This window comes from Chlorocebus sabaeus, chromosome 3 (genome assembly GCF_047675955.1).
Source record: "Chlorocebus sabaeus isolate Y175 chromosome 3, mChlSab1.0.hap1, whole genome shotgun sequence".
NCBI classification, from domain to species: Eukaryota; Metazoa; Chordata; class Mammalia; order Primates; family Cercopithecidae; genus Chlorocebus; species Chlorocebus sabaeus.
The window spans coordinates 41,408,296-41,552,474 of record NC_132906.1 but is presented as its reverse complement, the minus strand read 5'-3'; positions in this window follow the sequence as shown (position 1 = coordinate 41,552,474).

Sequence of the window (144,179 nt, the reverse complement as noted above, 5' to 3'; positions counted from 1 at the left end):
CATGGTTCTCTTGGTAAGGAGCATGTAAGCAAAGGAAAAAAACCTGTGCAAAACCCGATGACACAGCTTATTTGACATGTTCAAGGATCAGTAAGAAGGCCAAAAAGGGTATAGGGCAGTGAGGGGGGAACAGAGGAGTAGATGAGAAGGGCAAAAATATTGATATTTTACAAAGATATTTCATATTTGATAATGTGTGTCATATGTTTCATAAAGAATCATGTAGAGACTATGATCTCCAGATTTTATAATTCAAATCTAAAATAATAAATTATTACAATTAAGGAAAATTAATTTCACAATAATAATGAAAGGTGCAGTGTGTCTTGTCCAGTTGACAAATAAATTCAGAACCAAAAGAAAATGGAAAAATTCAGGTATTCTCATCATATTTTATGTAAAGGAACTTCATCTCATAGTTTTTGATGACAAAATAAGATGTTACCATAATATAGCACTTTTAGGTGTTTTTGAAAGTGTATTCTATCCATGACACTAATAGCCCACAACTCACAGTTGGTAGCAGAAGGTACCAATTCTTGCCTTTTTTTTTTTTTTTAATCCAAATCTTTAATCTCTCAGGGTATTTCTAAAAGAAGAGGAATTTGATTCTTTAGTTTTGTGAAAGTGAAAGCCTCATAACCTTTTATGGAACAAGCGGTTCATCACATTTGATCTGTTGAGCTATAAAAGCAGGAAACTTCAATATGAACATCACACAGAACTCTTACCACTTATTCTTTTGTTCCATGTGGCCACAGCCTTCAGCTCTTAAAAGCACCTCTTTTACATCATTTTTTGAAGTTGGTACCTTTAATGAAAAGATTTTCTCAATGTCCATGAATTTTGCAACTACTATAAATCAGGTGACAGCTTAAGAGTAAAGAGCTTTAAAAATATTGCTTTGCTTCATTTTTCATAAAATTTAAGTATACAGAATCAAATAAAAACACTATAACAGGGAAGGCACCAGAAAAAGACTGTATCAATACTTGAATATTTATGATATAATCAGTAATATGTAAAATATGTAACATATATGTACATGTATGTATATTGATATTCAGCAGCTAGTTTACTCTACCTCTTTATCTATCCCTCCACCCACCTCTCCCTCTTTCAAATTGTTTCATATTTTGCAGCTCTATTGCTTGGTGCATAAACATTTAGGATAGTTATGTTTTTTGAAAGACTGTCCCGTTTATATTAATATAATATCCCTCAATACCTCTGGTAATTTTATTTGCTATGAAGACTACTTTTTCTGGTATGAATATATCCACTCCTGTTTTAAAAACTTATTATTTTCATGATACATGTTTCATCATTTTACTTTCAACCTTCCTGTATTTCCATATTTGAAGTGCTTTTCTCAGGGACATGTAGCTGGGATATGTGTTTAAATTTACTTTGCCAATCACTTTTAGTTTGTGTATTTAGAACAGTTACATATAGTTATTAATATGTTAGGTCTTACTTTTGCCTTTTTGTTTGTGTTGCTGTTTGCTCCATGATTTTCTTCTGGTTTAGTTTACCTATCTAGTTCTGGGTTATTTGAACATTTTTAAATTTTAATTTTGATTTATTTGTAGTGTTTATGACAGTATGTGTTTATTTCTATAAATTTTTCTTTTAGTCATATTTATGTAGGTTATTACAATCTACTGCTATTCATTTTACTGGATCAAGTGAAATACAGAAATCTTATTTTATGTCTCTTCACCTTCTCTAATTTATAATATTATTGTGTTAAATTTTTCTTCTATATTCTACAAATACTGAAGAGAATTCTGTCGGAGTTTTGAATGTAGATCTTTTTCTTTTTTCTTCTAAAAGTGTTACTGTTTTCTCTTCTTTCATGCACTGCATTCTCATCATTATGAGCATTTTCTGTGGTATAACTTTTATACATATAATGTATAGAGTGTATAGATATAATGGTATATGTATAAAAGTTACATATATAATATTACATACATATATAATAATATATGTGTGTTTGTGTGTGTGTATATGTATATAATAGGGCACCTGTGGCCTCATCAACCTGGCAACTATGCAACTCTTTTAAAAAATAATGTCAATAATGTTTAACCCTGTTTTCACAAGTATCTCATTTTAGGGCTCTTAAACATAGGGAAGTTCTTTACTGCTTTGAATGAAATACAATGAAAGTGATATTTGTCAATATCAGGCATCTGGCCTTCCACTGGCCGTTTCCATGTTCTAATTTTCTAGGAACATTCACTCATAGGGAATCTGTTAGTCCGTTATCACACTGTTGTAAGGAACTACCTGAGACTGAGTAACTCATGAAGAAAAGAGGTTTAATTGACTCACACTTCTACAGACTGTACAGGAAGGCTGGGGAACCTTAGGAAACTTACAATCGTGGAGGAAGGCGAAGGGGGAAGCAAGCACATCTTACCATGGCATGGCAGGAGAGAGAGTGAAGGAGGAAGTGCCACCACTTTTAAACAAGCAGATGTCTTCAGAACTCCATCATGAGAACAGCAAGGGGAAGTCCTCCCCTATGATTCAATCACCTTCCACCACCCACCTCCTTCAACATGAGGGGATTACAATTCACCATGAGAACTGGGTGGGGATGCAGAGCCAAACCATTATCAGAAGCCAAAAAACAAGTACCAAATCCAGCTTTCCTAAAGTTTACAAGTTTCACAAAGATTAAGCTGTAGTAAAAAGTGCAGCAAAATTGAAAAGATTCTCCGATGCGATTATAAGATTAACATCCTCAGATTACATATTCATTTAACTCTTATTCATCATCAAATGTTAAGTAATTAGAGAAAATGGGATATTATTAAAATTTTATATTATAATTTGTGGAAATGTTGCTGTATTAGAATAATACCTAGATAATGAATGAAAAATACAGGTTATGGCTATAAAGCCTTTATTTTGCAATAATGTGTTTGAAATAAACAGCAAAATTCTTCATTTTCTTTATCATAAGAACATTATTTTGTGTGGAAAAACTATTTTTCTTTCAGTAGTATTGTAAATGATAACTTTATTTTTTCTAGTATATCTATGATTTTCGTTTACTTGTGCTATTTTATTTTTTAAATTAATATATCTCTAGATAAATTTAATTTTAAGTTTTTTGATACTGATTAATTTTTTAATATTTCATAATTTTAATAAGTGTATGTAGAAATAATAGTTACCTTACATTTTACTTCTTAATACTTTATTATTGGATTATTATTCTTTAAAATTTTATGCCTTGCAACTGTTTTTATTAAATGCACTTATTTTCTTTATTTGTGTTAAAAACATATAATTTATCTGCAGTATACAAAAGTTTATGTATATATACATAGTTTTAATCCTGCTGATAATTTTACTCAAATCCATTACATCACTGCTAATTGACATATTTTGTCTTTGTCAAATTGTTTACATGGTCACAGATGAAAGTAGACACATCATTTATTTTAACTATGTTTTATGCTTTTAAAGTTCTTATTTTATGAGCATTTAGCTAATTCAATACAATATCCATTGGTATGTTAAGTTATATTGTTATAAATTAAGAATGAATTATTCTGTTTATAATTACATTATACTCACATTCTGGCTTTGGTAATTAACAACATTTGCTCTATATGAATGCCCTCATACTAATACATTTTAATTGTTTTATTATATAATATGTATACATGAAAAAAACTATGCAACACATATGTGAATCTAAAATCACAATAATTAAAAAAAAAAAAAACCTCAGGAATCAACTACTCAAACCATCAAGCAGAAGGCCAATGGTATTGCTATATGGATTTTTGTTTCTTTTTACTGTATCCTAAGGTTTTGCTCTCTCCCGGGTTAACCAATAACCTGAAAAAAAAAAAAAAATATATATATATATATATATGCAGAAGTTTTTTAGATTTAAAAATTTTTAATCACAAATGTAAAGTTACTAAAATGCATTATATATATGTATATGGGTATAGTTTTCTGTAAGCATTTGTGTACATATTTAGGTGTTTATGTGCTTTTTAATAATTTTGCTGACAATAAAAGCTATGCTATAAATAGTCTTACAGCTTTCTTTTTCATTAATATATTTTATTTCTTAGATGTGTTCTGTAATCATATTTTCTCTGATCTATGGTATTTCACTGGCAAATATGCTACATTATATACAGCCATTCAGTCCTCTGAACCATTTTTTCTCTCCCACTTAACTACAGTCACATTCTTATGGAAACATTGGTGGTGATGTACAAGAGTTCCCAAAGATATATGACTCTAACAGTGAAATTACTCTTTTTGGAATTTAGGGATATTTAACCTTACATGGCTGTCACATTATTAATGTACTTGTATCAATTTAAAAGCCTAGTAAGAGCAATAAAATTATCTACTGATGAAAATTCTTACTAATGCTTGATATTTATTAGTAAGCTTCTTAATTTTTGTTAACTTGATATGAAACATCTCATTTTGGTCCTAATTTGCATTTTCATGATTACTATATTTATATAAGTCATTCCTAATTACTTTTCCATGAAAACCTATTGCCTATAATTTTGAAGTTATCTATAGTTTTCTTATAAATAACTAACACTTACCTATATATTACTGTGATTTTTTGTTTCTAGAATTCAAATAACTTTCCCAGATTATTTCTCTGTGGGGTTTTCTTCCCTTCTCTGTGGGGTTTTCTTCCAATTTTTACTTCTAATTTTTATTATGGAGATGTTTCATACACACCAAGTTAGAGAGAAGTTTACTAAAACTTATGTGCCTATGCCTTACTTGCAATGTTTTCAACATTTTGCCAATACTGTTTCTTTTTACCATGTAGTTTTGTACATTTACTTTGAAGATCATAAATAACTGCAATGCTCTAATACTGTAAATAGCTCACTAATCATCTCTGAAGAAGGATTTGTTTTTAGGATTACCACATTGTCATTGTGAAACCACAGCAAATTAAGAATTTTTGTGTGTGTGTGTCACTTACTAGCCACTAATTATGCTCTTTTGCTGCCAGTATTTTTTCCTTTTTGTATGCGATTCGTTCCTGCAAAATTTCATCCAATTATCACCTGGCAAATTATGATACACAGTTCAGAGTAGATATTAATTACACTGGGAATAAATCCCTTGCCTTCAACATTATGTTAGGTGCCCTTTCTTTACAGTATAATAGCAATACCCACTTCTTTCTTTGAGTATATATTCCCAGCCTGCAAATGTCTTGTTAAATATGTGTCTTTGAAAGTACACTATAGAAGCTTTATTTACTAATTTATTGCTTGTTCTTAGTAGGAGAAATTGCATACAGTCATTACTCAATTTGAATGAATAAAACACATAAAATAATTAATTAATAATATTTTTGGGAAACTTTTAATCATAGATACTATGTTTTCATATTTCCATGGTGACAAACACAGTTCTTAGCTCTTTATATATCAGAAAATCTAAACAAGCTCTTCAATTCTTCATTTTTTGTAATATAGGAAAATATTTTAACATCTCTAATATTAAATATTTGTTCACCAAAGTTAGCATGCTTCTCGTGGAACATACAATTAATATTTATGTTCCTATGCAAATATTTTGTTGGCCAAAATATCAACTATACTAAAGACGTATAACTGCAACAGTTTTATGTGGATTATATTTTAGTTTGGCTCAGCATTCAGATTTAACATTTGCAAGTGTTGTGAACATGGTAGCTTGCTTAAGAACTGGAAACTAGGCAACAATGCACCTCTTACTTATCTTCAGGTACACAGTATGTCCAAATGCTCTCAGGGAACTTCACAAGATTTACTTTGCTCTGCCCCAGGGTAATAGCTTTCATTTATGTATGTACTTATATTCTTCCATCTATATTCACTTAAGTACATAGACAGTATTTCATTCTTTCCTCTAAATATTTTATTTACGCAAAATTTTATGGTAATTTAGGCAACAGAAACAAACAAACAAACAAAACAAAAACAAAAACAAAAAGAGTTTACAGTGTTTTTCCCAAGGCAAGCAGAAGACTCATAATGTTGTGAAAGCAGTAAGCTTTAAAAGGGGATAATTTCTGTGTGTGTGTATGTAAATAACTCATGTAAATGATTGTTTTCATTTTTGAATTAAATTGGCCCTAATTCCAATTCATCTAACAATCAGTTGATATAAATAAGTTTTTTTTTTTTTTTTTTCTTTTTGAGATGGAGTCTCACTCTGTTGCCCAGGCTGGAGTGCAGTGGTATGATCTCGGCTCACTGAACCTCCACGTCCCGGGTTCAAGAGATTCTCCTGCCTCAACCTCTTGAGTAGCTGGGACTATAGGCGCCCACTACCATGCCTGGCTAATTTTTTATATTTTTAGTAGAGACAGGTTTAGTAGAGACAGGGTTTCACTGTGTTAGCCAGGATGGTCTCAATCTCCTGACCTCGTGATCCACCCGACCCAGACTCCCAAAGTTCTGGAATTACAGGCGTGAGCCACGGCACCCAGGGTTTTTTGTTGTTGTTGTTCTTTCTTTGTTTGTTTGTTTTAGGCTATACCATTGTTGGAGTAAAAATAAGTAACTAAAAACAAATACAAAAAAAATTTATTAAACTCCAATCTATTTCTGTGAAAATTCAGCCTTACCTAAATTTCACACTGATAACACTAAGAGTACCCAAACAACATTCCCCACATGTATGTTTGTTTGTGTTGGTGGGCACTTGCAGAAGACGAAACATGTTCTGAGGACTGATAACTGGGATACTCTTTTCACCAACCCTTTGCATCTTCTACTACTACAAATGATTAGTTGCTCTCTATTCTACCTGACATCTGAAGTAGCATTTAACATACTCTGTTCTTCTAGGTGATAATCTATAATTGATACCCAAATAAAGATTATTTATCTTTTGTTTTTCCTATGGATTACACTGGTGTGGTACATGTTACTGTTACATATATTAATGAGTTATATCATCACACAGTAGTCGGCCACATAATATATTTTCGCTTTATTCATTTTAGAAAGACCTTCTTGCTCTAGATATATTGAAGCTCAAGTGTATAAAACTATTAGAGGCACTCCTGATGGCATGGGGAATGAGAAAGGAGAGATATGGAAATGTGAAAGTTGACTGACACTATATATTTCATTTAGAGAATGAGGAGGACAAATCTGCTGTAAAATACACACATACTTTTTAAATACTGAAATTGTGCCTGTACAGTTAAGAGAAAAATATGTTTTTAAGAACTCAACAAACATTAATCAAATGTCACCATATTCTAGATAATATGATACAGATTCAGTCATTTCTGTTGCATCCACATCATGTCCTTCAAGAATCCGACAAAGTTATACTCTCAAAGAAGCATTAGACAATATCAAATGAAAATACACTCTTTATTCAACAGGATTGACTAAAGGAGCTTGGGGAAAGGGGTTGATCTGTTCAGTATATACAATGTATACAACAGTGAAGCAGTTGGAATTTCATAGGCAGAATATACTCCCAGGGTAGAAGGAGATTTGAACTTCATATCTACAAAGGAGAAAGTCTTATGATGGCAGGCTTGCAGGCTTTGTTACATTGAGAGTATAAAAAGGAATGAATCTGAAAGTTTTAGTGAAACTGAATTAGAAAAATAGAGATACTCTGGACTACTTAATGTAACACCTCTTGGCATTCCTCCAAATTTTGGTAAGCTATCTAAACCTCTCAAATCCTAATGACTGAAATTATCATAAAAAACAGAGCACAAGAGAGTCATGATGTATTACTGTGATCAGCAGGACACATAGCAGGAAACTCATTGTTAAGGAGAGTCCTTCAGAGAAGATAGACAAAAAAGAAGTACACAACAGATAAAATCTTTCAGTAGAGCAAACCTCGGGGAAAATTGAAGTAAATGAAAATTGATCCATGCCTTAAGTTTTTTAAAAATTAGTATTTAACAAATTAATAGATACTTTTCTGACTTTTCTGATTTCTATTCGATATTTGATAACCTATTATTCTTGAAAATTGCTCTATTCTTGATTTCCATAATACTGATATCCACTAGTTTTTCTCCTTTGTTGCTACTTTTCATTGGCAGAAGGAGCCATTGAGGCTCTGGATTTGGTAGTAGACGAGACAGAAAAAAAAAAATAAAAAAAAGAAAAAGAAAAAGAAAAAAAGGCAGAGTACCTGAATTGTTTGGTTTCTTGGTTGCTGGTAGGAAAAAAGTGAAATGAGCTCCCACCCTACACAAAATCTGTTGGACAGCCTGGACCAGCTTCTTCCATTTCCTTTCTTCTGTCCACACCATAAATACTAGTGTTCTTCAGTATTTGGTTATATTCTCCTTTCTTCTATATTTTATACTTCACTGGGCAATTGTATCAACTTTAATTTACTTGACCCCACTATTAGATTAATAGTAACTCCTAAATCTTCCTTACCAGCACAGATGGCATCTTTTTATTCGTACACACCCAAATAATAATAGATATTGACAATCAGATGTTGTACAGGACGCTGATGTTTAACATGCCTAAAATTCAGTTCATCAATTTCCTCTAAGAAAGTTGTAATAAAAATGCTAAGAAAAGTTAAAACTACTGATATTGGATTAGGAGAATTTTATGAGGAAATATTTTTGTGGTTTCTCCATGTATTTCAACTGTACATATATTAATTGATTTTGTATGTGCCAGGTAATTATCTTAGTAGGAATATAAGGTGAAGAAATGACACGGAGTTCTTACAGAGTTGGCATTCTTACCAGCACAAAAATAACTCTCTAGAAACAAATAAGTAGACAACAAACTTCTAAGAGTAAAATATAATGTGTGTTAGGGAAGTAGAGTTGGGAAAGGGATATTTTAGATGGAATTATCTGGAAGGACCTCTCTGAGATCTTTTGAAAAGAGAAATGGGTGAGGTAAAGAAGAAAATTATGTCAAGCTTCACAGGAAGAGTAAGGCACATTTTCCTAAGTCAATGCATTTTCCAATTTAGTAGTAAAATTACATGTTGTCTAGATAATTATTTTTTAATAAATACGGAGAAATACTGGGCATGAGTGTTTTATTCTGAGGACATATGCACTGCATTTAAGGTTAAGGAAACACTGGCTCAAAAATAGATATATACTCACATGGAAAAAAGTAAGATAGATTTGAGAAAATGAATTGTTTAACTTTTATCTCAATTAAGCAAACACAGTTGTACATCTTAACCAAGTTAGATGTTCACCTTTAAATAAAGAGTTCTTTTTTTTTTTTTTAAAAAAAAAAAAAAAAGCAATAAATATAGTGCAAAAAAATTGTGGATTTGAAAGTGAATTAGGTTTTAATTTTGACATAACAGGAAACTTCCTTTGTCATCTTTTAGTGTTGTGTTTATATAGCTTACACATTTTCTGCAAATACATTAGACACAAACATTGAAATTAATTGTCATATTTAACACTGTCAACTTAAAATATGAGATACAGGATAAATATTTTTATGTGAGTCAATAACTATGTTCATTTCCCAATGTTAGAGAAAAAAATTCAGGCACCAGTAATTACCCATTATAGTGGATGATGTGAAAACCTAAAGAAAATTATTCTGTAGCACAAAATTTTAGAAAGTTTACCAAGATTATTTCTAAAATGATACAATGATAGATTTCTTCATGGGAGAATAACAAAATCTAAATTAACAAGGAAGCTTGAAAATTTTAAGTACAGATAGATTATAAGTTATAAATGGTGTGAACTGATAAATGTTATTTGTATAAAAACAGAAACAATAAAGCATTTTTATCTTCTGTAATAAAATTTCAAAACTAATGAAGACAATTCTTATTTTAAAACAGTAAGTGTATAAAGTTCTAATATTTTGCATGAGCATATATTAGGTTGACAGCCTATGGAAATGCTTACTTATGCATAGTATATGACTTTCTAGTAATCATTTATTATAAAGAGATATGAATAAGTGTACATTAAGTGCAAAACTAACATTTACATCCAAATAATTTATATTAGCAATTTGCTCCAGAATAGTTCACCTATTTTTGCTAAGAGAAGGTTTTGAAATCATTTTCTAATTACAAATAAGTCAATATTACACCCTCACCTTATATTTAATGTTTTGTGTTTAAAACTTTTTCCTTATCCTTGAAGACAGATAATCCAATTATGACTATAGTCTTTACAATATATCTGGAATGCTCACTTTAATTGCATTCGGAAGCAATGTCTTTTAAAATGACACAATCATGTATAAAATCATCTTAAATTAATTGGAATTAATAATGCACTTATAAATTTTAATTACATACTGCTGTTTTATTAAAAATTTAACATGATTATGTAAAAAGTGAATAAACTCTTGAGAAAATCAAGACAATGTGAATATTACTTCACGCAAGTTGGACAAAGCAATTTCTTATGATTGTATGTTTTTCATTAGTGCATGACACAAAAATTAAAAATATATTTTTTCATACATTATGTTTTCAGTTTTAAATCAGGAATAAAACATAATGAATGACAAATAGTTAGATATTTTTTGATATATTTAAAAATTAGTAAATTCTATGTTGTAGTAGATATGCTAATATTCCTTTTATTCAATCTGATATATTCAAGGCAATGGAAATTTTGAATTATAACATCAAAATATCATTTTTATCATGTTAATATTTTTACTGAAGTGTCAAAATAAAAAATTATTAGACATGAAAAGTTTTAATAAATATAATTAAAATGATTCATGCAATAACATTTAACACTTTGTGCCACCACATATAATGTATGATTACATAAGTTTAAATATTCCAAAGCTTTATAGAATTATGTAAATTAGATGTGACATTATTTTATCATTAATAAAAACATAGAGTGAATTTTAAGTTTCAGTGCCTTCAGGCTATTAAGTGGCAGAATCTGTAAACAAGGTATAACTTTCTCATTAAATTTACTCTATATCACATTGAATCTGAGATTAGATAATATAAAATACACAAAATAATACCATAACTCTCAAGTCAAAACAGTATTTCAACTTTATAAAGATGGATAATGTACAAGAAGAGAAAACTCCTTAAAGTTATAAATACAACATCTAATGTTCAGATTTTATTCAACACTAAGGAAACTTTTTTATTTTTTAATATGTGTGATTTCACTTTATTTACAGAAATTTTTGATGTGTAAATGAAATAATTTGTTACTTTATAAAATAAAAATTTGTTATCTCCTTTTTTCAAGTATATGCCTAGATTAATACTGTTTGATAGATAAAGCTTGATTTCCATAGAATGTTTTAAGAAGATTGTCTGTTGATATAAATGAAGTACATATAAAATGTATATCAAACTACTGGTTTCCCAAAACATATATAATGGTTGTAATATAAAAACATAATTTTGAATCCTGAAATTGTGGAAACAGTTTATAATTTCTTTAATTTTTGCACAGTTAGTCCCTAAACTGTAAATTTAAATAATAATAGATAAATTATAAATAATTATGAATTATAAATAAATCTATAAATTTTAAAGCAGGTATACACTTTATTTGACAACATTTTTATTGACTAATTAACAAAATTTTGTCATTGTAATATGAAGCCATTTTCTCAAAATTATAAATGAGATCTCAATACATCCAGTTCACATTTTATTACTTCCTTCTTTACAATACTTCCCAATATATAGCTCTTTACAATTTTATAATATTTTGACATGTCTTTTTAGGTGTAGTTGGATGAGTCCACTATTTGTTTATGTACAAAGAGTTCAGTATGCAGTTTCTTCCACTTAGTAACTGTTTAATTTTAAACTAGTTTTTATGCTTTCATCTCAATAAGTGTTTTGGGAAAAATAATTTCTAGGGGAGGTTTGTTAAAATGTTAAGAATGCATTATTTTATTGGCCCTCCTATGTTTGTGTATATAGGCATTGCATACATAGGAGAAGAAAAACAGTAAAACAGTGAATGTAGTCTGGTTTAAGCGCCCAGGAACTGCATCTGTTTTTAGGCCTAGTGTGGGGATGGTTATAAAAAGATATGGTAAATATCTAGCTTACAAAACAAGAACCTGTCATTTGGTTTTGAATTTCTACATGCACAAAAATACGACATATTTAAAGACTAAACAAATATAAGAGACATAGGATGACTTAAGAAAATCAAAATGCTTAGCTGAATAGATACAAATAAATAATAATAATAATAATAAAACACACATGCAGAGAAGTTAGATAGTACTGTAACTGGTATTAACACTGAGAACATCTGTTAAATATTTTTGGCCTAGAACTGAATCTTAGTGGAGATATATATATATATATATATATATATATATATTTCTTTTTTTGCACAAATCGAGAGATAAACTATCAAACCTGGAACCTATAAAGGGTGAAAAGTTAGTTTAGAGAGAAGACCCCACATGGAACGATCTCCTGAGTGCACAAAAATGCCCACCTTGTTAACAAAAACAAAAGATAATGTATTTGCCCATATTGACAATAATAATGAGTAGAAATCAAAAATAAAAGCTAAAAGTCTCCACTAAGTTTCTAGAGACACAATCTAATTGTCACCGGTGGAGGGTGTCCGGATCCTTGGCATTTTGAACAAAGAATTGTGCAAATTGAACAAATAAAGTGCACAAACCAAGGAAAGAATGAAGCAACAAAAGCAGAGATTTACTGAAAATGAAAGTACACTCTACAGGGTGGGAGCGGGCCTGAGAAAAGGTGCTCAAGAACCCCATTACAGAGTTTTCTGGGGAAACCCTCTAGAGGTTTCTCATTGGTTACTTGGTGTACATCCTATGTAAATGAAGTCATGACACCACATCAGAATGATTGTTTCTCAGAATTGTTGAAAAATGCCAATCCTCAAATTTGGGACAGGGGCCAAATCTGTTACTATAACTATAACTATACTATAACTATATATTATAACTATTACTATAACTATACTATTAATATAACTCTAAACCTAAAACTATTACTCTAAAATAAACAACATGAAAATTGATGTAAAAGAAAGCACAACATAAAATTATAGAAATAGATGAAAATATTAAATATTTTAAAAATATGAATGGTAAAATGCCTTAAAAATTCCCTCTAAGGAAAAAAAAAAAAATCCAGTTGAGTTTCGTGCCTAAAGACAGTGTCATGGCTGAAGACTATGAAACAGGCTAAGGTAAGAGAATTGCCTGAGCCCAGGAGGTTATGCCCAACCTGGGCAACCTAGCAAGACCCTGTCCCTAAAATAAGCAAAAAAATTCTCACACTAAATAAAAAAGTAAAATCTAAATTTTCTATTTGTTAAAAAAAACTTTCTAATGCTTAAAGACGGTCAAAAGTAAAATAACCGAGAAATAGCTCAGGCGACTTCTAATCACAAGAATCTTATTCTACATAGGCTATTACCAGTAGAATAAACTATAAGGCAAAATAATAATGAGAACAAACCCAAACAAAACCTGTAACTCAAGATCAAGACCAATACAGACTCAAAAAGTCTTAGTACATTTTAGATATATTTATTTTAAGTTTACAGTAATAAAAGAGCTTAAAAATATACAAAACAAACATGATAGAACAAGGATAGCTATAAGTCAAAGATAGACTAAATGCATATACAGTTCAATCTATGTATAAAAATTTAAACAACAAAATTAATAAGTTTAAGCTGAATAAAATACATAGAATGCAGCCTTTATTAGTCTGTTTTCACAATACTACAAAGAACTATCTGAGATTGGGTAATTTTTAAGGAAAAGAAGTTTAATTGACTCACAGTTTTGCATGGCTGGGGAGGCCTCAAGAAACCTACTATTGTGGTGGAAAGCAAAGGGGAAGCAAGGCACACCTTCCCACAGAGGCAGGAGAAAGAGAAAGGGTGAAGGGGCAAGTGCCACTCTTTTAAACTGTCAGATCTGCTGAGAACTCACTATCAGGAGAACAGCAAAGGGCAAATCACCCGCCATGGTCCAATCACCTCCCACCAGGTCCCTCCCTCAACACATGAGGATACAGTTCAAGATGAGATTTGGATGGGGACCCAGAGCCAAACCACATCACAGCCCTTCCAAACTAAAGCACACACATGGTTTCAAAAACACATGATATATTTGGATAAGTAATCATGATATATTTGGATAAGTATTAAAAAATAAGATTTTTCAGATAAGTATCATAGGCCTTATTTTTTGACCATATTGTTATCACTATAGACATTAGTAACAACAGTAAAATAACATGAAAGACCCTATGGACATAAAAATTTCATGAGTGCATACAAAAATAATAATACAAATAAAATTCCTTAGAACTCAGTATGTAAATATTACTTCTTGAAACTTGTGAAAGGCAGCTAAAGCAGTGCATATACATTTGCATTACACAATATATGGTAATTAATTATAACAGATGGGATGAAAAAAACATCATTACTGAGATGTCAAATTCCCCAGGTTAATCTGTCAAATTTTACAGTATTTGGTGGAATATTGTTATGTCATCTCTCATTAAATGTCAGTAACTTTCAACAAGATAAGAAGTTCTTGTTGATATATCAGTCATCTCCCAATAGGCAGCCTTAATACTCCAGTTTTTCTTAGTGACTCACTGGCTACTTTCTTTGGGCTGTGGATGACTATGATGAAACTATATGGCCCTGGAAAGAAACAGATAATTATTTGAAAAACATGGTAGCATTTTATCCTGTTTAGCATTTTTCAAATTGTATTCTTTTTATATAATATTAAAACATGTTATAGCCTTCTCAAAAGTGAATGTAATATACTAAAAGCCATTACAATATCCTAATTTGGAAAACCAGACTAGTTTTAATAACCCATATAATTCTCAGGTTTATGACCTCTGAAGTAATATTCCACAACTGTTTTGTAATCAATCTGTGATTTTTCTTTTGTGATGTCATAGGTAGTGTAGCTGATCCGCCTTCAAAGAATAAAGAAACAGCTTTCAAAACATTTGTTATTACTTATCATTGTCTATGCATGTATTCATTTTGTGCTGCTATAACAGAATACCTGTTACTGTGTAAATTATGAAGCACAGAAATTTATTTTTCACCATTCTAGAGACCAGGAAGTCCAAGGTGAAAGGGCTGGTAAAACTTTCAAGGGCCTTTTGGTGCATAATACCATGGCAGAAAACAAAAGGGTGAAGAAAGCTGGGTGCAGTGGCTCACACCTATAATTCCAGCACTTTTGGAGGCTGAGGCGGATGGATCACGAGGTCAGGAGATAGAGACCATCCTGGCCAACATGGTGAATCCCTGTCTCTACTAAAAATACAAAAATTAGCTGGGTGTGGTGGCAAGGTCTTTCTAGGTTGCCCAAGTTGGACATAACCTCCTGGGATCAGGCAATTCTCTTACCTTAGCCTGTCTCACAGTCTGTAATCTCAGATATTTGGGAGGCTGAGGCAGGAGAATCATTTGAACCAGGGAGTCAGGCATTGCAGTGAGCTGAGATCGTACCACTGCACTCCAGCCTGGTGACAGAGTGAGACTCCATCTCAAAATAAAATAAAATAAAATAAAATAAAATAAAAATAAAAACAGGGTGAAGAAGAAAATAAATAAATAAATTTGACATTTTATTTTTCTTAAGTGAAAGTATGCCAGTATATTTAGAACAGTTCCTTGAGTATAAAACCCTTACACTCTCCATAAAATTATATTCAATCACCAGTTGGCTGCAATTTGTTGCTTCATAGTCTTAGAAAGGTTCTTCCATTTAAATATTGTACCTATTTTCTGGACCTAGGAAAGATAGTACATGCCAGTCAATTAAGTATATTTAAAATAATATTCTCAAAATGCTTATCCAGGGCGTTTCATTTATATTTCATTGGTATAACTATGTCTCCTGGTATTCTTGACTACAATGGCCCCGAGAGATACATTTGTTTTTAAGCTGGAAGATGGTTTTCTTTATGATAATTAGGATTATTTTACAGAAAACAAAAATGCATCTTAGGCTATTATCTGTGAATTTCACATGAATCTAGTGCATTTATTTGCCATTGCTTATTTACTGGTATAGGTCCTAACCTTGTGACATCACTCCTGTATAGCAAAGTGAGCAGTGAAGATGCTCTATACAAAATCTCTCCATGGGAAACATTTATTTTCTGATCCTACTTTAGTAACATCCCTTTCTGGAATAAGCACACTCTGCAGAGCAAAACAGAAGCCCTGCTAGAATGTTTTTTATTTCCCTTCAAACAATCATAGTCAATTTTAAGAGACGATCTTAGGGTTCTCTAAGTGGACTTGATGATGAAGGGCTAGTAGCAATGCCTGTCTTTATACTTTGTGGATTAGATAATGTTATATTGACTGACAGAAATAAATATTCTGGTTACATGGGTTCCATGATACTTACATTAGTACCAAGGGCTGTTTCTCAAAAAGATTTAAAAAAGAAGAGAGATACCTTCAAAAATCTAATATACAGGCTGGGCGCAGTGGTTCACTCCAGTAATCCCAGCACTTTGGAAGGCCGAGGTGGGCAGATCATGAGGTCAGGAGGTGAAGACCATCCTGGCCAACATGGTGAAACCCCGTCTCTACTAAAAATACAAAAATATTAGCTGGGAGTGGTTGCGCGCCCCTGTAGTACCAGCTACTTGGGAGGTCGAGGCAGGAGAATTGCTTGAACCTGGGAGGTGGAGGTTGCAGTGAGCCAAGATTGCACCACTACACTCTAGTCTGGGCAACAGAGCAAGACTCTGTGTCAAAAAAAAAAAAAAATCTATATACAATGTCTATAGTCATTAACAAAATTCAAACCATTTCTAAACCACTGAATCACTTGCCCCATCTACAAAGTCCCACATGAAAGAATCAAATGGCCAAATTTAAGGCAGAGGAACTTGCCCTAGATTTTTAAGAATGTGGATTTTTTTTTTTTTTTTTTTTTTTGAGATGGAGTTTCACTCTGTCACCCAGGCTGGAATGCAGTGAAACAATCTTGGTTCACTGAAATCTCCTCCTCCCAGGTTCAAACAATTCTCTGTGTTAGCCTCCCAAGTAGCTTGGATTACAGGCATCTGCCACCATGCCTGGCTAATTTTTGTATTTTTAGTAGAGACGGGATTTCACCATTTTGGCAGGCTTGTCTCGAACTCCTGACCTTGTGATCCACCCGCCTCTGCCTCCCAAAGTGCTGGTATTACAGGCATGAGCCACTGAGCCAGGTGGAATTTTTTTAAAACTGGTTTTCTTAACTCACAATATGTAAGACCCTTAACCTCATAGGTAAGTTTTATTTTCCAGATATAAATGAAATTTCAATGTGAAAAACAAAGGAGCGTGACCTATGCCACGCATATAAGAATAGCTATCAAATTCACTCAAGATGAAATTTACAGCAGAATATTATACAATTATTTTAAATAAAAATAAGCATATGACTTAGGGTGGTGCTCCACGGTACTTAGTAAGTTGAGAGGTATTATTAATACTCTTCAACTGTGATCGATTTTTCAGTAGTTTAATGACCAGTTTGAAGTATTTGGAGAATTAATTTCTGTCTGTAGTCTGCAAGGAAAAAATTCAAGTGAAAATATTCTCACTTGAATTTTTTCAAATATGTCAAGTTAAAACTAATTTCGTACATCCAGAAATGGAATTTGTTAAGATGGTTTACAAATAGTGGTGGTAAGAATGCATGTGCATCAAAAAGTACATAATTGGAAAAATTTATGGTATGTGAAAATGCAAGGTATATAAAATCTTTTGTCATTCCTTATTACCAGCATATAGCTGAAGAAAATGTTTGAATCTGTCATGTGAGCTTCATTCATTCTTGTAGATGTGACCGTTGTCAATTCTAAAAATATTTTTATGGAAAATTGAAGAATCCTAACCTACCTGCATAATAATTAGATCATTTAACAGTGGTAACATTTTATACTAATTATTTGGACAGATCGACATGATTGAAATTATTCTAAAGAAGAATCACCCCAATCACTTCGTTGAAAGGCTTTGAAATTAGCTTTTAGTGTAAACATTTGTAGATATTTCTCAAAATTAATTCAAAAATTACAAAGAAAAATAGTCCTTATATGAAAATTGTTGACTGCTATAATGCAATTTCAACAACTAAACAATAAATCATTTAACAAAATGCCAATCTGCTGTACATTCTCTCTGTGCTTTCATAAGTTATAACAAAAAGGTTCTTCATTCTCATGCAAATTTGCAGTAAGATATATTTTCTCTGAGTTCAAACGACAATTTCAAGACTGGTATTTGAAAATTGATGCAGCTATAAAAGGAAGTTTAATATTTCAAAATGTATGTAATTGTACGATTGAGAAACTCCTACCTAACCTTTAACTGGAAGTGACAACTCTGCAATATAATGATATAATGATATGCTAAAAGGCAAATATCAAGAGAAGAATCTAGTAGAATACCTTCCAAATGTTTTAGGTGCTCAATTAAAATAATATGCTTATGAACTGATATCAATATTTGACAGTATCTCTGTGTTAAAAGCAATAACAGGCCAGGCACAGTGGCTCACTCCTGTCACTCCTGTAATCCTAGCACTTTGGGAGGCCAAGGTAGGCGGATCACCTGAGGTCAGGAGTTCAAGACCAGCCTGGCCAGCATGGTTAGCCCCGTCTCTACTAAAAATACAAAAATTACCTGGGCATGGTGGTGCATGCTTGTAATCTCAGCTGCCCTGGAGGCTGAGGCAGGAGACTCTCTGGAACCTGGGAGGCAGAGGCTGCAGTGAGCCAAAATTGTGCCACGGTACTCGAGCCTGGGCAACAGAGTGAGACTCCATCTCAAAAAACAAAACAAAACAAAACAAAAAAACCCTAAAACAAACAAAAAATCAAAGATAAAATATGTAAAATTTCATTATAGATGAGTATTAACAGATGAGCATTTGTAATCAATTTTGATGATAGATAAAATAAACCTTGAATCTCAAGTAAGCAAAATGCTCTTTCCCAGTAAAGAACTCAATTGTTTTTATCAGTAGATTCATATTATAAGTCTACTAAGTTATGATTATGTTTTTATTTTGGTCAATAAAAATATGAAAATGTGTCTTATTTGATACATAAGCAGACATATGATATCCTCAATTTTGCCTTTTGGCCAGTGAAGCCTAAACTCGTACTACCTGATATTTTACCAAAATAGTTTGCACCTTGCTTTGTCATTGACCATTTGGCATAAATTATCAATTCAAGTGTTCTTGAGTAGAAAAGTTTTACCTATCTTCCAATTAGGTACAAGCGACTGAGGCTCTGCAGAGGGCTTAACACCTCTGCTGATAACTTACACACTTTAATTTCCACATTGCTCTTTGATCTTCCCTTTAAACATTCTTGGCATTCATCCTTGCCTTAGAGCCTCTGCCCTAGATAATCTTTCTGTCTGAATCTCTTGTCTTCTAATGTCTGGCTCTTTCACACCATTTAAATCTCATAAATAATATTAGTTCTTCAGAAAGACTTTCTCTAAGCACTATATACAATGCTGCCCATCCCACCAGATCCCGTAATATCTCTATATTTAAATTTTCTTCAAAATATGTAACACTATATTAATAAATGTATTCATTTATTTGTAGATTTATTAAATGTTGGTCTCTCAGTTTTCCCTATGATAATATTTTGCAAGAAAACATTTTTTTTTCCAATTACTGAATGACTTAAGTAGATTATATTTTGTGACTGTAGGAACTATGACATAATCTTAGCACAGTGGGTAATACATAAATTTAATAATGCAAAATGAATGAATAATTAGATTCTACTTGTTGCTAAAAATTTCTAGTAAAAAAATAAAGTAACTAAAACTTCTGTACTCATAAATTAATAAAAAGTCACTTTGAATCGACTCATAGTTTTCATTTATCATGCACTCCTCTAATTTTCGTTCCCATTTTGGTTTTTATTCTGATTTAATTCATTCTTTTAATCAATCCTGCTCAACAAATCATATATGTGATAGGAAGATAACAGGTTCTCACCGGTCCAGAGAATAACCTTGCACAAAAATAGATTTTTGATTTAAATTACCGATTGCCATAGAGTCCAAATATGCTTTTGTAAATCTATAACCTGACAGTTGTGATTCTGTTCTATTTGAACTTAACTAGTCATCCCACTAAAAGTAACATTATAACTGGTATTTTGCTTTTAATTTAGCTACCTCAGACTTGTCCTTATTGGCCTTCACCCCTGGTTTTAAATAACTATTTATCTAACCTGCCAAGACCATGACAAATGCCCCCAGGGTACACTGTGATTGAATGTGAAATTTCTGCAGTGAGAAGAATCCCCCTAGGCAATATTAAGAAAGACACCAGGAAACTCTGACCCTTAAATTTAAGTCTAGTTGGTTTCCCGTTAATGCAGAAGTCCTAAAATAAAGAAGCAATGGGCCACCTTTGTACATGCAGACGCATACACAGGATATGCCAATATATGGAGCATCCAGTATTGTGCATCAGATGCAAAATAACGGGGGGGGGGGGGGGGGGAAGAAAAGAAAGAAAGCAAATCACAAATTCACAAATCACAGGCTGTTTTTTTTTTTTTTTTTTTTTTTTTTTTTTGAGACAGAGTCTGACTCTATTGCCCAGGCTGGAGTGCAATGGCGCGATCTCTGCTCACCACAAGCTCCGCCTCTCGGGTTCACGTCATTCTCCTGCCTCAGCCTCCCCAGTAGCTGGGACTACAGGTGCCCGCCACCACGCCCAGCGAATTGTTTTTTGGACTTTTAGTAGAGACAGGCTTTCACCGTGTTGGCCAGGACGGTCTCCATCTCCTGACCTTGTGATCCGCCCAGCTCGGCCTCCCAAAGTGCTGGTATTACAGGTGTGAGTCACTGCACCCTGCCCACATGCTGCTTTTTAAAATAAAATATTTTACAATATATAATTATATTTTCAAAGATGCATGGGTATATTTCAACTCAAAGAATAGAAAAACTATTTTCATAAATTATACACCTTTTAAAATGGGGTCTCCTCACTGATTTTTAAAGTAAAATATATTTGTACAAATGTCTTTTTGTATGCTTTTTCTTTATGGTATATATATATGTGTGTGTGTATATATATATAACTGAGGTAGAATTGAAAAATAAAACTTGTACATATTTAAAGCTGAAAATGTCAAGATTTACACACGTATACATTGTGAAGTAATTACTACAAGCTAAGTAGCATAGATAGATAGATAGATAGATAGACAGATAGATAGATGTTAGAATATTTTTAAAATAAAATATTGGTATTTTCAAATGTGGATTTAGAGTATTAACTGGTGTTAGGCATTTCTGTTTTATTGTTTGTAAAATATTGTTCCCCTCCCCAAAATTAAATCACCTGAAAGAAAACATGTAAAATTAAAATGAATTTGTGTCAGATAGAATTTTTGCATAATTATATTTGAAACAAAACTTACACAATGTCTAATTGCATTATAAGTGAAAATAACATGTTAATGGTATAATATTGGCATGATGAAATGCACACAATCTGGGCTAATGGTCTTTTTTATTTTTTGTTATGTAAAATAAAGTTATTAAGTAGTATCAACATTTGATTCTGATATTATGTATTAGATAAGACACTCAGGAAAATGACATATTTTAAGTTATATTTAAAATTCAATTTTATATATGGTTCTCCTAGAAGTTTTATTTTAGGAGATGCAGAACAGTCTATGAATTTTTGATTATGACATTAAATTCAGACAGCTTGGGATCAAAACTCGTGAAGGTTTTATGATTTTAGGCAAATTACTTAGCCTATTGTGCCACAGTTTCCTTATTTTGAAAATAGCAATAATATTTACATTGTCTTTAGTAATATTGTGAAGAATAAATGAGTTAATTAAAGTATAATACACAATAAGTACTATAAAATTGTCAGGATTTTTTTTTTAGGTATTATCAGTTTAATTCAGTCATTGACAATCTTTCCTAATTCAAGGTGCTAAGATTCATACACATTAAAAAGCAATGTAATTATCAAATGATGTCTTCTAACTTGATTAAAAAAACTTGGCTTTATTCTCCTGTGAGAAATAAATGCTGTAAACAAATGACAAACTTAGATGGTGATTGGAATTACTATCAGCTCTGACAATGAGGCACAGAGCCACCTTGTGGAATTCTGGACCATACACTGAGGAAAGCTGTCTAGACATAAAATAGGTTCAAACTAATAAAATGTAGAACCACTAGAGACAATTTCTTGAAATGAATTATGAATATACTCTTAATGACATCCTCCCATTAAAGATTATAATTAGTGAGAATAAAAATAGTAAGGTCCTTGTATACATGTATCATAATATTGTTATGTACCCCATAAATATGTGTAATTATTACACATCAACTAAAAATATAATTAAAAAGCAGAAATACAAAAAATTCGGTAGAATACTCAAGGTTATACTGTCTAAAAAATCCTTTTTCTATCTATATGTATATCAAAATCATCATTATTTACATCTTATATATACACAATAATATTTTTAAAACAAAGGTTCACGCTAATAAAATGTAGAACTACCACAGAACATTTCTTAAAATCAATTATAAAGGTTCTTTTTTTGACTATGTCCTGTCCAACAAGGACTACGCTTAGTGAGAAGAAAAAATACTGAGGACAATTATATTTTTCTTCTCTATATCCTTGCATATCCCCGCTGTTACTGAAGGCTGAAGTTAATAGGTTGGGGTCATCACCATTGCAATTCAGCTTTAGTTTCATATCCCATAGAGTTACTAAAAAGTGTGTCATGTGGGAAAAAATCAACAAAGACTATCTACAAATGTTGAGAATCTAAAACTTGTCGTCTTGAGATGTCAGTGCTACAAAAAAATGAAATAAAATATTTATAGCATATGGTTCTCAGTCAATTACAAATCACAAGATGATAAAGGCATGCTGGTTGCTAGGCTGGCAGTGTTGATCTGCCTTTAGGGATGATCTGATGCTAATGTACATAGCAGTCATGACCAAGAGGACCTTAGTATTTATTCCTCTCAGCTTCACAAAACTTTATACAGGCTTGTTCCTATTCTAGGCCACTGGCCTTCTTTTTTGTACACAATTTGATTTAGAACACTTGAAACTGTAAATTCTTTCTCTGTCCCTTTGAGATGTAAATATTTTCACATCCTCTTACCAGTTTAACAACCCAGGGATATTTTCTCAAGGACCTGAGCCAATCTCTTTCAAATGTAATCATCAAGTTGAGTACGCCTATCTACCAGTTTCTATGGGAAGGTAAAACCTACATTAGTGCTGATGCCTTGAGACAATTTGTGAAACTACTTTCTGTCACAAAAATATTAAAATGTCCATTTTTCCATTCAGTAAAGCCAATTAGCAAACAGGTGTGGCCTATCATCCTCTTACCTTATATCTTAAAAATGCTTCAGTTCTTTGTGTAGAGCAGAGCCAAGATTGAATGCTGGCCTCTTTCCACAACTGCAATACCCTTGGATAAAGTATTCCCTGCTGTTTAACTTTGTCTAGTGAAACATTTGCCTTGACACTGCTCATTTGGGATAAAAGTTCAAATTCAAAAAATAGGCCTAATTCAAAATTTGGCCTTTTGATAACTAGAAATGTACCTCTGTTTACAGATGTTCTATTGAGCCTCAAATTTAGGCTCATCAATACACTCCAAAAATGGTATTCTATTCCTTTATCTCCTTTTGCAACCTATCTTCACATATAAAACAGTCTAGAGTAACTAGACATTTAAAGCTAGTGTTATCAGAATCTACGTTTCACAAAAAAGTAATAAATTCTGAAAGTAATTTATCTGCCCAGCAATATCACCAAGGGGTCACAATTATAGCAAACATTTACAGACACGCATTTAGGATGATAACCCTTTAGTTTTAGCCTTGGGTTTTCAAATGGCATAAGATGTTTTTGTAATCAGAAATTAACCCCATATATAGCCAATATGATGCAGTGAAACCATGAAACTCAGGCATACAATAAATGTAACTGTTTTTGTTCTCCCTCATAAAACATGTGTTCTGTCTCTAGATCTTATATGTATGTGTGTTTCTTTTTTTCACCAATTTCAAATTTAACCTTGTTAGTTAAGGTGTCTCTCCTTTCTACAAAATTATTTTGTATTAATTCTGCGTGGGGGCAGAATGTGGTGTGGTGTTTGACTTTTACAGTGCTCTGACAACACTTGACACCATTCTTCCCTTTCTGATGTTTTCCATATCTTTGCATTGATCAAGAAGGTCCTAGTGGTTAGGAACAGTCAAATCAGTCAGTCGTTTATTTGTTCAACAAATGCTTATTAAACACTATGTCTTGCTTGGGATGGCAAAATATTTCCCTAACCTCATAGTGTATACATTTTAGGGAAATAAACAATATTTCCCTAACCTCATAGTGTATACATTATGGTGTATACATACAAACAAAATAATTTGTTTATTTTAGGGAAATAAACAATATTTCCCTAAACTCATAGTGCATACATTTTTGCATTGAAAGAGAAACAACTGACATTTGAAAAGTATGTGTCATGATTTTTGTGAGGAACCAAAAACAAGAAAAGATAATAGGAGTGTTAAAGGTTCAATTTTAAATAGGGTAGTAAGGAAATACCTTCATAAAAATGCTACTGACTAAAAAATGGAATGTGTTGAGGGAATGAGCTATTTTCATATTGTGAGGAAGAGCTTTTTTTTTAATTTCAGTTCTTAATCTTTATCTTACTTGACTTTATTATCATTATTATTATACTTTAAGTTCTAGGGTACATGTGCATAACGTGCAGGTTTGTTACATATGTATACTTGTGCCATGTTGCTGTGCTGCACCCATCAACTCATCAGCACCCATCAACTCGTCATTTACATCAGGTGTAACTCCCAGTGCAATTGCTCCCCCCTCCCCGCTGCCCATGATAGGCCCGGGTGTGTGATGTTCCCCTTCCCGAGTCCAAGTGATCTCATTGTTCAGTTCCCAACTATGAGTGAGAACATGCGGTGTTTGGTTTTCTGTTCTTGCGATAGTTTGCTGAGAATGATGGTTTCCAGCTGCATCCATGTCCCTACAAAGGACATAAACTCATCCTTTTTTACGTTTGCATAGTATTCCATGGTGTATATGTGCTACATTTTTTTAATCCAGTCTGTCACTGATGGACATTTGGGCTGACTCTAAGTCTTTGCGATTGTGAATAGTGCCGCAATAAAGAGGAAGAGCATTTTAATTCAGCAACACAATAGGTAGAACACAGTAGAGTAATCACAAGTTGACTATTAGCTTCAAAGAACTAGGTCTGTGAATGAATGAGAAACAAGAAATGAGATTAGATAAATAATGAGGATGTGGTGAGAGTTCATCTCATAGGCCTGGTAAGCCATTGTGATGATTTTGAATTTCACTGTGGATGAGTTGGGAAATCATCAGAAAGTGTTGGACATAGTAGTAACACAATGTGACATAATGTGAAAGACATGTTAGTCCCTGAATTGAGAGTAGTTTCTGGGAGTCAAGTGTGATACAAAAAATAAATAAATTAATTAAGAGAAACTCACAATAATTCAGGAAAGGAATAATAAAGAGTTTATCATGACGAAAACAGCAGAGTAGAAAGAAGTGGTCAAATTTCAAATATGTGTTTAGAAATAACCCACTTTTTTTTTTTTTTTCCCCCGAGGAATTAGGAATTGAAGTGTAATGTGAGAAGATGTTAATCACTATGGATGACTCAAAGAATTTGGCCTAAGTAACAGAATGGATGTGTCACTAACTGAAATGAGAAAGGGCATAAGAAGTACACATTTCAGGGTTGAATAGAAGAATCATATTGGCATTTTGTTTGCCTAGTAGGCATCTAAGAAGTGACGTTAAATAGGCACCTGTGCCTGCGAGTCTGTAACTCAAAGGACATTGCAAAGCTGAATTTATAAATTTGAGAGTTCTAAGTGTACAGATTTTATTTAAAAGTACAAAAAAAAGAAACATGGAGTAACATCACCAAAGTGAGTATAAATAGAAGAGTTTGAAATTTGGGACACGTTTTAAGATGTTACAAAGAGGACTAGAATTAGAAATAAAGTAGAAGGAAAGTCTAAAGGTAGAAACATGAAGATAATTGGAGACCAGGACAAGAGCAATTTCTGTGGGGTAGCAGCAGCAAAACAAAAAAATAAGAAAAAAAAGGTAGGAGTGGATTAGATGCAGAGAAACTTTATGTTTTGTATAAATATTGCTGTAAATGAAAAAAGAGAAAAGAATTGTGACCATTTTATTTCTTTAGTAATGATATATGCTAATTTGGGGGATTTGAGCATTAAACTGAGGCAGAAATTAGAGAAAGAAAGAAAAATAAAATTAAAAAGAGAAAGAAGCTTTCTGTATTAGGCTGACTCATCCCAAAGGCAGTGACTGGCAAAACCCAGACCCAGGCAAAAGTTCCAGCAATGTTATCTAAGAAATCAGAGCTCAAAGGAATATGCTCTGGAGACTCTCCCAGCACTCCCTTAACATAGGGAGAAGAAAAAACAAATTTTCCCTTCTCTTATGATATGAGTTAACCTACGAGTTTATGGATTCCTGTTCTCTGTGACTAGTATCTTCAAGTATTCTGTTTTATCTAGGCGGCACAGTGAAGGTCATGAGAAGCCTGAACAGGTCTGAACTAGAGTCACCTGGGCACCATAGCAAAGGTTATGAGATAAGCCCGTGCAAGGCACTTGAGTAAAACCTAGATAAGAGGCATCTGAGCCGCATAGCAAGATGTCATACGTAATCCTGAGTTATGCACCTGTCACAATTTGATTAACTGTCTTTGTTCTGCTTCTTTCTGCACAATTGCTTTTGCGCCATCATGCTTCATGCCACTGTAAGATTGCTTTAAACTAGCTAACCCCCTTTTTGAAGGGTGTATAAAAGTCGAGACCTGTCTTTGTTCTTGGTTCAATTTTTGGGTGTTAATCTGCTGGGCCTGAGTGCACTCGATAAAATTCTCCTGTCTCACCTTGCGGTCTCTCGGGTCCTCCTTCATTCCCACAACAAAACAAGTTAATCAAAACATATATATGCTTTCCTGGAGTTTATAATGTAGGGCATACAATATCAAATAATGACAAATTATAAATGAGAGACAGAAAATAATGATCAGTTCAAATTAACCAATACATCAAACTGATAAATATTTTTGCATTTACTGATATAACTAGCAAACAATTTTTGAGAATATTTACAGCTGACAGATGAATATGTATTAAGTTAGAAGAACATACATAAGAACGTGTGTGTGTATATTTTCATTATAATGAAAAGCAGTAGAAACACACAATTAGCTCAATGGTTAACTCTAAAAGGGTGGCAGGGGTATTGCCTCTATGATGAGCATAAAGGACCTTCAGTGGTATAAGTAACATTGCATTTATTGAATTACTGCCAGGTTGACATTATCCATTTTACTAAGTATTATTGCTTGTATATACGCTGTTGTTATTTGTACACACAAAATATTTATAATTTGTATTCTTAAAATTAAGGAGTGCAAGAATATTTTAAAAATTAATGATGAAATAAGAATTGTATAAGAAAGGTAGCCATGATTAATTGAATAGAAACACTGCCTGGGCTCTTATCTCACTAATATTTAGACTAGAAGTTGGACTACTTCTGAAGAACACTCATTTATAGCTACTATAGCTAATCTTGCTCACTTTTACATCCCTATTTTCTTTCCCAAAGCACAGTCTTTTATTCAAAATCTAAAAAAGGAAAAGTAGCTCTTTCATCATCATGCATTCTGCAAATATACCTTTATGAAGACATAAATATGGGTTTGACCTAAACACTTTATTTAATAAAATATTTTATGAAGGAAAAAATATATTTCAAAATACTTTGAACAGTGAACAAGCCACTTGGAGTTTGCTAGAGACAACAGCATGTAACTTTTAGAGCATGTAAACTCTAAAATGTATATAAAGGAAGAGATAGAGGATTTATATCAGTAGAGATAATTGATATTTAACATGAGATTTCAATTCATTAAAATGTAAACATTTCAAACATATTGATGCATAAAACAAACTCAAATTCTTGAAAAATTGATAGGAGTTGCAAAAACTTTCTCTAGATTTTATATGACATATTTGAGTCCTAATATTAGGAAGTGCAATTTTGCAACCAAAAAAGAAAATCTGAGTTTTTGAATTCTATTGTATTTCTAAAACATATAAAGAAGCTGAAATAGTCAAAACCATAAAGAATTTTGAAATCTAGGATTAAATATGACACTGGATATTTATATGAATATCTCTTAACTGCAAAGCCAGAAATTAGCTCCAATTTAAGTAAAAATAAATTTCAGAAGTAAAATATACTTTGGACATGGCTTATCCAAATATCTGTATATAAGGGAAGACAATTAGTCTCATAAACTCTCAGTTTAAGTAAGCTGGAGCACACTGTACTTATTTAACGTTTGTGATAATACTTATTGTGATTGATATTCACAGTACACCTATCAGGATTTCTGTGGACCATATAGTTCTTCAAAGAACAGTTAAGTTTGAAGATGAATACCTGTGTCTAGCCAGTATCACCTGGATATTTCTGCCTTTTTTATGCTAACATTCTTATGCTTCAAGGAAATATCCTAATGAGAGATCATGCTGTGACAATCTGCTAGCTAAGCTACTCCACGCAGACCAATTTCATTATTTTAAATGTATGTACCCCTGCCTATGAATTCATGATTTCCATTTTACTCCTGTCTAATCAAGCTTAAGTACATACCCATGAAAAAGCAACCCAGAGGCCTCAAAATGATCTAATCCTGATTTCAGCTTTGCATTGTAAAACTTTTCTTTGGCTTTTCATTTGTAATTCAATTTGCTGATAAACACCTTGGACATCTTTTGTACCTCAAGATTAGGGGTAGAAAAGCTTCTTTTAACAATGTGCAGCACTGATAGCCTCTGTCCATTCTCCTTTTTTGGTGCATTTAAAAAAATATATGAGAAGTTCATTTTCTTTTTTTTTTTTTTTTTTTTTTTTTGAGACGGAGTCTCGCTCTGTCGCCCAGGCTGGAGTGCAGTGGTGCAATCTCGGCTCACTGCAAGCTCCGCCTCCCGGGTTCACGCCATTCTCCTACCTCAGCCTCCCGAGTAGCTGGGACTACAGGCGCCCGCCACTGCGCCCGGCTAATTTTTTTCTATTTTTTAGTAGAGACGGGGTTTCACCATGGTCTCCATCTCCTGACCTTGTGATCCGCCCGCCTCGGCCTCCCAAAGTGCTGGGATTACAGGCGTGAGCCACCGCGCCCGGCCTGAGAAGTTCATTTTCTTATATCTCTCTACCACAAACAAATCAGCAAAGGAAAGGAAACATAGCATTTACTCGAACCTAATTTTAGCCAAAAACTCCTCATAAAGACTACCAGCATTTTTTAAATTTTATCTTTAAAAAAGTGTGATTTAAAAATAAGTACTTTCTGAGTATTAAGGATCTAGAGTCAAAATATATATGACACATAATTAATGTTGCCCAACATCTAAACTAGTGGTACTCAATTTTTTTGGCAGAAACTCATACTAAGAAATGCAGTCTACATAACAATCTAGTTCGCACATAAACATATCTACAATAGCACTTCCTTAGAATATAGCAAAACTAATTGTTTTGTTTCATGATAACTGGCTCTAACCAGCTAAAACTGATAAGATGTCATGAATTTGAATGACCTGAACGAACATTTATTTATTACAGTGAACTAAGGAGTCTTTCCTGATGAATGGACAGTGCAGACGTATAAACTCATTTCACTTAATTTGGTGTTCTAGTTTCGGCTCTTAATTAGCATAACTATTGTGAATTCCCTTTTTTTAATCACTTAAGGAACCCTGATTATACACTGCAGAGACTTAGTAAATTTCTTAACTGCTGAGTGTTCCCTTGCCTGTCAAGTGAATAGATTCAGCAGCTTTGTAATTATTATTACATGTAGTAGTATGATTCGTTGTAGTCATAGTGATAGTCATAGTCATAGTCGTATTTAGCCCTGGTCTTGTTTTATCAGACATTTTAGGAGATCCACCAAAATTGCCTTGTCTGCCTCACTTAGTGGTGCTGGTGTTGCCAGCCTTAAGACTAGAAACAACATTCTTACCTGTCCCTTTTGGTACTCTGTTTTGGTCTTCAGGTACAATTGCAGTGATGACTATAAGATTTGATTCTTCTTGGAGACCCCCTTAAATTTATTACATTTACCAGGATGGTTTGAGGAACTGTAGCTCTGAGTTAACCATAGCTCATGACTTATATATGATTATTATTATTATGTTTTTTTTTGAGTCAAAGTCTTGCTCTGTCGCCAGGCTGGAGTCCAGTGGCCTGATCTCAGCTCACTGCAACCTCTGCCTCCTGGGTTCAAGTGATTCCCCCGCCTCAGTCTCCCTAGTGGCTGGGACTACAGGTGCCCGCCACCACACCTGGCTAATTTTTTGTATTTTAGTAGAGACGGAGTTTCACCACGTTGGCCAGGATAGTCTCCATCTCCTGATCTTGTGATCTGCCTGCCTCGGCCTCCCATAGTGATGGGATTACAGGCCTGAATCACTGTGCCCGGCCAATATGATTTTGACCACCGTCGTCTGTCACTGAACTTTCAGTCTTATTTTGTTGCTTATTTTTCGGTGATTGCTTGGGAAAAGAGAATCAGTTGCTGTCTTTTCTGGTGCTTTCCTGAGTCTATCTTTTAGCTGTTACAGATAACATTTCGGTCTGTTATGTGGTTAACATAGGAACTACAATGTCAAACCGTTATTACCCTGTACCCTCACTCTCCTGTGGGGACTCTTTTAATTTTACAACAGTCGGCCTTTTAAATTGCTTTTAAAGTCTGTCATTATATTTGCATAGTCCGGGAATATCTAGTACAGGTCTACATAAAACTAAGTAGAAAAAAAACAATGAAACTGATCATATGGTCTCTTAAATTTCATGGTAACTCTAATGCTAATTGGTTTACTGAAACTTATAAACACATGATTTAAAATAGTACAAAGTTCACAAGGATTTTTAAAAATTAATTACTAATGCTTAAAATGTCTACCTGGCTTCTTCTGAGAGTAGCTGCCTGGTTGTGTCTTTAATTATGGGAACAATATCTTTTTTTTTTTTAAAGGAAACTTTAGCTGCATTAAAGGTTAACACTTTGGTTTCTTATGTCTTAGTTAAGAGACAATAAAAAATGCAAGTCATTCAGTGACTAAAAATTGTTCTATATTTGTAAAAAGTATTAAATTTCTATAAATATAACTAATCAAAGTAAATCTTAAAAAATTAAGTATTTTTTTATCAAATAATTGTCACTTCAAATTTGCTGCAAATTGGATGAGGCTAAAGAAATTTTGTTAAATAAAGACATTTTTTTCTTGCAATTTCTAGTATCTGATATGTTATCTTGTTCTTTTTAAGTCTTTATTGAGATATAATTGATATAAAAATAATTACATATTTTAATGTATACATTTTGATGAATTACTGTCTTTTACGTTTGCATGCTGCATGCTCACACGTCTGAGTGTATGTGTGGGCATGGTGAAAGCATGTAAAATGAAACCTAGCCTCTTAAACTATGGAGTACTAAATGTTATATTGTTAACTATAAATACATTGTTATACAGCAGATCTCTAAAACTTTTTCATCTTAGGTAACTAAAACTTTATATCAATTGAGCAATAAGTCTCCATTTCTCTATTCACCCATTCCCTGGCAACCACCATTCTACTCTCTGCTTCTATGAGTTTGACTATTTTAGATATCCTGTATCGTTGGAGTCATACAGCATATGTCTTTCTCTGACTGGCTTATTTCACTTTTCATGATGTCCCCTACTTTCATCCATGTTTTCACAAAAGATAAGATATTCATCTTTTTAAATACTGAACAATGATCCATTGTTTGGTGACATATCACATTTTCTTTATGTTCTTTTTGTCAATGGACATTTAGGTTGTTTCTATATTTTGACTATTGTAAATAATGCTGTAATACACATGGAAGAGCAACCACCTCTCAGAGAATACTTTGACTGTGCTGATGGTTTCACAGGTGTATGCATATTTTCAAACTCATCAAATTGTATACATTGAATATGTGAAGGCTTTTGTATATCAGTTACAACTCAATAAAGGTGTTTTAAAAAGCAAATAATTTGTTTGATTCAAGGCAGGTATAATTTGCTACACAAGTTAAACTGTTGAATTTGTCATACTTTTTCTATTATTGTAGTATTCTGCTAAAATTATTACAACTACAGTTTTCATAAGGTTCATCCAGAGAAGTTTATTTTCTGTTTATCGTCAGCCCAACATTAGTGACATTGGTAATTACTTCTTCCAGGCTCAAACTTTTTAGCAACCAAATTTTTTAGCTAAAAAATCTTTAGTTAAAATAGGCATCATTTTATAGCATATGACTGTTATTACCTTATTTCTTATATGACGTGAATGACATAGTTATAAAATATAATATTCTTTCTATAAAGTCAGATAACTTAAAATATTGACAATGGTTCCATATCACTGGAAATCACTAATAACATATTTGCACTCATCTAATTAAGAAAAAAAAAGTCCTTGAACTGTTTGAACTATTTATACTTGTCCTGCTGTGAATTTAGAATTATTTGGTTAAAACAACTCTCAATTTCCTCAGATAACTACAAAAACTATAGGTTGTGCTCTTTATGACTTGCATATGTATGCACCAAGATATATTGTCACATGATCACAATATTGATTGTGGAGAGAAATAAGTCTACTATCTTAAAAGAGTTTATATGCTCTGTTGAAATTGTGGTAAGTCTATAATGGTAGCATTTCACGTGATCTATGTACATGCCTATTGAAGTATAAAACTTTCAGGATGTTTCAGAGATATTTGTATCTGCAGATTCCTGAGAAGTTTTCTTTATTGGCCTTGATACTCTTATATTTGAATACTGCATTGAAGCTCTATGGCAGAAGCAATCAGAGCAAAGGAAGCCACATGTTGTCCCCGTGATACAGGTTCAACAAAACTTCTTGCACATTTTTCTTGCAAGAGTACTGAACAACAGAATCACTTTATTCACAATTCCAAAACAGAATTTACTTATCACAGTATTTTCTATACTTTCTATTCTCCTGTTTTTGTTGGAATAAACGCTCCAAGGTAAGTGTTGAGAGAAAATTTTTCATGTATGTTGCATGTTACTGTTTGTCTCATATTTAGAGCCTTAGAAAACAGAAGGGATGTCTCCTTCCAGAGGGAGGGGTAGATATTTGGATCATTATAAGAGATCCACATTCCCTAAAGCTCAGCTTCTCCCTGGACACAACTCACTGTGTGTGCCAGCTTCTACCTGAGCCCATATGTATCTCCCCATTGGACTCTGGGGCAAGGGAAAGTGACAGGAATTTACATATGCTTTTACTGTTTTTGCAGCATTATCAGTAATAATGTCCTTTGTCTTTCACCAAGAAATATTGTGGCGTCTCCCATTGTCCATGAAATTGTGACAAGCTAACTTGTTAACTTGTTAGTACATTAAATATTTAACCCTTTGAAATCCTTGATTGTAGGTTAAGAAGACTCTATGTAAAATTAATAAGGAAGTCCATTGGTTTTCCAAAATATAACACACCTGCCCACAGGATCTTTTTTTTTTTTAGTGATTCAGCCATGTGCAAATGAAAGAATATGATTAATTGTTGCTGTGATCAGGGTATTATTAACAATTTTACTACAGTCACTATTTTATGGATTGTGCATTAAAGTGAAATTGAAGGTATATGAATAAACAAAACATATCCACTAAAAATCTAAACCTAAGATATAAGTATCTGACCATATATCATTCCTTGTATCATTACTTTACAACAGAGATTAAGGAAAGGATCATAAGAAAATTGTTGCTTACTTTGAACAAACAACCTATAGTGGCAACTCCCTATGAAATATCAGAAATGATTATTATGTTTATCACTGCTGTAATTAATCAACCGAAGCTTGTAAAGAACTATGATTATTGACTATCCCCAAGATTACAAACCCTTACTGGAGATAAAGTGAAGACTTTTTCCTGATCAATGAAGAGTGAAATTCATTTTATCCAACTATATGCAGGTCAACTGACTTCTATCCTCTCCAGGATACTAATTTTTAATGCTTAATAAGCACAACTTTCATGAACTCTCGCTTTCTAGCACTTAAAAACTGACTTTTTGCCTTCTGCAGGTGACTTGGTAATTTTTTAAATGGTGTGTGTACTCTTTCATGGAGTTAATAGAACTCAGCATTGTAAAAATATTTAGCTCTGGTTTTGTGTTAATTCAGTGATATCTGAAAATAAATTCATGAATCAATTATATTCTTACTATTATGATTTGGTCTAATATTTGTGATGTTTACATCTTATTATTTTAAAGAATACTGATGATGAGCCTTAGTTGAGTTTATGAACTATTAATAGATTGTGGCTTGCATTTTGAAAAGCATATTGACATTAGTTCCTTGTCACTTGTATTTATTATGCAATTTATTGGGTCAGACTGATATATGAATCTCTGCTCCAATACTTAGTAGTTTTGTTACCTTAAAAAGTATACTTAACAACCTTAGCCTATGTGATTATACGTAAAACATGCTCATAATAATAGTTACCATTTAAGTTTTTTTAAGACTTATATAAGAAAACTTGTGGAGCATGTAATACGGTACCTAGAACTTACAGTTCTCAATAAATATTTCACCATGATTATGAACATAGAATCACCATGAGTGTTACTAATATAATTTTAATAAGTGAGAATCAATTTTTGAAATTACTGTATTAAACAATGCTATTAATTGTAGAGGATATTTTTTGGCATATGAAATAACACTCATATACAAAATATGTTAATTTACAAAGATTTAAGTGAGTTATGTAATGGAATAGTTCTTCGTTGATAATTTTATGAGAATTAAATAAATTTACCTGTATCTAGAAGGTTTGTCTAAGTGTGTATTCAAATCTCTTACTATACCTCTGGCACCCTACAATTTTCTCTTATTTTGTAGAATTATTAGGCAATATAATGTAAAGGAAAGAATCCTACTTCCTTTGCCATTATTTAAACCTTAATAAGGGGTTGCCTTGTTATGGTAATAATGAGAGATATGTTAAATTATTCTCTAATGAATTTTTTATTATAAAGGATCTTATATCTGTTATAAGGAATAAAATGTATGTTGTTTCCAATGCAGATTTTGATCTGTGAAGGTCAGATATTTGATGAAGTTTCTAGTAAAGCTGCACACTGGAGTATTTTTATTTAAGTTTGTAATGGGAGAAATATTTACGTTAGATGAGTAAAGTGATACAGAATTATTTGTAAAACTTACTGGTGTTAGATAAGATGTTAAATAGATTTAATAATCTATAATGTATTTAAGAAGGACAAATCAAACAGCTCAGTATAAAGCCAGCTGTAAATGTGCAGAATTTGATTAAATTACATCAGCCAATGGAACTCTGATCCGTATATATACATGTTCCAGGTGGAAAGTTCCATTGAGTGACTAAAATAGCCTGGATTTTAAGACAAGATGTATTGAAATCAATTTTACATCTATACTTCCAGACTCTGATCTTTTAAGAAACCATTATGTTGACCAATGATATGGAGAGCTGCCTATATGTTTTTCTTCTATAATCAACTTGTGAACAATGCTTTTTACTTTCATTATATTAAGTGAACTAATACTTTACATCATTTTATTGAAGGAGAAAATAAGCAACTTTTGAATTTTACATAGAAGCAATTTAGAAAATTAAACCACAATTATATTTTTTATATTTAAAGCATATAAATTGTTCAGAATGTAATACAACTATTCTAATTTGGGAAATAAATTGTTGAAAAATAATGTATGCACTTTCAGCAATATTTTCAAACGGAAACATGTTTTATATAATCACAGATACATTTAATTAACATATTGGTTATTATAATGTTTTGGTTATTTTAATATTTACATCTCTGAATGAGAAGAAACTAGCTTTAATATTTTAATTTATCCATCACAACCACAAGCGAATCTCCAAACCCCACATTATTTTTTTATTTACTTTTGTTGGTCTACTTGAAAGCATCATGCCATTTGTTTTTTTAATGTCTAAGACTGCTTAGTGAATTTGAGAGCCTTGAATTATTTTAATTATCTAAAATCTCTAAAGTTTTCATTTTTTTCTTGTTTATTTTGTAGTTTAGAGGTTAATAAAATGTTTTTACATCATGAATTCAGAGAATCATGGATTGTTATCCATGGATAAGTTAAAAATCTATTATTTTTGTCATGGATTCAGAGAATCAGCGCTTTCAGCTATGCTCATTATTGTTTGTATAAAAGAAACTGACTCTCTAAGATATCCTTATTACATCATCATTTTATCTAACGATTTTTATTTCTTAAAAATAATATTTGTTAATTTAGTGCATTGCATGCAATCTTAACGTGCTTTATAAAAGCCTAGATAATATTTCAAAGTTATTTTAATCTTTAACAATGAAGTGAGGATAACTTTAAACATAATTATTTGCTCAGCAATAAAGCAAAAAAAAAAATTGAAATATTTGTTAAGATCTACTAACAGCAAAAATTGCTAAGAACTTGAAAATACTTACAACTAATGTTGTATTACAATTAATGTAAGTGTTTCCACTCAGATCCATGAGATCCTGAGAGTTATAAAATGAAGAGCTTTTGTAAGCCTTTGATGTTGGGTAAATTTGGTCCTAGGCAACTATTCTAATATTTTAACTTTTTAAATATTTTAAAACGTGTTTCCTGAATTTTTAGGATATAAAACATCATTTAAAAATAATCAGTAGTGAAATATTGAGCAAATTTGTTTTAAGAGATTTTAAGAAGCACAGTTTTTCCTTTTTTTCCCCTCTGTATATTGTACCCAAAGTCCAAATGAAAGTCTCCCACGAAGATAGAAACAAGACAAAGATGCCCACTTTCATCATTGCTATTCAACATTATAATGGAAGTTCTAGACAGAGCAAGTAGGCAAGGGCAATAAATTAAAGGTCCCCCAATTTAAAAGGAAAAAATAAAGATATATCTATTCACATATGACATGTTCTTATACGTAGAAAAATCTCTCAACATCTGCAAGAAAGTTACTAAGAAACAAATTCAGCCCAATTGCCAGGTGCAAGATCAACACACAAAAATTGAATGTATTTCTACACATTTGCAACGAACAATCTGCAAAGGAAATTTAAATAGTAATTCAATTTACAATATCATTCAAAACATTAAAATACTTTAGAACAAATTTAATCAAGAAAGATAAATAGATTCATAAATATTTTAATATACACTGAAAAATATAAAGCATTGCTGAAAAAAATTAAAACACTTATTTAGATGGAAAGGCAGCCCATGTTCATGGGGTTGAAGACTTAATATTTTAAGACATTAGTACCACACAGTTATCTACAAATTCAAATTCAAGCCAATCCATATCAAAATTGCAACAGCCTTTTTTTTTTTTTTTTTTTTTTTTTTTTTTTTTTTTTTTTGGCAGAAAGGCAAAAAGCTGATCCTATGAAATTGCAAGGGAATCCAAATAGTCAAAATAATTTTGGGAAAGAACAAGTTTAGTGGAGTCACAGTTTCTAAATTTTAAAAATTATTACAAAGAAGCACTAATAAAAACCATTTGGGATTGGTATAAGGATAGTTATATAGATCAATTCAATATGTTTGTGAGTCAGAAATAAATTTATGTGTCTATTAGCAGCCAATTTCTGAAAAGGGTGATGAGTCTATAATAGAAAAGCAGCATCTTCACCAAAAGGTGTTGGGCTAGCTGGACTTCCACATTGAGAAGAAAGAAGCTGGTCCCCTAATTCATACCATATAAAACATTAACTCAAAATGAATCAATGACATAAATGTAACAGTTAACTTCATAAAAGTTTTAGAAGAAAACATAGGCATAAATATCCTGGCCCTTAGATTTGTCAATGAATTCTTACATATGACACCAAAGCAGGAATAACTATATACATACATACATACATATATATAAAAAAAAAATCAAATATATAAAAATACATATATTTGACTTTCAAGAGACTCATGTACCTGTTCATTAAGCATCAATTATTGTGAACATTACACAGATTTAGGATTTAAGAATTCTACTTTTTAAATTGTTATTGTGGTTAAATATGTATAGAATAAAATTTTCTATTTTACCTTCTTCTCAATGTATAATACAGAAGCATGTATAATACAAAAGCAATGTATAATACAAAAGCAATGTATAACAGGACAGATTGCATCCAAATGTAGAAGTATATATATAAATTTGAAAGCCAAATATACATATCTGACTTTAGAAAATTAAAATGTTTTATTTATTAAAGGATATTATCAACAAAGTGAAAAAGTAAAGCTACAGATTGGGATAAAATATCTCTAAAACACATATCTTATGGAAACTAAATATGTAAGATATAAAGAACTCCTAAAACTCAACAAAATAACATATGACCCAATTTATAAAAGGACCCAAGGACTTGGTAAACATCTATACAAAGAAGATATACAAATAAACACATGCAAACATGTTCAATATTATTAGGTTTTAGGGAAATCTAAACCATAAGATACTACTTTATACCTACTAGGATAGCTATAATAAAATAAAAGAAAATAACACGTGTTGACAAGGATGTGGAGAAATTAGAACAATTGCACCTTGTTGGCAGGAATGTAAAATGGTGCAGTCACTGTTGAAAATAGCTTTATGGTCTCTCAGAAAGCTGCACATATAATTACCATATAACCCAAACAATTTTAGACTTAGTTATATAACCCCCAAAACTGGAAACAAAGTTTCACATACTTGTATGTCACTGCTTGTTGTGGCATTATTCACAGAGCAGAAAGATGAAAACAATGCAGATGTTCATCAAAAAATGAATGAATGGACAAAAGGTGATGTGTGCATATAGTAGTAGTGCATATTATTCAGCCAGAAAATGGAATGAAGTTCTGATGTATTGCCATAACATGTATAACCCAGAAAACATTATACCAAATGAAAAAAAGCCAGACATGAAAGGACAAATATTTTCTGACACTTGTATAAAATATCTAGATCAAGTAAAATTATAGAGACAAGAAGAGATTAAAGGTTCCCAGGGGCTGAGGGAGGAGAGAATGGGAAGTTATTGCTTGATACGAAGTTCTAGTTGGGTGATGAAAAAGTTTTAAAAATAAGTAGTGATTATGGTTTCACAACATTGTGAATGCAACTCAGGCTTCTGAATTATATATTGAGAAGAAGGTAAAATAAAAAAATTTTATTTTATACATATTTAACCACAATAACAATTTTAAAAGTAGAATTCTTAAAGAAATCCTAAATCTGTGTAATGTTCACAAAAATTGATGCTTAATGAACACATACATGAGTCTCTTGAAAGGCAGAATTAACATTCAATTAAACTTTCCTAGTTTATAGCAGTGTAGTATCTTCTTTGAAATTATTTATATTGGCATTTATTGCTAAATAAAGGTGTATATTACCTGTAACGGATAAGCATTATTATATGCTGGGGAAATAGAAGGTAAAACAGGATTGTATGTCTCAGGAAGCTTTAAAGGAAAAAAATAAATAGGGTGGAAAGAAGGACAGAGAGAGACAAGAGAATTGATAGCATAATTTTCTTGAGAGACAAGAAAGTATGTGATTCAATGCAAAGATTAGATAGCAGAAGAAACAGCTACTTTATTATAACAGTACAGATTGCATCCAAATGTAAAAGTATGTATATAAATTTGATATTCAGAGAAAATGACTACATGTCTAATAGAAAAGATAGAAATAGATTTTGAAGTGTATGAACAATCTTTGAAAGAGTTGAAATAGAATGAAGATTAGTTGACCAGATATCTTGCCTAGAATTGAAGTGATGAGGGATTATTTCAATTTTAGGATGATCATTTTGTAGTAGGAATAATGTGTCCTGATATTTTATGTAGACAGAAATCAGATAGCTTTTTCTTCAGATTAGTATAATGGAAAGAAAAAAAGCATGGGTCTTTAGTATAACGTAAAAAATCTTATTGAACTATGAGCCATGGAATATAAGCTGAAAAAAGAATCATACTAAGAAGAGGGTTTTTGAAATTGGGGATAACCTATGGCTTAATAAATTAAGCCTTCTGATAAAATCAGAGTAGGAGTATTTGAACAAATAAACTGTAAGGTGGAAAGTAAAAGAGTTAAGGAATTGAATATTTGCATGATTGATTTTCCAGCTAAAATAATTATAGGTATAAAAAGACATGCCCCTGGAATAGGTATCTGAAATGATGGTGAGGAATAGTTATTAGAAACAAGAAGTTCCAGAACAGAGGCATGGTATTGTATGCATCATTCACTAGAAGTTTTCAACAAAGGTTGTAAAATAAATTAAGGTTGATAAAAAGTCTGTGGGCCTGTTGCCAAAGTTTTAAATATGACAACAGGGACCCCAATATTGAATTTCAAAGATGATAACCTCAAGTAAAGGAAAAAATTGTTTAAACTGAACTATAAGATCTTAAAGTGAGTATAACTTTTTAATGTAATTTTTCTTGTGAGGGGAAGAAAAGAAATAGTAACGTGTAATTGCTTAAGTCTTTTGTACTCTATACCAAATATAACAGAATTCAGGTTATAGACTTTTTTTTGTTTTTCTGTCTCTCTGTCATTGTCTCTCTCGCTCTCTCTCTGTCTCTCTCTCCATATATACATGCGTATATGGAAATCTATCTATCTACATATTCCATATATATATATATGAAATTCAATATATATTAGTCTGATTTAGCTTCTCCTAAAGCTGGGAAATATAATTACAATACATATAATGTTAAATGTGAGAATTACAGTCACCCTCTATATTAAAGATATTTTCATGAGCTCATGAATCACAACAAAGTTTAATAAGTAGTATTTTCTCCAAACACTTTACATACATTATCTTATTTAATTTTTAACAACATCTGAGGCAAAATATGTTAAACCATTTTTGGACTTGAGGAAAATAAGACTTAAAACACCTAAATGATTTGAACATAGTTACATGGCAAGTAGAAGTAATAATTGGGACTGAAACCCAGGTGTGCTCAGTTTTCCTGAACCAAAGTCTATCTTCCATTTTATGATTCTTCCTAATATGACTAGACAGATATTTATTAATATAAAAAACATTTTCTTTTATGTATAAACAGTTATTTTATTCTAGCAACAATTGTAAATCAAATTACATTAAACTACAATGAATGGTAGGTTTTCGTGATGAATACAGTTTGTAGCGATTATACAACACATTAGGTTTCTTAATTTAGAGGACATGAAAACATTGTTAGAAGTAAAAAAATTACAAAAATTTTGTTTCGAGAGTAACAATCCCCTTTGTCTCTTTTGGTTTGTCTTTCTCTCTGTCACCCCAGCCAGTTAACACTGAATGAGAAAGCTAATAAATGTTTCTACATAATCTTACATTGCCTATAGAGTTTCATTATACCGGCATGGTTTTCATGCTATTTTAAACCGTATCTATGCATACCAAAACAACAGACAAATCTGGCTCATCCTGTTTTATTAGATTACAATCATTTACCTCTTATTTTGTTACTAAAATTTGACTAATCTTCCAAACTCCAGCTACAATTCTACCTTACATGAAAACTTTCTCAGTTCTATCAAGCAGATTAAACTAGTGCTTTCTTCGCGTCCATGATGTATATACTTCATTACTCAATTTTTCAGAATTTGGTTCATTCTTTTAGTTACTCACCCATGCCTAGATGCAACATCATTAGCTCCTCAAGATTAGAGAATGAGAGTTTTTATATTTTGAACTCAGCCTCCAGCATATAGTACTTGGTAGCTACATAAAATGTCTTCAATGAGTCACAACTTTTGTCTAAAGACAAAAAATGATTTGATTAACAAAATTAAGAGTGATTTTATTCATTTCACAAAATGCCTACAAGGTAATTAAGATATGCATAATTAAACTAGTGGATAGAGAACAAAATGTCTCTGAGCTGCAAGGAAGAAGTAGGAAAACTTGGAGGTTCTTGACATACCTTCATAGTCACATATCTGGGGGATCTGGAGGCCACTGTTTTGAAGGCGGGTCAATCTTTTGAATAGCGTCCAATCTATATTTAAAAATGTGTTCATTAGAAACCTCTGGACTGCATGGTGAAAGTGAAGCAAGGCCTCATATTGCTGGAAAATGGGATAACTGAAGGTTTCCTATAGCTACGGAAAATAACATTCCATGAGTGTGTCCAAAAAAAAAAAAAAAAAAAAAAACCTGTGATACTACCTTCTACAAGGAGTTAATTAAAACCTGTGTGCTTCATATGACACAAGAGACATTTAGTGAATCCCTTACAAGTGGAATTGTAAAATGTTGGTTTTCAGTGCTCCATGTGTGAGGGTGATAATGTTATTTTTCTAGTCAAAGGCGATGATGATTCATTTTTCCTACTTAAATAAAACAGCCTTGTCACTGACAGTCAACTCCATTTCCCTGGGACCCTGAAATCTGCTGCAAAACATGTATCATTTTACTTCGCTGTCTCCACTGGAGATTGAAACATGTTAAAACAGTAAGGTTTTATTCTCCATTTATGGAAAATGCACTGCATCATAGGCTGAAGCTTGCTTAATTTCGATTTCCTGGGACTTCTCTAAAGAAGAAAAAAAATTGCCTCATTGCTTCCTCTGCATATAGGACTGCGCTGCACGCTGTTTTAAGATACACCCTTTCTGCTTCATCTCATTATACAATGGGAAATGCTTTGACTACCTGATAGGTGTCGCTGTCTGGTACACTTAATTACTTTTGCACTGCAGTCATTACAACCAAGTTTACAAGATTTCGACATATGAAATTAAGTGCTGTAAGGGTACCTACAAATTGATGGGTATTACATGTTTACATATTAATATGACACTAAAACAATTTTTAAAACATTAACAAATGGTTTATGATAATTAGTAATGTTACCAAAGTCAAACGATATAGTTAATTACATGTAACTTTGAATTCTAGATTGATAGTTAAGCACAGTATTACATTACATCTTTCCACCCATCTGATCACCTAAACAAGGTAGTCATTTATTGATATGCTAAACATAGAACTGTATTACCTACTTATGATACCATGACTTAAATTTTGAGTCTAGGTACTATTATTTTAGGTATTTTATTTATACCTTGTGTTGATTCAAGTGCACTTGTCCTAATTGAATTTGATTTTGTCTCTTTGTAAAGAATTTAAGGCAACCATTTGAATTCTATTTCTCTTGTAATAGCCTACACAGAGATACCTCAAATGAATAATTGTGTCATCCTCTGTCAGGAAGAGAGTGATAACAATTGTGAAAAGCACTACTAATAATATCAGGTGATAACTGAATCAAAGGAAACTGTTGTTCTCTTCACCAAGATTTAAGACAATTGCATTAGGCAATCTTTGAAAATTTTAATTAGTATGTGCAGTATTCTGTGTTTAGAACCTCTGGATCTTTACTGGTCTCTTTGAAACAAATTGATTGTTAAAGTCTGATTCTTAAAGAGGAATTTGCCAGCACACAGAAGATTTCACAACTGACATGACTACCTTCTTAGTACTCTTGGCTGAAGAGACAAATATAGATTGTAGATATAAAATTAACTACACATTTATTACTGTAAGTCCTTGCTTTATCACTTCTCGGCCTTTTGGCTAAGATCATGTGAAGTCCTTGCTTTGTAATACACACAATGAAATTTAAGTGAGTAATATCTGAGTTAGTTCATGATTTGTGTATATATTAATGTTTCTATGCCTGGGAACTCTAATATGATAACAAATGTTTTACATTAAAATTTTGTTTTAATTTGAGGTCCACAGAAAGACTTCATAATAAAATGAAACAAATACCTTCTGCTTCATCTTTGAATTTACCATTTGTTCATGCTTCCTTCCCCGTTTTTTTTTTTTTTCCCGTTACAGCCCAGATAAAAAGCCTCAAATATGTGATAATAAACCCAAACTGATTTCTATAATGCTTTCAACAAAAAGGCAGTTTCTCTGGTTTCAGCAAGTATATGCAGCCCCAGCCAGTGAATTCTGGCCCTGGGTTGGACTAGCATTGGGTAGCCATATATCAGAACTTGTATAAATTATCAGAACTTGTAAAGATTGCTTTGATAGCCAGGCGTGGTGGCTCACACCTGTAATCCCAGCATTTTGGGAGGCTGAGGCGGGAGGATCATGAGGTCAGGCGATCGAGACCATTCTGGCTAACACAGTGAAACCCCATGTCTACTAAAAACACACAAAAAAACAATAGCCAGGTGTGGTGTCGGGTGCCTGTAGTCCCAGCTACTCGGGAGGCTGAGGCAGGAGAATGGTGTGAACCCGATAAGCAGAGGTTACAGTGAGCCGAGATCCGGCCATTGCACTCCAGCCTGGGCGACAGTATCAAAAAAAAAAAAAAAAAAAAAAGGACAGCTTTACTATAAAATGCCCAATGCATGAATATGAGAATGTGCTAACCTGAGTTAGGTCTTCTATCTAGAAAAACAAAATATGTTTAACGATTGAGTGGTAACAAAATAACTGCTAAACATTGATACTCAGTTCCTAACACATTTATTTATTCAGCATGCATTTATCAATTGTGTTCCTATATACAAAAATAGAGAAACAATTGTAAACAAAACACAATCAATTCCTTCATGGTGTGGATCAAATATTTAGACCAATTAAGCCTAGGCCAGTATTTTGATGTATTACTACAGTTTATTTTAAAATATACTAACTTATGTTCACACAAATCTCAATATCTGAACTTATTTTACTTCATCCAATACTGCCCAGCTCAGACTTTGGGTTTTTTTTCTGAGACTCAGAAAACTTTTTAAAAATTGTATATTAGACATTTACAATTAGGTGAGCCACAAGAACAACAGATACAAGTTTCCAAAACTCAAGTCATTGTCTTACCAAGAAACCTTACTCCTTCTTTGGCATTCGAAGTTATGCGAAATGACAACACACACCACCAGAAGCTAAGATGCCACCATCGATTCCTTCTAATTACCATAAGCCTAACACAGAATCAATCACCAGGTTCTGCTAATATTGCATCTAATATTGTCAGAAAAAAAGCAGACAAAATATGTCTGCCTAAATGAAGATTAGGTGGGTAGTAGATAGAGATGTACAGATACAGGGAAAACCAACAGTAGATGTAAGAAACAAATATCTCATGTAGTGTTATGAAAAGAAACATATGTTATGGAAGAATGTTTAAATAAAATTGAATAGTCTATTTTATGCAATTAGAGAAACATACATATTAGAAAAATTTCAATTTTATTATGTAATTATTTCACTGCATGCTTTTTGACTTTTTTAAAATGAAAATATTTTGTGTATTGAACTCATAATTTTAAGTTGCTTTGATTTATTTATTCTTTTTTTTTTTTTTTTTTTTTTTTTTTTTTTTGAGACAGAGTCTCGCGCTGTCGCCCAGGCTGGAGTACAGTGTCCGGATCTCAGCTCACTGCAAGCTCCGCCTCCCGGGTTTACGTCATTCTCCTGCCTCAGCCTCCCGAGTCGCAGGGACTACAGGTGCCCGCCACTTCGCCCGGCTATTTTTTGTATTTTTTAGTAGAGACGGGGTTTCACCATGTTAGCCAGGATGGTCTCGATGTCCTGACCTCGTGATCCGCCCGTCTCGGCCTCCCAAAGTGCAGGGATTACAGGCTTGAGCCACCGCGCCCGGCCGATTTATTTATTCTTAATCTTTTACTTCAAGATAAAAGTGGAACAGAAGAGTAGATTTACATATTTTTTTTTTTTTGTCCTACTTTCAATTTTCGAAGACTCATAGCTACAGTGTTTCTGGTTTCTTGCTCAAGAGATGTGTTTGAAAATGACACAAAACCACTGTCTTTATTCATGCTTCTTTTCGGCGTAATTGCTCTAAACAATACATCTTTATCTTCTGTTTTTAGTTGTTAGGTATTGGTTCCTGAGAAGAAAATAGTCTTTCTTACTAAGAGAACAAAGTGTTGTTTGTTATAAAGACTTCTTCAAATGAAAGGTCTCCTTCCTACTGCTTTTGTTGAAAAGTCCCTTTCATAGAAAATCCACTTATCCCTCCCTAAACAGACACTACTTTGGTTTTTTGAATGAACAACCCAAAAAAGTATGCAATGTTTGTTCTCCCCTTAAACAAAGTATTTCTAGTGAGCATGTTATATTTACATCTTGATCTACATTACTAAGCAATTGCTCAAATAAAATTTGTTGAAGAAAAACTTCTTTGTAGGTTTAGCATAAAGTCTCTCAATATTTCAATCTGTGAATGATTAGATGGATAAATGAACTTCTGTGAAATAGGTTGGCAGAAAAAGATACCTTACATTTTTATGTTTTGTGCTAAGCCAATATGGCAATAGAGTATTATTTTGACAAACAAGAAGATATAAATGCCTCAGTTTATTCGACTAAAATAACACTGTCTTGCAATCTTTACATAAAAGAGGAAAATTATTGCTCATTTCTTTCTCACTCTCTCTCTCTATGTGTGTGTAAATATATGTATGCCTATATGTACATATATATATTCCTTTTTATCTATCTAATATTCACACATCACAAAACATGACGGAAGTTGATAAACACTGATTATGTAAGTATATAAGAGTGTATACAGAAAACTAAACAAAATAGCTTTCTAACTTATATAGAACTTTTTTTTGTTTGCAATTCAACTATTATTTTCTTTCAGCATAGCTCAGCAGACTTAGGTATTTGCAGAGTACACTCAGAGTAATGGAAGAAAGTGCAGTGGAAAGAACCATTTATCAAGTACCTATTTTAAGCTACTCAGCAAGATAAGGGCTTCCACAGTTTGCATAAACTTGGTAACAACCCTGATGGATGTTAGACACAATCTCTATTTTTTTTTTTTTACAGTTCAGATAATTTTTGTCCCAGTAAACAATTCATAAAAGTTGTCACTGAAAGCATACCCTCACAAATAAAAATACTCTCACCAATGAATGCTCACCCTAACCTCACATGAGCACTGCCAACATTTTTATAGATCTATTTAGAGGCTCACCAACATATTTTGAAAACAAAGCATTCTATAGATATTGGTCAATACAAGTAAAAGTAGTCACTCTGAGAAATAATAGGTACAGATTTAACTTCATCCCACGTAAAATATGGCCCCCTTTTTCATGCTCACTTTCACATCTGTGATGTATACGTACATCGCTCTCTCAGATTGTGAATGCCTGGGCAGCTTTTAGCCTTCAGTTTGCCTCTTTCCAAGCACTACTCTGTATTTCTTACAGAGTAGTCTTTCTATCATAGAAAGCTAACCATGCCACTCACCTGATTCAATTATTTCAATTTCTGTAAAGTACAATTAAAATTTCTTATCTCAGTTTAAATGGTTCTCCATGACGTCCCTTTTGCTTAACTGAGCTATCATTTTCTTTGTCGTTTCTTCCACGTAACCAACATTTAAATCTTATTAAAACCCATCTATCTTTTTTAGATTATTATCTTTTCTCACACCCTCCCCCTTTGTGATACTTTATCTAACTCTCTGTAATCCTTCAAGATTCCAATACTTTATGAATTTCCCTTGACTCCTTAAAGAGATATTCTCTTATTTCTCCGTAATCCTTGACTCAGCCATAGTTCTTTTCACTTGGTATTTTCATTGTTTTGTTATACCTTGCATATTGTACCTCTACTTTAGTTTGCATGTTTTGGATTATATCTGGCAAACAGGACTACTGATATGTGTAATTAAATAGCTTCTGGAAAAGAACTCTACTTTGGGTAATGAGTTAGATAAAGCAAAAATTCTTTATTGTCAGAAAAAATATAGTGATTTTCTGCTCTGTTTCTTTCTGTGCCTCTCATATACATACTCCATCCTTCTATTCAGATGCTAATCTCTGCAGATTCCATCTCTCAGGCTTAGTTTACAGCAACTTCAAGTTAAGTTTGACAAAAAGGAGGCATCAGAAGAAGATAAAGGGGAAGAAGAGTATAGACGACTGGAGTATTTTGTCCTCGTTTTCCTCCTGTTGTCTCTTTTGGATGCTATTAACTTCCACTGTTGCAAGTGTTTGTGATGAATTCTCTTTCGTCCCAGGATCCAGGCTTTTAATCACTCAAATGTATTGCAGGGTTTAGTGATTGTTAGAAAACTGTATAGGAAAATTGAGAGCAGAAGGACAATAACTCAACACTGTGAGGAGTATTTCACCAAAGCTCAGTAAGATGTTGGGGACACATGTAGCACTCTTTTGGTAGTCTTCTAGTGGAGCAAAACACAAAGGCCCTGCAATGCTGGTCACCTTGAAACTGGAAACTGTACCCTTGGATCTTGCTTGCCTGAGAATATTTAGAATGGGAGCTGTGGTGCACACAGGAATTTGAATTCTGACTATGTCTGATGAGATAAGGTACTACATCAAAAGTGTTAAGAGATTGTGGAATATTTGAAATTAAACTTGAAGTCCTACAAAAGTTCTTCATACAAACTCTCCTACCTTCCTTTCTAATAGACTTCTTAGATATATATTTCAAGCATTCTTCAAGCTAATCACTACCAGTAAAGAATGTTTAATGTCTGCTGGGAACTTCATTAGTTATCTAAAACAATATCACTTATTTTTGAAGAGATAAGGGCCCTCCAAGAGTCTTAATTAAACTACAGAATTTAAGATGAGGCATATCACCCACATATTTAGAGATTTTATTTTACATATAGTGAATTTTTTGAAACAACATCAACACTATGTTAATCCTATTGTTATTGTTTCCTATGAAAGTGGACTGCTGCTCTAAAATCCTGTTTTGTTTTTGTATACACTAATGCTAATTATGAGTATTTTGTCATTTTTTGTTAAAGACATAGCAGATTTTTTAAAAAGTTTCTGTTCTTAAATTGTTACAGTGCTGATTTTTCAGTTATAACTAGACAGTTTTCTTTAATTTTAATTTGTTACACTAGAAGTTATTCAGTAGATTCGTCAAGTACTAATAGCTGTGTTACTGATGCACTTGTTAGCTGTTGTTCGCACTCTGAAATGAGACTGCTGGTCTAGATTTTGACTCAATATCTTTAGCTTGAAAATTTATTTTCCCTTTCCCCTTTTTTTTCCTGCTCATTGCTCATATATTTATCTTATCCTTTCTATCTTCCACTCCCTGTCTTTCTCTCTCTGGGTGTCTTAAAAATAATTTTATATATAATGCATATTATTTAGATGCAGTCACAACTTAAAAAATATTTTGTATATTAAGGCCATGTATGGAAATTCATTCAACTAAAATGGTTATTGTTTATATAACACAGAATTTTAACAGGTGCTTTCAAAGTCATTGTATTATTTGCTAATCAAAACAAACTCAACATAGATTTTATCATTTTACTTTTTAAAACTCAAAATAGTCATCTTTAAATTTTTCAATACATAATTCAGTATTATTGAACATTTTTCAATGGCTATTTATATGTATGTATTTATTTATTTTTGAGATAGAGTCTTGTTCTGTTGCCCAGGCTGGAGTGCACTGGTGCAAACATGGTTTGCTGGAGCCACAACCTCCTGAACACCAGCAATTCTCCTGCCTCAGCCTCCTGAGTAGCTGAGACTACAGCTTCATGCCATCATACCTGGCAAATTTTTCAACTTTTTATTTTTCGTAGAGACTGGGTCTTGGCATGTTGCCCAGGGCAATCTTGAAATCCTGGGCTCAAACAATCCTCCTCCTCAGCTTTCCAAAGTGTTGGGATTATAGGCATGAACCTCTAAGCCTAGCACCAATAGCTATTTATTAACAACAACAAAAAAATGAGAACAACAAGGAAAGTTACTATCCTTATGTATATTTGTATATATACTTATGCCTATTTTTACATTTATGGATCTACTTGATCACATGGGTCTAACTATATGCATTTATAAATATTCACTTGTATGTGTTATATTACCTTCAAATATAATATTTATGTTTTATGCAGAAATTTAAAACGTCAGCAGCACATTAAAAATTTTTAAACAATTACTTAATATTTTGTAAGCAATGAGTAATATCTGGGTTTTACATGCAAATTTTCTCTTTTTAATTTATTTGATCTTTAATGAAGTAAGGAAAACTGAATGGCATTCCATTAAATATACATAAACACTTAAAAAAAATTCAAATTATTTGTCCATAGACAAACAAACTTATTTGTTTCCAGGACTTGGGATTTTTTTTTTTTTTTTTTTTTTTTTTTTTTTAGGAAATTTTGTCATTTGCAACAATTAGATGAAACTGGATGAAGTTATGTAAAGTGAAATAAGCCAGACCTAAGAATAAAAATACTGTGTAATCTTATTTATATGTGGACTACAAAAAAATTTAATTTATAGGTGGCAATCAGGGGTTGGAGGTTGGGGAAATAGTGAGATACTGGTCAAAGGATGCAGAATTCCAATTTAAGATGAAAAAGCTCTGGAGACTTGATATATACCATGATGACTATAATTAATAATAATGTATTGCATACTTGAAATTTGCTAAGACAGTAGATCTTAAGTATTGCTAACACACACACACACACACACGCACACACAGAGTAACTATGGCAGTTAGTGAATATATTTAGCTTGATTGTGGTAATGATTTCACAATGTGCACATATACAAAAACGACACATTGTATGCTTTGAATATACATATTTTATTTGTTCATTATACCTCAGTATAAAGAATAAAAGAGGATAGTTTATGGTTTCGAAATAGTTACAACTCTTTGACTAAAATACATAAATATTTTTATTATTTTTATTATTTAATTGATAGTTTTTGTTTTTGTTTTTGAGACAGAGTCTTCCTGTGTCGCCCAGGCTGGAGGGCAGTGGCACGATCTCGGCTCACTGCAAGTTCTGCCTCCTGGGTTCACGCTGTTCTCCTGCCTCAGCCTCCTGAATACCTGGTACTACAGGCACCCGCCACCGCGCCCGGCTCACTTTTTTGTACGTTTATTAGAGACGGGGTTTCACCGTATTAGCCAGGATGGTCTCGATCTCCTGACCTCGTGATCTGCCAGCCTCGGCCTCCCAAAGCGCGGGGATTACAGGCATGAGCCACCGCTCCTGGCCAGTTGATAGTTTTTTATATTATTTTTAGAACAATGGCTGGCACATAATAATCTGTATTAATTTATTTTCCTTTTTTGAAAATATATATACAACAAATTAATTTTAATAAAAGATTTAAAGGACGAGCCTTATTTAAATTCATCTTTTTTCTACACCTCATATCGCACTGTAATTCTGTAGCTCTACAGCTTTGAAAGTTGCAAAGAAAGGGAATGGTAGCAAGACTGGTAAATAAAGTAATTTTTTAAAAAAAGAGCTTTTGAAACTTGTGGTATGTCTATTTTTAAATCTCCATAATGCAGCTCAGAGCTTAAAGGAAACACTGTTTTGTAAAACATTTCATAAGGAATTTCCCCTTGTGAAATTTATGTCTATAAAGTAGTAAAGGACAAAATAAAAGGACTGTTTATTTGACAGTCAAAGAGAATTGAACCCAGACAACATGAAAATGGAGATCTCATTTATGATTATATTAATAGAATTCTTTGAAAAAAATTAATTGAAGCAAAATTCATAGGGTTCAAAAATAATCAATTACTTAGAATTCATATATGCTACATCAAAGCAAATGTCATAGTTTGATCTTGAACTAGCAGGTACATGTCCCATTATTTTGTAGTAATTCAGCCATACATTTTAGTTATTTAAAGTGAAAATCATACATATTTCATATATGAAACCATCAGTTAAACCATTCTATAGTCAAATAGACATTGAAATACTAAGTACAACAATCTGAAATGTTTGGTAAACTTTAGGGGGAAACAGTAAGCTCCCTTTTAATATTTATTTTTATGAAGAAAATTAACACCTCTACATTTTACTTCTTTTTAATTAAGCATATAATTTCTTTTGTTCAGATTCACTCTGTTTCTTTCTCAGATGTTTCTTTTTCCCTTCAAAAACAATCAGAAAACATCTTTATGACCTAGAATAATAAAATATAAAAAGCATAAATCACAAATGAAACAATGGATGATTTTAAGTACATCAAAATTATAATAGTTTTTTTTTAATTTATGAGATCATAAAAATGTCAAACAAGTTACATACTGGATGATGGTATTTGTAATACCTCTAAAATACTAGTATGCAAATCAACAAAACCCCAAAAATCTAACTGAGAAATAGACTAATGAAATGAGTAAGTGTGTTATGAAAACAAACAACAAACTCAATTGTCTACTAAGGAAAGAGATTCAAACTGATCAAAACTTGGTATGATTTCAAATATATATGTAATGCCAACCTACTTATCTGATTTGATTTTTTTTAATTCTGAAAATATGAAATTTTTTACATAGGGCAATAGAAAAATTCTAGAAGTAGTGTACATGGTGCTAATATATTTGGGGAATTGCTTGACAATATCTACCTAAGTAGAGAATACGAATAGCTGGTGACACAATTCTACTCTTAGGTATACACCCCAGATAAACTTTTTGCATATGTATACTAGGAGACGTACACAAACTTTAAGCATAGCAGCATAAAGTTTAAAATTAAAAGTTGAAATATAGTATATACTATTTCTGTTAAGGGCTGGCTAGGGTATTTGGCTAAACCCTCATCTAGACAAAAAAAGAAATCATGGTAAATGACTTAACAGTGGAAAAGACTTAGAAAACTGCTAAGCTAATATACAAGGAAGAATAAACAAACTTTTCTCCTCAGAATACATACTAAGATTTCTTAAGGTGGATGAACTGTGACAGTGATGCTAAACTCAAAGTCCAGAGCAGACCTAAGACAGGAGTCATTTTCAGGGCTGTCCATAGATTTGCAGAATCTCAAGCAAACGTTTTTGTTTCTTTGTTTATTTTGCAGACAGGACCCCGTATATACAAACAATTTGGTCACAAGTGCATTAGAAAAATCTGTGATCTGATATAAGATACCATTTTTAATGAATATTTAAAATAATAGAGAAGGGGTAAATATTAGTTTATTATCAGATCCATCCATGTAAAGGTTCTTGGTTGTGTCCAGGCCCTGTACCTTTCTGTTTAGGTTCGAGAAACATCTCCATGTTCTTTATTGACAAATAAAATAGTACCATCTCTGCTTTTATTTCTGATTTTAGTTTTTGTATCCCCTCTCTTTGTTTCTTTGTTTGTCTAAATAACAGTGTGTCATTTTTTTTTTTTTTATTTTTACCAAGTATGAAGTTTTGGTTGTGTTGATTTTCTCTGTTTTTCCATTTTCTGTGTTATTTACTTAAGCTGTAATCTTTGTTATTTCCTTCCTTCTGCTAGCTTTGGCTTCAGTTTGTTGTTCTTTTTCTAGTTGCTTGGTAAAGTTAGGGTATTTATTGACACTTTTAAAATGTATTCATTTACGGCTATACTTTTTTCTCAGAGCATTGCTTTTGTTGCATCATTTAAATTTAGATGTGTTGTATTTCTGTTTAAATTCATCTCAAAGTATTTTATAATTGCCCATGTGAGTTCCTCTTTGACCCATTGGTTACTTAATAGTATGTTGTCCAATTTCCATGCATTTATAAGTTTTCCAGTTTTTATTTTAGTTTCATTTTACAGAGGTCAGAAAAAAATAATTTGTGTAATCTGTCTTTTTGAATTAAGATTTCTTTTCTAGTATAACATTTTGTATAGCCAATAATGTGCATTCCTGTTTATACTTCTGTCCCTTCCCCCATGTAAGGACACCCTGTTTGCCCTTCTATCCTTTCCACAACGTTAGGACATGTAGATAGTGCTATGAGGGACGAGCCTTCACTAGATACTATGCCAGTGCTTCATCACCAGCGCTTCATCTTGGATTTCCCAGTCTTCAGAACCAAGATAAAACAAATTTCTGTTCTTTATAAATTACCCATTCTCTGGAATTTTTTAATAGCAGCACCAACAAGCTAAGACATTTGTGCCATTTTCCAATTTACTTTCTATATGGCCTATATTTATATATATTTATATATATGCACAGCTATTCATACATTTATTTACATTTACATATATATGCACATGTACAAATATAAAAATATGTATACACACATATTATTGTTCCTCAGTTCTTTTAACACTGCCTTCTCTTGTGTTTGAGCAACTTCTCAGTGGTTAGTATGAGAATTATAATTAATATCCTACATTTCTAATGACTGAGTTTGAATTTAGTTTCAATTATATGTTAAATCTCTGCTCCTATACAGCTGTCATCACTTTTAGATTGTTCCTATTATACGTTACATGTTTATACATTGTGTGTCCATCAACCTGTATTTACTGTTTTTGTTTTTAAATCATATAGGAGACAAAAAAGAAGTTACATCCAAAAATATTTCAGTACTTTTATACTTACTTATGAAGTTACTTTTGTTGAATTCTTCATTTTATATATGTGTGTATTGTATGTTTATTTATATATGTATATATATTTATTGTATATTTATATGTGGCTTTGAGTTATTGTTTAGTCACTTAATTTCAGCCTGAAAGACTCCCATTAACATTTCTTTCTGTCGTGTCTACCACTGACAAACTGCCCCAGCTTTTGAATATCTGGGAATGTCTTCATTTTTGAAGTTTAGTTTTGTCACAGACAGAATTCTTAGTAGACTGTTTTTTTTTTTCTTTCAGAACTTTAGTCATCTTAATTCCTTCTGCTCTCCATGGTTTCTGGTAAGAAAGCTTATTAAGAATCCATTTAGGCCGGCCGAGGTAATCCCAGCACTTTGGGAGGCTGAGGTGGATGGATCACCTGAGGTCAAGAGTTCAAGACGAGCCTTGGCGAAACCCCATCTCTACCAAAAATGCAAAAATTAGCTGGGCATTATGGCGTGCACTTGTAGTCCCAGCTACTCAAGAGGCTGAGGCACTTGAACCTGGGAGACAGAGGTTGCAGTAAGCCGAGATCGCCCCATTGTACTCCAGCCTGGGCAACATATTGAAACTCCACCCCTGCCCACTACTAAAAAAAAAAAAAAAAAAAAAAAATCCATTTAATGTGATGAGCTGATTCTCTCTTGCTATTTCAAAATTCTCTCTTTGACTATGGCTTTCAACGTTTTGGTTGTAATGTGTCTTGGTGTATCTCTTTTTGTTTAACCTGTTGCATGTGTGTCTGCTTTCTTGGTTATGGATTACTGCCTTTTATCAAATTTGGGAATTTTTTGCCCAGCTCTTTACATATTATTTCTCCCCCTTTCCCTATTACTCTCATAATGTGTATTTTGGCATGCTATGTGGTGTACCATAAATCCATCTGTTAATTTCCAGTTAATCTTTTATTTTTTCTGCTCCTCAGATGGGATAATTTTAAATATCTTTTCTTCTTCTTCTTCTTCTTCTTCTTCTTCTTCTTCTTCTTCTTCTTCTTCTTCTTCTTCTTCTTCTGCCTGCTCACATCTGCTGTAGAACTCCTCTAATTAATTTCTCATTTCCATTATTATACACTTCAGTTTAAATTATTTTCTGGGTTCTTTTTACACTTGGACACAGGGTGGGAAACATCACACACCGGGGCCTGTCATGGAGTGGAAGGGTGGGAGGAGCAGGGAGAGATTACATTAGGAGATATACCTAATGTAAATGACAAGTAAATGGGTGCAGCACACCAACATGGCACATGTATACATATGTAACAAACCTGCGTGTTGTGCACATGTACCCTAGAACTTAAAGTATAATTTTTAAAAATTATTTTCTGGGTTCTTTTTAAATTGTTATATCTCTTTACTGATATTTATCTTTTTATACATTGTTCTATTGGTTTCCCCTCATTCTTTCTCTTTAGTTTTCTTTATCTCCTGGAATATATTTAAGATAATTGACTTAAAGTCCTTGTCTAGCAACTCCAAAGTCTAGGTTTCCTCAGGCATGGCTTCTGACATGTTTAATTTTTTCTTTATAATTTGGTCATTCTTTTCCATTTCTTTGTATGATTTTTAACTTTTGTGAATATTGAAAATTAAACACTTTGAATATTGTAATGCGGTAACTCTAGGAATTCGATTATCCCTCATTCAAGGGTTTGCTGTTGTCAATTGTTAATTGCTGCAGTCATCTAACTTTAAAATGAATTCTCCAAACTGTTTTTTGCAGATACTGCATTCATTTCTGTGTGTGGCCTTGAAGTCTTTATTCTCTTAGTGGTCAGCTGATCACCTGACCAAGGTTGGCTAAACATATGGAGAAAACCAATCAACAAATAAAATAAACATACAATAATCTCTCTCAGTCTGCAAATTCACTATAAGCTGTGGCATTCCTTTAATGATAAGACAAACCAGCCTTCATAATCTTGCATGGAACCCACAGATCCATCAGTTTTATAACTGCAGAATCATTTTAGGTATTTTCTTAGCATGCATTCAGCTGTTGGTGTACATGCATGTTACACTCCAAATTCCATACTATACACAATATCTCTTCAAATTCTTTTTCCCCCAAGAATTTTCCTTCTTAGTTTCCCCCTTCCCAGCCTTTTGCATTTTTCTTCTACTTGCCCCACATGCCTTCTCTTGCCTCAGACTACTATGAATAGTTTATGTATTTAAATGCTTTTGACAGGCACCACCACTACCAAGACTATTGCTCCAGTCTGGGAGGAATGAAACAAAGGTCAGTCACTGCACTGACTCCTCAGGGAAACACCAGATATGTCAAAATGCATACACACAGTTTTTGAGAACAGATCCTATTAAACTCTCATACCAGCAAGTCATGCCAGAAATGTCTACTGCCGTCCCCACAGCTGCTTCACTACTGGCAAATAGGGAGAAAATGGCAAGTGGGTAAGCAAAAGCACTACAATGTTTCCTGCTAAAGTGTAGTAGCCTTTCTCTTTTTTAAGCACTCCTTCAATTGCTGTTAAGTTTTAAAAATTAGATTCTAGAGTTCCTGAAAAATGGATTTTGTCTGTTTTTTATTAACTTAATGATTCCTTCATTGAAGAGACAAATTATTTGATATCTCCACTTTGTTAGCTTCTTTACATTCACTCTGCAAAGGTTTTAAAGGAGCAGCAAACACCATCTCAGATTTGAGTAAACTGCAAGACACTTCTGGGTTCCAAACTCTGTACGAGAATTAAGCTGGTCGAGAAAGCTTCTCAGTTATAAACTTGGACCACTTTAATATAATTTGATTGATACTCCAAAGGGAGAATCCAAAAGCCAAAAAAGTGAGCCCAAAAGTGATGAAAAACAAGAAATGGGGAAACACTCCCTTTGAATAGAATTATATCAAGATCATGACAATATCAATGACTATTCTTTTCCTGTAGAGTAACTGGCCAGACAAAATAAAAGTGTCTATTGTAGTTAATTCATCTTTATTTCACTATATATGTTGAGTGTTTGGTGGACAGATAATTTTCTTTTTTTAGTTTACATTTTTAACTCTCTTTTTAGTTTAGATCTCTGTATTAAGAAGAATTTTAATTGGGGAGCTACTGACTTGTTTGAATTATGCATAGTTCTAGACTTCAAACATAATCTCATAATTAAATGTGACTCTGGTGTACTTTGTCAAAGATAGAAACATTTCTATGGGAAAGTTACTCATCATTACAATTAGAGATGGTCTTTAGCATAGTTATAGTAGTGGCCTCTAATTTATTCTTGCATCCCTGTACTTTTTGTGCAGACGTTTTTACATTGACTCCTATGCTGTCCATATGACTTTCATTTTGTAATGGAACAGGAAGATCAATGGAAACCGAAACTTGGAGAAATGTTTATACCTTGGAGCTTACATTCTCTTGATGCTTTTGGATGCCTCCTTACATGGATCAAGACTGGAATGAAAGACCAAACACCATGTAGACTAGTTACTCCCATTAATCCAGCTAAGGCTACCCACTCTCCAGAAGCAGAGCTGTTTGACTAAAAGTCAGATGATTTTATATACATGGTTGCTCCAAGCCGGTGACAAAATAACCTTTCATGTCATCACAACCCGAATAGTTTAACCACAAAATTATAAGCTAAATAAATGTTTATATGTTGAGGGAATATCTTTTTTGAATATACAATAATAAAAAACTGATTTACCTTTCTTGAAGTAGGTAAAAATTTTAATTTAAAAACAAATTATTTCGGCTAGGCACAGTGGCTCACACTTGTAATCCCTGCACTTTGGGAGGCCAAGGTGGGCAGATCACAAGGTCAGGAGATGGAGACCATCCTGGCTAACACGGTGAAACCCTATCTCTACTAAAAATACAAGCAATTAGCCGGGTGTGGTGGTAGGTGCCTATAGTCCCAGTTACTTGAGAGTCTGATGCAGGAGAATCGCTTCAACCAGGGAGCTGGAGGTTGCAGTAAGCCGAGATCATGCCACTGCACTCCAGCCTGGGTGATAGAGCGAGACTCTGTCTCAAAAATAAATAAATAAATAAATAAATAAATAAATAAATAAATAATTTCTACAGTTAAGGAACATTTTTGACCAATCTTTCATCAAATATTATCTCTACCTTATTCCTATTCATCATTCTTCTTAAGGCACAGACTAAATATTTGTTGAAACAATTTATACTAAGCCTTAGTGTGTTCGTGCTGCTATAACAAAAATACCTTAGAATGGGTAATTTATGAATAATGTAAATTTATTTCTTACAGTTTTGGAGGCTGGAACATCCAAGATCAAGGCACTAGCAGAATCAATAATGTCGAATGAGGGCCAAATTCTTCATAGATGAAAAGGCTAGAATGAGCTCCTCTGAACTTCTTTTACAAGGTCACAAATCTTATCCATAAGAATTCTGCCTTTATGACCTAATCACACCCTAAAGTCCTCACCTCTTAATATTATTGCATAAATGTTTGAGTGTTGTCTTAGTTAGGTTTGTGCTACTATAACAGAATATCTGAGACTGGATAATTTATAAGGAACAAAAATGTATTGGCTTATGGTTTTGGAATCTGAAACATCAAAGATTGAGAGGCTGCCATGTCACAAAAGCTTTCTTGTTGCATCAAACAGTGGTAAAAAGCAGAAGGGCAAGAGAGAAGAAATTGAACTCGCAGCCACAAACCCTTTTATAATATATAATAATCTATTAATGAAGGCGAAGTTCTCATTATCTCAACTCCACCAATTAGGCCCCACCTCCCAACACTGTTGTATTGGGGATTCAGTGTCCAACACATGCATTTGGGGCACAGAGTCAAACCATAGAATTTCAACCCTAACTTCCAAACTTTGTGTTACTTTCAAAATGCGAGTACATTCATTCCACCCAGTACCCACAAATTCTTATTCATTCCAGTACCAACTCCATAATTCAAATTCTCATGTGCCATCATGTGAGTGAGACTCAAATCACGATTTATCCAGAAGTACATTGCTTTCCAGCCATAAGCTTGTGAAGTAAAATGAGAAAAATCTTTCCAAAGCACAATAACGAGACAGGAATTTTTTAGACATTCTCATTGCAGAGAGAGAAATAGCCATAAAAAGGGGGTTAACTTGTCCCAAGTAAGTACAAAACCCAGCGGGACAAAAGTCACATCTTTAGGGCTCCAGAATAATCTTCCTTGGCTCCATGCCATACCTCTGCCACAATGGGGTAGAGGTTGGACCCTTGAAGGGCCCAAAGCTCATGGCTTTGGAGGGCTTAGCCCATGCTGCAACTGTCAACGGGTAGAAGGTTCTTCTTGCCTGTGGTTCTCCCAAGGCTGGTGTTACACACAGCTAGCTCTACAGTTTCTGAGCCTTGGTGACAACCCCACCTCTGTAACTCCACGAGGTACTGCCCTGATGGGGACTCTTTGCAGTGGCTCTGACCCTATGATCCTACAGGGCATTGGCCTAATAAAAACTCTTCAATGTCTCCACCCCCGCTACAAGTTTCTGCCTTGTCTCTCAGGTTGTTTGTTGTATCTATGGAAATCTAGGTGGAGGAGGACATGCACCTACATCTCTTGCATTATATGAGACTAAAGACTTAAACTCACGTGGAGGTCACCAAGATTTGCTACTTGCGTTTTCCAAAGCTCTGGTGTGAGCCACACTTGGGCTGTCTTGGGCCATACCGGTAGTAACCAAGAAGCAATGTGCACCAGAATGCAGGGAACAGAGTTCTGAGGTGGATCTGGGCAGTGAGCTTAAAGGCACCCCAGGTTTGCCCCTGAAACCATTCTGCCATTCTTGAGCTTTGGGCCTGCAATGGGAAGAATGGTCTAAAAGATTTCTCAAGTACCTTTGGGGTCCTTCTCCCACTGTCTTAATAAATAGCCTCTGACTTCATACTATCCATACTGAACTTCTTATTAAACATTCTCTTGGCTACAACCTAGGTTCCCTCTACTAAAAATGCTTGTTCATTCTGTACCACAAATCCAAGGTGAAAATCCTTCAAATCTCTAACCACTGTGTGTGTGTGTGTTTTTTTTTTTAATTAAAATTCTGTCTTTAAATGACTTTTTGTCCTGTTATTTTACTATATAAAAGTGAAAAAAGTCATATAGCACCCTGAATACTTTGCTGCTTAGATTATGCCCTCCAACAGATATGCTAGTTGATAGCTCTTATATTCTGCCTTTCAAAATGCCATTGGGATGGACACAATTAATCAAGTCCTGTGCCACTTTATAATGTATATGACCTTTCCTCCAGTTTCTAATAGGTTATTCCTTATTTCCATCTGAGACTTCATTAGTATTGGCTTTCTCTCTCATTTTCCTGCCAACACTTTGATCACAACCACTTAGGTAATCTCTAAGATGTTTCAGGCTTTCTTTACAGTTCTTTTCTTCTGAGCACTCAGCAATTCTGCTTAAACTCCTTAACCCTCTGTTTATTGTTATCTAGGGTTTTCTGGTATGTTTCTCCAAACTTTTCTAATCTCTATTCATTATCAAGTTCCAAAGCCACTTTCACATATTTATATGTTTTTATAGCAACACCCCACTTCTCTGATACCAATTTTGTGTCTTAGTTCATTTTTTACTTCAGACTAAATAATTTGAAATGAACAGAAATTTATTGACTCATGTTTTGTAGGGTAGGGAGTCTAAGATTGAGGTGCTGGATTCTCGCAAGGGAATCCTTGCTGCATTGTCCATATCAGACAGTAAAAGTGCAGGAGAGGGTGAGAGAAAGCAAGAGATCAAACTTACAAACTTACATCCCCAAGCTATTTTGTAATAAGCATAATCCATTTGTAATAGGCATCACACTCATGACTTAAAAACCTGTATTAGTCCATCCTCACTCTGCTAAAAAGAACTATGTAAGACTCAGTAATTTATGAAGAAAAGAGGTTTAATTGACTTACAGTTCAACAGGTTGTATAGGAAGCATGGCTGGGAGGCCTCAGGAAACTTACAATCATGGTGGAATGCAAAGGGGAGGCAAGCACATCTTACTATGGCAGAACATGAGAGAGGGAGTGAAAGAAGAAGTGCTACACACTTTTAAACAAACAGATCTCATGAGAACTCAGTCATTATTATGAGAACAGCGAGGGGGAAATTTGCCCCTATGATCCAATCATCTCTCACCAGTTTCCTCCCTCAATATTAAGAATTACAATTCGACATGAGCTTTGGGTGGGGATACAAAGTCAACCAAATCACCTCGTATTAGGCCTCACCTCCCAACACTGTTGCATTGGGTATTAAGTTTCTAATGCATGGTTTTTGGGGGACACATTCAAACAATAGAAGATATCAACATATGCATTTTGGAGAGACATAAACATTTAGACCATAGCCATCCTATCGTGTATTTTTATAAAGTTTTCCCTTCTTTTATTTTTTTGTCTCTGGACATCAAGAAGGGTATTTTCTTTTATTTATTTATTTATTTATTTATTTAGAGATGGAATCTCACTCTGTCACCCAGGCTGGAGTGCAGTGGCGTGATCTCGGTTCACTGCAACTTTTGCCTCCCGGGTTCAAGTGATTCTCCTGTCTCAGCCTCCCAAGTAGCTGGGACTACAGGAGCCTGCCCCCATGCCCGGCTAATTTTTGTATTTTTAGCAGAGACAGGGTTTCACCACACTGGGTAGGCTGGTCTCAAACTCCCGCCTGCCTCGGCCTCCCGAAGTGCTGAGATTACAGGCATAAACCACCATGCCTGGTCCACTATTTTCTATTTATACGTAACTCACTTCACTATTATTCTCTTATGATGTTTTAAACTACACTTTAGCTTTCTACTTGGTTCTTAATGTGATTATATTTTTGGAATTTTATATTATTGGATATTATGGTTTGGATATTTGTCATCCCAAACCAAATGTTGAAATTTGAACCCCAATGCTACAAGTAGGGCCTGATGGGAGATGTTTGAGTAATGGGGCTAGATCCAGCATGAGTAGATTAATTCCCTCCCTCTGGAGTGAGTGAATTCTCACTCTATTAGTTTCCATAAAAGCTGATTGTTTAAAAAGACTTGGAACTTTCTTGCTCTCTCTTGCCTCCTTTCTCATTATATGATTTCTATACAAATCACCTGCTGACTTCCCTTTGCCTTTCACTATGAATGGAGGCAGTCTGAGACTCTCAACAGAAGCAGATGTCACCAGCACTATGCTTCTTGAACAGCCTGTGTAACTATTAGCCAAATAAACCTCTTATCTTTACAAATTACTCAGGCTCAGATATTCCTTTATGACAACAAAAAACAGACTAAGACATTGTATTTTAAACCCACAAATAATTTACTATTTTTATAGATTCATTTTCATGGCAATATTATTTTTTCATTCATCTATATTGTGACATATATTAATCACAATTATTTTAATATTTGTGTTAATCTTTCCAAAATCTAGATGATCTGTTGATGAATTTTTTTTTTTTTTTTTGCCTCTTGGCTTTTCATTATTTTTCCACCTCTTTTGGTATGCTTATAATATTTATAAGTCTCATTTAGTAAATATGAATAATAGGAAAAATACTTTGTGGCTTTCCTTGAATATAAAGCACTTCCATAAACAAACGCCCCATAAAAAAGTGGGCAAAGGACATGATCAGACACTTTCCTTAGGAAGGCATACATGCAGCCAACAAACATATGAAAAATAACTCAAAACACCGGTGATTCAATAAATGCAAATCAAAATTACAATGAGATACTATGTAACACCAGTCAAAATGGTTATTATTACCAAGTCAAAAAATAACACATGGTGAGATTGTGGAGAAAACCCAATGCTTATACACTGTTGGAGGAGTGTAAACTATTTCAGCAATTATGGAAGGCAGTGTGGTGATTCTTCAAACACCTAAAGACAGAAACATCATTTGACCCAGCAATGTCATTACTGTATATACACCCAGAGGAATATAAATAATTCTGTTATAAAGACACATGCACACATGTGTTCATTGCAGTACTATTCACAACAGCAAATACATGGAATCAATCTAAATTCCCATCAATGACAGACTGGATAAAGAAAATGTGGTACATACATATGGAATACTATACAGCCATAAAAAAGCAAAAGAGCATGTTATTTGCAGGGACATGGATAGAGCTGGAGGCCATTATTCTTAGCAAACTAACCCAGGAACAGAAAACCAAACACCACATGTTCTTACTTCCAAGTGGGAGCTAAATGATGAGAACACATGGACACATAGAGGGGAACAACACATACTGGATTGTTTCAGAGGGTGGAGGGTCAGAGGAGGGAGAGGATCTGAAAAATTAACTAATGGGTATCAGGCTTAATACCCACGTGATGAAATAATCTGTACAACAAACCCCATGATACAAACCTTCATTTGTAACCCTAAAATAAAATAAAAGTTTTTTTGTTTTTTTTTTTTGTTTTTTTTTTGTTTTGTTTTTTAAAGAAAGCATTTACTTAACTTTAAGCTTGGCAGGTTTTAAGCAGATCATTTCTACCCATTCTGTGATTGATCTAATCAAGTTTTAACTTTGCTGTTTAGGTAGGTATGTCTTCTTATTAATTGCCCTTACACTTGAAGTATCACTTAGAAATATGGGCCATTATGATATAAACACAAGTTTGTCAATTAAGGCTAAATTATTCTCTCTCTGTTTCTTCCAAATTAAAAATCACAATAGGATATTTATTTGGAAACTTAATCCTTACATCTACATAACACCGTAAAGAAAAATCATTCTATATAGATTAGACATCTAAACTGGGAAATAAACCACAAAACTTCCAGAGAAAAAGAGAATATTATTTTCCATATCTCAATATAGGTGAAAATTAAAAAAAAAAAAAAAAAAAAAAAAAAAAAAAAAAGAAAACACAGTAAATTCACTCTCATAAAATTTTAAAAACCTGTCCTAAACAAATACAATTAAGAAAGTAACAAAAAAGCAAGTGAGAGAGAGTACAATTCAGATATAACGATATAGCACTAATTTCATTGCATATATGTGTATAGATAGATAGATAGATAGATAAAAACATAAAAACATATAACTCATACTATGATATTATGTACCTACACAGTCAATTCAATAGAAAAATAGGCAAATAACTTTATTAGAAATTACATAGACCAGGCGTGGTGGCTCAAGCCTGTAATCCTAGCACTTTGGGAGGCCGAGACGGGCGGATCACAAGGTCAGGAGATTGAGACCATCCTGGCTAACCCGGTGAAACCCCGTCTCCACTAAAAAAATACAAAAAACTAGCCGGGCGAGGTGGCGGGCGCCTGTAGTCCCAGCTACTTGGGAGGCTGAGGCAGGAGAATGGCGTGAACCCAGGAGGCAGAGCTTGTAGTGAGCTGAGATCCGGTCACTGCACTCCAGTTTGGGCGATAGAGCGAGGAGCGAGACTCTGTCTCAAAAAAAAAAAAAAAAAAAAAAGAAATTACGTAAAAGGCATTTCCTCAAAATGTAAAAAAAAAAAAAAGTACATACACCTGAATGGCTAAAATGAATAAAAATAATTATTAGAAAATTTCAACAATGTACTATTCAAATACAAAATAGATTTCTTTCTCAGAGGTCTGTAAGTAGTGGATGGTGATAAAATAATTCCAGAACAGCATTTAAATATCACATTCTTTAGATGTTTATACTTTTAATAAATATTTCTCCACAGATTTATCTTTCTAATACTTATGTATAGTTATACTCCTTATGGATTGTTATAGTAAGTACTCTTTTCTAATTTGTATCTTTTTTAGCATATTAATTTATTTTGTTATCCAAAGTTACCAAACTGCTTGGGTATATTAATCCACTGAAACTGATCCATTAAAATTAGCCATTATACAGAGAAAGCATTCTGCAGCCTGATGGAATTGTCAATTGATGGCAAGATGGTGAAAAAAGAAAGATCTTTCAGTTTGACTTTTGTTATACCTGATATTTAAACATACATAGAAATATCCCCAGAGTTTCCAGTGTCTCTATTTAGAGGACATAAGAAAGACAACAGTTGTAAATAATTCACAAGCAACTTATATATTAAACAAAATGCTAGTATACCATTTGCATTGAAAAATACAAATTTCACAAAGAGCGGAAAAAATCAGGAAAGACAAGCTCATTCTTTGCCTAGGCCAATTAACATGAAGACTACTTGATCAGAACACAACAGTCATATCAATAAATTGTTTATTAAAAATAGATAATAAATTTGCAAAGTATTAGGAATATGAATTTGAATAACACTTTACAGCATCTTGAAGTAGTTTTTGATTCTTTAAAATTTTTTAAACGTATGTTTTTGTATTAAAGGTATGAATATAATACTGAATGTATCTTCTCATGTAAAAGAATTTCAAGACAAAATCTCATGCTTTTTTGAGGCCTGGCCATTTGATTTTCAATACGTCCTGGCTCTTGGAAAACACTCAGAAGTGCACAATTTTCCCCAATTATTCTATTTGTACATGGAACGACTGGTATGAAGCAACTGTCCCAAATTGTCATCTGTGGTCAACAGTTTATATGTTACTTAAAGTCAGAGGGTAGAAATTCCTCAAAGTACCTCACAGGGCAGTCATTCTAACCATAACATCTCTTTTGCATCTTGTTCGTATTTGTAGAGATATGAAGTTCAGATAATACTCCAGATTAAAGTTATGCCACCGTGACCCACGCTGTGGGCAACATCAAATAGTTTAAGATATTTTACCTTTCACCTTGGTCTGTGGTTTCTATGCACTATTTACCCTTGTGCCAATCCCGAAGTTATCATTTTACTTAGCATTATAATGTAAACATTAAGGCAACAATGACAAATAATATGATAAACGTTAGTGCTTTTTAGTTAAAACATAGATTTGATAAAGTATAGAAAGTACTTCAGTATCTCAATTAAGTAAATAATTTTCAGTAATATATATCTATTATTGAAACAGTTTAGCCTCCATGTGGAAATAGAATTGAGCATTTAAGCACAATGAGAATCTTGAGAACTAAATAAAATAAACAATAATCTCAATGAAAATTGTCAAAAATAATTAGCCATAGTCCTTGACCAAAAGAATTAAACGTTTTAAAAGCATATTTCTTCTTTGAAAATAATATTCACTGTACATAAAAAATTTCCACCGTCATTTGACACATTCTTCTATTTCTAGCATTATTGAATATGCAACTTTTTTCTCCATCTTTCTATCAGACTTGAAGCCAATACTTGAAGCTGCTTGTGGAAAAGGTTTGGCAGCTACAGTCACCCAGATGTTAAGATATATGTGCTGTTAGCTCTGGCAGCTGGGTCTATGAATGCTCCCCACTTACAGTTCTCGTCTCACCTTATGATTGCACACTGTTAGCTGTGGTGACAGCTGTTCAGTTGTATTGAGGTTTGGTCTATTATTTATTGTTTATTGCAACACAGGCCAACACAGTTAAGTAGCTCTATCTACTAGATGTAATTATGCTGAAAAAATTTCTTGCTCCAGAATCCCTGATCTGGAGAATATGATATTAAGGCACCAGAGGAGCCACAATCAGCAAAACCAGGAGGAACATTAATGTTTTTTCATCCTGTACTTATTAGAGACCCTTCCTTTATCTCTTCTGCACATCAACTATATAAAGTATAAACTGGAAAACTTTATTTTTTTAAAGTTTAGTAACAAAAAGGCATACATTGTAGTAGTTTCAAACAAAATTCAAGAATTCAAATTTGCATTATCATTGTAAGAATTTTAACAAATAGAACTCTTGCAATGAATTATAAAGTGTAAGTTTAGGAGATATAAAATGAGAAAATTGGCATAATCCAATGACTACATTTATATTTATAAATTCTTTCTAAGCACTGTGTTGAAAGCATATCACAAAAATTTTATTTTGCGATTTTATTATTTTTTAGCATGGCACACTTTTTAATTTCCCTTGTGATTATTCGCTTTGGCCAGGTATTATTTATAAGTGTCATTTCATTTAAAATCAAACGAGGATGTTTTAATGTATTTTTTATCTTTGATTTCAAATGTAATTTTATTAGAAATGACAACATACTCTATAAGATTTTTAATCTGTTGAGATAATTTTACATATTTTTTGACACAGTATGTGATCTAACTTAGCATATCATGTGGACATTAAAAGATGTTTATTTTATAGCTCTTAGATTTAGGGTCTAATATGGTTTGACTCTGTCCCTATCCAGAGCTCATGTTGAATTACAATCTCCAGTGTTAGGGGAGGGACCTGGTGGGAGATGATTGGATCATGGAAGTGGATCTCCCCCTTGCTGTTCTCATGATCGTAAGTTCTCATGAGATCTAGTTGTTTGAAAGTGTGTAGTACTTCCCCCTTTGCTCTGTCTCTTCCTCCAGCCATGTGAAAATGGCCCTTCTTTGCCTGTGCCTTCCATCATAATTGTAAGTTTCCTAAGGCCTTCTCGGCCATGCTTTCTGTGCAGCCTGTGGAACTGTTAGTAAACAATCTCTTTTCTCCATAAATTAACCAGTCTCAGTTATGTCTTCATAGAAGTGTGGGAACAGACTAATACAGAAAATTGGTACCAGAAAAGTGGTCACTACTATAAAGATAGCTGAAAATGTGGAAGCAGTTTTGGAACTGGGTAATGGGCAGAGGTGGAACACTTTGGAAGGCTCAGAAGAAAGCAGGAAGATGAGGAAAAGTTTGGATCCTCCTAGAGACTTTTTAAATTGCTGTGACCAAACCAAAATGCTGATAGTGTTATGGACAATGAAGTCCAGGGTGAGATGGTCTCAGATGGAGATGAGGAACTTATTGGGAACTGAAGTAAAAAGGTTACTCTTGCTGAGCTTTAGCAAAATACTGGCAGCATTATCCCCCTGTCCTAGAGATCTGTGGAATTTGAACTTGAGAGATGGTTTAGGATATCTGGTGGAAGAAATTTTAAGCAGCAAAACATTAAGACATGGTCTGGCTGCTTCTAACAACATACACTCATATTCAAGAGCAAAGAGATTATCTAAAACTGGAACTTATATTTAAAAGTAAAGCAAAGCTTAAAAGTTTGGAAAATTTAAAGCATGGCCAAGTGGTAAACAAGAAAAACTTATTTTCTGTGAAGGAATTCAAGCAGACTGCAGACATTTGCAAAAGTAGAGAGACACCAAATGTTAATACCCAAGACAATAGGTAAGATGCCTCAAAACCATTTTGAAAACCTTCATGGCAGCCCTTCCCATCACAGGCCTGGAGGCCTAGGGGGCAAAAATGGTTTTGTGTGCCAGGCCCAGGGCCTCACTGTACTGTGCATCCTCAGGTCATGTTGCCTGCATCCCAGGTACTCCAGTTCCAGCTGTCACTAAAGGTATAGGGCCAAAGTATAGCTCAGACCCCCGCTCCAGAGGGTGCAAACTAGAGGCCACCAAGACTTCCACATGGTATTAAGCCTGTGGGTGCACAGAGTTGAGGTTTGCGAGCCTCTTCCTAGATTTCAGAGGATGTGTAGAGACACCTGAGTGTCCAGGCAGAAGTCAGCTGCAGGGATGGAGCCCTTTGGGAGAACCTGTACTAGGACAGTGTAAAGGGGAAATGTGGGTTTGGAGCCCCCACACAGAGACACTACCCAATAGATCTGTGAGAAAAAGGCCACTGACTTTCAGACCCCAGAATGGTAGATCCATCAACAGTTTTCACAGTGTGCCTGGAAAATGCTACAGGCAATCAATGCCAACCCACGAAAACAGCCAGAGGGGCAGAGCTGCCCCAGACCTTGTGAGCCCACCTCTGTATCAGCTTGGCCTGGATGTGAGACTTGGGATCAAGTAAGATTATTGTTTAGCTTTAAGATTTAATGACTGCACTTCTGGGTTTTGGAGTTGCATGGGGCCTGTAGTCCCTTTGTTTTTGTCAATTTTACTCTTTTTGCATTGAAAGTCATACTTAATGACTGTACCCCAATTATATCTTGAAAATAACAAACTTTTTTTTTTATTTACATGCTTAAGGCTCATAGATGGAAAATACTTGCCTTTTCTCAGATGAGACTTTAGACTTTGACCTTTGAGTTAATGCTGGAATAAGTTAAGAATTCAGGAGACTAATAAGAAGGCATAATCATGTTTTGAAATGTAAGAAGAATATGAGATTTGGGAGGGTCCAAGGCAAAATAATATGACTTGGCATCGTGTGCCTACCCAAATCTCAAGTTAGATTGTAATGTCCATTGTTGAGGGAGAGACCTGGTGGGAGATGATTGAATCATGGGGGTGGATTTCCCCCTTGGTGTTCTTGTGATAGTGAGTGTGTTCACATGAGATCTGCTTGTCTGAAAGTGTTTAGCACTTACCACTTCTTTCTCTTTCTTTCTCCTGCTGTCCATGTGAAGATGTGCTTGCTTCCCCTTCACTTTCCTCGATGATTGTAAGTTTCCTAAGGCCTCCTCAGCCATGATTCCTGTACGGCCTGGGGAACTGGGAGTAAATTAAATCTCTTTTCTTCATAAATTAGCCAGTCCCTATTATGTACTTATAGCAATGTAAGAATGAACTAATACAGGGTCCAAGATATTAATAAAATGAAAATGTTTAAGTACGTATAGGAAATTTATACTTTTATGGATTCTGTTATTTTTAAAACTAGATTCTAAAATGGGGAGTCTTAATATAGGTAAATGTCACTGTGGATTTGTATTTTTCTTCCAATTGTATTGTTAGCTATCTTTATGTATTTTGAAGCTTTGCATTTAACAGCATACTCATTTTGATGTTATGCTAATTGATTTGATTATCATCATTGCAAAATAGCTCATTATTTTGGTAATATTCATTTTCTTGACTTCTCTGTTGCTTGAATAAATATCATCACACTAGATTTCATTTGCATACTGTATGCATTAGAAGACTTATCTTGCATTTAATCTCTACATATCTATATTTAAAGCATGCCTCTTATAGAAAGTATATACTTGCCTCTCAGCATTTTTCCTAAGTCTAAAAATCTCTACTTTTTAATTTCAAAGGTTATTCCATTTGTATGTAAGAAAATGTTAATGTTATATTATTTCTAACATTTTCTTAGTTGTTTTTATTTGACTCATCTGTTTTTGAAAAGATCATCTCATCTAAATTTTCTATTTTTTTCTTGGTTCAATCCAATATATATTTTAAATTGTAAATTTTAAAATAATACATAATAGATGTGCAATATTTGAGGTACATGTGATAATTTAACGCAATCACACAATTTGCAAGATGAAATCAGTGTAATTGGAACATTCATCACCTTAAATGTTTATATTTTCTTTATGTTGGAAACACTTGAATTTTCCTCTTCTAGCTATTTTGAAATATACAATTGATTATTGGTAACTATATTTGCCCTCCTGGTCTACCAAACACTAGTTATTATTTCTTCTGTCAAATTGTATATTTATTTCCATTAATTAGCCTTTCTTCATCTTTTGCCCCCTTGCATTCCTGGCCTCTGACAACCACCAATCTGGTCTATCTTTGAGAGATCTTTTTTTTTTTTTTTTAGCTTTCACATATGAGTGAGAACAAATAATATTTGTCTTTGAATATTGATGGAATATTTCAAATCCTCTCTTCTAGTTTCTGTGAAATACATAATATATTGTTGTTAACTATAGTAACTCTAGACTCCTATTGAACATTAGAATTTACTTTTTCTACTTAACTCTATGTTTGCACCCAACAATGAATCTTTCTTTAATTCCCTCTCCTGCACACAAACCATTCTCAACCTTCTCAACCTGGGGAATCTATCGTTCTATCTTTTAACTCTGTAAGTTCATTTTTTAAATTTCAATTATTTCTAGGTAACAGGTGGTATTTGGTTACATGAATAAGTTTTTCAGTGGTAATTTCTGAAATTTGGGAGCACCTGTCACCTGAGTCATGTACACTGGACCCAAAGTGTGGCCTTTGATTCTTTACCCCACTCTCAGTCATTTCCCCGAGTCCACAAAGTCCATTGTATCATTAAATATTTGTGTCCTCATAGTACACCTTCCAGTTGTGAGTGAGGACATACGATGTTTGCTTTTCCATTCCTGAGTTACTTCATTTAGAATAATATTCTCCAATTCTGTCCAGGTTACTGCAAATGCCATTGTTTCATTATTTTTTTATGGCTGAGTAGTATTCCATGGTGTATATACCACAATAAACCACTCTTTGATTGACGGGGATTGAGGCTGGTTCCATAATTTTGCAATTGTGAATTGTGCGCCTATAAACATGCATGTGCAGGTAAATTTTTCATAGAATACCTTCATTTCCTCCAGGTATTTACTCCGTAGGGGGATTGTTGGATCAAATGATAGATCTACTTCTATTTCTTTTTCTTACAAGAATAAGGTGATATTTCAGTGTGATTTTGATTTGCATTTTCCTGGTAATTGGTAATGTTGAGCCTTTGTTCACGTTTGTTGGCCATTTTTATATCTTCTTTTGAGAACTGTCTATTGTCTTAGCTCACTTTTTGATGGAATTGTTTGTTTTTTACTTGCTGATTTGTTTGAGTTGCTTGTAGATTCTGAATGCATAGACAAATAAGATATTCTCCCACTCTGCAGGTGATCTGTTTACTCTGCTGATTTATTTCATTATTGCACGGAAGCTTTTTAGTTTAATTAAGACCTATTTAACTTTGCTTTCAGTTTCATTTTCTTTTCGGTTCTTGGTTATAAAGTCTTTGCCTAAGCCAATGTATAGAAGAATTTTTCCAGTGTTATCTTCTATAATTTTGTGGTTTAAGGTCTTAGATTTATGTCTTTGATCCACCTTAAGATGATTTTTGCATAAGGTACAGATGAGGATCAAGTTTTATTCTTCTACATGTGGCTTGCCATATATCCTAGCAGGATTTGTTGAATAGAGTATCCTTTCCCCACTTTAGGTTTTTCTTTGCTTTGTTGAAGATCAGATGACTGTAAGTATTTGGCCTTATTTCTGCATTTTCTATTCTGTTGCATTGGCCTATGTTAGTCTTTTTATACCAGTACCATATTGTTTTGGTGACAATGGCCTTATAATATAGTTTGCTGTTGAACAATGTGATGCCTCCAGATTTGTTTTTTGTTGTTGTTTTTGTTTATTTGTTTGTTTTTTTTTAATTTTGTCTTGCTTTGGCTATGCACATTCTTTTTGGGTTCCATCAGAATTCTATAAATGATTTGATTCTCCACTTGGTCGCTATTGACACGTAGCAGAGCTACTAATTTGTATACATTAATTTTGTACTCCAAAATTTACTGAATTTATTTATCAGTTCTAGCAGGTTTTGGAATAGGCCTTTAGGGTTTCCTAGGTATACAATTATGGCATCAGCAAACAGTGAAATTTTGACTTCTTCTTTACCAGTTTGGATGTCCTGCATTTCTTTATCTTGTTTGATTGCTATGCATAGGACTTCCAGTATTATGTTGAATAGAAGTGGTGAAAATGGGCATCCTTGTCTTGTTCCAGTTCTCGGGGGAATGATTAGAACTTTTTCCCATTCAGTATGATGTTGACTATGGGTTTATCATAGAATGTTTTGATTTCCTTAAGCTGTGTCCCCTCTATGCCAATATTGCTGAGGGTTTTAATAGAAAGGAATGCTGTATTTTGTCAAATGCTTTCTCTGCATCTATTGAGATGATCATGTAATTTTTGCTTTTAATTATGTTTATGTGGTGATCACATTTTTTGACTTGCAGATATGAATCCATCCTTGCATCCCTGATATGAAACCCACATGATCATGGTGGATTAGCATTTTAATATACTGTTAAATTTGGTTAGCTAGTATTTTGTTAAAATTTTTGCATCTGTGTTCATCAGAGATATTGGTCTATATTTTCCTGTTTTCTTATGACCTTTCCTGGTTTTGAAACTAGGGTGATACTGGCTTCATAAAATGATTTGGGGAGGATTGCCTCTTTTTTTTTTTTTTTTTTTTTTTTTTTGTCTTGTGGAATAGTGTTAATCGGATTTGTACCAATTCTTATTTGAATGTCCCATAGAATTTAGTTGTGAATCCATCTGGTACTGGACTTATTTTGTTGGCAATGTTTATATTAACATTTCAGTTTTGCTGGTTGTTATTGGTCTGTTCAGAGTTTCTATTTTTCTCTGGTTTAATCTAGGAGTGCTGTATATTTCCAGGAATTTATCTATCTCCTCTAGATTTTCTAGTTTATGCACATAAATGTGTTTATGGTAGCCTTGGATGATCTTTTGTATTTCTGTGGTATCAGTTATAATATCTCCTGTTTTATTTCTAATTGAGTTTATTTGGATCTTCTCTCTTCTTTTATTGATTACTCTTGCTAATGGTCCATCAAATTTATTTATCTTTTCAAAAAACTAACTTTTCACTTCATTTATCTTTTGTATTGTGTTTTGTTTTAATTTTATATATTTCTGCTCTGATCTTGGTTAGTTATTTTCTTCTGTTGGGTTTTGGTTTGGTTTGTTCTTGTTTCTCCTAGATCCTTGAGATGTGACCTTAGATTGTCTATTTGTGCTCTTTCAGACTTTTTGATATAGGTATTTAATGCTATAAACTTTTCGCTTAGCACCACTTTTGCTGTATCCCAGGGGTTTTGATAGGTTGTGTCAGTATTATCTTTCAGTTCAAATAATTTTTAATTTCCACCTTGATTTTATTGTTCCCCCCAAAATCAATCAGAAGCAGGTTATTTAATTTTCATGTATTTGCATGATTTTAAGGGTTGTTTTTGAATTTGATTTCCAATTTTATTCCCCTGTGTTCTGAGAGAGTACTTGTTATAAATTCAATTTTCTTAAATTAGTTGAGACTGTTTTGTGTACCATATGATCTTTCTTGGAGAATGTTGGATATGCTGATGAAAATAATGTCAAGCTGGGCGCTGCAGCTCATGCCTGTAATCACACTTGGGGATGCCGAGGTGGGCTGATCACCTGAGGTCAGGAGTTCGAGACCAGCTTGGACAACCTGATGAAACGCCATCTCTACTGAAAGTACAAAAATTAGCCAGGCATGGTGGCATACACCTGTAATCCTAGCTATTTGGGCGGCAGAGCCAGGAGAATCACTAGAACCCAAAAGGTGGAGGTTGCAGTGAGCTGAGATCATGACATTGCATCATTGCACTCCAACCTGGGCAACAGAGTAAGACTTGTTAAAAAAAAAAAAAAAAAAAAAAAAACCAACAACAAAGAACATATATTCTGTAGTCCTTGAGTAACATGTTCTGTAAATAACTATTAAGCCCATTTGTTCTAGGGCATAGTTTATGTCCATCATTCATTTGTTGACTTTCTGTCTTGATGACCTGTCTAATGCTGTCAGTGAAGTATTGAAGAGCCCTACTATTATTGTGTTGGTGTCTATCTTATTTCTTAGTTCTAGTAGTAATTGTTTTAAAAATATGGAGGCTCCAGTGTTAGGTGCATATATATTTAGGATTGTGATATCTTTCTGTTGAACTAGTGCTTTTATCATTACAGTTCCTCTGTGTCTTTTTTGACTGCTGCTGCATTATAGTCTGTTTTGTCTGACATAAGAATAGCTACTCTTGTTTGTTTTTTGGTTTCCATTTACGTCAAATATCTTTTTCACCCCTTCACCTTAAGTTTATGTGAGTCCTGATGTGTAAGGTGAGTCTCTTGAAGATAGTAGATATTTGGTTGGTGAATTCTTATCCATTCTGCTGTTCTGTATCTCTTAAGTGGAGGACTTTGGCCATTTACATTCAACATTAGTATTGAGTTGTGAGATACTATTCTATTCATTATGCTATTTGTTGCCTGAAAACCTTAGGATTTTATCATCGTGGTTTTTTTTTTATAAGTCCTGTGAGATTTATAATTTAATGAGGTTCTATTTAGATGTATTTTGAGAATTTGTTTCAATATTTAGAGCTCCTTTAACAGTTCCTGTAGTTCTGGTTTGGTAGTGGCAAATTCGCTCAACATTTGTTTATCTGAAAAAGACTGTATCTTTTCTTAATTTATAATGCTTAGTTTTGCAGGATACAAAATTCTTGGCTGGTAATTGTTCTGTTTAAGGAGGTTTATATAAGACTCCAATACTTTCTAGCTTGTAGGGTTTCTGCCAGGAAATCTCCTGTTAATCTGAGAGATTTGTCTCTATAGTTTACCTGAGGCTTTTGCCTCACAGCTCTTAAGATTTTTTAAATTTTTCTTAACTTTAGATAACCTGATGACTATGTGTTTTGGTGATGATCTTTCTGTGATGAATTGACTGGGTGTTTTTTTACCTTCTTGTATTTGGATGTCTAGATCTTTGGCAAGGTTAAGGAAGTTTTCCTCAGTTATTCCCTCAAGTATGTATTCCAAATGTAAAGATTTTTTTCTTCCTTGGGAATACCAATTATTCTTAGGTTTGGTTGTTTAACCTTATCCCAAATTTCTTTTAGTCTTTGTTATTTTGTTTTTTAATCTTTGTAGGATTAAGTTAATTCAATAGTCTGTCTTCAAGCTCTGAAATGCTTTCTTCTACTTGTTCTCTTCTATTGCTGAGACTTTCCAGTACATTTTACAATTCTCTAAGTATGTCCTTCATTTCCAGTAGTTGTGATGGTTTTCTATTTATGCTATCTATTTTACTACAGAGTTTTCCATTTGTATTTTGTATCTTTTTAAAATTGATTCCTTAACATTGGACTCCACTTTTCTATGTTGCCTCCTTGATTAGCTTAATAGTTGACCTTCTGAATTCTTTTCTTTGGGAATTCAGATATTTCTTCTTGATTTGAATTCATTTCTGGTGAGCTAGTACGATCTGGTGTTAAAGAACTTTATTTTGTCATATTACCAGAATTGTTTTTCTGGTTCACTCTTATTTGGGCAGACTATGTCAGAGAGATGTTCTGGAACTCAAGGGCTGCTGTTCAAATTCTTTTGTCCCACAGGGTGTTCCTTTGGTATGGTGCTCTCCCCTTTCTCCTAAGGATGGGGCTTCCTGAGAGCTCAACTGCAGTGGCTGTTATTTCTCTTCTGGATGTAGCCACCCAGCAGAGTTACCAGGCTTGTGGTTGGTACTGGGGAATGTCTGCAAAGAGTCCTGTGAAGTGACCCATCTTCAGGTCTCTCAGCCGTGGATACCAGCACCTGCTCTGGTGGAGGTAGTAGAGGAGTAAAGTAGATTCTGTGAGGATCCTTTGTTGCATTTTTGCTAAGTTCACTAGTTTTGTGTTTTTTGTATTTTGTTTGTTTGTTTGTTTGTTTGAATTTTCAAGCAGGAGACTGTGTTTTCAACAGCACATCTTCTGTGGTAGGTTAGGGGGAATCAGGCGGTGGGCAGGCTCATAGAGCTCCCAAGAGCTTATGAATTTTTCTTCTGCTACCAGGATGGGTAGAGAAAGACCATCAGCTGGCATCAGGGTTAGGTATGTTTGTATTCAAGACTCTCCTCCCATGGGGCTTGCTGTGGCTGCTGTTGGGGATGGGGTGTACTTCCCAGACCAAGGGAGTTATGTTCCCAGAGAGATTATGGCTGCCTCTGCTGCATCACACAGGTCACCAGGGAAATGGGGAAAAGCTGGCAGTCACAATCCTCACAGTCCTCACCTAACTCCCATGCAGCCCAAAGCCCAAAAGGCTGATCTCACTCCCACTGTGTCCCCAAAACAGCACCGAGTTTACTTCCAGGCAGCCAGTGAACAGGCATGAGAACTTGCCCCAGCTGAGAAAGCAAGCAGACTCACAGTTCCTTACCTGCCCCACAGAACCACAGAGCCCGCAGCAATCCACCTCCTGTAGATGGCCTGTGGAGTCTCTTGACTTTCCTGGTATGTTCCTGCAGTAGTTCTTGGAGCAAAAGTTCATGATATGGGTTTCCACACACTGCTTTGTCCATCTGAGTGGGTGCTGCAAGTTAGTCCTGACTCCTGTCTGCCATTTTCCCTCAGTCCATTCCATAAGTTTATTTTAAAAATTTAGCTCCTACATATGAGTAAGAGCATGTAATATGTGCAATTCTGTGACTGGTTTATTTTTTTTGCTTTTGAGTTATTTGAGGGCTTTATATATTCCAGTTATTAATCTCTAGTCAGACAGATACTTTGTAAATATTTTCTTTCATTATGTTGGTTGTCTTTTCACTATGTTGTTTCCTTTGCTATGCAGAAACTTTTATCTTTATGCAATTCCACTTGTGTATTTTTGCTTTGGTTACTAGTGCTTTTGAAGTCTTTCACAAAAATAAAATTTGCTCAGACCAATGTCCTGAAGCAGATCTATAATGTTTTCTTTTAGCAGTTTTGTAGTTTCAGACGTTATATTTCAGTCTTTAATCCACTTTTATTTGATTTTTGCATTTAGTGAGAAATAGGGGCTTAGTTTCATTCTTTGGCATATAGATATCCAGTTTTCTCAGCACCATTTTTTTGGAGGTACTATCTTTCCCTTATTAACTATACTTAGTGTTTTGTTGAAAAAGAATTAGCTCTAGATGTGTGAATTTATATTTGGGTTTTGTATTCTATTCCATTGGTCTATATGGAATTTTTTATGTGAGTATCATGTTGATTTGTTTACAATAACATTGTAGTATATTTTGATGTCAGCTAGTGTGATGCCTCCAACTGTGTCCCTTTTGCTCAAGATTGCTTTTGCTATTGAAGATCTTTCATAGTTCCATATAAATTTTAGGAGACTTTTCCATTCGTAAGAGGAATGTCATTCGTGTTTTGATAGGGGTTGCATTATATCTGTAAATTGCTTTGGGTAACATTGTCATTTAAACAATATTAATTATTCCAATCCTTGAGCCTGGATTATATTTCCATTTTTTGGTGTGTCCCCTTCAATTTCTTTTATCAATGTTTTATAGTTTTCCTTCTAGAGATCTTTCACTTCTTAGGTTAAAATGATTCCTAGGTATTTTACATTCTTTGTAGCTATTATACATGGATTGATTTATTGATTTCTCTTTCAGATTATTCACTGTTGGCATAGAGAAATGCTACTGATTTTTCTATGCTGATCTTGTTTTTTGAAGCGTTACTGAATTTGTTTATTGGCTCTAACAGCTTTTTGGTGGAGTGGTCAGGTTTTCTAAGTATATGATTATATCATCTGAGAAGAAGGCTGATTTGACTATTTCCTTTCCAACTTGGATGTCCTTTATTTCTTTGTTCTATTGCCTAATTGCTCTATCCAAGGCTATCAGCATCATGTTGAATAAAAATGGGGAAAGTCGATATCCTCGTCTTGTTACAGATCTTAGAGAAAAGCATTTTTATTATAAAGTGATATTAAGTTTTATTTCATACATTTTCAACATCTTTTGAAATGATTATATAACTTTTGTTTTGATTCTGCTAATGTGATATATCACGTTTATTAATTTGCATATGTTGAATGAGTCTTGCATCCCTGGATGAATCCCACTTGGTCATGACCTTTTAAATATGGTGTTGAATTCAATTTGTTAGCATTTTGTTGAGAATTTTTGCATCTATGTTCATCATTGATACTGGCTGACTGGTAGTTTTCTTTCTTTTTCTTTGGTTGTGTCCTCTTATTTTGGTATCAGTGTAATGGTGGCCTCATACAATGATTTTGGACCTATTACCTCAACTTCAATTTTTTTTAGAATAACTCTAGTAGGATTGGTATTAGTTCTTTGAAAGTTTGGTAGAATTCAGCAGTGAAGCTACCAGTTCCTAGACTTTTCTTAGATGATTGCCTTACTAGAGCTCTGATCTCTTTACTTGTTTTTTGGTTTGTTAAGGGTTTTTATTTTTTCATGGTTCAATCTTGGTAGGCTGAGTCCAGAAATTTATCCATTTCTTTTAGGTTTTCAAATTTGTTAGAGAGAGTTGCTCACAGTAGTCTCTAATGATTCTTTGTATTTCTGTGGTCTCATTTGTTATGTCTTCTTTTTTGTCTCTTATGCTGTTTAGTTGAGTCCACTTTCTTTTTTCCTTAGTCTAGATGACACTTTATGGATTTTTGTTTATCTTTCCAAAATTCAACTTTTGTTTGTTGATAGTCTATAATTATTTTAGTCTCAAGTTCATTTATTTATACTTTGATTTTATTATTTCTTTCCTTATGCAAATCTTGCGATTGGTTTGTTTTTGGTTTTCTATTTCCTTGAGGTATGTTGTTTGGAATTTTATTTGAACTCTTCCTAATTTTTTTCCTTTGCTCTGTACCAGATAGTAGTGTGTTATAGTTCCATTTTCATTTATTTCTAGAAAATTTTTAGTTTTCTTTTTAATTTCTTCATTGACCCATTGGTCTTTTGGAATTACATTGTTTAATTTTCTTGTGTTTTGTATATATTCTGAGGTTTCATTTTTTATTGATATCTATTATTCCTTTGTGATCAGAAAAGGTACTTAATATCATTTTCAGTTTTTTGAAAATTTGTTGAGACATCTCATGTGGCCTAAAATGTGGTCTATTCTAGACAATGTTCCATGTAATAATTGGAATAATATGCATTCCACAGCAGCTGTATGAAATGTCCTATAAACATTCATTAGACCTATTTGGTCTACTATGTAATTTAAATCCAATGTTTCTTAATTAATTATCTGTCTGGATTACCTGTCTATTAATGACAGTGGTGTGTTGAAGTCCCCTACTACAATTGTATTGATATATATCTCTCATTTTAGATCTATTACTGTTGGATTTATATATATGGGTGTTCCCGTGGTAGACAGATAAATATTTATAATTTTTATATTCTCTTGCTGAATTGACCTTATTATTACTATATGGTGACATTCTTTGTCTCTTTTAATAGTCTTTGACTTGTATTCTATTTTATCTTATATCAGTAAAGCTGTCCTTCCTCTTTTTTGGTTTCTACTTGCATGGTATATTATTTTTCACCCTTTTACTTTTAGTATGTATATGTCTTTGTAGGAGAAATAGTTTTCTTGTGGGCAGTACATAATTGGGTGTTGTTTCTTTATCCATTCAGAATTCTACGACTTTTAATTAGATAATTGAGTTTACTAACATTCTGTGTTAATACTAATAAATAAGAACTTACTACTAACATTTTATTGTGTGTTTTCTGAATGTTTCATAACTCTTCTCTTACTTATTTTTTTTTCTTCCTATCTTCCTTTGTGGTTAAACAATTTTCCCTAGTAGTATATTTTAATTTATTGCTTTTATTTTTAATGAATCTATTATTGGTTTTTGAATTGTGGTTATCATAAGGCTTATAGAAAATAATTTTAGATATAACATTTTAAAGAGATGCCATCTAAGAGGAAGATTGGAAGTAGTGTTAGCATGCATCTCCTACTTGGAAAGACAAAATAGTGTGTAGAGGTCCATATTTCAAAGTCTTTTTCAAGAATCAATGCAGAAACTTAACAGGAAACAACAGACCCTTAGAAAAAAGCATCAGGCTTCTGCCTACACTATGAGGCAGGCAGAAAATTTTAAGTCCCCAGAGTGTGAGAAGGAGAGAAATTGCCCCTAGAATATACACTCCCACTGGATAATTTGGCAATCCAGGTGACAAGAGAAGGTCTAAACATACCCAGTGCTGGAAGAGATTTACAGAGCAGTGGGCTTATAAAAGGAGCAGCAGTGGGAAGAGCCTTGCCAGCATTCCCATTCTCTAGCACAAACAGAGGGAAGCTGTTTCTAATTTTGCAGCACAGGGAAACTCACAGAAGTCTGCCGGCTAACTCAGGCAGTGGTTTTCAGGGTGAGAGAAGCTTCCAACTGAAATATGTAATATAGTCTCAAGTGGGGAAAAATTATATTGTCCAGAACCACGGTCAAGTGGGAAGTCTGCTGCAGCCACAAGGGTAAGAGGTAGGCACCCTGGCTTTGTGGGCAGACTGGGAGGAGCATGGCCTGAAAGCCACATTGTTGTACCCCATCAGGAACTCTTTTTTTTTTTTTTTTTTTTTTTTTTTTTTGAGACAGAGTCTTGCTCTGTTGCCCAGGCTGGAGTTCAGTGGCACTGTCTTGGCTCACTGCAAGCTCTGCCTCCCGGGTTCACGCCATTCTCCTGCCTCAGCTTCCCGAGTAGCTGGGACTACAGGCGCCCGCCACCTCGCCCGGCTAGTTTTTTGTATTTTTTAGTAGAGACGGGGTTTCACCGGGTTAGCCAGGATGGTCTCGATCTCCTGACCTCATGATCCGCCCGTCTCGGCCTCCCAAAGTGCTGGGATTACAGGCTTGAGCCACCGCGCCCCGTCTCCCCATCAGGAACTCTTATGACCTGGGGCAGATTTGAGTTATGTGCCCAAACTACCTGGAATATACTGAGCTGCAACTTGTGAGACGCTGCAGGTGTGGGACCACCCTTGCCAAGTGTGTGGAAGTCAGATGGGTCTTCCTGCTGTCTGTTACTACCCACTTCCTTTGCAAACTCTTCTGCACAGCAGAAGCAGCTGTGTTCCTCCAAGTGACATTACCTCAGTGGGCAAAAAACCACTCTCCAAACCGCACAGGTGCTGCTGCTTGCTCCACATGTGGAGAGACAGAGCGTGGACCTGCCTGACATAGCCCCAACTTGATTTTGCCCCTCCACCTGCCCAAGTAGCTTAGGACAATGGAGAGAATATTTTGGAAGCTCTGTGGCCTTGCCCAATTGCCTGAGAAATGAGAGTACCTCCCTAGGTAACATAAAGCTAGCACAAATCCTACCACTACTACCACAGCTGGCACTTTTTTTCTAGTGCTACTTCCTGACTGTAGGCAACAGATACAGTCAATTACAGCATCTCCAGGTAAAATAACACTGCACCCAAGAAGGAGAAAACTTGTTTTTGACCTCAGCCACCACTATTGCCTGTAGCATCCTGGCTAACAAGGAGGTCGTGAGTCTATCCATAAGACCAGTTTACTACTACTAAAACCAACATTTGACAAAGCCAACATACTGAGGTTATTTACTACCAAGGAATCTTGCAAAATCTACATCACTCTCCTGCCACCCGCACCAGAACTGGTGCTGGCACCTGCTGCTGGGAGTCTTGAGGACTCCCAGAAATCACATCACTGGATCTCTTGCAGGCATTCCCTAGCACTGGCCTGGAGTGTGGCAGTCCCATTAGTAGGTTGCTAGACTCAGAGGAACGGCAGCATTCACAGTAATCTGGCTCTCAGGCACTCTTACTCCCAGAGGAAGGGGCAACGCACTGCATCAAAGGACTGCCCCCATGAGACAGAGATCTGGACGGCAGGCCTTGAATTCAAGGGCTTTCTTCTGGTGGGAAGTTTCCTTCAGAAGAGTCACAAGTGCTAAGCTGGGTTCAGTAGTGAAAGTCTGCAGTTCTACCCCAATCATCAGGCAGCCCTAGGGCTCATGAAGGGTCTTGGGAGGAGGGAAGTACTTTTCCCCCCTGTCCACCACTAGTATATCCCCATAGGAGTAGTGCCCTCCAGATTCAACCTCTCAGAGGGGTAGAGTCACAATTCCTTTCTACTTTGAGTATTAACATTTATGAAGATGAAAAGAGGTGCCTGTTTGATCTGAATAGCCAGGACACCTGGTTAGGAGTGTGTCTGGGAGGTGTATCACTTTCCTGCTGGCCTGGCATAGGAGCTAGGTGGCTCCTACCCTTCCCCCTAACAAGACCTCAGTGCATTTAATTGAGAGTTCCTCTAGCAACTTCTGTCAAGGCTGGAATCTCTGCACAACATGAGGTATTGCATTTACCCACCTATTTTAGCCACATCAACTTCTACCCAGAGACACTTTGCCTTCAGACCTGAATCCTGAACTATTCAACACAGTAAAATAAAATACTGGAAAAAATATATTAAAAAGTGCACACCATAGGGGAAAGATATAAGCTTCAAGATATCTTTGCTATTCCAACCCCATAGAAGAGAGTGAACTTGTTCACACACCAAGCACAATGCTACTACAACCAGCACCCGAGAAAGCCATCATACAAAGATTCTATATAACAAAGGAATCTATGCAGATTCTTCACCCCTGAAAGCACCAAGAGTTGATATAGGTTACAATAATCTATAAATGTTAGTCACATCCTTAAGGAGGAAAGAAAAAATGTTTAAAAATAAAACACAGTTAAATAAAAAATAAATTAGAAAATAATTAGAATAGTCTACTCAAATGAGAAGAAAAAAAAAAAAACAGGAAAATAACTCTGGCAATATGACAAAACAGGGTTCTATAACATCTCCAAAATATCACAATAGCTCTCCGACAATGGATCCAAACCAAAATATTTGAAATATAAGATAATGAATTCGAAAGGATAATTATTAACCTGCTCAAGGAGATACCAGAGAAAGATAAAAATAAGCATAAAGATATGTAAAAAAGATTCAAGATAGGAATTAAAAATTTTTAAAGAGATGGGTATTTTAAAGAAAAATCAATTAGAATTCTGGAAATGAAAGACACATTTATGGAATTTTAAAATGTAGTGGAAAGTTTTAACAATAGTCTAGACCAAGTAGAAGACTCAAAGACAAGGCTTTTAAAATAACCCAGTCAGACAAAAATAAAGAAAATAAAATCAAAAGACATGAAAAAATGTCTCCAAGAAGTACGGGATTATGTAAAATGGCCAAACCTAAGAAAAATTAGATAGCCTGAGGAAAAAGAGAAAGCAAAATGTTTGGAAAACTTATCTAAAAGAATAATGGATGAAAGCTCCCCAGACTTGCTGGAGATTTAGATACCCAAATATGAGAAGCACAAAGAAATCCTGGGAGATTTATTGCAAAAAGGACATCACCAAGTCCTATAGTCATCAGGCTATCTAAAGTCAACATAAAGGAAATAATTCTAACAGCTGTGGGACAAAAGTATTAGGTAATCTATAAAGGAAAAAATCTATTAGATTAACACCAGACTTCTCAGCAGAAAGCTTACAAGCCAGAAGGGATTATGTGCAGCCTCCTTAAACAGTATAACTGTTAACCAAAAATTTGCATCCAGCACAATTAACTTTCCTAAATGATAGAGAAATATACTTAGTTTTGGACTAACAAATGCTGAGGGAGTTTGTTATTATAAGACCAGCCCTATAAGAAGTACTTAAATACTAAAGGGAGCTCTAAATCTTGAAACAAAGGATGGTATGCACCAGCAGAGAACCTCTTGAAAGCATAAAACAGTGCTTATAAAACGATAACACAATGAAACAAGCAAAGTGTCTAGGTAACAATTAACATGGTGATTGAAACAGGGCCTCACATTTCAATATTAACATTGAACCCAAGTGTCTTGAATGCTTCATTTAAAAGCTACAGAATGGCAGAATGGATAAAAAGAAATCAAAAACCATAACTGCTGTCATCATGAGATTTACCTAACATGTAAGGATTCATATTAACTCGAGGTAATAGGGTGAAAAAAGATATTTCATGCAAATGGAAATCAAGAGCATGTAGAAGTAGCTATTCTTAAATGAACTAAAACAGACTTTAAAAGAACAAGTTTTTTTTTTTTTTTTTTTTAAAGAAAAAGGTCATTATATCATGATAAAATGATCAATCAAACAAGACTATATTATAATCCTAAATGTATATGCACCTAACACTGGTTCTTTCAGATTCATAAAACAATTACTACTTGACATATGAAATGATATAGACAGCAACACAATAATAGTGGGGGATTTCACCACTCCCTGATGGCTTTAGACAGATCCTCAAGACAGAAAGTCAATGAAGAAACAATGGATGTAAACTACACTATAGAACAAATGGGCCTAACATATATAAACAGAATATTCTACCCAAGTACTGCAGAATATACATTTTTCTCATCAGCACATGGAACATTCTCCAAGATAGACCATATGATAGGTCATGAAACATGCCTTAATAAATTTTTTAAAATTGAAATCATATCAAGTATCTTCTCAGACCACAGTGGAATAAAAGTAGAAATTAACTGCAAAAGGAACTATCAAAACTATACAAACACAAATAAATTAAACGTTCTGTTCCTGAATGATTTTGGGGTAAGCAATTAAATCAAGATAGAAATTTAAAAATATTTTGAAATAAATAATAATAGTGACAAAAGTTATCAAAACTTCTGGGATACATCAGAAGCAGTACTAAGAAGAAAGCTTATAGTGCTAAATGCCTGCATCAAAAACTGAAAGATCACAAATTGACAAATTAACATCACACCTCAAAGAACTAAGGAAAGAAGAACAAACAAAACTCAAAGCTAGCATTAGAAAAGAAATAACAAATATCAAAACATAACTCAATGAAATTGAAAAGACAACAAAAAATACAAAATAACAATAAAACAAAAACTTGATTTTTTGAAAAGATAAACAAAATTGATAGATCATTAGCTAGATCTATCAAGAAAATAAGAGAGAAGATTCAAATAAACTCAATTAGAAATGAAAATGGAGACCTTACAACTGGCATCACAGAAATACAAAAGATAATTTGAGACTACGATGAGCACCTCGTTGCACACAAACTGGAAAACTTAGAGGAAATAAATAAATTTTGGGAAACATACAACCCTCCTAAATTAAATCAGGAAGAAATAGAAACCATGAACAGACCAATAATAAGCAGAGAAATTTAATCAATAGTAAAAACAATAAAAAATGCCAACACCGCAAAAAGCCCAGGACCAGATAAATTCACAGCTGAATTTCAGCACACACTCAAAGAATTGGTACCAATTCTACTGAAACTATTCCAAAAGATTGAGAAAGGAAGTCCTCCCTAACTCATTCTATGAAGCCAGTATAAACCTGATACCAAAATCAGGAAAGGATATAACAACAATAACAAAAAACTTCAGACAAGTATCCTTGATGAATATAGACGCAAAAATCCTCAACAAAACTCTGGCTAACAGAATCCAACAGCACGTCAAAGAGATAATACACCATGCTCAATTGGGTTTTGATTCTGATACAGAGATGGCTTTATATACACAAGTCAATAAATATGATACATTACATAAACAGAATTTAAAACAAAATATATATTATCATATCAACGGATGCAGAAAAACCATTTAATTAAATTCAGCATCCCTTTGTGATAAAAACCCTCAACAAATTAGGCATACAAGGGACATACCTCAAAAGAATATAAGCTAGGTCAGGCGCGGTGGCTCACACCTGTAATCCTAGCATTTTGGGAGGCCAAGGCAGGCAGATAACGAGGTCAGAAGATGGAGACTATCCTGGCTAACACCGTGAAACTCCGTCTCTACTAAAAATACAAAAATTAGCCAGGCGTGGTGGTTGGCGCCTGTAGTCCCAGCTATTCGGAAGGCTGAGGCAGGAGAATGGTGTGAACTCCAGAGGCGGAGCTTGCAATGAGCCAAGATTGGGCCACTGCACTCCAGCCTGAGTGACAAAGTGAGACTCTGTCTCAAAAAAAAAATAAAATTTATAATAATAATAATAATAATAAAAGCTATATATGACAAACGCACAACCAACATTATACTGAATGACGAAAAGTTGAATGCATTCCCCATTAGAACAGGAATAATACAAGGATGCCCACTTTCATCACTTTTATTCAACCTAGTACTGGAAGTCCTAGCCGTATCAATCAAGATAAAGAAATAAAGGACATTCAAATGGAAAAAGATGAAGACAAAATATCACTGTTCACCAATATTATTATTTGTTGATTTACACAATTTACTAGCTCTGCTATACACCAACAATGACCAAGCTGAGAATCAAATCAAGAACTGAATCTCTTTTACAATATCTGCAAAAAAAAAAGTACTTTGGAATATACTTAAAGAAGTAAAAGGTCTCTATGAGGATAGCTATAAAACACTGCAGAGGAAGGAAATCATAGATGACACGAGAAAATGAAAACACATCCCAGGCTTATGAATTGGAAGAATCAATATTTTGAAAATAACCATATTTCTCAAAGCAATCCACAGATTCAATGCAATTCCTACCAAAATACCAACATCACTTTCCACAGAATTAGAAAAAATTTTTCTAAAATTTGTATGGAACCAAAAACAATTCTGAATATTCAAAGCCATCCTAAGGAAAAACAAAAAGCAAACAAACAAACAAACAAAAAACAAAAAACAAATCTGAAGACATCACATTACTCAACATCAAATTATACTAAAAGGCTATAGTAACCAAAAAAGCATAGAACTGGTATAAAATAGACACATCGACCAATGAAACAGAATAGAGAACCCAGAAACAATGCCAAATTCATCTAACTAATTTTTGACAAATATACAAAAACATAAATTGGAGAAAGGACACCTTATATAATAAATTGCGCTAGAGAAATCAGATAGTGATATGTAGAAGAGTGTAATTGGATCTTTGTCTCTCACATTATACAAAAATCAACTCAAGATGGATCAAAGACTTAAATCTAAGACCTGAAATCATAACAATTCTAGAAGAAAACCTAGAAAAAGTTCTCTTGGGAATAGGCCTAGGTAAAAATTTATGACTAAAACCCCAAAAACAAATGTATCAAAAATAAATAAATTAGATCTAATTAAACTAATAAGCTTCTGTTCAGCAAAACAAATAATCAACAGGGTACACAGACACCCCACAGAATGAGAGAAAATATTTGCAAACTATGCGTCTGACAAAGGACTAATATCCAGAAACTACAAGGAACTCAAACAATCAGCAAGAACAAAAACAAGTAATTCCATCAAAAAGTGGGCAAATGCCATGAATAGACATTTCTCCAAAGAAGAAATACAAATGGCCACCAAACATATGACAGAGTGCTCAAAATCAGTAATCATCTGGGAAATGCAAATTAAAACTGCAGTAAGATATTACTTTACCTTTGCAAGAATGGCCATTATTAAAAAGTCAAAAAACAATAGACATTGGCATGGAAGTGGTGAAAGGGAAACACTTATACACTGCTGGTGGGAATGTAAATTAGCACGACCTCTATGGAAAACAGTATTGAGATGCCCCAAAGAACTCAAAGTAGATCTACCATTTGGTCCAGCAATCTCACTACTGGGTATCTACCAAAAGAGAAAGTTATATGAAAAAGACATCTGCACATGTAATTTTTGGCAAAATTCATAATTGTAAAGATATGAAACCAACCTAAGTGTCCATTGGCCAATAAGTGGATAAAGGAAATGTGGTATATATACACTGTGGCATACTACTCAACCATAGAAAAGAGCAAAATAATTTCTTTTGTAGCAACTGGGATCTAGCTGGGGGCCATTTTCTAAGTGAAGTAACTCAGGAATGGAAAATCAAATATTGTATGTTTTCACTTATAATGGGGGCTAAGCTATGGGTATACAAAGGCATACAGAGTGATATAATGAACTTCGGAAACTCAGAAGGGAGAGGGTGAAGTGGGGTAGGGGATTAAAAAACTATATATTGGGTACAATATACACTTCTCAGGGTGCACTAAAATCTCAGACTTCATCACTATACAATTCATCTATGTAACCAGAAAACATTGTACCCACAAACCGCCTCTCTCCAAAAAAATACAAAAAACTAGCCGAGTGAGGTAGCGGGCACCTGTAGTCCCAGCTACTCGGAGGCTGAGGCAGGAGAATGGCGGGAACCCGGGAGGCGGAGCCGAGATCGCGCCACTGCACTCCAGCCTGGGCAACAGAGGGGGACTCTGTTTCAAAAAAAAAAAAAAAAAAAAAAAGAATACAAAAACAATAAAATAACCTCTAAATATTATCTTCATTCCCTTCATATTTTGACTTTGTTGCCTCAATTTACATATTTTATATTGCCTATCTCTGAATAGGTTAATATTAAATATTATTACTTGTAATAGATTTGTCTTTTGCACTTCACACTACAGTTATAAATGGATTGCACATCATAATTATGGTGTTAGAGTGTTTTGGGTTTGTCCATGTACTTAATTTTACCAATGTGTTTTATACCTTCAAGTATTTTTGCCTATTGATGTTTTTTGTTTGTTTTATTCACGTAGAAACCATAAGTTGGTGGAAAATTTTTGCACACTTTGTGTAGAGAAAAATCACAGAAGCATCATTGCAAATCTGGAAGTTTGATTCTCTCTTACCATCTGATCGGAGTAACTGCACTGTAGCCCGAGGAACTATATTTGGCTTCTGAAATATTACTAGTGGTAGTGCCTGTGATGTATATTTGCCTTTGGTTTTCTGTGGGAGGGAGTGAAACCAACCTGCTTCTCTGCTACCATTTTGGAACCAGAAGTCAATGATGTATGTTTTAAATTTATGTCTTGATTTTGAACTATAAAATATGCAATAAGCTTTATTGATAGGTGCAGTGATTAAAATTTTCATTCTCAGTTTTCATAGATGTGATATCATTTTATATGTGTCATTGTTATAATTATATATACAAAATATATGTGTGTGCTTCATGCTTGGTATTAGTGCCAAAATATGCTCTTTGAATTTTTTATGCATCATATAGATTTAAAAGGAAGAAAAACAGAAAGCTTATCTATCTATCTATCATCTATCTATGTATCTATGCATCTATCTGTCTACCTATCTTTCTATCTGTATATGATCTTTTATATATACTGACACAATACTACTTAAGATGTTATTTTTATCCAGTCTATTCAAGTTTTTATGTTGATTCCCTTCAGCATGATAATTTTCCTTTATTATGTCTAATAGTATAGGCTTACAGTTAGCAAATTATCTCAAATTTAATAAAATTGGCATTATTTTATATTAACTCTCTAAAGGGATTTTTATGTTGACATGAAATTCTGAGTGGATAATGTATTTTATTACTTTACAGAGTTAAAAAATATATATTATTTCATATTCTTCCAGCTGCCTCTATTTCTAATGAGAAGTCAACCATAATTTTTGTTGTTTTTATCTTCTATGCAAAACATCATTTAAAAATTTTGACTGCTCCTAAAATGCCTTTTTCATGTTTTATGTTCAGCCATTTGGAGGGCTTAAGGAATTTTCTGTGTAATCGTTGTGATTTGTGTGCAGTTTAATTTGTACGTTTATATATTACAACATATTTTGGAAATTTTTGGCCTCTATATTTTCAAATGTATTTCTGCTCATTTTCTTTTTTTTTCCTATATTTTGGACTTTAAGTACATGTACAATAACATTTTCTCAGAAGTCATTAATAGTCTATTCATTTTTTAAATGAAATTAATTATAAATAAAAGTATAGTTTGTTTTATACCAGCATTCATTCAAGGAAAATAGAAAATGTGTACAAAATATTGTTAAATTTGTATAAAGAGATTGGTAATCAAAGGAAGCAACAAGGGTTTATGATGAAGGTAAAAGCAAATAAATAAGAGAAGCTTAAAGAAGTGAGCACTTTTTTTTTTTTTTTTTTTTGTCTTTTTTCCCCAACAGATATGTGACTATTCGAAAATAGCATGAGAATTGCTGAGATAGACAGCATAGCTCTTGGTATTCATATGAGGCTGGTAAGGGTGAAAAACTTGGACTTCAATCTCCACTAAGAAACAAGAGACCTAACTAGCACTTTCAGCTTTCATTTGGGCCTCATTATGAGTACATCTTATAAAAGGTATACTTGAAACATCCAATCTTCACAGTGAGATCAATCACAGATTCAGGTGGATACAACACCTTCACAACACAATTTGCTTAAAGCAAAAGTTTATTACAATAGTAAATTAACATTATTAAGTCCCTCAAAATTTCTTGTCATGTTTCTAAACTCAGTGCTTAACATTTGTATAAAAATAACAAAGGCATCAGAAGCAGGAGAAAAAAAAAATGGACCTACAGTAGTTTGCTGACCAAGAGTTTGAAAGATGTATGGTTAAGAATGTAAAGAAAATAATAAAGCAAAAAGAAAAATGATGAGAATAAAATAATAACAGACCTTACAAACCTAATTGCCCACGTTTTACAAAATTAGGAAGATAGGTTAGTATCTGTTTTAAAACATAAAATGTCCTTTTTAGAAATATTACTTTCCCAATTCTATACAATTTTGCATCTTCACTGCCAATTATGCAATAAAAATTACGAGCCATGCTAAAAGATACATTCTGTGGACCAAAACTGAAGAGCAACACTAGTTAATTAAAGCACATCTGCAGGAGATTAGGTTGTTGAGAATTGGAAGAATTTTAAATTACTCTTACTAATATGTTCAAGATAATAGAAAAGACACACCAAAAGGGAAATAATTTGGAAAATTTTGATAAAAAAATTGCAATTAAAAATATCAATAGTAAGTAGTGCAAAATACAGCTATGAGATGAGTTTAGTAGAAGACTGAGCAGAGTAATCTGTTAGGTAGGAAGATGAATATAGAAGTAGAACTAATTTCAAACTGACTGACAAAAGCTCTATTTCTTTCTCTGGGGATTCCTAGATACCTTTCTTTGTTTGATTGTTGGTTTGTTGGTTTTATTCTTGGCTAAGATAAGGGCATTGGCATTTGTGGTATACTTTTCAATGTATGAAATTTTTCTTGTGACACTTGGTCTTTTTACTGTTGCTCTGTAATTACCCTGTTCAGTTTAATAAGCCTGTTTGACCACTGAGTGAGCCAGAGAGCTTTTTAGATGTATTCTCTCAAATCCAAGATTTTTTACATAAATCTTGATCATTTAAGCTAGTCTCAATACAGTGCAGCTTGTAAGACTGGCCCAATTGAACACTTACGCTGCAGTTACCAATTGAATCTCCAATGCTTGCCTTCATTCTCTTTCTGTTGCAACACCACGTGATTCACTTTAAATAAAAGTCTCACATCCATGTAATCTCTAGTATCTGGTAAGTAGCTTCAAATATATGAATTGGGGAACAATACAACTAGTGAGATGAAAGATAAATCAAAAAGTTTATCTCAAACAAGTGAAAATGAAATATAAAATAAATTATAAGAGATATATAGAACAAAAGGAAGGAAGGAAGATGATAGAGAATTGGGCAAAAGCAATGTGACAGTGAGAAGATGTGATAATGAGAATTTTTTAAATGAAAGATTCATCTCTGGGCCATATCTGCTTCAATAGTGAAGAGACTTCTTGATATTAGAAAAGAAGCTTCTAGTGTGCTAATGGTCTATATTAGTTTTACATAATGCAAGACAAACTTTCTCCAAATTTTCAGGATAAAGCAATGCCTATTTATTGCTTCAATTTCTGTAGATCAGAAGTCCAGACAAACTATCATTAGATTCTCTGGTCAGGGTCTCACAAAGTAGAAATCAAGGTTCTGGCCAGGCTGCATTGTTATGTGGAGTTCATAGCCCTCTTCTGAGCTCATTAGGCTGTTGGTTTAATTTAGTTCTTTCGGTTGTAGAATTGAGGTCTCCATTTTCTTAACTGGCCATCCATGGAGACTGTTCACAATGCCTAAAGGCAATTCCTATCCATCTATCCCCCTCACAATGTGGAGACTTCTCTTTAAAACCAGCAGGATAACCTTTCTCAGGTCAGCAATGATCTCAGCCCCTCTTTTAACATCTTGCACCAAACTGATTCTTACAAACCCAGAATAATCTTCCTTTCAGTTCACTCAAAATAAACTGATTTGGGACTTTAATTGCATATGCAAAATCCTTTCACCTTTCCATATAATGTTGCCTTATCAGAGAAATGAAATTCCATCATTTTCACAGGGAATTCCTACAATCAAGGGAAGAAGATGTACAGGGTTTGTACAGGGTCGGAGACAAGAATCTTGGAGGTTATCTTAGAATTCTCTTAACTGCATGATACTAACAGTGATTGAGTACCTATAGAAATTATGTGACGATGTGACTGGAACTACCCCTTAGCATTATTAAATCTGCTAAACATCAAATGCAGTAGCAATCTATCAAATAACTAAAATGATAATTTGCTATCAGAGTTAAGAAGGCACATTGTACTTTTCTAACACAATCCCTAATAACCTAATGAATAATTCGTAACATGGGCCCCTGCAAGCATTGACTCAGAGTAATATTTTTTCACAGCCAATTAGGTGCTTAGTGAGCGAAAGATCACTTGAAGTATTAAATACTCTATGACTGGAAGGAATTGTTCTGATAGAATATTGGAATGGTCTATGGATTACTCAGCTGAGGCATCACTTCAGATGCAGCATTCTGAATTGAATCAGTGGCCAGTTTATGGCGCTGTGTCCCACAGAGTTAAATTATGTAAGTCTAAAAAGGAAGGGGTGGAAGAAAGTACAAATGGCTTTTTTTTTAGCAGTATTGCTTCTATGCTTTATATTTTCACAGTTTTGTACTCTAGTGAGTTGGAAAGCCTGATTCCTGGGGAAGTCAGTGGTACTTCCAGCCGGGTCAGAATGTGGTGAAGCAATAACTGCCACATGGACTCCTCATGCTGCTGCTCAAGGAGGGATAAAAAAGAGTTATTTATCAATGGCAGGAGTCAAGACTGGTAATCATGGGGAGCTTGCACTCATGATAACAATGTACATAGGGAGGAGTATGTCTGAAACCTGTTATTCTCTGGGGTGTCTCTTGGCACTTCCATTTGAGTGTTAAAAGTTACAGGGCCATTGAAGAGACCATTGGCAACAAGGGTACAGGGCTGTGTTATCCAACCTTGTAGGTGAATTAATTTACATAAAAGGCTATGTGAGAATAAGCAAATCTACAGTGAATGGTGTGGGAAAGAGATGATAAAGATGAATACCAGCTTAAGGGTCAACTATAGAAGTGGACACTTTTACTTATTCATAGTTGAGATAAAAATCCTTAAACATTTATAGTAAACATTACTGTAAATTAAATAAGAATGTATTCCTTGTTAACTGAAACAAATTTTAAAAGTATCACAGGCAATGCTGGGCACAGTAGCTCACACCCATAATCCCAGCACTTTGGGAGGTCAAGGCAGGTGGATCGCTTGAGCTCAGGACTTTAAGACCAGCCTGGGCAGCATGGTGAAACCAAAACAAAACCATCTCTACCAACCAAAAAAAAAAAAAAAAAAAAAAAAAGAGAAAACAAAAGAAAAAGAGAAAGTAAAGAGGAAAAACAAAAGAAGAAAAGAAAGAAAAGGAAAGGAAAGAAAAGAGAAAAGAAAAAAAGTACCACAAGTATTAGAAACATACCCAAGTTAGGCACAGATTATATAGCATATGCCTCTCTTATCATGCTGTCAGGAACAGTGACAATTTCTGAGCCCTACAAATTGCACAAATCTCAAGAAGACATGAAGACATGCCCATCTTCTTTGCCTATCACAGGCAAATAAAAGACAGTTTCAGGAACAGAAGAAACATGGAAAAAAATATTTACAAACTAATAATAAGATATATAAGATGAAAGTAAAAATAAATATATAGGATTTGAAGTAAAAAATCTTTTAAAATTATGTTAAAAGACTTTGAGATGATAATTTTACAACTCCATATGTTAATTATTAATTAAAAGATAATGAAACAGAAAAGTTAAAAATAAAATTATGCATAGGCAATGCAATTGAAGTCATAATAAGCTAATAGAAAATGGGGGTTATTAATTCTGATTAAAAATATAGGCTATAATTAATATAATAATCTATTTTATAAAAAAGACAAGCATTCAGAAAAAGGTAAAATTAACATGCATTAACCAAAATCATGATTAAATGAATGTTAATATGTAATCCTATTTGTTCTAAATTCTTTATTTTAAAAATCAACATTTGCAGTATAAAGAAGCCCCTTTGAATCTTTGTACTTCTATTTTGAAGTCAAAATTAATTTTTGGTCATTTTTTTTAAAAAATTGACATATATAACCCTATTGATCAATTATATAATTTTTCAAAATATTTAATTTTTCCCATAATTGCAATAAGATTTTCATCATTCTGGCTATTTTTACTTAATTATATTTCTGAGGTTTATTTATAAAGTTTATTCACTTCAACATATTTAAATAGTTCCATGGTTTGAATGAACCAAAAATAAAATATCAAGTCCCATATTAGTGTATATTTAGGTTGTTTTCAGTCTGCATTATCAGAAACAAATTTGCAAAGAATAAAGTTCCGAGTTTCTCCTTGCATATCTCTTTGCATAAGTTTCTTATGTATAAACTTGGAAATGAGATTTGAGGTTTTCCTTTATTAGAGATGTCTATTTCTTTTTATAAAATGTCACATTATTATTTTATAACCACAAAAAATATTAAAAATCTCAATTGTTTTTCCTCATTCACAATACGTACTCTTTGACTTTTTAAATGTTAATATTTTAAGTACATGAAATATTCTTAAATTTTATGTTAATTAAATTTTACCAAGTAAGATTATAGTTATTTTTACATATCTTACTTTTTTTGAAATTGAAATGTCCTGGGTGCTAATGACTTTGAGGTTGTTTTTATAAATAACTTTGCCATTTATGTTTTCCTGTCGTTTGAATTGTGCTGATGACCTTTATCATGTTTTTCTGTTTTAATCTATTTTTTATTTTATTTTTATTTATTTGTTTTAATTAGTTAAGCTATTTATTTTGAGACAGAGTCTCACACTGTCACCCAGGCTGGAGTGCAGTGGCACAATCTCAGCTCACTTCAACCTCTGCCTCCTGGGTTCAAGCCATTCTCCTGTCTCAGCCTCCTGAGTAGCTGGGATTACAGGCCCCTACCACCATGCCCAGATAATTTTTGTATTTTTAGTAGAGACAGGGTTTCACCATATTGGCCAGGCTGGCCATGAACTTTATATTGACTTTTTCTTATAATATATATAACAGTAAAAAATGCTAGCTTAGCTTTTTTATGTGTATCATTTAGTGCCATTAAGTAAGTCCACAATACCCCTATGGTGTTTCCATCACCGCTATCTATTTCAGTTTTTTTAATAATCTAAAATAGAAACTTTCTACCCCTTAAGCAATAACTCCCAATTCCTTCCTCAGGTACTTTCAATTCTGCTTCTATGAATTTGCCTGTTCTAGGTATTTCATGTAAACAGAATCATATATTTATCCTTTATGTCTGGCTTATTTTATTTAGCATAATGTTTCCAAGGTTTGGAATAGATGAAGCATGCATGCATTTCAGTTTTTGCTATTATGGCTCTCTTTTCTGTATTACAGACATTACTTTTAAATTTTTTAACATAATCTGTTGACAGTTCTGTTGGTTCCCAGAACATTCTCATCAGCATTCACTTTTGCACACCAAAAGCTTTATGATATAAACTCTTGTAATATTTTTCCTGAAGTCGTTTTTCTGGTCACAGAACCACTTTTTTAAAGTACATGAATGGCAAAAATGCTGAAGTGGTATAGGCGATGGTAGTACCTACAAATGAACAATTATAGACAGAGAGTTGGTAGATAATACTACAGCTTCCTCACTTCTATGGTAGAATAACTAGACAGCCCTTATTCTACACTGTCCCCTAACTCCCTAGGAAGATCAAGCTCTAGTTGCCTGTGTGGGTAACTAGCTTGATAATGCACACATCTCTCTTCTTTCACTTTTCCACTCCTACTAGTATTTCCGGGCATCAATTCCCAAATAACACACTTGCAATTGAATTTTTGTCTCAGGTCCTGTTTCTGTGAGAATCTAAACAAAAAGAGATGGTCTATTTGGTATTAGAAGCAATCTAAAAAAGTAGACAACAATTCCGTAAAATATTCTGGAATTAGATAACTTGTCAACAAAACTACTGATAAAGTAGTAAATAATTGCTGGTAGACATCTGGAGTATTGATAACTCTGCATGATGCATCTTCACAATTGTGGAGACTCCTACTTGTAATAAATAGGGATGAGTTCCGGCTAAATTAGGATTCACTGACTTATGCAATAGTTCTAACAATTGAGATATGAGGGACAATAAAGCATTGTGGAATAAGTTTACTACTGTAAATTATAGAAACCCTAGAAAGTAAACATACCAGGGTAGCCAACTATCAGCTCACGGCAGAATATGAAAGTCAGAATGCCATCACAGCAGCATTTGAAGATCTTTAATTTTGTCCAATAAGAACACACAAATGCTGAAAATCACAGAGGGGATCTAATGGTGAGAGTTAATAGTGTTACAAAGAGAATTAGTTACAGCCTTGGCAAGTATCTACACTATGACCATAGCTCAGATAAGAAAAGAGTGATGTGATACCTGTGTAGAAAAGATCTTGGATAATGTGCTTAAAAACACTGAAGTTTAAAGCAGGTAAGCCACGCTGGCTCGCATTAGTTACCAACTTCATCCTTCTGAAAGGAGCTTACATATGGTTGCTTATGGAAGTGTGCAGCTCAAATCTCTTTCAGTGGAACCTACCGCAGTGAGGAGAGTTGACTGACAAACCTAACTACTTTGGTTCCAGCAACACATTCACACGTGAACATGGTTCACATTCTGAACATGGTGGGAGTACTAGGTTCAGACCATTTCTGCTTAACAGGGAACTCCCCTACAGGAAAATTTGTCTCAAGAAACCACAGTTTTGGCTCATCTGCACTCTGTAGTTCTTCCTAGACATTTTCTCCTCTCACTTTCACAGCTGTCAGACCTGTATTACAATGTGTACGCTCTCCCTGCCTACTGTTGCTATCTCCCACTTCATTCTCTTCAGAATTTTCCCTAATAAATCTTGAAAATTTCTAATTCTGTCATGGTGTCAAGTTTCCATGTCATGGAAAACTTAAAATGGCACACAGTTTAAAGGGAGAGGGAGGAAAAAGAAATTAGTTGAACTGTAAGAATTACCATCACAACTGTCTATTTCCAGTTAATAACTACCATACTTTGTAGCTCCATGTGTTTAACAGGATCAAATGTATTTCTTGTCAGTCAACAGGTCACTGGAGAATTCTGATGATGTCATGAGTGTGGATGTGGGAGAGCTGGCAATGCAGCCAAGTGATGGCATGCCGAGAAGCTGAAACTTTCTTGTGTAAATTACAGTGCATTCAGAATCTCCTCAAGTCAAGTCGCATAAGTGATACCTACATTTATTAATGGAATAAATTCTTCTGGGAGCAGCAGATACTATAACAAAGTTGAAGAGGTATTTTAGAGTTTTTAATGGGCATTTTGGATAAAGTATTATGCTCACATTCAGACATTCAGGGTATATTAGGGCCCATTAGCAAGCCGAGAGTTGTTTCTCACAAACTACTTACCAAAAAGCAAGGATTTATTTCAAAATCTTACTGATTTTTATTGTGATTTTCTTTTGTGCTTTGGAACAGATTGCATATTTCACAAATACAGAAAGAACAAATGATTTCTCTGGTTCATAAAGTCCAATTGACAGAAATTCTTGGATAATAGCTTGGACAGTTGCAAGACTTTCATCTATCCTGTGTCACCTGGTAAATGTGTCTGAGGTATACACGTTAGACACATGCTTTTTAAAATTTCAATAAATCCACAAATGACTGCCCCTTTTATTTAGTGTAGCATGCAAAAAGGAAGCAATGTGAATTTTATTCTGAAAGGTAGAGAACTAAAGCCATAGACTACCAGAACTTCAGTAGTTTTGTTAAATAAACAGGTTCCTATTTTCCTTTGAGATTTATTTCTTGCACTGTATCATTCACAGATTCTATTGAGTCATATTATATACATTACTGATTTTTTTCTATATTTAAGTTTTTGCCAGTATGATGTTCTGTAGGATGATGAAATGATTAATAATTCTGCCAAATAAAACAATATAGAGTAAGATGGTTGCAAATACCTTATGCAAAAAAAAAAATAATAATAATGATGATTATGCATACTGCTTCCAGGACCAGGTAGTCAGGTGAAGATTCTGGTATTCTCTGATTATTAAATTTCCAACATATTGGTGTTAAGCTCATGAAGTTTGGACTGTCACTCACCAAAACTCACGAGAAACTCCAAGTACTGCAAGTGTTTCACATGGGTGGTATACATTCCACAAAATACATATTCACATAAACACAATTAGAGTAGAGAATGACTGAAAAGTTATTAAATATACCTTCTCATTTCTTTAGCATATATTACATCATAATAAACAGTAAATAAGTATCTGCATTAGCAATTAAAATGTACCCCTAACAATGTGAATTATTTTTGTAAAAATTGTTATTGTTTAGGTTAAAAGAAATTTTCTCCATGTCTTCCTTATATGCTTATCAGTATAATTTAAACTCAATTTTAAGGGACAAAATATAATCTAGATGAAAGCTGGTATCAAAAATGCACGCATCTATATTAGCAGTTACATCAATGTTCTCAAAGTTAATGGGAATACAACAAAATTCTTTATGACTCAATAGCTGCCCCAGTGATTGAAGAGATGTATGCATAGACAAGTGATCTACATGATTCTAGTGTTGCACTCAGTTTTTCTCTGTGTGTTCTTCTTTTGTTCTGACATTTCCTTCTAATTGGCATTCCATAGCTTGAGTTTGAATGCCTTGAATGGGGATCCATTTTGACAACTTAGATATCTAGCATGCAATATTTCTAGAGGACTATAAGATCTTAGGGCCAGTTCTTAGGCCATTGGACAAATACAGTCCACTCTGTTTGGGTTAGGCACCCATTCCTGGACCAAGAAGGTTTGATAGAGATTACAGGAACTCCAGATTCTTTTTATACAAGTAAAACTATATAAAAAGAATCTTTGAAAGCTTATTTAAAGATAGTGAGGATTCTGAGGAATGTCATGATGGGCAAAGTAACTCAAAGTAACTTAGATTATTTCCAAGATCTTCAGTCATACATTTCATTTATCTGTTAATGTAAACATAGGAGATTTCTCAATAACTTTTATAGTTTACTTCAGTGATTCTTTAAAGGATTGTACACATATTACTTGCAATATTTATTTGCAAGTAGATACATTTATTTAGAGGAGAGAAATTTGGATACAGTGAGATTTTGATGGGGTCCATTAATGTACTTTTTAAATGAGCACCCACATTATTCCCGTGCAGATTGTCTAGCTTCAATCATCTGAGAAAGGAAAAACGAATCTGGTTAGACTTATTAGGGTGTCTAAGAATTCAAATAAGTGGCCGGGTGCAGTGGCTCACACCTGTAATCCCAGCACTTTGGGAGGCCCAGGCGGGTAGATAACGAGGTCAGGAGATCGAGACCATCCTGGCCAACAAGGTGAAACCTTGTATCTACTAAAAATACAAAAAATTAGCCGGGCGTGGTGGTGGGCGCCTGTAGTCCCAGCTACTCAGGAGGCTGAGGCAGGAGAATGGCCTGAACCCAGGAGGCAGAGCTTGCAGTGAGCCAAGATCACGCCACTGCACTCCAACCTGGGCTACAGAGTGAGACACAGTCTCAGGAAAAAAAAAAAAAAAAAAAAATTCAAATAAGTGACTGAAAGTCCCACCTTTACTCAGGGCAGATTTGATTTTTTTCTTCCTCGCTGAGGCGCTTAGAAAATTTCCAAATGAGACGTAACTGTCCCAAAAGACCTGTGGCGGTCCCTGCCACACAATATGATTGCAATGAATCTCAGCTTGTTTTCTCTTGGTGGTACTGCAGTCACTCATTGTGACCTGAATGTGTACAGTTTGGTTTCAGGACTAACTGAATGACTTTACCTTGTGAAGAAACAAAGAGCTATCTGACCAAATGACATTTGCTAGCATAACTCAATCTTGTACTTTTGAGTGTTCACAGAACCCTTTGCTCTACTTCTTAACACTATTGATGTCTTACACTTTCATTTGTCAAAGGCTGTATTTCCAAAAGAGAAAAATCAAACACAGGTCATTTTAATGCAATGATTCAATCAACTTTTCAATTTTAACTTGATAAAACTAACTGATTTGAGTACTTTTACTCACTCACAACATTCTATTTTAACCTTCAAGAGTTGATCTAATTTTCTGCTTATCTATATCCATCAAAAAATTAATTTACCTACCTGCTCACCACATAGATGGGCATATAAAAGTATCTTCTTGTCTTGACTAATCTGCTTGCATTATTACATGCTCTGTATGTATGTGTAACTTAAAAATTGATATAATTTATATCTATAGATAGAAGACATAGATATAGATTGTAGAAATGAATAGATAGATCCTACTATTCTGACTCTTACACATCTTATGTGTACGCTATTTCAAATCTGAGAACTGTAATACTATGCCTCTCTTTAGCTGAAGAAAGTAATTTGAGTCTGGAAACAATTTTTCCTAGATTCTGGATGATTTGAAAAGTCTATTATGAGTGGCACATAAAATGAACACCATAAGTAAAAAAAAAATGGACTAGAAGGTATTAGTCCTTCTAGTCCAGGTATAACCTAGGTAATTATGGCAGACTCTTAATTCACATGATTTTCCTTTTGTGAAGAGCAACGTAATTTGTATAAAACTGGTGTCTGGATATTAAACTCTGGCATCATTCAATGAATTGACTCTTTAAGTTTTTAAATATTGTTTAAACAGTAAAAACTGTAGCATTTTTTGCTTGCCAAAGCTCAGAACTATATTGAATTATCAAGGAGAACTATATAAATTTTTATGTATTTGGAAAAGGGGATGAAAGTTTGTGTGTGTGTATATATATATATATAAAATATTACATTATAACATTCATAATATAATATATTATATATTATATGTGCACTTTTACTATATAAATAATAACACTATATATAATATAATAATATAACACATACTATATAATTATATAGTATGCAATACAATAATATATAATATACAAATTATTAATATATAATTATAATATATTATAATATAATATTATAATTATATTGTTATATATTAATTATATTTTAATATTTATATTATAATTATATTATTTTTATAATTATATTGCATTATATTTATATTTTATAACATATTATAATACAATATAATTACTATATATTAATTATTATAATAATTTATATATAATATATTGTATATATAATATATAAAAGCTGTTTTAAAATTTTGATTGGTCCCTCAAAGTAGTAATTTCTTGAAGTGCTTATTGATTCAGATTAGAAAATTTTCTATAGATACTATTTCTCTCCATTTATTTTCAATAAACAACAAATATTTACTAAGCACCTACTTTACTCTAGATGCTTGAAATCAGTCACAGATTCTTTCCCACATGAAACTCCTATTCTTCTGTGTTGAGGGGTGATAATAAACAACAGCAAAATAAATACAGAAAAAATGTTGATTATATGACAGAAGGAGAAATATGGAATAGAAAAAGAAGAGCAGGCTAAAGGGAGTCAGAATTATGTTGGGGGTGGGTGGAGATGCCCTTAGGTGAGCCTCATTAGGAAAGAGCAATTAAAGAAAAGGCATAAAAGCAGTGGAGAAACTGGTTACAGGTATGGCAGAGGCAGAATGGTCTACAACAAAGGCACAGCAGTCTAAATCTTTGAGATATGAGAGTATAGGACCTGCTTGAGGAGGGGCAAGTGGACAGCAAAAGCTTGAGTAGAATGACTGACAATAGAGAAGTCAAAGAGCTACCTTCTGTGCAGGCAATCATAAGAATTTCACATTTTCTGTGTAAAATGGGACAGAATGAAAGAGAAACTGAACAAATATTCTAACAACCTATAGTCACAAAGCTATTTAAACTTTTTTTGGATTTTTTACGTTTATTTTATGCAATGCCTTGTATTCAATAACATCAAATAAAAAGCATTTTGAAATAATTTGAAATTCAGAATATTTTGTAATATTGCTCTAGATGAGAAATATATTTTTTAAACCAAATCAGGTCTTCAAAGAATGAATAGGATCTAGTATTTGATAGCACAAATGGTGACTACAATCAACAATAATTTACTGTATATTTTAAAATAACTAACATAGTGGAATCAAAATGTTCATGGTACAAAGAAATGAAAAAGGCTTGAAGTGACTGATACTCCCTTTAATCTGATGTGATTATTACACATTGTATGCCTGTATCAAAATATTACATGTACTCCATAAATATAGATATTGATATGGTTTGACTGTGTCCCCACCAAATCTCAACTTGAATTTTATCTTTCAGAATTGCCATGTGTCATGGGAGGGATGCAGGGAGAGGTAATTGAATCATGGAGTCCCGTCTGTCTTTTGCTCTTCTTGTGATAGTTATTGAGTCTCATGTGATCTGATGGGTTTATCAGGGGTTTCCACTTTTGCTTCTTCCTCATTTTTTCTTGCCGCCACCATGTAAGAAATGCCTTTTGCCTCTCACCATGATTCTGATGTCTACCCAGCCATGTGGAACTGTAAGTTCAATTAAACCTCTTTTTCTTCCCAGTCTCAGGTATATCTTTATCAGCAATGTAAAAACAGAATAGTACAGTAAATTGGTACCAGCAGAGTGGGGGACTGCTGAAAAGATACCCCAAAATGTGGAAGCAACTATGAAACTAGGTAACAGGCATAGGTTGGAGCTGTTTGGAGGACTTGAAGAAGACAGGAAAATGTGGGAAATGTGAAACTTCATAGAGACTTGTTGAATGGCTTTGCCCAAAATGCTGATAGTGATATAGACAATAAACTCTAAGCTTAGGTGGTTTCAGATGGAAATGAGAAACTTATTGGGAACTGGAGTAAAAGTGACTCTTTTTAAGTGTTAGAAGAGACTGGTGGCAATTTGCCCCTGCCCTAGAGATTTGTGAAACTTTGAACTTGAGAAAGATGATTTAAGGCATCTGGTGGAGGAAATTTCTAAGCAGAAAAGCATTCAAGAGGTGACTTGGGTTCTGTTTAAAGCATTCAGTTTCACAATGGAAGCAGAGCATAACAGTTTGGAAAATTTGCAGCCTGACTATATGATAGAAAACTGATTTTCTGGAGAGAAATTCAAGCTGGCTACAAAAATTTGCACAAGTAGCAAGAAGTCTAATGTTAATCCCCAAGAACATGAGGAAGATGTTTCTGGGCCATGTCAGAGACCTTCATGGCAGCCCCTCCCATAACAGGCCTGGAGGCCCAGGAAGAAAAAGTGGTTTTGCAGCCTGTACCCCAGGTCACTGGTACTGTGTGCAGCCTAGGAACTTGAAGCCACATGTCCCAGCCACTCCAGTTATGGCAGAAAGGGCACAACTTACAGCTTGGGCTGTGGCTTCAGAGCATGGAAGCCTGAAGTCTTGGCAGCTCCCATATGGTGTTGAGCCTGCAGGTGCACAGAAGTCAAGAACTGAGGTTTGGGAACCTCTGCCTAGATTTCAGACAATGTATGGAAATGCCTGAATGCCCAGGCAAAAGTTTGCTGCAGGGGCAGGGCCCTCATGGAATACCTCTGTTTGGGCAGTTCAGAAGGGAAATGTGGGGTTGGAGCCCCCACATAGAGTCCCCACTGGGCCACTGCCTAGTGGAACTGTGAGAAGAGGGCTACGGTCCTCCAGACCCCAGAATGGTAGATCCACCAACAGCTTGCACCATGCACCTGGAAAAGCTGCAGACACTCAATGCCAGCCTGTGAAAGCAACTGGGAGGGAGGCTGTACCTGCAAAGCACAGGAGTAGTGCTGCCCAAGACCATGGATACCCACCTCTTACATGGGTGTGACCTGGATGTGAGACCTGGAGTCAAAGGAGATCATTTTGGAGCTTTAAAATTTGACTGCCCCGCTGGATTTCAGACTTGCATAGACCCTTAACGCCTTTGTTTTGGCTAATTTCTCTCATTTGGAAAGGTTTTTTTTACCCAATACCTGTACCCTTATTGCATCTAGGAAGTACCTAGCTTGCTTTTGATTTTACAGGCTCATAGGCAGAAGGGCCTTGCCTTGTCTCAGATAAGATTTGGGGCTGTTGACTTTTGGGCCAGTGCTGAAATGAGTTAAGACTTTCAGGGACTGCTGGGAAGGCGTGACTGCTTTGGAAATATGAGGACACAAGATTTGGAGGAGTCAGGGGTGGAATGATATAGTTTGGCTGTGTCCCAACCCAAATCTCAACTTGAATTGTATCTCCCAGAATTCCCACATGCTGTGGGAGGAATCCAGGGGGAGGTAATTAAATCATGGGCGCTCGTCTTTTTAGTGCTATTCTCATGATAAGTCTCATGAGATATGATGGGATTATCAGGGGTTTTCACTTTTGCTTCTTCCTTATTTTATTTTGCCATCACCATGTAAGAAGTGCCTTTCACCTCCTGCCATGATTCTGAGGCCTCCCCTTCCATGTGGAACTGTAAGTTGAATTAAACCTATTTTTCTTCCCAGTCTCGGGTATGTCTTTATCAACAACCTGCAAACAGACTAATACAGACACCTTCTATGTACATATAAAAATTAAAAATTAAAAATTAAATCTAGTAAAACAGCTACTACTCATTAGATAGAAGTAAATAGCTAATAACTAACAATATAGAACATATTTTAAGAAAATTTAATTTGATAGAGATAATAACATTAACTAGGGAGTTACAGATGGATGAAAAACATTTAAAATATTTTATGATGAACTTTTTTCATATATTTAGTACCTTGTTATTATTTTTCTTAACATTTCTGCTATGATTTTCTTTCTGTTAGTCTTTACTTAGAGCAATTATGAATTAATTATTGCTTTTTCCATGAGATGCTCTTATTCTTTTTCCTTTTTATGAATTTGCCATCATCAGGAATATATTTTGTATAAAAGTATTTCCTACAACCTAGTGCACAAGGCAATAGGGTTTAATGTTTTGTAATTAGGGGTTACTTCCCTTCTAATAGTGATACTATATCTATTTCTAATAATGTACTTTTTTTCATAGAAAGCAAATATTATATTCATTATTTATATTCAAACCCATGATTTGTATGATTTTAAATTTTAAGATAAACATAAACTCTGCACAAATTCTTATCACTTTTATAATTATATGTAATATAATACAATTGCATATGGAAATTCTCTACATCAGTGAAAAATGAGCACATTAGTAATGTACACAACATTTAGGTTTCAAATATGCCATAAAAAAGTTGAAAAATGTACAACTTATGCATATGTACAGGAGCCATTCATAGCTACCCATATTTAATGTAATTATCTGCTTTAGCCATGTATTCCTGATTTACAATTATTTAAAGAAAAGACATTTTGCATTGGATTTTTTAATGTTGAAGTGTAATTTATATATACAAAAGTGAAGATATCAGCTACACAACTCAATTAATTTTACACATATTAATACTGTGTAACCATTACTCAGTTCAAAATATACAACACTGCCAGCAGCCTAGGAGGATTTCTTATGTCCTTTCTAAGTTAATATCACTCCCAGAGGTAATTACTATTCTAATATGTATCACTCTGCTGTGATTTTACCAATTCTTGAATGTCATGTAAATGGAATTAGATAGTATATTACTCTCTTGTGTCTGACTGCTTTCCACTATCATTATATTTGTAGGATTCATCATGTTGTTGCATCAAGAAATGCACCATAATTTATGAATTCATTCTAAGACTAAAAAACATTGGGGTCATTTTTAAATTTAGGGGTTATAAATAAACTGCTATGAATAGCTGCATAGTTTGTTTGCTTGTTTGTTTGTTTCATGGACATGGGAACCCATTCATCAGGGATCTATAAGTAGTAACGAAAATTTTGTATACTGTGTACCTATACTTGGTTGAAGTTGGTACTGTCAGTATTTCTAGTTGGAAATTTCCACTTCCCCAGGCAATGAATAGGAGGCCCAAGTAGAGCAAATCCATGTCAATATTTTCTATTCTCAATATATTTGAGATTTCCATGTCAATATTTTCTATTCTCAATATATTTGAGATTTCAATGATATCACATAGTGGTTTTAATTTACATTTCCCTGGTAAGTAATGGTACTGAGGGCTTTGTCAATATATTCATTGTTCACTTGTAATCCTATTTAAAGTATCTATCCCAGTTATGTTCCCTTCTTCTGGGTTGTTTGCCTATTTCTTATTGATTTGTATGTGATTTCTACATTCCAGATAGAAGTTTTTCTTTTCGTCATTTATATATATATATTATAAACATATAACAATCATATCAATAAAAAATTTCTAAGACTAAAACGTAATTCTATGCCAGTTCCTTTGTTATGCCTTATAGTAAGCACAATTTAGGACTAATGTATACTTTGTATAAAATAACAAATCACTTCAGACAAAAATGTGTATAATGTACTATGGCAAATTTATAAGGAAAAAAGCACTCTCATAAATGGTGCACATTATATTTTCTAAGGTATAAAGAAATACATATATACACATATATACACAGATACACATATATTTCATCCTACACATTCTCACATATGTAAATATAATTATGTATTTATATGCACATTTCTCTAGTAAAATTAGTGCAGGAAATAGAGGATGCCAGTGTAGATATCTAATATCTTAGATACGAAAACACAGATTCTCTAGGTCATAGAGAAAATAACACATACGATAATAAATATCACAGACAAAATTTTCATAAAATTAATTTCGTTATTCTTCAGACACTATTTTCTATTTATTTTCCAATTATTACAGATTATAAATGTATTGCTTACTTTTTTATTATTACAGTATTATTTATTACAGAATATTAAAAAACTATTTTAATGCTGTTATGGTAACAAGAAATACAAATTTAAGTATAATTGATAATAGCCAGAAGTTTGCCATTATAATAATGAAAAAATGTCAGAAACTTTCCTAATTAAGAAAAAAGAATGAAAGCTAACCTGGCAAAGCAAACCCATTTAACGGTAGAGAAAAAAGTAAAATAAGAGATAAAAATGGTAAATATAACTAAAAAGGATGGCATACATTTTTCCAAAACTTGAATGCATTTAATTATTTGAACAAATGACAAAATCAGATTAAATTTTCAAATTAATGAGGTTTAGCTATAATGGCATATTCAAAAAGGCACAAAAAAGGGACAATGCACAGGCTGAAAATAAAGTTATAGATTAAGACACACTAAGGACAACAAATTTTTTAAGACATACTAAGGACAACAAATTTTTAAAAAGAGTGTTTGACTATTAATATCAAACATCATTGGAATCAAAACCAAGATTAATAAATGAGGCTATTAATCAATCAAAATTTACTTAATTTTTTCTACCTTGTATAAGTACTAGTGAAAAGTGGTGAACATGAATGACTTTCTGTCAAAAGATTGCCAAACTATGACAAACGATTCAAGAATCATGCAAATTAGTGACTTAATTTATTTTACTGATATGTGGAATACAAGAGATAGGTTAATGTTACAAGGATTGCTTTTACTTTGTAATCCAGGAAGGCTGCTCTGGGGAAGTCTCAAATGAGTGCATGAGAACTTGCAGGCGAACATTCAAGTGAAACTGCTCCATGGACAAGGAACAAGATGGGATAAGGCGCTAAGATTGGGACTACTTTGATATGTTGAAAGACAAAAAAAAAAAGGCCCTTGTTCTTTGGTCATAGTGAATAGAGATATGTAAAGAGTTGAGAGACATTATTTGAGGAGATTAGAGACCTAGCAGGTTATTCAAGACCTTGAAGGCCATGATAGGATAACTGAATTATAGGCAGGTAGATTAAGAAGTAACTAATGAATTGTAAGCAGAGGAATAAACAACTTCTATCAAATAATATAGGATTTATCCTAAGTGTCCAACAAATATACGTAGGAAATAAATGGGAGATATAAGCATATTTGTACTTAGCAACATCCACTCGCGTGGTTCTATGGGGAAATACTTGAGAGGGCAGTTCTGATGACATGCCAATGTAGTCCAAACATAAGAACATAGCTTGGATTATGGTTTTAGCAATAGAGAAATGAGAGGTAATTTGAAACATGGCATTGTTATTGGAATGAATAAGAAATAATAAAAAATAACCCAAACTTAAAAGTGTATTGATGAAAAAGTAAATAATTATTTATTATTACTTTTGAAAATTAGACTAAGGATTGTGCTCTCATTTTATTTCTGTTTGGAAAATTTCTTTTTTGCATGCTTTAAGAGTAGAGAGTAGTAAGTCTAATAATTCTTGACTTAGCCCTAGATTTCGAAGATCTTCTAATTTTTCCCCTAAAATTTGTATAGCTTTACATGTTACACTTAAGTCTATGATATATTTTGATGATATAGCTTTTTCTATCTTTTTAGTTTTGATTTACCTTTGCTAGTGTGTTTAAGTGTTTGTATAGATTTCTTAATGCTTGTTCTAGTGTTTCTATGCATGCACTTATCATAGCTTATTGACATCAATGTTTAGAAAATTTACTTTAATTTAGATCTACTTAAATCTCCCATTTTCAAAATTCACAATTTTCTTAAATATTTTCTCTACATACATTGAGCACCATATCAATTAATTTATAATATAAATTCTGTTTCCACCATTAAATCTGATTAAGAAACTCATAAAATGAAGGATAGTCTATATGTTTACCCACATTGTTATACCTTGTTTTATCCTTGTCTGAAGTTTCTACTCCTTTGTTATCACTTTATTTCCATCAGGAAAATGCTTTTATGCATGTCCTAAGGGTAGATCCTATGGTGGCAAAATTTCTTAGTTTTTAGCTTCACCTGACAGAAGATTTACTACTGGCAATTCTCTTAATTTGAAGGTTAAAAATGTATTCCACTATTTGCTTTTGGTCTCAGTGGTTTTGGATGAGAAGTGGGCTGTCATCTGAACTTGCATTCCTCTAAAGATTATGTGTTGCCTCTCTCTGGTTCTCCCAAAGGTTTTCTCTTTTTTTCTATAGTTTTTATAAGTACAATTTTTGTCTGTCTCGTTAAAGGTTTCATTTGTTTGTTTTTAATCATCTTTTGGGTTTGCTCAACTTCTTAAACACGGGGGTTCATGTCTTAACAAGTTTGGGTGTTTTCAGATATTATTTCTTCAAATGTTTGTCCTGCCTTTTCATTTTTCACTCTCTTTCTGGGACCACAAAGTTATAGATGCTAAATCTTTTGTTACACTTTCACATATCATTTAGACTCTGTGTATTTTCAAAGTCAATTTCTCTGTGTTGTTAAGATCGAGCAAACACTACTGATAAGTCTTGCAGTTCACTAATTCTGTTCTCTGCCATCATCTCCATTCTACTATCGAACTAATCTAGCAAGGTTTTTATTTCAATTATTCCATGTTTCTGTTCTATAATACCTATTCAAAGTCATTTCATGGTTGCATTTGTTAAATTATGTTCAGGATATTTAGGTGTACTTTGTGGAAGAAGTGGGTGGGGAGGTAATAGTAGCAGCGAGAAAAATAAATCTACATCAACTTTTCCCGAAGTCAGAAGTCTAATTTTGACTTTTTAAAGTTTCAAAATTAGCTGCCAAGAGATCTTTTCTGCTAAAAAATACTACATTATATATTTAACTACAGAAGTTATAATTATTATTGCAAACAGCATACTTCTCTTCCCTTCTGCTTTATTTCTAAACATCAAATGATCAAAATAAAATAGAAATATAGATATGGATATAATACCTTTACCTTAATCTTTTATAGTTGTGATATATATAGAACTCATGTGAAGAGTTATTCTTATGGCTCCACAGTTGATAGGCAGCCAAAGTTTCCAGAAAAAAAAATAAAATGACTTTATTAATTTTAAAAATAAAATTTCACCAAACTTATTTATATATGGCTTCCCAAAACCTATGACATGGATATTCACTCATGTGATAGTATAACAAGGCCTCTGAGGATACAGTTTTTGTGATTCTGTTTTATTAAACATCAAAAAGTGTAATGTGGAAGGCTTATGTAATGTAATTTACCATTACCTTCTAACCTCTCTCTCTCTCTTTCTCTCTCAAACACACACACACACACACACACACACACACACACACACACACACACTTTCCAAAGACACTCTATAAAAGATTTATGCTATCATGCAAATTTTGTATCAGCAAACTCACTAATGGCTTTTACCAGTGAATCCCTCAGGAGTGCATCTGCCTTTTAAATGTCAAACTTAAACTTCAACAAAGTAGAAATTTGGTGTGAAAAGTCTAAGAGCAAAAGTTGAAATAATATGTTTTAAAAAATATTGGCCCTAACAGTTCAACAACCTTACTCTTCTATGGTAAGTTAAACAGAGCTCGGTGTTGTAACCCAAATTGACCATAGAACAGCTTACTACATATCAAGATGTATGACAGCATATTTGTCACATAGTCTCAAAAGAAATTTTAAAAAGACTATACTATAATTTTATCCTACCAACTTCCTTCCTTATTAACATGTTTTCCAAGCCAAAATTTTATTTTTGCATATTCAGAGTCACACTGTAATTGTAAAATATAAAAGTAGAGATTCTCTCAATATAACCTATTTGCTATAATCCCAGTTACTTTATAACGCAAAAGAAAGAAAGAAAAAAAAGGAGTCTTTAAATTCCTATACCTCAGTAGTGATTTTGAGTCAGTATTGTGAGATATTAAATACAGGCAGGATTTAACATTTGGCACATGTTTCCCAAAATATCTAACTCATTTCATTTAAAAAGTAAATCTATAACATGTGTACTATTATCTTCACCACTTTAAGCATAAAGATATAAATACACAACATTAAATTGTCTTTGGTCATGTTGCTAGTAAGTAGAAAAGCTGGGAATTGAACCCAACTAAGCCTTGCACTCACACTATAACATTCATAGTCTGTTCTCCTTATCTTGATCCTGTTGCTTTGAACCATTAAAAAATCACAGGTTTTATCCTTGTAATGGGGAGTCACTGAGGAGTCACAGACTTTTATTTTTTATACAAAATTCAATTGCATTTTCTGTAACTATTTTCATTAAGAAGTTTTCAAATGGATCAAATCCTTTTAACTAGAATTCATCTTCATAATATTAGTGTGATTTATGACTATAATTTCATGGGAGCTGGCTCATGGTTGTATCCTAATAATATTCCTTGACAGTGGGCATTTAAAAGTTCAATGACTTCTCCATTCTTACCTCACTTGATCTTTTCCCAAACTCCAGTGTATCATTAGAGAGGATCATGCAAATATTTTTAGGTCATTATTTTCAAATCAGTTTTTAGTAAAAACTATTTTTATTTGAGATCAAATTTTCTCAGAATTTATTTATTTATTTATTTATTTATTTATTTATTTTATTCATTCATTCATTCATTCATTTTTTGAGATGGAGTCTCATTTTCTCTCCCAGGCTGGAGTGCACTGGCACAATCTCAGCTCTCTGCAACCTCCACCTCCCAGGCTCAAGTGATACTCCCACCTCATCCTCCTGAGTAGCTGGGATTACAGACATGCTCCACCATGCCAAGCTATTAGTATCATTTAACAAGCTATTCAGTTGAACTATTATTTATTCAATAAATCATTTAATCAAGTTATTATTGAATGTCTATAATACCTTCAAAAAGACACCAGCTGATCATAGGTCATTAAATAATTTAAGAAAATAAAAAACTAAGTATGCTAGATTATAATAAGAACTATGATAAATATGGATGAGCTCTTGCATAAGAACCTGTAGTCCTGATTGAATAGAGGATAGCAATAATTTTTCTCTAGACATCTATGTGTTGATATCTCCCTCTCATATCTCTCTACTTTCTCTTCTTCTCCCTCTGTATTCGTCCATTTTCATACTACTATAAAGCACTGCATGAGACTGGGTAATTCATAAGGGAAAGAGCTCTCATTGACTCACAGTTCAGCATGGCTGGGAGGCCTCAGGAAACTTACAAACATGGCAGAAGGCACAGAGGAAGAAAGTCACCTTCTTAACAAGGCAGCAGGAAAGAGAAGTGCCAAGTGAAGTCAGGAAGAGCCCCTTATAAAACCATAAAATCTCATTAGAAATTACTCACTATATGAGGATGGCATGAGTGAAACTACTCCATGATTCAGTTACCTCCACCTGGTCTCTCCCTTGACATGTGGGGATTATGCAGATTATGGAGATTACAATTAAAGATGAAATTTGGATGGGGACATAAAGTATAACCATATCATTCTGTCCCTGGGCCCTCTCAAATCTCATGTCCCTTTCACATTTCAAAACCAATTATGCCTTCCTAACAGTCACCCAAACTCTTGACTCATTACAACACTAACCCAAAAGTCCACAGTCCAAAGTCTCATCTGAGACAAGGCAAGTCCCTTCTACCTATTAGACTGTAAAATCAAAAGCAATTTAGTTACTTCCCAGTTACAATGATGTTGCAGGCATTGGGTAAATACACTGGTCCCAGTGGGATAAATTGGCCAAAACAAATGCAAATCTGAAATCTAGCAGTGTAGTCAAATCTTAAGCTCCAAAATGATATTCTTTGACTTCATGTCTCACATCCTGGTCTTCCTGATGCAAGAGGTGGGCTCAGATGGCCTAGGACAGCTCTACTCCTATGACTTTGCAGGGTACAGCCCCACTCCTGGCTGCTTTCGTGAGCTGGAAATTAGCGTCTGTGGCTTTTCCAGTACAGTTCAAGCTGTCAGTAGATTTACCATTCTGGAGTCTTGAGGATGGTGACCCTCTTCTCACAACTCCACTAGGCATTACCTCAGTAGGGAATCTGTGTGGGGGACCCAAACCCATATTTCCCTTTTGCACTGCTCTAGCAGGCGTTCTCCATGAAGACTCTACCCTTGCAACAAACATCTGCCAGGACATCTAGGTGTGTCTGCACATCATCTGAAATGCAGGCAGTAGTTCACATACCTCAATCTTGACTCTTGTGCACCTGCAGATTCATCACCATATGTGAGGAGCGAAGTCTTGAAGCTTACACCCTCTGAATCGATGGCCATTAAAAATTCACATTTAAGTATGGCTGCTTTTGCATATCTCTACTGCTACTGTCAAAGTCCAGTCTAATAATATCTTATTCTTTTATTCATGAAATAATTTTTTAACTGTTAAACTTGGTCAGATTGTTGGTCTCCATAGTCAATTCTTAATGATTATCATTATTTTATCTAGAGTAAAGCCAAAGTCTTTTTGATAAATTTTAAGGATCTATTTTACTTAGTGTTAATTGTCTTCCAACATAATTACTAATTACACTCTAATGTGCTCATCCTTATCAAGTTACACTTTCCTCCTTGATTTCTTTCATGACACTGCTTGATGATCTTTGTACTGATTCTTCCTATCTGGGGAACCTGCCCCCGATAATTCAACATGGGTCCTTTTCTATTTTCCCTAAGTGTCAACCGGTCTGAGAAATAAAGGGAAAGAGTACAAAAGAGAGAAATTTTAAAGCTGGGTGTCCAGGGGGGAGACATCACACATCAGCAAGTTCTGTGATGCCCCCTGAGCCGTAAAACCAGCAAGTTTTTATTAGCAATTTTCAAAGGGGAGGGAGTGTATGAATAGGGTGTGGGTCACAGAGATCACATGCTTTAAGGGAAACAAAAGATCACAAGGCGGATGGTCAGGGCAAGATCACAAGGTCAGGGTGAAACTAGAATCACTAATGAACTTCCATGTCCTGCTGTGCATGCATTGTCATTGATAAACATCTTAACAGGGTTCAAGAGCACAGAACCAGTCTGACTAGAATTCACCAGGCTGGAATTTCCTAATCCTAGCTATCGTGGGGGTGCTGCAGGAGAATAGGGCGTGTTTCATCCCTATCTACATCTGCATAAGGCAGACGCTCCCAGAGTGGCCATTTTACAGCCCTCAGCCCCCGGGAATGCATTCTTTTCCTAGGGCTGTTAATTATTAATATTCCTTACTGGGGAAAGAATTTGACGATATTTATCTTACCTGTTTTTGGTAATAAGAGAAATATGGCTCTGTCCTGCCTGGCCCACCAGCAGCCAGACTTTAAAGTTATCTCTCTTGTTCCCTGAAAATCACTGTTACCCTGTTCTAAAGGTGCCCAGATTTCATATTGCTCAAACACACATACTTTACGAACAATTCGTGTGGTTAATGCAATCATCACAGGGTCCTGAGGCAACATACGTCCTCAACTTACGAAGATGACAGGATTAAGAGATTAAAGTAAAGACAGGCATAGGAAACTGTAAGAGTATTGATTGGGGAAGTGATAAATGTCCATGAAATCTTCACAATTTACGTTCAGAAATTTCAGTAAAGAAAGGCGTAAGAAATTATAAAGGAATTAATTTGGAGAACTAACAAATGTCCATGAAATCTTCACAATTTATGTTCTTCTGCCATGGCATCAGTTGGTCCCTCAGTTCGAGGTCCCTGACTTCCTGCAACACTTCCCTTTGTTTATATTTCTTGCTCTCCAGGTTTTTACTGCTAATTACTTGAACTTGGTCAATTATTTGCTGATATGTTATCTTGTGAATAATCCCTACCATGATTAGAATATTTAAAACTAATACCCCTTTAACCTCCATATTTTACATCTTTACTTGCTATGAATTATTTTCCCCAGGAATCAAATACACTATTCAAATACATATAATGTGTATTTTATTTATGCATTATTCAGTTTCTATCACAAATTTAATTTAGCTTTATTTTTTATTTTTATTTATTTTTTTTTTTTTGAGACGGAGTCTCGCTCTGTCGCCCAGGCTGGAGTGCAGTGGCGCAATCTCGGCTCACTGCAAGCTCCGCCTCCCGGGTTGACGCCATTCTCCTACCTCAGCCTCCCGAGTAGCTGGGACTACAGGCGCCCACCACTGCGCCTGGCTAATTTTTTTCTATTTTTTAGTAGAGACGGGGTTTCACCATGGTCTCGATCTCCTGACCTTGTGATCCGCCCGCCTCGGCCTCCCAAAGTGCTGGGATTACAGGCGTGAGCCACCACGCCCGGCTTTATTATGGCAGTACTTTTTGGCTATTTGTTATATATCTCAAATTCCTAAAATAGTTCTGAGCATAAAGTGGCTGCTCAGTATATATTTTCTTTAAAAAAATACATTAATATTTGCTACTTGTGGTAATGATGGGACAGTAAAATAGTCATGCAAAATTTTCTTGGGATAAAAATTATAACATGTAGATAAAAATGCATGAATATTTCAAAAAGGATTCAAAAGAAGAAATAAGTATACAAAACAAGCCAAAGTCAGAGGAGAGTTTATTTTTGAAAAGTTTCAAAAGTAAGTGGTAAGAATATTTGTGTTTTGTTTCCTGAAGATACCCTCCAATGTACTTTGCTGCAGCAGAGAAAAAATGTTTTCAGTGTGAAAAATCACACTGATGCATTGGAAACTTACCAGCTCAATATGGTAGAAAAGAAGTTCAAGATTAAATAATTTAAGATGGGATATGCTGGAAGTGAAAGAATCACAGAAAGTGTGTGATCTATAATTTCAGCACAAACTTAAATTTCTGAATGGTCACTAACATAAACTACACATATGCATTAGAGATACCCATTTATGAGAACATAGAGACCAAAAGTATCTATTCTCATAAAATAAAGCTCTTCCAAGTGAGTTCCGTGTACTTGTTTTCTTATTAATTGATGGCATTCCTCAACCATATGCAACTTGGACAGCAAAAAGCTGAAGCTTAATGACTTGGAGATTCAGAGGAAAGAAACCGAATCTATGGAGCAGCTGTAAATTAGTAGAAATCCCTAGAAAAAAGGGAAAGCCAGGAAGATTTTGCCTCTAATTTTGAGTACAGTCCTCTCTCTATATCTGTGGGGGATTGTTTCCAGGACCCCTGTGGAATACCAAAACCTATGGATGCTTAAGTCCCTAATGTAAAATGGTGCAATATTTACATATAACCTCTACACATTCTCTTGTAGAGTTTAAATAATCTCTAGTTCTCTTATAATACCTAATAAGATATAAATACTATGTAAATAGTTGATCTCCTGTATTGTTTAGGGAATAAGGACAAAAATGTCAGTATATATCCAATACAAATGCATTTTTTGGATGTTTTTAATATGTGGTTGGTTGAATCCATGATGTAAAACCCACAGATAAGGAGGGTCAACTGGTAATCTCTGTCTCTTTTACATTGAGAGACAAATTAAGCAGAGACAGTGGATGATACTGGAGGACAATTCTCCAGGTGGCCTTGGACTAACCCAGTTCTCACTCCATTTTTACTTGTAGCTCTGAAGAATAAATGTAAAATATTTTGGGAATGTGATATCCTAAAATAGGGAGGGACTGGCTGGAAAGCCTGGACTCTGTTTCATCCTGCCCACTCTCCCTCTCCCCAATACAGGATGTCCTTCCCCATTTTATCTTTAAAATTCTGAAAACCCAAGGGTATAAAACTCAGCTCAGTCTGCTTACCAGGGTAACTCAACTGCAGTGCAAGCAGGAGACATGCAGATGAGATTCCAACCATTCCTGGCAGCTTTTCTGAGTCTTGGGGGACTGGTTCATATGAATCCTAGACTTCTGTTTTTTCTTCCCACATATTTGCATGCAATAAACACATTTCATATTACTTACGGATGCATGGGTGTTCTGTCTTACGGGACTCAGACAAGTTGGTGACCAGTCCAAGTGAACCTGTTTCTCAAAGATCTCTAAGAATCCAGCCTAAAAAGAGCCAGCATCTTCAAGACCCAAAAATTGAGCAGACACTTTAGCTGATGCCTAATGCTTGGAAAATAAAGCTAGTGTTTTAAGTCCAAACAAAGTTACTATTTACCAAACATAAGATAATAATTCTAATAATCCATATGTACTACGGTATATTATTTAGAATTTTTCATGAATGTAAAGAAACAGGAAAGTGATAACTTACAATAAGCAAAAAAGATGCTGAATAAAAACATTCAAGGTAATGTCAAATTTCAGATTTAGCAAAGTGGATTTCACAGAAACTTATTAAGCAATATTCAAAGAATGAGTAGATATTATATCCAAAGTTTAAAACAAAATGGCAGTAATGAGTGAATGGAGAATGGAATTCTGATAGGACAAGGAAAGGATAAAAGATGGAATTTTAGAGCTAAAATGTCCAATAAATTAAAAGAAAGACTCAATGAGTGACTGAAGATAACAGAAAAAATAACCAGTGACCATGAAAATAGATCAATCTACATAACAGAAATACATACCTTGCAAAGAAGTTCATGTCTATAGTTGAAGTGCCAGAAAGAGAAACACGAAGAGAAACAAAATACTTGAAGAAATAACAAATGAAAATTTGTCAAATTTTGTAGAAAACATTGACTTAGAGATTCAAGGAGCTTCAAACTAAACACAACAAAAATGCTAACCACATCATAAGCAAAATGCTAAAAGCCAAAGAGAAAGAAAATCTTAAAATGAATCAGTGAGAAAGGAAACATTACATACAGGGAAGAATGTTATGATTAATTGCCCATTGTTCATCAGAAACAAAGAAGTCCAGAAACATTGAAGTGTCTTATAAAAATAATTAATTTTATAACCATTTTATTGTAAGATATATTCCACTGTAGAACCATTTAGATACAATATTCTCTTAAAGTAATGCCAAAACAACTGTGTATTCTCCTATGAAAACATGATTTTTCCCCTTACTCAAGTCTTATAAAAGTAATTTCTAGGAATATTAAAAATTAAATGTGAAAGCAAAGAAATACAATTTTTAAATGGTAATATATAAGAATATATTCATGGTATATTTAAAGAAATATTTTTAAATAACCAAAAATATAACCTAAAAGTTATAAATTGACTACATTGAAATTAATAATTTGTCTTCATTAAAAGACACTGGAAAATGAACAAAAATAAAAATCATCAAGTAGGAGAAAATATATTCAATACATAGAACCACCAAGGCCTAAAGTTAAAAAGACACAAAGGAAATAAAGTCAGTAAGAAAAAGACATCAAATAACCCAATTTAAAAAAATGACCAGAGTGGTTTAGAATTCACAATTCACAAATATTAACTCCAAATGGTTAATAAACATAAAAAATCTTAACGCTTATTGATTATCAAGAAATTACAAATTAAAACTACAGTGCTACCCAACCATGTACTTATCGTACTGGCTAAAACTAAATAGATGTCGACCTTATTAACGTCTCTCATATTCTGGTGGTTGGAGAGTGTGGTACAACCTCACTAGAAAAAAATTTAAATATTTGTGTAAATCTTAAGGTAGACATATCCTATGATGCAGCACACCTAAATATTTATCTTAGAAAACCCTATTGGATAAATACACAAAAATACTCATTACAAATTTTTGACTAATTTTATCAGGTAGGAGACAACCAAAATTTCATTGTGTTTATTAAATGGTGGATAATAAATTGCCATAAATTGTATAATGTAATATTACACAGCAACAATGATAATGAATGAGTGACACCAGTAAGATTTGGGATGAATACATTTTTAAAAAAATCATTAATATTGAAGAAAATAGCAAGATTAAACTCAATTTAGTTTGATTTGTTTATATAAATTAATAAAAGACATACATTAATTTTGTGTTGCTGCTGTAGTAAATTGCAATAAATTTAGTGGTTAAAAAAACTCACATAATTATTATTATTTTTTTTGTTCTGTAGGTTAGACTTTGACACTGGTTTCATTGGACTAAAATTAAGATATTGGTAAGGCTGTGTTATTATCTGGTGGCCCTAGGAATAAAATCTCAAGTATAAGATGCTGCAGACATTCCTGGGCTGCTGTTCCCTTTTTTCAATTTTCAAGGTAAAACTGCTTTTCTCTGTGCCATTTTTCTATATTCACATCCCCCTAATTTTAAAGAACCGTGTGATTAAACTTGGTACAGCTAGATAATCCGGAAAAATCTTTCCATTTTCAGATCATTAACTAAATGACATTTGAAAAGCCTTCTTGTCGTATAAGATCACATATTTTCAGATTTCAGGGATTAGGGCATGGGCATCTTTGGGAGACCATTATTTTGCCTACCACAAGAGGCAAGAACAAATTATATTGTCCAGGAAAAAAAAATAGCTATGAAAACAATAAAGATATAGAGAAAAGAGCTATCGCAAAATTCTAGTAGGAAAGGTTTGCATAGAAAACAGTATCCCTTAGGTCACAGAGAGCAATGCACTATTTCTTGATTTAGGAGGTCATTTCATTGCCATTTTTTAAACCACATATTAAATTTCACATTTATGTTTTATATAATTTCATATTAAAACTCATTAATAAAAGACAATAGGATTTCAAATTGAGTGAAGAATCACTCTTTTGTAATCACTTCTGCTATTTTGGCTAGATGGTGATGGGTGGCACTGTTTTTGGCAGTGTATAAAGAAGGAAAGACTGAATAGATTAGTGGGATATTTCAGAACAGTATGAACAAAAGATTTTTTTAAGCTCATAAAATTTGGAATTTTGTTATTTTTTCCCTTTCTTTTTGGCAGATTTTACACATCTCTCTAGTGATTCATATAATGATTGATTATATAATCTTTTTGAGAATCTTGAAATGACATCACTTAACCCATGTTTGAGAGGACAATGTGTGTAAGAGTCATTATGTCTGAATTTGTTAAAGTTTTTTTTCACATACACTTTCTATTAGGTACAACTTCTGTTTGTTATCTTAATTATGATAGATGATTCTCACTATACTTCCTCTTTATAAATAACACCTTCTTAAATATTTGACTATGATAGCTAAATAATGCAAAAATCTTAGATGCAAAATGAAATGTGATGCAATTTAAAATATCCCAAAACATTTGGGTTGGTTCTAAGTCTTTGTTATTGTGAATAGTGCCGCAATAAACATACGTGTGCATGTGTCTTTATAGCAGCATTATTTATAATTCTTTGGGTACATACTCAGTAATGGGATGGCTGGGTCAAATGGTATTTCTAGTTCTAGATCCTTGAGGAATCACCACACTGTCTTCCACAGTGGTTGAACTAGTTTACAGTCTCACCAACAGTGTAAAAGTGTTCCTATTTCTCCACATCCTCTCCAGAGCCTGTTGTTTCCTGACTTTTTAATGATCACCATTCTAACTGGTGTGAGATGGTATCTCATTGTGGTTTTGATTTGCATTTCTCTGACAGTGAGTGATGATGAGCATTTTTTTCATGTGTCTGTTGGCTGCATAAATGTCTTCTTTTGAGAAGTGTCTGTTCATATCCTTTACCCACTTTTTGATGGGGTTGTTTGTTTTTTACCCAAATGTCCATCAGTGACAGATTGGATTAAGAGAATGTGGCACATATACACCATGGAATACTATGCAGTCATAAAAGAGGATGAGTTCATGTTCTTTGTAGGGACATGGATGCAGCTGGAGACCATCATTCTCAGCAAACTATGGCAAGAACTGAAAACCAAACACTACAAGTTCTCACTCATAGGTGGGAATTGAACAATGAGAACACTTGGACACAGGAAGGGGAACATCACACACCAGGGTCTGCTGTGGGGTGAGAGGAGGGGGAGGTATAGCATTAGGAGATATACCTAATGTAAATGACGAGTTAATGGGTGCAACACACCAATATGGCACATGTATACATATGTTACAAGCCTGCACGTTGTGCACATGTGCCCTAGAACTTAAAGTATAATAAAAAAGAAAAAAAATTTCCAAAACAACACACATTATTGACAGTAAATTTTAAATATTATAAATTTTAAATTTTAATATAAAATAAATTTTTAAATACTTCAAGCTAGTTATTTACATATTTTTAAAAGTTATTATTTTGTTCTATTAATATAATCTTTCTGCATTTCGTTAATTCAATTTAGTTAATCTTACCTAACCAATTTCTTTCTGTAGTTCAAAACTTTATAAGCCCAAGGTGTTAAAATTTCTGGCATCTCTTAAATATACACCATTCCTTCCTATAAAAAAGGAGAAATACTATTTTAGATTAAGAAACAGATGAATAATAGTAGATAAAATGATATTGATTTCAGAGGGGAGATAACTGATGATCCTAATATTAACCAAGTTTTTTGGTTTTTGTTTTTTTGAGACAGAGTCTCCCTCTCTTGCCCCTGCTGGAGTGCAGTACTGCTATCTTCGCCTCTTGGGTTAAAGCAATTTTCCTGCTTCAGCCTCTCGAGTATCTGGGACTACAGGTCCCCAACACCATCCCAGCTAATTTTTTTGGTATTTTTTGTAAAGGCAGGGTTTCACCATTTTGACAGGCTGATTTTGAACTCCTAACTTCAAGTGATCTACCCTCCTTGGCCTCCCAAAGTGCCAGAATTACAACTGTGAGCCTGTAGCCAAGTTTTATAGACATTGGCAAATAAGTTATTTAAACTTGCTCTTCCATAATGCCTAAACTGTAAAATCTTACAATTTATTATTATGTGCCAAGATTTGTTTTGAAATCAAGTGAGGAAAAAAGTCTAATGGAACAAATTGATTATCTAAAAGGATCAAATAACTCAATCATGACTTGTAGTTATTAGTGGATTGTAAATGAGAAAAATTTTAAAGAAAAGTGCATGGACATATCTTTCCTTCAAAAAATAAATTTGATATGTATACTTATTTAATAGTAAATTATTCTCAAAATTTATACAATTGTTCATTTGATAATAATACATTATGTGACAAAATCAGCTTGGATTTATTAAATCAATGTTAATATGAATCCAAAATGAGCTTTGCATTTTCTTTATAAACTATAATTATTTTGGGTAATTTTTATGCCTTTTATTGTTTAGTAGGCTCAAGAAGAACCACACTAGCAATGATGTTTCACTATAAGTGCCCCTTTCACTTTTATAGATCAAGTGTCTCAACTAGTATCTTCAAAATGTTTGCTCAAGGAAAGGAAAAGAAGAAGGAGAAAGAAAAGAGAAGGAAAATGAGGACATGGAGGAAAACGAGAAAGAGAAGCAGAAACATTTCTCTCTCTGGGTGTAAAGAGTGTGAAAAATAATAAGAAAAGATTATTATGAATGTAAGAAAAGGAAATGGTAGCACAAATTTGATATAGTACATCTGTTTTTGCTCCTGAACTAATTTTAAGCAAGGCGTCACAAAATCAGACACCTGCCTGTAGGTTACATGAATATACGATCAGTCTGGGTGTAATAAAATAATAAGAATTGGTGTCACAAATAGGAAATTGCTTCCTCTGCCTTAAGGCTAAACCCATTCAATTTATGTTTGTTTTTAAACACTGCCTTAATGAAATGACTCCAGATTACATTTTCCCTCCAAGGCAAACACTTTATCACCCTTTTGAGAAGAAAAGAACTTTCTATATTTTTATCCATGTTGTGTTTCAAAGATATTTTGCCATCAATATTTGTGGACAGGACAATTATATTGCTCTAAGGTTTTTCATGAAGTGGTAAAATATTAAGGATACACATTCTAGTCTAAAGTGGTAAACCTAAAAGCTAATAGAAGAATTATATTGAAATAAAAGAATAGATGGTATAACTAGGGAAAAATTAAGAAAATTAGGGGACAGGGAGAAGGAAAACTTATTCACACTTTAGGCTTCTAGTCCATAATATCAAAAAAACTGAAACCATTATCTACTTTGTGAAAGAGAAAGAATATCTCTTGGATCTGATTTGAAATGTTCTAAAAAGGGGAGTTGTTATGTTTCTTTCCAAAGCTCTAGTAACATCAGAGAATTAAATTTAAGCAAGTTAAACCTCAACTCTGCACTTTTTTTTGATTCACACAAAATCACAAAAATTTTTATTTCAGAAAATGTACATTGCTACAGATAATATTTAAAGCTTTATTTGCTAATTGTGGAATTGAAGTAGATATAAATAAATTTAGATATTTACATGTCACTCAACATTAACAAACTTCTCCGGGTAAGCTTCCAGACAAAATTAAATTTTATGCAATTCGCTTGTTAATATGATTTGTTGAAAAATGTATCAGAGAACACCTTTGGAAAAGGTTACAACAAAGCCTTATTGTATCAGCCAATTGGAAGTAGAAAGCAGTAACTATTTATAAACATACTAATGCAACTTCCTAAGATGGATACCAAATAAAAACAAGTGATGTCTTCAATATGCCAGTGGAATTATTGCCATAAAAGTTAATATACGTATTGTCTGGCACAGGCACAACAGCTTAAAGGTAGGATACAAACACACATACAATCCGACATCCTGTCCACTTGCCAAAGACATTGTCACAAGGTGTATGATAGTGTAAGGGCTGCCATTTGTAATGAGCACGAAGTACATACAATATGGCCTGGCCATCCCTCAGCCTCATGTTGCTAATCATAGCAGTGACTCAATATTAATTTAGTTGCATGCTTATATCCATGTAAATATAAGTACTTGTTTAAATATAATCTAATGATATGAGGACACTAAACATTCTAGCTGAATTACGTAAAAATATAATATACCACAGTTTAACTGTGATGGAGTAATCAGTATTGAGGCAATTTCTGTTGCAAAATTATAAATCTTAAAGTACTATATGAGGCAAATGATTTCGGACATTGAACAATAGACTATGTAGGACAGTAATTATTGAAAGGGAAACGAGCCGAATTAAAAGGAATGCTAACTAAAGGCTTAGGCTAGTAGAATGTGATACCAGATTATAAGCAATTTATGAAGCAAAATCCAACAGATCTAAAGCAAGAAATAAAGTTGAAAAGTTATCAATCCTTTATCAAAAATCATTTTTAAAAATCTCTACAAAATTAAGTAGCATATAAAAAGCTGAACAACACTAACTTGATGCAAACGCATTTGCAGAACAATATTCAAAATTGAAGAATACATTTTCTTTAAATGTTCATGGAATATTCACTATAATAGGCTACATGTTAATCATCAAATAAATTTTATTAAATTTTCCAGATTTAAATTTACACACTACAGTCACTAGAAAAAATATGTCAGAAATTCGTACGTATCTGACAAGTTTACAAATATTGGGAAATTATGTAACACATTTCTTAACAAATCATGGATCACAGAAGAAATCAAATAATAAAACTTAAATTAGTTTTCAATGTATAATAATAAAAATACAACAAATTAAATTTGTGAGATGGAATTAATATTTAGATTGATATTAACATCTCTAAATGCTTATTTTAGTATAGACAAAGGGTTTAAATCAATTATCTCTGTTTACACCTTAAGGAGTTAAAAAAGAATGAGCAAATTATTAACAAAATAAATAAAAGGAAGGAAAGAAGAGCAAAGAGCACTTAAATGGATAATAAACAAGCCAGAGAGAAAAATCACAGACACCAATGTTGTTACTTTTCTGAGACTAATAAACTTAATGAAATACTAGCAAGAATGATTAGAAAAAAAGGACCCCCATCAATATCAGAAAGGCAAAATATAAATTTATGTCTAAAAGCATATCTATGTTTATGTCTAAATACATATCTGAACTTAAGAAATATACAGAAAACTAAATAAAGCAAAATATCATATAAAATTATCTTTAGACATAAAAAAGATAAACTTAGAATTTAGTTGGAAATATATGAAAGAAAATATTCAAGTGACAGAAAACTTTCCATTGTTGATTTATCTTCAATTTTTAGATATGTATCAATAAACAAGTTTATAATTTTAGAGTCTTACTTAACTGAAGCATGCTATTTTAAATTTAAAGGTAAAATAGAAAGAAAGAAACTAGATAAAACCCATAGAAAAATCACAATTCAAAGAAGAGAGAGGCAGGTTCACATCAAGTTTTTCAGGTAATTAGCACCACTACAATAAAGAAATAAAATACTGATTGGAAGAAAAATATATATAATAAAATAACAGAAGGACAAAAAGCTCTTGTGCTTTACTGTAAAACTGTGAAGCCTTGCAGACTCACTCATGTAGGTGACTACACAATTATTGATGATGATCATTCAATTCCTCAACTATTTCATAACCATTTTCGCGAGTCTTGAATGCACCAAACCAATTGAAGGGGACGGGGATGGGGAGATGTGAAGGGGTTGGTCAATGAGTACAATGGTACAGTTAAACAGGAAGAATAAGTTCTAGTGTTCTATTACAGAGTTCGGTGATGATAGCAAATAACAATGTAGTGTATATTGCAATGGAGAAGAGAAAATTTTGAATGTTACCTCCAAAAGAAACAATAGATATTTAAAGTATTAAAAATAATTATTACCTTAATTTGATCATTATACAATGTGTATATGCATTGAAATGTCTCACTGTCCTTCATAAATTTGTACAATTATTATGTTTATTAGAAATGAAACATTAATTTTAAATATTAAATAATTTTTAAATAAAAAAATCCCATTTTTATTGTACAATATTTGATACAGTAATAAAAGACAGTGAACACCTCATTTAATCAGCATGTGCCATATGTACACAATACATGTAGGTTTTATTAAAGATAAAAAGGTTTTGCTTTGTATTTGGGAAAAATAAAGAAAACATGAGGAATGTCAATTATAAGAAAACCAATTTATGTAAAAGGAAAAATATAAGATAATTACATAATATTTTTAAAGATTTTAAATCAAAATTTATCTTAAAACCATGCAGATTCTAGATATTCCTCCTTTGAAGTCAAGTAATTCTTTATTTTCTAAGCAATTTTTAGTTTATATTATATTTTACTTGTCACTGACTGAAATAATTCTAGCCAATGTCAGCCTTCATAGTGACGCAAAGTGCAAGAATTATCCCTCTCTAAGTAAATTATCTTGCCAGTATTTCTATCCGATTCCAATTCTCTCTGGATGTACATTTTCAGTGCAAAGAAAAACAAGTTATGGCCTTATTTTGAAAGGAGAAAAATCTTAAATCTCATTTCACATTACACAGACATACAAAAATAAGAGTAGTGTTAAAGAGGAACATAGCATGTGTTTATCTGCTATTAAGTCTCTAAATTTTTGGCATTTATTTTTTAAATAATTAATATTTAGATTACATTCTCAAGGTATAGTCAGTTGCAAAGTAGCAAAGTTAAATTTGATTCCAATTTACCTTTCAATTCTGTATTATTTTGCTGATTTATGATACCTCCACAAACCTTAAACAAAACATAAACTGCTAATATCATAAGAAATGTGAACTGATAAGTAAACTCATTTGCAACTCAATGTAGAAAACTGCCTTATTGATCTAATGTTTCTGACTTCCTCCCGAGAGTCAGCTAGTATCCATTCTCCTTTTTTTTAGATTCTCCAAAATATAAACAAAATTAGAATACATCGGTAAAATGGATTTTAAACAAGGTCAGAATAAAAAAGATAAACAATAACAATAAAAACTTAAATAAACTGTATTAGTCAATTCTCACACTGCTATAAAGACACTACCTGATATTGTGCAATTTATAAAGGAAAGAGATTTGATTGACTCACAGTTCTTCATGGCTGGGGAGATCTCAGGATACTTACAATCATGGAAGAAGGCAAATGAGGTAAGTACCTTTTTCAAAAGGTGGTAGGAAAGAGACTAAGTGCAGAACAAATTGCCACCTTTAAAATTATCAGGTCTTGTGAGAAGTCATTCACTATCAAGAAATCTGCCCACATGATTCAATCACCTCCCACCAGCTCCCTCCCTTGATGTATGGGGATTAAAATTCAAGATGAAATTTGGGTGGAGACACAGAGTCAAACCATATTATTCCATCCCTGGCCCTTTTCAAATTTTCCTTCCTTTTTCACATTTCCAAACCAATTATGCCTTCCCAACAGTCCCGCAAAGTCTTAACTCATTTCAGCATTAACCCAAAAGTCCAAGTCCAAAGTCTCATCTAAGAAAAGGCAAGTCCCTTCTGCCTAGGAGTCTGTAAAATCAAAAACAAATTAGTTACTTCCAAGATACCATGGGGGTACATGCATTGGGTAAATTCTAAATGGGAGAAATTGGCCAAAACAAAGGGGCCACAGGCCCCATGCAATTCCAAAACACAGCAGGGCAGTCATTATATCTTAAAGCTTCGAAATGTTCTCCTTTGACTCCCTGTCTTACATCCAGGATATGCTGATGCAAGTGGTGAGTTCTCACGGTCTTGGGCTGCTCCAGCCCTATGGCTTTGCATGGTACAAACTCTTAGGCTGCTTTCATGGGCTAGCATTGAGTATCTGTAAATTTTCCAGGCACACGGTGCAGTCAGTGGATCTACCATTCTGGGGTTTAGAGGACAGTGACCCTCTTCTCACAACTCCACTAGGCAGTGTCCCAGTGGGGACTCTGTGTTTGGGCTCCAATCCCACATTTTGCCTCTGCACTGCCCTGGTAGAAGTGATCCACGAGGGCTCTGCCCCTGCAGCAGAGGTTCCCAAATCTGAACTTTTGCCCTCTGTGCACCTGCAGGCCCAACACCACATTGTAGCCCGCCAAGACTTGGGACGTGCACCCTCTAAAGCCATGCCCAAAGTTGTACCTTGGCCCCTTTTAACTATGGCTGAAGCTGGAGTGGCTAGGACACAGGAGACCATATCCCAAGGCTGCACAGTGCAGCAGGGTCCTGGGCCTGGCCCACAAAACTATTTTTCTCTCCTAGGCTGCTGGGCTTCTGATGGGAAGGGCTACTGTGAAGATCTCTGAAGTGCCCTGAAGACATTTTCTTTATTGTATTGGCAATTAACTTTCATCTCATCATTACTGACATGAATTTCTGCAGCTGTCTTGAATTTCTTCACAGAAAATGGATTTTTTCCTTTCTATCACATGGTCAGGCTGCAAATTTTCCAAACCCCTATGCTCTCTCTTCCTTTAAAACATAAGTTCCAATTTCAGACCACATCTTTTTGTGAACACATATGACTGAACACTTTCAGAATCAGCCAGGTCACATCTTGAGTGCAACCTCTACCTCCCAGGTTCAAGCAATTCTCCTGCCTCCTGTAATCTCCTGGGATTACAGCTGACTGCCACCATGTACAGCTAATTTTTTTTTTTTTTTTTTTTTTTTTTGGTAGTTTTAGTAGAGACGGGGTTTCATTATGTTGGCCAGGCTGGTCTCAAACTCCTGACCTCATGATACGCCCACCTTGGCCTCCCAAAGCGCTGGGATTACAGGTGTGAGTTATTCTGTCTTTAATACAAAAATGCGCTTTGGCTTTATTAAATTACATATTTTGATTTAACTTGTTTATCTACATTCTTGCATAGAAAAAAATAGAGACTCTGATGCAATAAAAAGTCTTGAACTTTCTTTCAATTCAAAATTGTGGCCATAGGGAAAGACCCTATACCACAATAATCTAGGAAGTCTTTAGGATTCCCCCTTGGGTAATAAAGATGATTTTATTTTTATATTAAATTTAACTTTATATCTATTAACAGAAACACCATATTAGATGTTTGCATATGAGATTTGAACACATCTTAGATGTGTTCTAGTGGGTGTTCTTTACACATTCTATTAAAAATATTAAGTGAATAGCCCATAGCTGTACATAGGAACTTTAGTTCATAGCTCCAATATACCTGACTTCAAGTATCTTCTGTAAGCTTATACGGTACGTGTATTTTGGGAGTATAAAGAGCAAGCATCAAAGATGCTTACACATCATAAGAGTGTGCTTCATAGAAGATCTAATTGTTGCCTGATTGATATTTATGGCCAGTAGCAGAAAATCAGTTATTTATATGTATTGTAAAATTATCAGGGCTTTGCAGAATAATTTCATAATTGCCACAGTAGACATAGTCGTAACATTTTTAGATCTGTCAAATTTTAATGTTTCCCCAAATAGAGTGGTTATTAGCATGGATAGTGTAGAGCATGAAATAAAAAATCAATGGTTTTAAACACTATTTAAGACAAACAGGGAGAAAGGATTCATACAGAATCATAACATTTACTAAATATATATCTATTGGCTTAAGAAGAAGTTATATAATTTTTTCAAGATAGTTTAACATATAATTTTTGTGTGTTTTATGGGACTGATTAAAAATTATAAATGTAGCAGAAGGGGAAAATAGATCTTAATGTACCAATCCAATTTGTAGCTTAAGACATTTATAGATGTCACAAGACATAGTCATCAGAAAATTTCTTGCCTTGGACTTTATTATCTGGTCACTGTGATCAAATCGTGAAGCAACGATTTTCAAGAAGTCATACTCTTCATAACGTTGATTAATTCCATGAGAAATCTATTTAACGATATACAGATAAGATTTAGAAAATGTTCATGGCCATAAACTGAATTTTATATTAGCTATATATCATGTTAATATGCAAGTAATAGCATCGGTTTTTTTCCTACCATAGAGTTAACAGTGGAAACAGTTTCTGTGTGTCACTATAAGACACGCAGTCTCTAAAGTCAGATTTACCTATACTACAATCCTGCCTCTGCTGTATACTATCAGTCTGATAGTTAACAAATTTATTTTCCAAAGCTGTTTTCCTTTAATCCAAATAATGAGTCAATAATAATATTAAAATAGTATGTGTTTTCAAGATTAAATGAGATATTCTGTATAAAATTTATATCCTGGAGTTAGTTTTATAAGGACCTTTTTATTGATGTAACATAACTTTTCAACATGTTTGTGAAGAAGCAAAAGAAGAAGAGGAGGAGGAATTGCAGTGGAAAAGGAGCAGAGAAGAGAAAGGATAAGGAGAAAGAGGTGGAGGAGAATAATAATTCTTCTAATGGAATTTGAGATATCAAAAATATAAAAGATAAACTAAAACTTGAGAAAGTACTTTACACAAGATGTATGTGTGCTTGTATTTTTAAGCCATTTTTTTCCTAAAATAAAATATGTTTTAACTGTCTGAGTATCACATAACATATGCTAATTTTATAATCATTTAACTAACAAAATGAATAAATAACAAAATTAAAATATCCCAAACCACAAACAAAATATACAGTAAAAGTTATCAAAAAAATTTCCAGAATGTGAAATTGTGGGTTACATCACTCAGTGTGTACTATTTATTTACTTTAAATCTTCTAGATTTCTTCCCATGTCATGAGCCTAAGTCTCATCAGAGCTAGTATAACTCTAGTCAGAGCTAATATAAGGCAAATTTTAAAGAATATGGCCTGTTTATTCAGAAAAATAGTGATATGTAGCAATCAACTAATAAACAAACATGAAATATGAAGCTAGCATATTCTCAGAAAACCTAGTTTTATAAATATATACATATCTATATGCAAAGAGTGTATGTTTATATACAGTCATGCACCATATAATAGCATTTTGGTCAATGACGGATTGCATATACAATAGTATTCCCATAAGATCATAATACTGTATTTTTATTGAACCTTTTCTATGCTTAGATACCCAAATGCTTACCAATGTGTTATAACAGGCTATAGTATTTAATGTAGGGACATGCTGTAAAAATTTGTAGCTGAGAAGCAGTAGACTATAAAATGTAACCTAGGTGTGTAGTAAGTGATACCATCTAGGTTTGTAAGTGCACTCTATGATATTCACACAATGATAAAATTGTCTAATGACACATTTTTTAGAGTACATCTCCCTCGTTGAGTAAAGCATGACTGTATACATGAGTATGTGTGTATGTGTGTGTAGATCCTTGTGAGACAATGCAATGATATGAGCTATTTGCATAAGTAAGATTATTTCAAGTTACATTGAAATTCAATTTATTTTGAAGTCAGGCTTACTAACTTTTCTTACTACAAATATGTACATATGTTCATTATCAAAATATAATGATTAAATTAAAAATATAATAAATCCATAAATCTATATGATAGATCTACCTATTATCTATCTATCTATCTATCAATCAATCATCTATGAGCTGTTCAAACATTTTTAGCAAATAATTATTTCTGAAAACAGAATTTATTCAGAAATCTACAACATAAAACAGATAATATTTGAAAGGTGCCATTTGAAATGGGAGTTTTCTGAGGTTACATGCATTAGTCCCCAGTGGCAAATTGTTTGGTCTCTGAAACTAAAAAGATATGATATACGATAGCTTTCAAAGGTAATACTAAGTTGGCTAGTCATAAAAATTAAATTTAGTGCTAAATAACAAATGGATTTATAAATATAAAAATAAAATACACACTGTTTCTTTAAATTGTTGCATTGATTTGATAAATGTGGCACCACAGAATAATATACTTCCTTTTAAATTTTAAATCAGCTTATTGAATAATTTCACAGTGTTAACTAATAACTGTCTTTAGATTAAATAAAAACCATTAGAGACAGATTTAGTTATTAGAAACTAAAACCCACTTATCTACAGACTGACATGCCTGTTTCCTGAATCTTTCCTTCTATATTTAAATTATCTTTCATTTGTCCTCTTTATTCAGGCTGTTTTTTTTTTTTTTTTTAAATAAAGAACACTTTAATAAAGTTGAAAGTCACCATAAATTACACAAATGATTTTACCTTGGAAATAATATTGCCTATCACAGCAAAGTAAGTAACTTACAACATACGATCATCTAATTTTTACACTCTTTATTGAAATATCTTAACTTATATAAAGAATACAAATCTGTAGCAGTGAGAAGGCAGTACTGTCACTAATACTTGGTTACTCCTTTGATTTTTTCACCTTAATACAACTACATGAGATTGACAAATGCTGTTTTGGAAATATTGTTTTAATTACATACAGAAACTTAATACTCATAAAAGTTCTCTTGAAGTGTTATAACTTTATAAACAATTTTCATGAAATTTCTGACATGTTTTTACTGAGTTGTTATTTTCTTAACAAAAAATTTATGGTCAAAACCCACATGTCTAATCTGAGTAATAAAGAAATTATATGCAGTTGACAGCCTAACTCAATATAGAAAAATAAAAAAATAGAAAGTATTTAAATGATCACTAATCATATACTTATCTTTCTTTTAAATCTTGGATTTTAAAATCATATTAAATATATCAGTAATTGAACAATGTATAATATAAAATATTATTGAAAATAGAGTTGTTTTTTAACTGAATCAAATATTAGATGTTTACAGAAATATTAATTATAATAAATATCTATTAAATATTATGTACTTAAATGAAACAACTCACATGTACATTTAGTGTAATACCTACCTGCATGCAGCTCACCACTCCTTTATTTTATTCATGCAATCAACCTCTCCCAAAAGAGATGATTTTATTTGTGCAATGGACATAGCAGTTTAAAGACGATGTGAAGCCTTAATTATAAACTTGTCTAGAACAACAGGCAGCTTTGCAGAAGGCTAGAGTCTATTAATAATATGTATAACAACAGGTCACTTGACATTTAATTTTGAATCTTACAACTTCGGCCCATTTGTTTTAGAATTCTCCCACAACCTCTGTGCAGAAGAATGAATGCGAGGTATTTCAGTGATGGCAGTACATTTAAAACTATACTTAAAAAACATTTTTCAGTGATAAGCAGAGTTTTAAAGATACATAATTTTATTATGAGGGAGTGACACATTTTTTGAGAAGGCTAGTTTTTAAACTAGAAGGACTGAGCCTATTTATTAAACAAGCCTAGAAATATCTGCAGGAAATATGAATAGAAACTGGTAAGTGTTTTGTAAAGTATACCTTAAAGTTATATTATTACTTTGGGTTTTTAAATTTCAAGTAACAAACATGGAATAAGGTTAACTTAAGTAAAAAAATAAATGCTTGATATAGTAAACAGGTTTCCAAATCGAAGTAGTATTATGCAAAGAAAAGAACCTAGAAAAGGTAGTGGGGAGTTTCTAGGTATACTGAACATCATTTTCTGAATTCTTATGCAAGAAAGAATAAGCTAGAATTTTTGTTCTGTCTCCTTAAAAGTGGGATTCCCAGGAAATAAGCCTAATTAATGAGCTTTAATTATACATCACGTATTCAACAGGAGAGAGAAAGAAAATTTGATTGACAAAACCCATTGATTGTGGGAGGGGTAGATATTTTTAAAAAATGGAAAACCAACACTGAATGGCAAAAGTTTTGTTGATGTATAATTCATTTTGAAATCTCAACTTCATTTGCATTTTTAGTAACACTACCAAAAAATTAATCAACTCATTATCTTCATTTTATTTTGAGGGAAGATGGAAAACAACTGCCATCCTCATATTTTAATCTTCAATTTACAAAAATCATCTTGCTCTTCCAAATGTTTGATACATTCTTGAAATTTCAAATATTTCCTCCATAACAACGTTTGTACCTGATCAAGAACAGTGATATATTATATATTGACAATAATATTATTATCCATTTATTTAGTATATATATCAGGGCTGCATTTCTATGGGAAGGGAATAGACACTTAAACACTGACTTTTATGTATCAGAAATGCTATTGCATTTAATAATTAAAAACATGCTTTGAGACACACATTAAAATTATCAATTTATTAATAAGACAGAAAAAAATCAAAGAGATTAGTTTCTTTTTTTTTTTAATTTATTTATTATTATTAAACTTCAAGTTGTAGGGTACATGTGCACAACGTGCAGGTTTGCTACATATGTATACTTGTGCCATGTTGCTGTGCTGCACCCATCAACTCGTCATTTACATCAGGTATAACTCCCAATGCAATCCCTCCCCCCTCCCCCCTCCCCATGATAGGCCCCGGTGTGTGATGTTCCCCTTCCCGAGTCCAAGTGATCTCATTGTTCAGTTCCCACCTACGAGTGAGAACATGCGGTGTTTGGTTTTCTGTTCTTGTGATAGTTTGCTAAGAATGATGGTTTCCAGCTGCATCCATGTCCCTACAAAGGACACAAACTCATCCTTTTTTATGGCTGCATAGTATTCCATGGTGTATATGTGCCACATTTTCTTAATCCAATCTGTCACTGATGGACATTTGGGTTGATTCCAAGTCTTTGCTATTGTTAATAGTGCTGCAATAAACATACGTGTGCATGTGTCCTTATAGCAGCATAATTTATAATCCTTTGGGTATATACCAATTACTCACAATAAGAAGGAAGAATGTGAATGAAATATAAAATTCTTTCCTATACACTCCTCTATTTTATTCTGTTAGATTATTTAGAAAATAAAAATAGGAACATCATGCTGTCGTCAAAGAAATTATATTTTGGTCAGTGGTATAAATCATATAAATTAAAATGTATTAAGTGCAGAAATATGTACAAAATTATACATACGTTTTCATTTTATTTATTTATTAGGAGACAGAGTCTTGCTCTGTTGCCCAGACTGGAGTACAGTGGTGCGATCTCAGCTAACTGCAACCTCCCAATCCTGAGTTCAAGTGATGATCCTGCCTCAGCCTCCTGAGTATTTGGGATTATAAGCATGAGCCACCATGCCTGACTAATTTTTGTATTTTTGGTAGAGAAGGGGTTTCACCATGTTAGCCGGGCTGGTCTCAAACTCTTGGCCTCAAGTGATCTGCCCACCTTGGGCTTCCAAAGTGCTGGAGTTACAGGTGTGAGCCACTGCACCTGGCCTATAGATACACTTTTAGAGAAAAAAAAAAAAGAGATTATTTTGATATGAGATAATGAATCAAAGGATTCTTCGTAAAAAGTTTAGAATTTGATAACAGCAATTATTTTAAAACATACATGTCAGATGAAAAAATATTTTATGTGAAAGGAATATTGTGAGTTAAATCAGTGGGATGGGAAGAATTTAACGTGTGGTTTTAACGTAAGAATAATAAACAATGTGTAACTCTTTCATATAATCCTTCATACTCTGTATGAAATAGAGAAAGCTTTTTCTATTAAATTGCTCTAAGAGGAAAAATATTAGAGCAACTATTTTCACTAATATGCTTAATAACATATTATTAAAAATTGTGGTAGAAAGTTTCCATTCTATATTTCCATCAATACTAAAATAATAAATTTCAGTGAAAATAATTCCTACATGAGTTCTGCAAAGGAGAAACTTGAGTCTTATTACTATAATTTTAATCATTTTTAATATACAATTTTAACATTCATTTAAATAAACTCTCTTCACTAGACACTGAATATTTTCAGTTCACTTTTTTCTCATTTATAAAATTCCTTTGGGGCTGAGGAAAAAGTGCTTTTCAAACTTTAGAGTATTTTATAAACAACAAAGGGAGCATTTTATCTGCTACCATTTTATACTTCACTGCTGCACAGAAGTGAGGAGGCCAAGTCATTTGGGGATCTGGGCATTAACTTTCTTACAAGAAGGTTACTTTCCAATATTGGACAAGTATAGAGTTTTCCAAAGAGACATATTTCATTCAGGTTGTACAATTAATGTCAAGGTCCCAGAAGGTCATTATCCTTTTCAAGTCAGTTGGAATGACATCTGCCTCAAGCAACCTAGAGGCACAGCTGATTGTTCTAGTTCTATAGTAAGAATATAAACTCTTCCTGTAACTTATGATTTATGTCAGTATAACCCTAGTGGTAGAAGAGATGCATTTGGGAACCAGAAGTAAGAAATATAAAGCAAGTTTATTTACTTAAAATATGACTGGATTACAAATGGAAATATATACAAATGGCTATTAAAATAAGTGTGGTTTTAAATTGCAAAGCCTCATTGAAGAGTTGGATGACAGTAAAGGGAAAAATATCAAGTCCATGTTCATGGCTGGGTTTCTAGATTTTATTTCTTACAATAGTGCTTATTTTTGCTTAATAAATGAACAAATCAAAACCATATATATTATATATACACACACACACATATAAAACCATATAAACACACACATATAAAACCGTGTGTGTGTGTGTGTGTGTGTGTACACACAGTCCCATTAGAGAACTCATAATTCAACCTGCTACTTGTTATTCTTATTTTTGATGTTACTGTTATAAGCTGTGGTCCAAGTCTGGACAAAACTTTTGCTCTCAATTCCCATTAGCATGACCATATGCTATATTTCTTTCCTGCTCAACAGGAAATAGTATGCAATGTGGTGCTTTTGCTTAGAGGAGCTGTGGAAAATGCAATTAAAACAAAGAAGAGAGTGTAGATTCTTACAATAATCCAAATTTTGGCTCACATTATTTTCCAAGCTTTCCTTACATTAATGATTTAAAAGAAGATCTCGTTAATCCACTTGCAATTGGAAAACTCATAATCTATTACACCTCAAAAGATCACAAGTTGAAAGAGAACCAGATCACAGAATCAAAGCTCAGCCAATAGTTACTCCATACTACAAAATATAGGATTATATCAAAATTGAAGCAGATTCCTGAGGCAGATATTATGATTACAATTTAGTCTGTTGTTGTATGTAAAATAAGATGTAAGACCAAGTTCAGGGCTTTGCTACCTACTGATAATGGTAGAGTAGCTGGTGGGTAGAGAACATGAGAAAGTTGTGTGGTTTTTAACGATCCTATCACCTTCCTTAAAAATAATCAGTTTAGGCCAGGCGCGGTGGATCACACCTGTAATCCCAACACTTTGGGAAGCCGAGGTGGGTGGATCACCTGAGGTCAGGAGTTGGAGACCAGCCTGACCAACATGGAAAAACCCTGTATCTCCTAAAATAAATAAATAAATAAATAAAAAATAACCAGGCATGGTGGCGCATGCCTGTAATCCCAAGCACTTGGGAGCCTGAGACAGGAGAATTGCTAAAACCTGGGAGGTGGAGGTTGTGGTAAGCCAAGATCATGCTATTGCACTCCAGCCTGAGCAACAAGAGCAAAACTCCATCTCAAAATAAATAAATAAATTAATTAATTAAAAATAATCGCTTCATTCAACTCAGATGCATTAATAGATTTGTTTTATATTTTTAATGCCTTGCTTAGAAACATTATTTTCTTACATAAGTCCATTTAAAAGAGAATAAAGCTTTGATATTGATGATAAATTTAGAGCATGTACCGTTGTTATTTACTCTACTGATGAATCACAAGTTCCATGATATTACAATTGACAGGTTAATTCCACTATTTAATGATCTTCATAGTAAACACACAGGCACACACACACTTTTCTGTATTCTTGAATTTCAAGACAAGATACTTTTGCTGAGCACATTTGGTGTTGTTTCACTGTGTCCCCACCCAAATCTCATCTTGAAATCCCATGTGTTGTGGGAGGGACCTGGTGGGAGGTAATTGAATAATGGGGGCAAGTCTTGCCTGTGTTGTACTTATGATAGTGAATAAGTGTTATGAGATCTGATGCTTTTAAAAAGAGGAGTTCCCCTGCACAAGCTTTCTCTCTTTGCTTTCTGCCATCCACGTGTGACGTGACTTGCTCCTCCTTGCCTTCTGCCATAATTGTGAGGCTTCAACAGCAACGTGGAGCTGTAAGTCCAGTTAAATCTCTTTCTTTTGTAAATTGCCCAGTCCTGGGCATGCCTCTATCAGCAGCATGACTAATACAGTAAATTGGTCCCAAGAGTGGGGAAGATACCCAAAAATGTGGAAGTGACTTTGGAACTGGGTAACAGGCAGGGGTTGGAATAGTTTGGAAGGCTCAGAAGAAGACAGGAAAATGTGGAAAGTTTGGAACCTCCTAGAGACTTGCTGAATGGCTTTGCCCAAAATGCTGATAGTGATATAGACAATAAAGTCCAGGCCAAGGTGGTCTCAGATGAAAATGGGGAACTTGTTGGGAACTGAAGCAAAGGTGACTCTTTTTATGTTTTAGCAAAGAAACTGGTGGCATTTTACTCCTGCCCTAGAGATTTGTGGAACCTTGAACTCGAGAGAGATGACTTATTTTATCTGGTGGAAGAAATTTCTAAGCAGCAACGTATTCAAGATGTGATTTGGGTGCTGCTAAAGACATTCAGTTTTATAAAGGGAGTAGAGCATAAAAGTTCAGAAAACTTGCAGCTTGACAATGTGATAGAAAATAAAATCCCATTTTCTGAGAAGAAATCCAAGCAGACTGCAGAAATTTGCATAATTGACAAGGAGCTGAATGTTAATACACAAAACAATGGGGAAAATGTCTCCAGGGTATGTCAGAGATTTTCACTGCAGCCCCACCCATCACAGACCCAAGATTTAGGAGGAAAAAGTGGTTTTGTGGGATGGGCCCAGAGTCCCGGTGCTATGTGCAGCCTAGGGACTTAGTGCCCTGGGTCCCAGCTGCTCCAGCCATGGGTGAAAGGGGTCAATGTAGAACTCAGACTGTGGCTTCAGAGGGTGCAAGCCCAAAGCCTTGGCAGTTTCCACGTGGTGTTGAGCCTGTGAGTGCACAGAAGTCAAGAACTGAGGTTTGGGAACTTCTGCCTAGATTTCAGAGAATGTATGAAAACGCCTGGATGAAACTACAAATGGAGTGGCAAGGCTCTCATGGAGGACCTCTGCTAGGGCAGTGCGGAAGGGAAATGTGGGGTCAGAGTCCCCCACACAGAGTCCCTACTGGGGCACCACCTAATGGAGCTGTGAGAAGAGGGCCACCGTCCTCCAGACCCCAGAATGGTAGGTCCACGGACAGCTTGCACCCTGCACCAAGAAAAGCTGCAGACACTCAAGGCTAGCCAGAAAAAGCCGCTGGGAGGGAGGCTGTACCCTGCAAAGTCACAGTGGTGGAGACGCCCCTCTTGCATCAGCGTGACCTGGATGTGAGACATGGAGTCCAAGGAGATCATTTTGGAAATTTAAGATTTGACTGCCCTTCTGGATTTTGGACTGGCATGGGGCCTGTAGCCCATTTGTTTTGGCTAATTTCTCCCATTTGGAATGGCTGTATTTACCCAACGCCTCTACCCCAACTGTATCTAGAAAGTAACTAACCTGTTTTTGATTTTACAGGTTCATAGGTGAAAGGGACTTGCCTTGTCTGGGATTAGACATTGGACTGTGGATTTTTGAGTTAACGCTGAAATGAGTTAAGACTTTGAGGGACTGTTGTGAAGGCATGATTGGTTTTGAAATGTAAGTACATGTGATTTGGGAGGGGTTGGGGCAAAATGATATGGTTTGGCTATGACCCCGCCCAAATCTCACCCTGAATCGCCATGTGTTGTGGGAGGGACCCAGTGGGAGGTGAATGAATTATGGGGGCAGGTCTTACCTGTGCTGTTCTCGTCACAGTGAATAATTCTCACAAGATCTGATGGTTTTAAAAAGAGGAGTTCCCCTGCACAAGCTCTCTCCCTCTTTGCCCGTTGCCGTAAAGTACATTCTATTTAGAAGACAAGGAATAAATAGAAAAACTATTAGGAATATCATGCTAAAAAGAGTGTTATGAATTTGTCTTCTGAGTTTCTATGAACATCAATAGCAACTCATCAACCAATACTTAAGGGCCAAATATGAATCAAAATCTACTGGATATTTATATTACCATTACATTGAATAAAGCAATGAGTATCATTTGGTTATAACCAATGGAATAATTGTGCAAGGTCATGCAGACTGAGAAAGTGTCTTATCTCGAAAGCATTATTTTTTAACTCTCAGGAAATTATATAGTTAATTAGAGAAACTTGAATATCTAACAAAATTAGGAGAAGGAAAGTTTTCTTGGGAGGGAAAGTAAAGTGAATATGCAAAAGAAGCAGGAATCTTGTAGACTGTCTTGTGGTAGATACTACCATTATTTCTATTTTAGAGATAAAGAAAGAAAAACATAAAGTAATGTATCTAAAGATGTGAAGCTAATCAGTACCAAATACCAGCAAGAATGATTAAAAAACCCTATCAATATCAGAAATGTAAAGTATCAATGTATGCCTAAAAGCATATCTTTGTTTATGTCTAATTCATATCCAAGGTATAAGAAATAGAGAAAACTAAATAAAGCAAAATATTGCAATAAAATAATCTTTATAAATAAAAATGATACACTTACAATTCAGTTGGAAATATAGTTTAAAAATTCAAGCTGTGGAAAACTTTCCATTGCGGATTTATCTTCAAGTTTTAGATATGTATCAAGAAATAACTTTATAACTTTAGAGTATTAACTGAAGCATCATATTTTAAATTTAAAGGTAAAATAGAAATTATGTGAATCCAGAGTTAAGTATTATGTTAATTGCACAATCTTACCAGAATTAAGAAACTTAGGAAATGAATGTTAAATTGAACTATGGCACATAGTCAAACTTTTAATTCATATTTCTCTCACAATTCTTATTAAGAATTAGAGCTGGTCTGGCTTTTTACAAATCATCAACATTTCCAAGATGGTTTGGAATAGTGCAGTGTTTCAGGGCAGAGAGGTTCATAAGGTTTTATTAGGTCCCATGGGAGAACATCAACTTGTTCTATTCTGCCCCAAGAAACGAACAAATTCACTCAGTGAAAAATCCTCTGTGAGTGGATTTTGAACAGCGATAAAGAGATGGTACAATAGTTGGCATTATAGAACTTTGATGATGTGGAAGAAACACATGGAAGTTATACTTTCTGGGTAAATCAACAAGGTTAGACACAAATAAACATATTTTTCCCTATGAGACTAATTTTCTAGAATTTAAATTCCACTTGTGAAAAAAAAGTGGCAAAATAGATACTGTCTGCATTTATTCTTGACCAACAAAATCCTGAAAAGTATAATACTAAAAAATTGAAAATGCTCATGAGATGTAAATATTAGGAAGTTTCCAACTCGGGAATTAAGGTATTACAGAAAGATTACATCAAAGCGGGGTGAATTAACTAGAAGAAGTGAGGTATAATTAATTAGGTTAATGAGGAACCTTCAGTGGTTCTTATACTTCTGAGGGGAAATGATATAGATGGAGTTGAAAAGGCCATGAGAAGCTCAAAGGTTTCAGCTGTAGATTTCTTCTTTTAGTCAAGCAAGCTGAAAGAAAATATTTACCAACTTTTGGTGAATGTCTTGAAAGCTACTGTTTTGCATATGTTGTCTGGTGTTTTAGTTTTGGCAGAACAGTCACTATGGTTTGGGCTGGCATTGGAAGTTGAGAGCAAGTTGTCTTAAAATATTTTCACTTGCAAAATTCAACAACACTGAAAGATGCTACAAAATGTAGCTTGGCCCCAGATGCTTATCAAAAAGGCTTACTGAGTAACGTAGGAGCTTATATAAATTATTAATTTCAATTATTAATACGTATTAAGATCTAGTAAGAGTTTAATACTAGATGGTTACATCTTTCCAAATCAATCTAAGAACCTCTTAATCATCTTTGAGCAACATTTTTGGATACTTTTTTGTAATATTTTCCAAGAATGGCTAATAGCATGTTTGCTTCATTTTCATAGTCAGATACCTGTGATTCATGTAAAGAATTCTCATACATTTAGTCAGAGTTTTATCTTATTTTATTTGAAAATAAATAAACTTTTATTTGTCCTGGAATTATGTTTAATCTTGGCTCCAGGAGTTATGTATTAAACCATTGGTATAATTGAATACTTCAACACTGGTCTTCCTCTTCCATATATCTTAGAGTTACTAGTTCCTTCTCATTTTGAAGAATTTTGTTTGTTTGTTTTTGTTTTTGATGGAGTCTCACACAGTTGCCAGGCTAGAGTGCAGTGGCATGATCTTTGGTTACTGCAACTTCTGACTCCTTGGTTCAACTGATTCCTCTACCTCAGCCTCCCGAGTAGCTGGGATTAGAGACACCTAGCACCCCACCTGGCTAACTATCTTTTTTTTTTTTTTTTGTACTTTTAGTAGAGACGTGTTTCACCATGTTGGCCAGAATGATCTTGATCTCCTGACCTCATGTTCCACCCGCCTCGGCCTCCCAAAGAGCTGGGATTACAGGCATTAGTCATCACGTCTGGCCACTTTTGACCGATTTTTAAAATTTTTATGTGACTTTATATCATCTAAATTTTAACTCAAATGCACTGAAGTGTGCATTTGCTAACATTTTATTTTTTATTTTTATGGACACATAGTAGGGATTTATATCTGTGGCATATGTGAGACATTTTGATATAAGTATATAGTGCGTCAAAATCACATCAGGACAAACGGAATATCCATCACCTCAAGCATTTATCATTTTTTGTGTTACAAGCAGTCCAATTATACTCTTTTAGTTACTTAAAAATGTAAAATGAATTATTGTTGACTGTATTCACCGTGTTGTGCTATCAAATTACTGTAATCAGAATAACTTCTCAACCTATCTCCACATTTTAAACTGACCTTGAAAAGTCAGTTCCATAGGAAGCAATATTTCAATTCAAATAATAATTTATAATCTTGTTACATATGTTGTTAAAAATGTTACAGTGAAGAATATGAAGAGATTACGTAAAATTTTCCCCTGGTTTAAAATAATACTCAAATTGTCTAAATATATCAGAGCTAATTCTAATAATGTCTTTAAGTTTGTATATCTTTACTCACAAATAACATTTGAAAAATAAGACAATCTTCTATTTCTTTATACATATTTACATATGAAAGCCATTACCTATTAGCTGGTAATTTTTTAAAAACATAATCGGAATATATACCTTTTAACTTTATCATTCATTGATACCATTGACTATAAGAATAAAAATATATAAGTAAAAATATAGGTTTTATATAACCAGTGCCAAATTATATGTGCATTTGTCAAACTTTTGTAGGCTTTTACATGAGAGGGCTATTACAATCACTGGAAAAATTTTTAGACTATAAAAGCTCTCTAATTTCAAGGAATGTAAATCTACTAAGAGGCAGGCAAGCAAAAAGTTGAATCGAATTCATCAGAGGAATGTCTATATCAAAAAGATGGATCATTATTGAATTTTGAGAGTTTTTTTATTAGAAACATTACTTGAAACTGTCTATGGCTTAGTTTTTTGTTATCTTATGTTTTTTAAAAAGCACGTTTTATTTTTTAAAATTTAAACAATATAATTAAATACAAATTATAAAACCCTTCCATTGGCTAAAGTTATTATTTTAAATTATTATGGATACATAATAATGTCTATATTAATGGGGTACATGTGATGTTT